This window comes from Choloepus didactylus, chromosome 6 (assembly GCF_015220235.1).
Source record: "Choloepus didactylus isolate mChoDid1 chromosome 6, mChoDid1.pri, whole genome shotgun sequence".
NCBI lineage: Eukaryota > Metazoa > Chordata > Mammalia > Pilosa > Megalonychidae > Choloepus > Choloepus didactylus.
The window spans coordinates 118,179,109-118,323,287 of NC_051312.1; the positions used below are offsets into that span (position 1 = coordinate 118,179,109).

General features: G+C 37.6%; 2 protein-coding genes across 3 annotated transcripts; one reads left to right on the forward strand and one right to left on the reverse strand.

The window, feature by feature from the left end:
• The first annotated feature begins 24,906 nt into the window (after nucleotides 1-24,906).
• BIRC2 (baculoviral IAP repeat containing 2) lies at nucleotides 24,907-40,840 on the forward strand. 2 transcript variants are annotated; one of them, XM_037841231.1, is made up of 10 exons: nucleotides 24,909-25,325; nucleotides 26,528-27,857; nucleotides 27,994-28,701; nucleotides 28,791-28,890; nucleotides 33,196-33,274; nucleotides 33,915-33,963; nucleotides 36,797-37,039; nucleotides 39,492-39,746; nucleotides 40,011-40,052; nucleotides 40,166-40,840. In XM_037841231.1, the coding sequence occupies exons 3-10, from the start codon at nucleotides 28,068-28,070 to the stop codon at nucleotides 40,357-40,359; spliced, it is 1,596 nt and encodes a 531-aa protein (XP_037697159.1). In that variant the 5' UTR covers nucleotides 24,909-25,325; nucleotides 26,528-27,857; nucleotides 27,994-28,067; the 3' UTR covers nucleotides 40,360-40,840. The 2 variants fall into 2 exon arrangements, with proteins under 2 accessions (XP_037697158.1, XP_037697159.1); XM_037841230.1 differs by having other exon boundaries at nucleotides 24,907-25,325; nucleotides 26,528-28,701.
• An 8,491-nt stretch (nucleotides 40,841-49,331) lies between these two features.
• TMEM123 (transmembrane protein 123) lies at nucleotides 49,332-106,161 on the reverse strand. The gene is made up of 5 exons (XM_037841232.1): nucleotides 105,804-106,161; nucleotides 102,908-102,964; nucleotides 57,587-57,844; nucleotides 56,246-56,399; nucleotides 49,332-51,829 (listed from the first exon to the last, which is right to left on the reverse strand). Exons 1-5 carry the CDS (start codon nucleotides 106,144-106,146, stop codon nucleotides 51,805-51,807), a joined length of 837 nt encoding a protein of 278 aa, XP_037697160.1. The 5' UTR covers nucleotides 106,147-106,161; the 3' UTR covers nucleotides 49,332-51,804.
• Between the last annotated feature and the right edge of the window lie 38,018 nt (nucleotides 106,162-144,179).

A 144,179-nucleotide genomic window follows, 5' to 3' on the forward strand; every position in this document is an offset into this window, starting at 1 on the left:
AGATATCTGCTGGAGTTCTAAAGAGAAAGATTAGGGACTAATTGAGAGGGGAGTGAACCATCTCTTCATTCTGGGATGCATTCCCTGAGAAGCAACTGATCTTGGCTCTATGCTAAAAGGCTCAGCTAGCCACATGCCAGCCACTGTGTCCTTCTGGGGTGCTAGGCTGAGTTAAATTGTTAAGTAACTGCCTAAGTGATTTGTAACTCAGCTATAGGATAAATACTGAGATAGTAGATACACTTTTTGCAACATCTATTTTTTATCTGGTTCTAATTGCATACTGCACTTAATATTTGAACTTACTTTGCCATCTCCACTGTGAAACTCTTGTTAATTTCTCATTTTGGTAAACAATAGCTAATATTAGCCAATAAGTACACAGTATTTATTCAAATGTTTTCTTATTTCCTTAAGTGTTAGCTGAATTGTATTTTTGTTTTGGAAAAAATACGGTCAAGGTAGATAATAAAGGTAGCTCCATTTGCTGACAGTCACCATTTTGGGTTCTTGATGTGCATTAACTCATTTGGTTGCCTCCCACTCCATCCCTCAACCAACCTGCTTTTCAGTCCCAGGATTGAACAGATGATTTTAACCTCAACATACAATATAAAACAACATTATCAGAATTCAGAGTTTGCAGCTGGCTTAATTTCACACTTATGTTCGATATAGCTTCCATCTACCCTTTTTATTCACTTCCTTATATTACTTGATACTATGATACCTCCAATTGGGCATTAAGTTCCTTTGCAGTCACAGGCAGTGTCATTCAACCATCTTCACCTCCTTTTGGTTTCTTATACATGGTAAACAGTGTGGATATTTTACTAAGTAAATTACAAGCAAACTATTACATGCCATTTCTAAGGGATACACTGTTTTAGAAGTAACACTAATAATACCCTTGATAGAAAGTGCATCATTGGGTCAGAATTCCTCAGCCTTTTAAAAACTATGCCCATCCTCATGCCCCTAGTCAAGAAAATTTAGGAAAGGTCTACTTTCCAGAGTTTGTACTGTGAAAATAATATTTCCCCCCTTTTTCTTCAAATTGCACAATATATCTAGTCCTCATCAGATTCTGACATGGCTTTGTATAGTCTGGCCCTGCATATCTGTTCAACTTTATTTTCTGCATCTCTCCCAATTGCCCACTATATTGCAGCCATCCTGTCCTGAGTTTCTTCAGTTTTTAAACATGCCAAGCTCTTTTCACTTCAGGGTCTTTGAAAGGAACATGCCTTCATTCATTCTTTCCCTGGCAATTCCTAATCGTTCTTCAGGTGTCAGCTTAGATGTTGCTTTCTTAAAGAGGCTTTCTCTAAGTTCCCCATCTAAATTATATCCCCTTGACTGGTTCTCCAATGGAAGCTTTGTTCTTTTCTTCTACAACATTTATCATAATTTGTATTTAAGCATTTATTTGTTTAATGCCATATTCTGTTGTAAAAAATTACATTAGAACAAGAACCATGTGTTTGGTACACCATTACATATCTAACACCTAGCACAGAATAGGCATTTATTGAATAAATGAATGAATGAATGACTTCGTGTGACTGGGGGTGGGATGTGAGAGGAGGGATTTCTTCCTCCTTCTAATCACCACTGAAGATAAAGTACTAAGGCATACTCATTGAAAAAGAGAGACTCATAGGTCAAATCCCATATTCCTTTAGATATGAAAAAGAGTTTTAGAGAGGATAGATCAATGCAGTTTAAAAAGAATTCATGTACGATGTTCATGTAGGATGAGACTGAATGACGGCATGACAATTCAGCTTAGAAAACAGCAAAAGTAAAGAAACAAATACAGGAATTAGAATCTTAATAATAAAAATAATAAACTAACATTTATTGAACTTGCATGACTAGGTGTCTGTAATACATTATCTTATTTAAGATTTACAACAATTTAAGAGAGGCAGTATAGCACAGCAGATACAAGTGCAGGCTTCGGGTTCAAATCACAACTCAGTAGCCTTGTACAGATTATTTAACATCACCTCTGTGCTTCAATTTTGCATCTTGGAATGAGGATAATATAGTACCACCTCAAAGGGTAGTGGAGAGGATTTAAACAGTTAATACTTACAAGATGCTTAGAATGTTCAAGTGTTGCAATCATTAAGTAGATATTGTTCTCATTTTTTTCTTTAAAGGTGAAAAACTGAAGCTCAGAAATGTTAAGTATATTGCCTAAGGCCTCATAGCTAGTAAGTGATAGAACTGGGAGGAGAACCATCAATAACTACTACCACAAATTGGAAGAGAACTTAGAAGTCCTTTAATTTAGCCACAACCTCTGCCCTCAGGATGTTTGAATCCCTGCCTCTGCTTGAGCAGAGACAGAGAACTCATTTTCCCTCAAAGTAACTTATTACATTTCTGAACAATTCTATTTGCCAAGATGTTCTTTCTTTTGAGCAAAAATCCGCCTTCTAATTTAGCAAATTCTCATATACTTTCTAAGTGTTCTCTTTAATTGGCTTCAACATGCCTGTACCTCATGTGATATGATTTGTAACACAAAAAAAGATATGCTATGGCTCCCAATGACTAAACACTTCCAAAAATACCACATAGATTTTGTAGGTAGTTCTGTATTTAGTTCATGTCACTGTTTCTGGGATAGTCACAAAACATTCCTAACATATGAGATGAAATAACTAATCTAGAAAATACATACAGGAAGTATTGGTCATTCTGAATTCAAGTTTATTTCCCTTATAGCTCTTGCTTGACCAAGAAAGGAAAATTGTGAAATACTTCAGTGTAGGAGAAAATATGCATACCAAAAACAATCAGAAACCTTGCTTCTTTTCCTTTTTCTAAAAAAGGATATAACTCAAGTAATACAAATAATATTTTATTTATTGTTATACATTCTTGTAGTCTAGTGTTATATTTCTTTCCCTCATTTATACAGTTGATTTTTAAAATCTTATTTCCAGTGTACACTTGCCGGCAATTTTAAAGTAACCTGTGAGGACCTTCCAAAATGGAGGAATAGGAAGGGAGTGACAGAACCTACTTCTCTCCCCAAAGCAGCAAGTAGCCAGGCAGAAACTATCCAAATCAACTGGTTTAGGGACCAGGAGACCAGGGGACCTCTGTGCAACATCCAGGAAGTGTGGGACAAAGAGAGTGAGAGACTGTGGTGAGAGACTTTGTCATTATTTTATTACTCATCTGCCCATATACTGGGTGAAGGGAGTGTCAGTCACAAGGTTTTCCCAATCACAAGGTTGAATGATAAAAGCTATATAATTATACAATTATCATCAAGAATCAAGTCTATTGGATTACAGTTAACAGATTCAGGTATTTCCTTCTAGCTATACTAATACACTAGAAACAAAAAAAGGAATATCTATATAATGCATCAGAATAATCTCCAGAATGAACTCTTGACTCTATTTGAAATCTCTTAGCCACTGAAACTCTATGTTGTTTCATTTCTTTTCCCCCTTTTGGTCAAAAAGGCATTCTCAATCCCACACTGCTGGGTCCAGGCTTATCCCTGGGAGTCACGTCCCAAGGTGCCAGGGAGACTTACACCCCTGGAAGTAATTTCCCATGTAGTGGGGAGGGTAGTTAGTCTATTTGCTGGCAACTCAAAAATTCTTTATCCAGCAAAGATGTCCTTCAAAAGTGAGGGAGACTTTACAACAACAGAAAGATAACCCGATTAAAAAATGGGCAAGAGACATGGACACTTTTCTGAAGAAGAAGTACAAATGGCTCAAAAACATATGAAAAGATGTTCAACTTCACTGGCTATTAGGAAATGCAAATCAACACCACAATGAGATATAATCTCACACCTACCAGAATGGCCAATATGCAGGAAAAAAACAAACAAACAAACAGAAAATTACAAGTGCTGGAGAGAATGTGGAGAAAGAGGTACACTTATTCACTGTTGGTGGGACTGTAGATTGGTACAGCCACTCTGGAAGGCAGTGTGGTGGTTCCTCAGGAAGCTAAATATAGATTTGCCATACGATCCAGCAATTCTATTACTAGGTATATACTCAGAGGAACTGAAAGCTAAGACACGAATGGACATTTGTAAACTGGTGTTTGAAATGGTAAGAGCCCAAGTGTCCATCAATGGACGAGTAGATAAACAAACTGCAGTATATACACATGATGGAATATTACGCAGCTGTTAAGACAGAACAAAATCACAGAACATATAATAACATGGATGAACCTTGAGGATGTTATGTTGAGCAAAGTTAGCTAGAAAAAAAGGACAAATACTGTATGCTCTCACTAATATGAACTAACATTAATGAGCAAACTTTGAGAGTTAAAAGCTGATAACACAGGCTATCAGGAGATAGAAAGAGGGTAGAGGTCAGGTATTTGATGCTGAAGGACTACAGAATGTTCAGCAGGATTAACTGTATAGATCCAGAAATAGATAGCATAATACTGTGAGACTGTACCACATTACTGGAAGTATACTGAACAAAGATGTCTGTGAGTAAAGCTGAAAGAGGAGGGGTAGGGGCATGTATGACACAAGAAGGAAAGACAGACAAAGACTGGGACTGTATAACTTAGTGAGACTTAGAGTGGTCAATGATGGTGACTAAATGTACAAATATAAAAATGTATCTCCATGTGGGAAAACAGACGAATGCTAACCTTGCAAGGTGCTGAAAAAGGATGGTACTGGGAAAAAAACAGAGTCAAAGCAAAGTGGAGTCTATGGCTAACTGTAACATTGTAATATGCTTCCATTAAATGTAACAAAGGCAATAAACCAAAGCTAAATATCTATGAGAGGAGGACATAGGGAGGGGGTATGGGATTCTTGGTAGTGGTGGTGTTGTCTGACATTATTATGATAAAGTATTGTATGTTATTTTATTATTTTGTTATTTTTTTATTATTCTTTAAAATTTTTTTTGTAGTACTGAATATGTTCAAGTGTTGATTGTGATGAATGTACAACTATATGATGATATTGTGAACAACTGTTGTACACTGCAGATGATTGTACGGTATGTGATTATATCTCTACAAAATTGCAGGGAAAATTGCAGCACAGCGATACAAGTGCTGGAGAAAACATGGAGAGAGGGATGTAACTCTTTACTGTTGGTGGGGAAGTAGAATGGAGGACAGTGTGATGGTTCCACAAGAAAACTAAGTATGTGGGTGCCACAAGGTCCTGCAACCTCATTATAAGCTATATACTTGGAAGATCTGAGAGCAGGGACATGAATGGACATTGGCACACTGGTGTTTATGGAGGTAGTATTCACAATTTGCAATGACGGATGTGGCCTAAGGGTACATCAACTGATGAACAGAATGGTGAACTATGGTGTATCCATACAATAGAATATTGAGCAACTGCGAGAGGAGTGAAGCTGTAAGACATGCAACGAGGTGAATGGACCTTGTGGACAGCATTTTGAGTGAAGTACACCAGAAACGAAAAGTCAAGCATTATAATACCTTACAAATATGGATTAACTACAATGTGTAAACTCTGAGAATTGAATCTTAGAGCACAGTTTATTAGGAGAACGCTTATTATAATGATCCCTAGATTGTAAGCTCTTACAGCAGTCACGTCTATTCCTGAGTTGTACTGGCTATCTCCAAATTCTGAGATGCTGAGCTCTTTGTGTATAACCTGGTTGGTCTCTGGAACTCCGGGTATCTGTGTGACACCTGAAACTCAGAGCTAGAGCTCAGCAGCTATGAACGTCAGTATTAATGCATACAGCAATTATTTAAAAAAGCTGAAAGAGTTCAGACTTCAATTAGAGATATGAATGAAGCAGATCTTGTTAGGACTAAGGCAAATCAGGCCAAAGGGTAAAGGGCGATATTGACTGTGTTTTAAAACGTCAACCTCTAGGTGAGATCAAGGGAAGAGATGTTTCTTGGTACAGGATATATATATTTTCTGCAGCACACTAAAAATTTAACTTATACAGTCAGTTTATTCAAACACCATAATTACATGGAACTTTGAATAGGGAGTGAGATCTTGTAGGTTTGTACAGGTTTACTGTGAAATAGTGATACATCCGAAAGTAATTAGGGAAGAGAATAAATACGTATTTGCAGGGCCCCCCATGCAGAACTGGGGAAAAATGCAGAAATTTGGACATCCCCACCTGTGTTATTACTGATATGCTCACAAACATTAAGGGCTAACAACTTAGTAGTCCAAACCCTCAATCTTGGGGCTTGAACTTATGAAGCTTGTTACTGTAAAGAAGAGGCTAAGCCTACTTATAATTGTGCGTAAGAATCTCCCCCAGAGAACCTCTTTGTTGCTCAGATGTGGTCCTCTCTCTAAGCCCACTGGGCAGATGAACTCACTGCCCTCTCCACTACATGGGACATGACTCCCAAGGGTGTAAATCTCCCTGGCAACATGGGACATGACTCCTGGGGATGAGCCTGGACCTGGCATTGGAAGACTGAGAAAATCTTTTTTACCAAAAGGAGGAAGCAAAATGAAAGAAAATAATGTTTCAGTGGCTGAGAGCTTTCAAATGGAGTTGAGAGGTCACTCTGGAGGGCAATGTTAGGCGCAATATAGATAGTCCTTATTAGGTTTCAGTGTATTGGAATAGCTAGAAGGAAATACCTGAAACTGTCAAACTACAACCCAGTAGCCTTGATTCCTGAAGATGATTGTACAACTATGTAGCTCACATGGTGTGATGGTGTGATTGTGAAAACCTTGTGGCTCACACTCCCTTTATCCAGTGTATGGATGGATGAGTAGAAAAAGGGACAAAAACCAAATGAAAAATAGGGTGGGATGGGGTGGTGATGGAATGATTTGGTGTTCTTTTTTACTTTTATTCTTATTTTTATTCTTTTTGGTATAAGGAAAATGCTCAAAAATTGATTGGTGTCATGAATATGCAACTATATTATGGTACTGTGAACAGCTGATTGCACACCATGGATTACTGTAGAGTATGTGAATATATCTCAATAAAACTAAATTTTTTAAAAAAGTGAGGGAGAGTTTAAAATTTTCACAGGCAAACAAATGCTGAGACAATCTGCTAACAAGAGACCTGCTCTGCAAGAGATATTAAATGAACTTTTGTCAATTGAAAAAAAAATGAAAGGAGAAAAGATCTAGAGAAAGGCACTGAACTGAAGAGTATTGGTTAAGGGTAACTGAAAGGAAAAAAAATCAGAGAGAGGGAAAAAATAGATCTGACAAATAAAAATCAAAGGATAAGACCATTGGTTCAAGAACTGCCTTTACAGTAGTAACTCTGAATGTGAGTGGATTAAACTCCCCAACTAAAAGATATAGACTGGCAGAATGGATTAAAAAGTATGATCTATCGATATGCTGTTTACAAGAGACTCATCTTAGACCCAGCGACACAATGAGATTGAAAGTGAAAGGATGAAAAAAAAAATATTCCATGCAAGCTGTAACTAAAAGAAAGCAAGGGTAGCTATACTAATATAAGACAAAGTAGAATTTAAATGCAAACATGTCGGAGGCGGGGCAAGATGGCAGACTGGTGAGTTGTATGTTTTAGTTACTCCTCCAGGAAAGTAGGTAGAAAGCCAGGAACTGCGTGGACTGGACACCACAGAGCAATCTGACTCTGGGCATACTTCATACAACACTCATGAACACGTGGAACTGCTGAGATCAGTGAAATCTGTAAGTTTTTGTGGCCAGGGGACCCGCACCCCTCCCTGCCAGCCTCAGTCCAGTGGGAGGAGGGGCTGTCAGCTTCGGGAAGGAGAAGGGAGAACTGCAGTGCCAGCCCTTATCGGAAACTCATTCTACTGATCCAGACTCCAACCATAGATAGACTGACACCAGACACCAGAGAATCTGACAGCAGCCAGCCCAGCAGAGAGGAGACAGGCATGGGAAAAAACAGCACGAAAAACTCCAAAATAAAAGTGGAGGATTTTTGGAGTTCTGGTGAACATAGAAAGGGGAAGGGCAGAGCTCAGGCCCTGAGGCTCATATGCAAATCCCAAAGAAAAGCTGATCTCTCTGCCCTGTGGACCTTTCCTTAATGGCCCTAATTGCTTTGTCTCTTAGCATTTCAATAACCCATTAGATCTCTGAGGAGGGCCCTTTTTTTTAAATCCTTTTTTCTTTTTCTAAAACAATTACTCTAAGAAGCCCAATACAGAAAGCCTCAAAGACTTGCAATTTGGGCAGGTCAAGACAAGAGCAGAACTAAGAGAACTCTGAGACAAAAGGCAATAATCCAGTGGCTGAGAAAATTCACTAAACACCACAACTTCCCAAGAAAACGGGGGTGTCCGCTCACAGCCATCATCCTGGTGGACAGGAAACACTCCTGCCCATTGCCAGCCCCATAGCCCAGAGCTGCCCCAGACAACCCAGTGTGACGGAAGGGCTTCAAATAACAGGCACACACCACAAAACTGGGCGTGGACATTAGTCTTCCCTGCAACCTCAGCTGATTGTCCCAGAGTTGGGAAGGTGGAGCAGTGTGAATTAACAAAGCCCCATTCAGCCATCATTTCAGCCAACTGGGAGCCTCCCTACACAGCCCAGCAGCCCAGAACCGCCCTGGGGGGACGGCACTCACCTGTGACATAGCACAGTCATCCCTCAACAGAGGACCAGGGGGTGTACAGCCTGGAAGAGGGACCCACTTGCAAGTCTCAGGAGCCATATGCCAATACCAAGGACTTGTGGGTCAGTGGCAGAGACAAACTGTGGCAGGACTGAACTGAAGGATTAGACTATTGCAGCAGCTTTAAAACTCCAGGATCACCAGGGAGATTTGCTTGTTAGAGCCACCCCCACTCCCTGACCGCCCGGAAACACTCCCTATATACAGGGCGGGCAACACCAACTACACACACAAGCTTGGTACACCAATTGGACCCCACAAGACTCACTCCCCCACTCACCACAAAGGCAAAGCAGGGGAGAACTGGCTTGTGGAGAACAGGTGGCTCGTGGAAGCTACCTGCTGGTTAGTTAGAGAAAGTGTACTCCACGAAGCTGTAGATCTGATAAATTAGAGATAAGGACTTCAATTGGTCTACAAATCCTAAAAGAACCCTATCAAGTTCAGCAAATGCCAAGAGGCCAAAAACAACAGAAAATTATAAAGCATATGAAAAAACCAGACGATATGGATACCCCAAGCCCAAGCACCCAAATCAAAAGATCAGAAGAGACACAGCACCTACAGCAGCTACTCAAAGAACTAAAGATGAACAATGAGACCATAGTACGGGATACAAAGGATATCAAGAAGACCCTAGAAGAGCATAAAGAAGACATTGCAAGACTAAATAAAAAAAATAGATGATCTTATGGAAATTAAAGAAACTGTTGACCAAATTAAAAAGATTCTGGACACTCATAGTACAAGACTAGAGGAAGTTGAACAACGAATCAGTGACCTGGAAGATGACAGAATGGAAAATGAAAGCATAAAAGAAAGAATGGGGAAAAAATTGAAAAAATCAAAACGGACCTCAGGGATAAGATAGATAATATAAAACATCCGAATATAAGACCCATTGGTGTTCCAGAAGGGGAAGAAAAGGGTAAAGGTCTAGGAAGAGTATTCAAAGAAATTGTTGGGGAAAACTTCCCAAATCTTCTAAACAACATAAATACACAAATCATAAATGCCCAGCGAACTCCAAATAGAATAAATCCAAATAAACCCACTCCAAGACATATTCTGATCACACTGTCAAACACGGAAGAGAAGGAACAAGTTCTGAAAGCAGCAAGAGAAAAGCAATTCACCACATACAAAGGAAAAAACCTAAGACTAAGTAGTGACTACTCAGCAGCCACCATGGAGGCAAAAAGGCAGTGGCATTACATACTTAAAATTCTGAGAGAGAAAAATTTCCAACCAAGAATTCTTTATCCAGCAAAGCTCTCCTTCAAATTTGAGGGACAGCTTAAATTTTTCACAGACAAATAAATGCTGAGATTTTGCTAATAAAAGACCTGCCCTACTTGAGATACTAAAGGGAGCCCTACTGACAGAGAAACAAAGAAAGGAGAAAGAGAGATGGAGAAAGCTTCCATACTGTTAGATGAAGATGAATTTTTTAAGCCATATAGTGGCCACTGAATATAAGTTTGGCTTTATTATCATCATAGTCATCATAAGACACAACCCTATTTTAAATTATTTTTAATTCCACATTTCAGAGAGGAATAAACAGACATTGTGGAATGGTGACATTATGAAGGAGAAAACATATTTGGTATCACATCCTATTCCATGCTACCATTTCTTTCACTCTATTTCAAATGGATAACTCAGGTTTATGGTATGGCATTCTTTCTGAAACACTAGAAGTCAGAAGATGAAGATACTTGCCTCACTTTTCTGACTTGCTGATTGTAAATGTGGTCATCTCACTTAACCTGTAAGATTACTCTTAGTCTCCTAATTGATAAAACAGGAATTAGACTACGAATAATTAAAAACTATTAAATTTAAGTCTGAAAATGTAGACTTCTTTTGAAAATCCAAAGGAATACTCTTATACTTTTTGAGAGCACTGAAAAATGTGTATTCTCAATTACGTTTTATTGGTTGGTGTAGATTAAACGCCATTGTCTGGAGATAGGCATGGGATACATAGAACAAAGGCATATAGGGAGCAGTGTTGGTGAAAATCTCTATTTATATATGGAGAGACATCTGTTATTGTAGTCATTGAACCACTAAATTTAAGTGGCAACTATTAACTTCTATTTCATACACTGAAACAAAAGAACATTAATTGTGGATCCAAGATTTGCTATTTATTGCATAGTTAATGGAAAATACTGAACCATTTTAGCTTCTGGGTTCAGATAGAGGGTTTCGCAAAAAAAAAAAAAAATCTATTTACTCTCTGATCCCTAAGCTTATATAGTTTACAGTGAGAAGTCGTATAAACAAAACAAAATTATCTCAATGTATTTAGCTCCTTGGTTCAGAAAAAAATAATTTGAATAGCAAGGGTTATGTGTAGGCATGTTTGTAAATATACAAAGGAGGAAGAAGGGAAAGTATTGATCTGCATTCAGATTTATTCTGCAACCTATGTATGGTGAGAATAGTGCAACAATATCCTCATCTGTAAAATTTATAACACAGCCACTATTTTGTGATATCAAATAAGACGATTATAAATATCTGAAAATTAAATACTACTCTGAAACTTAAAAAAAAATAATAGAGGGGCATATAGGGAAAAAATATACCTATTGCAAACTAATTACAGTTAGTAGTATTTTAACACTCTTTCATCAACAGCAACAAATGTACTATACCAATACTATGAGTCAACAATGGAGGGGGGGTAGTTAGGGGTATGAGAGGATTTGAGTGTCCTTTTTATTTTTTTGTCTGTATTTCTTTTCTGGAGTAATGAAAATGTTCTAAAAATTGAAAAAAAAAATTAATTGTGATGATGGATGCACAGCTGTATGATGGTACCAGGGGCAAGTGATTGTACACTTTGGATCTTTGGATAATTGTATAGTATGTGAACAATCTCAATAAATAAAAAATTAAAAAAAATCATAAACGGACATTATGAACAACTGTACGCCAAACTAGACAACTCTGAGGAAATGGACAATTCCTCAGAAACACATGAACAACCTACACTGTCCAGAGAACAGAAGACCTCAACAAACCAATCACAAGTAAAGAGATCCAATCAGTCATCAAGAATCTTCCTACAAAGAAAAACCCAGGGCCAGATGGCTTCACAAGGGAATTTTACCAAATATTCAAAAAAGAACTAACACCATTCCTGCTAAAACTCTTCAAAAAAACTGAAGAAAAAGGAACTCTGCATAACTCATTTTATGAAGCTAACATCACTCTAATACTAAAAGCAGATAAAGATACTACAAGAAAGGATCACTATAGGCCAATCTCCCGAATAAATGTATATGCAAAAATTCTCAATAAAATACTTGCAAAATGAATCCAAAGGCAGATTAAAAGAATTATACACCGTTACCAAGAGGGGTTCATTCCAGGCATGCAAGGGTGGTTCAACATAAGAAAATCAATGTAATATAACATATTAACAAATCGAAAGGGAAAAAATCATATGATCACCTCAATAGGTGCTGAAAAAACATATGACAAAATTCAGCATCTTTTTATTTAATTTAGTTAATTAATTAATTTATTCATAGACATGTATCTTTACCAACATTACACTGCTGTTTCACTTTCAAACTAGTCTGAATAAAGATACCATATAAATTTATAGCACTTGAAAATGTGATTCAGTTACTCTTCTACCAGCATTATTTTCTGAGATCAGCAAAGTTTTTTGATAAAAACACTTCAAAAGATAGGAATTGAAGGAAACTTCCTTAATATGACAAGGGCATATATGAAAAACCCACAGCCAGTATGGTACTTATTGGTGAGAGACTGAAAGCCTTCCCCTCAAGATCAGGAAGAAAACAGGGATGCCCACTGTCACATTATTCAACATTGTACTAGAAGTTCCAGCCAGAGCAATCAGGGAAGAAAATGAAATAAAAGCATACAAATGGGAAAGGAAGAAGTAAAATTTTTATTATTTGCAGAAGATATGATCCTATATTTGCAAAATACTGAGAAATCGATGACAAAGCTTCTTGAGCTAATAAACAAATTCAGCAAAGTGGTGGGATACATGATTAATGTGGAAAAAACAGTAATGTTTCTATGCACTAGTAATGACATGAAAGGCAATCAAGAAAAAAATTCCATTCATTAAATACCACTAAAAGAATCAAGTATCTAGTAATAAACCTAACTAAGGATGTAAAAAACCTCTACCCAGAAAATTACAAAATTTTACTAAAAGAAATCGAAGAGGACCTAAATAGGTGGAAAGATATTGCGTGTTCATGGATAAGAAGTCTAAATGTCATTAAGATGTCTATTCCACCCAAACTGATCTACAGATTCAATGCAATTCCAATTAAAATTCCAAAAAGTCTTTTTGCATACTTGGACAAGCTTTTATCAAATTTATTTGGAAGGGAAAAGGGCTTCAAATTGCCAAAAACATCCTAAAAAAGAAGAATGAAGTAGGAGGATTTACACTTCCTGACTTCAAAGTCCACTATAAAGCCACAGTGGTCAAAGCAGCATCGTACTGGCATAAAGATAGACAAACTGATCCATGGAATCCAATTAAGAGTTTGGAAATAGACCCCTAGGTATACGGTGAATTGATTTTTGACAAGGTTCCCAAATCCATTGTACTAGGACAGTACAGTTTCTTTACCAAATGGGATTGGGAGAACTGGATATCCATATCCAAAAGAATAAAAGAGGACCCCTATGTCACACTGTATACAAAAATTGAAGTGGATCAAATATAAGAGTCAGTACCATAAAACTCTTAGAAGATAATAAAGGGAAACATCTTCATGATCTAGTAATAGGAGGTAGCTTCTTAGACCTAACACCCAAAGCACAAGCAATGAAAGAAAATACATATAAATGGGAACTCCTCAAACTTAAATTCTTCTGTGCCTCAAAGGACTTTGTCAAAAAGGTGAAGAGGCAGCCAACTCAATGGGAGAGAATATTTGGAAACCATATATGTGATAAAGGTTTGAGATCCAGTATATATAGAGAAATTCTACAATTCAACAATAAAAGGACCAACAACCCAATTATAAAATGGGCAAAAGAGATGAATAAACATTTCTCCAAAGAGGAAATACAAATGGCTAAAAAACACATGAAAAGATATTAATCTTCATTAGCTATTAGGGAAATGCAAATCAAAACCACAATGAGATATCATCTCACACCTATAAGAATGGCTGCCATTAGACAAACAAGAAACTACAAATGCTGGAGAGGATGTGGAGAAATTGGAACACTTTTCCACTCCTGGTGAGAATGTATAATGATACAGCTGCTGTGGAAGACAGTTTGGTGGTTCCTCAGAAAACTAAATATCAAGATACCCCATGACATGGCAATTCCACTACTTGGTATATACCCAGAAGATCTGAAAGCAGTGGTATGAACAGACATTTGCACACCAATGTTTATAGTGGCATTATTCACAACTGACAAAAGATGGAAACCATCCAAGTGTCCTTCAACAGACAAGTGAATAAACAAAATGTAGCATATACATATGATAGAATACTATGCAGCAAGAAAAAGGAATGAGGTCCTGAAATATGACAACATGGATAAACCTTGAGGACATGTTGCTAAGTGAAATAACTGAGACACAAAAGGAGAGATATTGTACAATATCACTAATATGAACTCCCTGGATAATGTAAAATCCAAGTTTAAAATGTAGAATATAGGGGCCTACAGATAGACAGAAGCTAGAGAAGGGGGAGTGATTACCTATTATGTACAGACTTGTTAATGATGTTGAACTTAAAGGCATGGGAATGGGCAGAGGTGATGATAGTTCATTAATGGGATTATAATTATCAGTGCCATATTAAAGGCAAACTTGATTGAAAGGGGTTGTTTAAAGTCATGTATCTCAGAGACCAGAACTATGAATATAAGTAAGTTCTTGCATAATCTACTTCTAAGGTATGACACTTGTACAAAGAGTCAATAACAGAGTGGTATATGGGAAAAACTACCTATTGCATACTATGGACTATATTTAATAGGAATACCTTATTAGTACCACACCAACACTAGGAGTAAATAATTGGGGGAGGGGGACAAAAGTTCTATGGTGTTTTGGGTTAAGATAATTGATTAAAATTGAGAGTGATGATGATTGTACAACTAACTGAGGATAATGTGAGACAATGATTGCTTATTTTGGATAGAATATATGCTATGTGAAATTAGTGAACCCCTACTTTATAAGTCAAGCCTCGATCTATAGGTAGGCTAAGCCTACCTTAATTATGCCTAAGAGTCACTTCCAGAGAACTCTTTTGTTGCTCAGATGTGTCCGCTCTCTAAGCCCAACTCTACAAATGCACTGGTTTGGATGTATTATGTCCCCCAAACTGCCATGTTCTTTGATGCAATCTTGTGGGGGCAGGCATATTAATGTTGATTAGACTGGAATCCTTTGATTGAGTGTTTCCATGGAGATGTGACTCAATCAACTGTGAGTGAAACCTTTGATTGGAAGTGTTACCCCACCCATTTAGGATGGGTGTTAATTGGATCATTGGAATCGTATAAGGGAGTTCACAGACAAAAGGACCTCAGTGTAGCTAAGAGTGACATTTTGGAGAACAACTGAGAGTGACATTTTGAAGAGGAGCTGCAACTAAGAGAGGACAAAACGCCCTAAGAGCAACACTTCGGAGAACACCATTTTGAAATGTAAACTGGGAGCAAGTGGATGCCAGCCACATGCCTTCCCAGCTAACAGAGGTTTTCCGGATGCCAATGGCTTTTCTCCAGTGAAGTACCCTTTGTTGATACCTTACCTTGGACACTTTATGGCCTTCAGACTGTAACTTCGTAACCAACTAAGTCCCCTTTATAAAAGCCAATCTATTTCTGGTGTTTCGCGAGACTGCAGCATTAGCAAACTGGAACAGCAAATAAATTCACTACCCTCCTCTCTATATGGGACATGACTCCCAGGGGTGTGAGTCTGCCTGGTGACGTGGGACATGACTCCCAGGAATGAGCCTGGCCCTGGCATCATGAGATTGAAAATGACTTTTTGACCAAAAGGGGGAAAGGAAATGTAACAAAATAAGGTTTCAGTGGCTAAGAGATTTCAAATAGAGTTGAGAGGCTATCCTGGAGGTTACCCTTAAGCAAGCTTCAGCTAGATATTGCAAACTGCCAGTTTGCCTAGTCCAAACCAAAAGTATTCTTGAAAATCCTAAAGAATACTCAGGTCTCTACCCGAGACTCTATGAAAGTTTCACTCACTAAGTTTATTTTTCAGAAACTTAAAAACCTCCAGATTATTCCCATGCCAAATAAGTCCCCAAACCCAGAGGCACCAGTCTCTTCAAGAACATCTACAAGCTGCATCCCCCTTCCCCATAATGTTGACACCTCTTTTCAATATGAAAACATTAGAGTGGTCATTGCTTAGATATCCCTGAAGACTGAGACAGTGATCAAATGAGAGGGAGGAGTAGCAACAGACAAGATAGGATTTAACAAAGAATTATGACTACTGAATCATTATATAGATTTTTTTTTTTTTTTTTTTTTTTACTCTTTAGTGTATCAGAATAGTTCGAAGGAAATAATTGCAATTGTGGAACTGTAACCCATAGCATATTCTGGAATTTTCTCTATGACTACTTGTTAAACTGAACTTTTAAAGTTATCACTTTTCTGCATATATACCATATTTCACAGTAAAAGATAATTTTTTAAAAAACTGGGGTAGCTTTACTAATTTCAGACAAAATGGACTTTAAATGCAAAAATGTTGTAAGAGACAAAGAAAGACAGTATACATTAACAAAAGGGGCCATTCATGAAGAAGAAATATCAATCATAAATATATAGGCTTCTAAACAAGGTGCCCCAAAGTACATGAGGCAAACACTGGCAAAACTGAAAGGAGTAATAGACAACTCTACTAATAATAGGAGACTTCAACACACCTCTCTCTCCAATTGGTAGAACATCTAAACAGAAGATCAATAAGGGAACAGAGAACCTAAATAACATGATAAATGAACTAGATATAATGGACATATATAGAACCTTGCACCTTAACACAGCAGGATATACATTCTTCTCAATTGCACCTGGAACATTCTCCAGGATAGTCCAAATGTTGGGGCACAAAACAGGTTTCAATAAATTTGAAAACACTGAAATTATACAAAGCACTTTCTCTAATTATAATGGAATGAAGCTGGAAATCAATAACAGATGGAGAACCAGAAAATACACAAGTATATGGAGTTTAAACAACACACTCTTAAACAATCAGTGGGTCAAAGAAGAAATTGCAGGAGAAATCAGTAAATATCTCAAGACGAATGAAAACAAGAATACAATGTATCAAAACTTATGAGATGCAGTGAAGGCAGTGCTCAGAGCAAAGTTTATAGCCCTAAATGCCTACATTAAAAACGAAGGAAGAGCTAAAATCAACGACCTAACTGAACAACCGGAGAAACTGGAGAAAGAACAGCAAACTAATCCTAAAGCAAGCATAAGGAAAGACATAACAAAGATTATAGCATAAATTAATGAAATGGATAATAAAGAAATGAGAGAATCAGTAAAACCATAAACTGGTTCTTTGAGAGGATCAATAGATTGACAAACCCTTAGCTAGACTGACAAAGACAAAAAAGAGAGAATATGCAAATAAATAAAATCAGAAACGAAAAGGGGGAATTACAGACCCTGAAGAAACAAAAAAAGATCCATAAGTGATTAGTATGAACCACTGTAGGCCAACAAACCAGACAACTCAGATGAAATGGATATCTTCCTTGAAACACAAAAACAACCTACACTGACTTGAGAAGAAATAGAAGACAAACCAATCACAAGTAAAGAGATCAAATCAGTCATCAAAACCCACCAACAAAGAAAAGCCCAGGATCAGATGGCTTCACAAGCAAGTTTTATCAAGCATTTGAAGAATTAATGTAATGCCTGCTCAAACTCTTCCAAAAAATTGACGAAGAGGGAACACTACCTAATTCATTCTGTACAGCCAACATCACCCTTATACCAAAGCTGGATAAAGATACTACAAGAAAAGAAAATGTCAGACCCATCATTCTAATGAATATATGCAAAAATCCTCAACAAAACACTTACAAATAGAATCCAACAGCATATCAAAAGAATTATAACTGTGACCAAGAGGGTTTTATTCCAGGTATGCAAGGGTGATTCAATACAAGAAAATAAATTAATGTAATATACCACATTAACAAATTAAAAGGGAAAAACCACATGATCACCTCTATTGATGCAGAAAAGGCATCTGACAAAATTCAGCATCCTTTCATGATAAAAACACTTCAAAAGGTAGGAGTTGAAGGAAACTTCCTCAACATGATAAAGGGCATATATGAAAAACCCACAGCTAACATCATAGTCAGTGGTAAGAGATTGAAAGCTTTCCCTCTAAGATTGGGAACAAGACAAGGATGCCCACTGTCACCACTGCTATTCAACACTGTGCTAGAAGTTCTAGCTAGAGCAATGAGGCGAGAAAAAGAAATAAACAGCAAACAAATTGGAAAGGAAGAAGTAAAACTGTCACTATTTGCAAATGACATGAACCTATATTTAGCAGATCCAGAAAAAAATGACAGCAAAACTACTTGACCTAATAAGTGAGTAGAGCAAAGTGGCAGGATACAAGATCAACATGCAAAAATCAATGGTATTTCTATACACTAGAATGAGCTATCCAAGGAGGTAATCAAGAAAAAAATTCCCATTACAACAGCACCTAAAAGAATCAAATATCTAGGAATAAACCTAACCAAGGATGTAAAGGACTTGTACATACAGAACTACAAAACACTGATAAAAGAAATCAAAGAAAGCCTGAATAAATGGAAAGACATTCTGTGTTCATGGAACAGAAGGCTAAATGTCATTAAGAGATCAACTCTACTCAAATTGATCTATAGATTCAATGCAATACCAATCAAAATTCCAACAGACTACTTTGCAGAAATGGAAAAATTAATTATCAAATTTATTTGGAAGGGTAAGGGGCTTCGAATAGCCAAAAACATCTTGAAAAAGAAGAATGAAGTGGGAGGTATCATGCATGGTACTAGCATAAAGCTAGACATATTGACTGTTACGGTTTGCTAATGCTGCCATTTTGCAAAAACACCTGAAATGGATTGGCTTTTATAAAGGGGGTTTATTTGGTTACAAAGTTACAGTCTTAAGGCCAGAAAGTGTCCAAGGTAAAGCATCAACAATAGGGTACTTTCACTGGAGAAAAGCCACTGGCATCCAGAAAACCTCTGTTAGCTGGGAAGGCACATGGCTAGCATCTCCTTGCTCCCTGGTTGTGTTTCAAAACAGTGTTCTCCAAAATGTCAATGTCAGCTTTCAACGGCCATCTTCAAAATGTCTCTCTTGGCTGTAGTGCACCAAACTCCTTCTGTCTGAGCCTTTATAGGGCTTGGTAAACTAATCAACACCCATGCTGAATGGGCGGGGCCACACCTCCATGGAAATAATCTAACTCAAAGGTATTACCCACTGTTGGGGGGGTCACATCTCCATGGAAACATCCTAATCCAAAGACCAACCTAATTAACACTAATATGTCTGCCCCCACAAGATTGCATTAAAGAACATGGCATTTTGGGGGACATAATACATCCAAACTGGCACACTAACCAATGGAATCAAATTCGGAGTTCAGAAACAGACCATCAGATCTATGGTCAACTGATTTTTGATAAGGCTCCCAAGTTCACTCAACTGGAATAGAACAGTCTTTCAATTAATGGTGTTGGGAGAACTGGATAACCAAAACCAAAAGAATGAAAGAGGAACTTTATCTCACACCTTATTTGTTTTGGTTTGTTAAAGCTGCTGGGATATAATATACCAGAAATGGGTTGGCTTTTACGATAGGGATTTATTAGCTTACAAATTCCTAGTTCTAAGGCATCAACAGGATGATACCTCCTCTGAAGAAAGGCTGCGGCATCTAGGACACCTCTGTCATGTGGGAAGGCATATAGCTGGCATCTGCTGTAACTTCTCTCCCAGGTTTCATTTCTTTCAGCTTCTGGCTTCAGTGCCTTCCTCTCTCAGTTCCTCTGAGGGCTTTTTCTCTATATGTTTCTCTTGAAGGACTTTCATTTCTCTTGAAGGACTTCAGTAAAAGGATTAAGACCACCTTGAATGGGTTGGGTCACATCTCAACTGAAATAACCTAACCAAAAGGTCCTACCCACAATAGCTCTGTGTGGCCTTTTCTGGGGTATATAACAGCTTCAAACCACCACCCTATTAAAATATTAACTCAAAATGGATCAAAGACCTAAATATAAGAACGAGTACCACTGTGGATGATTGTATGGTATGTGACTATATCTCAATAAAACTGAATTTTAAAAAACAGAAAAATTTCCAGGAGAATTTACATAGTATATACAATGATAGAAATATATATAATATACTGCATATAATGTTTATATATTTTAAAAATTCTCATTTTAAAAGAAAGGATATTCTCTACCATTGCCATCAGAATAGATGATTTTTCTATTTTCTGTTAACATTATGAAAGTAATAAAATTTATCTTGAATGACTTGATTAAGTAATGGAAAAATAAATAAATAAAACCCAGTACCACGAAACTCCTTGAAGAAAATGTAGGGAAACATCTTCAAGATCTAGTGATAGGCAGTTGTTTCTTAGACTTTATGCCCAAAGCACAAGTAATGAAAGAAAAAATAGATAAATGGGGACTCCTCAAAATCGAATATTCTAGTGCTTCAAAGGACTTTGACCAAAAGGGTGAAAAGGCAAACTCAATGGGAAAAACATTTGGAAATCACATACCTGATAAAGGTTCGATATCCAGTATATATAAAGAAATCCTACAACTCAACAATAAAAAGACAAACAACCCAATTAAAAAATGGGCAAAAGACATGAATAGACATTTCTCCAAAGAGGAAATACAGACGACTAAAAAGCACATGAAGAGATGCTCAGCTTCACTAGCTATTAGGGAAATGCAAATCAAAACCATGAGATATCATCTTACAACTACTAAAATGGCCACTATTAAACAAACAGGAAACTACAAGTGTTGGAGAGGATGTGGAGAAATTGGAACACTTATTCACTGCTGGTGGGAGTGTAAAATGGTACAGCTGCTGTAGAGGACGGTCTGGCAGTTCCTCAGGAAGCGAAGTATAGAGTTGCCTTATGACCCAGCAATCCCACTACTCAGGACATACTCAGAAGATCTGAAAGCAGGGACATGAAGAGACATTTGCACACCAATGTTCATAGCAGCATTATACACAATTGCCAAAAGATGGAAACAACCCAGTGTCCATCAATAGATGAATGGATAAACAAAATGTGGTATATACATACGAAGGAATATTATTCAGTAGTAACAGGGAATGAAGTCCTGAAGCAAGTGACAACATGGATGAATCCTGAGGACATTATGCTAAGTGAAATGTCAGACACAAAAGGAAAAATATCATATGATCTCACTGATACGAACTAGTTATATAATATGGAAACTCATAGACATAACACATACAATATAGGTTACCCGGATCTAGAATGAAGCTGAAGAATGGGGAGCAGTCACTTATTATGTGCAGAATGTTTAACAACGTTGAATTTAAATGTTCGGAAATGGACAGAAGTGACAGTTGCACATTATTGTTAGAATAACTAACAGTGCTGAGTGGTGTGTGAGTGTGGTGAAAGGGGGAAGTTTAGAGCATGTATGTCACCGGAAGGAAAGTTGGAGGTCAAAACATGGGAATGTGTAACACTGTGAATTTTGTGGTGGACAATGTCTATGATTAACTGTACAAATACAAAAAAGTTCTTTCATGAACTCGAGCAAATGTATGACACTATTACAAGGAGTTAATAATAGAAGGTTATAAGGGAAAAATGTACCTATTGCAAACTATGGACTACAGTTAACAGTAATATTTTAATACTCTTTCATCAATAGTAACATATGTACCACATCAATACTATGGGTCAATAATGGGGGTGGGGGGGATTTGGGTTTACTTTTTTATTTTTATTTCTTTAAAAAAAATTTTTTTTTATTTTCAAAGTTCGACTTAACAAATAGTTAGAGAGCAAATTTCAAAGAATATTATGGCTTACAATTCTACCATTTCAGTTATTTCCTTTGTGAAACAACATATATACAGAAAGGTAACAACTTTCAAAGTACAATTTAACAAGTTTGTTATATAGTAAACTTCAAAGAATGTTATGGATTACAGTTCCACAGTTTCAATTATTTCCTTATTGTGAAATATTACAAATACACAAAAAGGTGATAACTTTGAAAGTACAATTTAACGAGTAGCTATACAGCGAATTTCAAAGAATATAACGGGTTACATTTCAAACATTTCAGTTATTTCCTTCTAGCTATTCTAATACCCTAGCACCTAAAAAATATATATATATTTATATAAAGATTCAATATTCGTAATCCTTTGTTAAATCTATCTTGTCTGTTATTACCCCTTCCTCTCGTTTAATCACTTTCTTGTTCTTCAGAGATGTCTAGACAGTAACCACCATAACCTGTTCATACTGAAAAGGGGTGTCAACATTATGGGGGAAGGGTGCTGCATCTGCTTGATTTCTTTCTTTCCTTTTTTTAAAAATTTCTTTTCTGGAGTAATGAAAATGCCTTGCCTCATGCATTTAATTCCTTCTTTTTATTATTACTTGTTACAGGGTCAAAATGATCTTTGTGCCTCTCTTTTTTCTCCATTCCAAACCACTTTACAAATAGCCTCCAGATTAGTTTTGTAAAGCACAGCTCTGCTTAAAACAATCAAGGGCTGTCTATGACCTTCCAAATTAAATTCAAATGTAGCTTATCATTTCAAGGCTTGTCATCATTTTCCCTCAGTCTATTTCTCTAAATGTAACATAAAGGCAAATATTACTATGTGCTGTTTTCTCATGCTTTTTCAGAAAGCCAAACACAGAACTACCATATAACCTGGCAATCCCACTTCTAGGTGTACATTCAAAAGAACTGAAAGCAGGGACTTGGACAGATATTTGTACACCAATGTTCATAGCAGTGTTATTCACAATAGTCAAAAGATGGGAGCAACCCAAATGTCCATCAGCAGAAGCATGGATAAACAAAATGTGAAATTACGGTCCTTAAATACTATTTCCCATTAAAGAAACCAAGGCACCTTGGATATATGGCTTATTATAGGGATGGGATAAGATGCACAAGATAAGCATGGAGAACAATCAAAGACTACTAAGGCTGTATGGAAAGGACACAGGAAGCAATCTGGACAAGCTCCCACTAGTGTAAGTAAGGTAAAAGAATCTGAGTATTAGTAATGATAATAACTGCAATGGATTACAACTCACCAAATGTGTTTACATCTCTGAGTTCATGACAGCTGCTCACTTTAAGGGGTTTTATCCACCAGGAATTTTTTGTTTAAGGTCATGATCTAATTTTATTTTCCATTAGAGTAACCAATCATTCAGCATTATTTACTGACTAGTTAACACTTTTCTCACTAATATGTAATACCATTGTCTTCTATCCAATTCCCAGATATATGTGTACATTCTTCTGGCTCTCTGTCCTGTACCTTTGTCTATTTATCCATTCTCGTGCTAATCCAAGACTGTGTTAATTACTATGCTTTATTATATAACTGGGTATCTGGTAGGGCAAGTCTCCTCAACCTTATTTTTCTTCAAAATTGACTTGGATACTGTACATATTTAAATTTCTGTATGTAAATGTGAAAAACGTTAGGACTGCAACCACAGCAGACATATACAGCCTATTTTAAAAAAATCACTAGCTACTGAACACAGGAAATATGAAAAAAATTGACCAATAAATAGATAAATAATTGTAATACTAGACTACACTGTCAAACAAGATTAAAAGTTCTGTTATACCTGAATAATATTACATTTTTTTTAGGAAAAATACTTAAGGCTTTTGAGTTTTTGAGATTCAAAATTTCCCCTATACTGAAAATATTCAATATCTTACTTTATTTGGTCAGGGCAAGAACTGAAAAAGAGAAACTGACTTGAAAAATTCTTGCTATGTATACTTTCTGGTTACACATTTCCCCACAATTAATAGGAATGTTTCTGAATGGTCACAGAAATAATGACTTAAACGAAATATCCAACTATTAGCAAAAACCCATGTGCATTTTGGAAAGTTTTTAGTCACTGGGAGTCATGGCATTTCTTTTCTCTGTATCATAAATTGTTACAAATACTTTCTTTTTACTATTAACATTGGGACAGAAGACCTATTCTATGACTGACTGGCAGGCAGAAATGACATGGACAGGAAATGGGAAATGGTTCAGGGTCTTGGAATTCCCCTGGCTACCTAATTAAGTGGCTTATTTGTAAGTTTTTGAAATACTTGTCCCTGGAGTTCCCCTGAGAGAAGAAAGCATCTGAATTGACAAGAATGTCTTAAGAGAACATACATTTTTAAAAAAATTGGTTCATTGCAATACCGCTAATATTTACTGTACCCCATTGTGTTCATGGCATTACTAGGGAGAAGGCAAAAAAGGTCCATGCCTAGTAAGTCCAAGATTTAAAAATTTTTCTATTTAAACATTACAGTTTCTTAACTATTTAAACATTTTATAAAGGGGTTCCTCTGCGGTTTGTGTACATCACATACACACACACACATGCATACACACACATATATATGTATGTACACATATACATATATATGTATGTATATATTCCATTTTATTAAAACATTCAGAAAAACTTGAGAGTTAAAACTGGTCTAAAATAATGTTCACGTTGCTAGCGATGAGCATTTGAAGTAAGGACACTTTTCCGTTAATATCTCCAGAATAGAAAGCCAAAACTTTAAAAACGAAAGTTACACCCGTCGATTATAAATACATCAAGTCTTCAAAATAAATCTTTTGATGCATTTCTACTTTCCAACACTTGGCCTTTTTCAATTTACACGGCTAGCTGTTACACGGCTAACAGACGCAAAAATGACACTAGACTGAGTCCATCTCCGATGGGTGGAGGTGTCAGACTAAGGCCATTTCGCCAACGGCTGGATTGTATGAGGAGATACGGAGGAGAGGAGCAAAATCACCGGCGCAAGCGCGTTTGCGCAGGGTTTCCCAAGAGTCAAAGGCAACGGCTCACGGTTTGCCACGTTCCCCTCAGTAGACTGTTAGGGACTGAGGATGCGTTAAAAGTGCCCAAACCACGAGATGAAAAAGCGAAACACCGAATTAATGTGGACAGTCCCGCCTCACCCCGTGGGCTGAGTGCGCAGCTCCAGGTGGGCTACCACGCCGGGCCTCTCTGCGTCTCTCCCGAGGCTGGTCTGCTCACAACAGAATCCAAGCACCGCCTGACTCTCTGCCGCAGATCCCCTCCGCGATCGGGAGGCGGTTGACGCGAGCTGGGCGCGCTGACGTCATCGTGCGTTTGCGTGGGCCCTCCCGGGGCGGGGGGCTTCGGGAGCGCAGGACTCGATCCCAGCCTGGGTTGGCTGCTGTCTGCTCCGCAGCTCTCGGAGCCTGAGGAGGCCTCTAAGCAGCCTCGCCGCCGCCGGCGCCCCGCTTCCGTGTAGCTGCGCCCGCACTGCGGTGAGTGCAGCTCCTTCCCGGCCGGGGCCGCGCGGGTTCGCGGGAGGCGGGTTGGGGCAATGCGGCTCCCAGGAAGCCACTTCCCTGAAATGCTGCTGGGCGAGGAAGCCCAGGGCTTGGGGGTCCTTGACCGAGGATTATGGGTCGCAGTGAACTCTGCTCTCTGTCGCTGACAGGGCTTTTATTTAATTCCGAAGCCCTAATTTCAAGGCTTGCAGTCGAAAGTGATTTTTAAAAATTGCTTTGTTTTCATGCATACTCTGGCCATCGCCCATTTTTCCAGCTTTTGAACTTTGGCCAAGATGTTTTCTCTTAGATTTTTGCAAGATTTTACCCTTAGCTGTCAGTATTCCTTAAATTGAAAATATTTAAACGAAGATGGCCCTGTGGCAGCGAGATCTCAAATTTCAGAGAGTTCCAATTGCTCTCTGCCCCTTCTGTGGACTATTGTATATTGTAAAAAGTAACTCCGGAAAATTAATGAGTAAATTCCATAGTCTCTCTACTTTTCCCTTCTCGTCTACCCCATCCCCCCCTCCCCGTACTTTTCATAAAAAGAGTAAAATCAGCAGTACGGTGCTTGTCGATAAAAATCTATAATTTAATATGATATCAGACCTGGTGTAATAAAAGCGTTCGTTAGTGGTCACAATTCCCAAGGCCAGTGTCTCACAGGCCATTGTGTTGTTTTGTTCTCGAGATGTTTTCGGTGGTTGTTGCTTTGTAATTGTAAGGGAATTGTAGAGTTTAAGGTTTATATTAATGAGCTCCTGATGCATTTTACTCTTACTAGACGAGGCAATTTGCCTAGTCCTGGAGAGACTTGACATTAAAAAATAACGTTACTATCTAATTACTGCTGTGCTCTTGCTGATAGGTGTAGTAGTCTTTTTTCAATATTGTCCCTTTTGTCTCCAACAAACTGCCAGAGAGATTATCCTTACCGAAAAGGTGAAGACAAAGGACAAAATGCTTCCCTCTGTGGAAATGTCCGTCTGTGTCAAAGTTGTACGTTTTTCTAACATGTATAGTTAGTGCTAATGGGAGGATAATGCATTTATTTAAATTCAAAGCTTTTCCATTTAGAACGTTTTGTTGACAAATTGCTGGAATTAAGATGTATTGTCTAAAGTGTAAATTCTGTGATTCTCTTTGCCATGAAAATAAAGTTTTCTAAAATAGCTTTTGTGTTTTCTTTTCAGATTTTACAGCCCTGAAGACTCCTTTTTTTCTCCTGCAATAATAAATCCCATTATGGAAACCCAGACACTTTATAAAGGGATATAGATGGAGTTTTATGGAGTGTAATTTTGTGTATGAATTATGTTTAAAAATAGGAAGAGTTTTCAGAAAGGCTAATAGGGTTAATTATTGGTATATTAGGCATAAGCAGTAATTCTGTTGGTAATACAGTATTTTTGTTAGCATTTGTGATGATACTAGAAAAGACAAGCTGTACCTTTTGATGAATTGATTCACTGTTAACTACAAAATGAATGATATAAATGCATCGTTCTTAGAGGAAAGATAGGTAATTTAATTTTTACAAAGGCAATGTAAAAAGTTTCTGCTGTGGAATTTTTATGGTTAATTTGTTTTGAAGCTATACGTTCATTTGGTCAAGTATAATAAAGTGGTGTGTAAAGTTAATCAGAAATAATGATGCTATAGGAAGAGGAATCAAGTATAGAAAGATGGAAGAATTAACCATTTGTGAGCTTTAAGCAAAATTTATTTCATTTGATACCATATACACCGAAACAAGCTTAGGTTCAACAAAGCTTGTGAGTGTTGGTTTCCCCAAAAGTTATTAACTGAAGGTAACATAACCCACTTAAGTACTATGGCTTATGCTATGACTATAAGCTTTGTGAAATTAGCCTTTAGATCATGTGACCATATGAAGACTTCAATTCTTTTTGTTTACTAGAATAAAACATGATATATTTAATGCCTTAGTAAAGTGCTTGTAGGACAAGAAGCCTGATGCGTATCATTCCCTCCCTCCCCCCCCCCCATAGCATAATCAGTAATTGGCCTGATATCCAGGTATTGTAGCTTGTAACCAAAAGTAAATTAAAGGCACAATTTAAGGCTTCTATGGTTGCTTAGAATTTTGGTAACATAAGCCTCCTTTAAAAATCTGGGGTTTTAACATATTTTCAGAAGTACGTCAATTCGTTTGGGCCATTAATTTAGTATTACACTAAATTATAAGTAAATAGCACTTGGGTGACCTAAAAAAGTTAACATAATCCCAAAGGGTCCTAAGTTGCATCTTGTTACAACCCAGGAGTGATAGTGATCCTATCTGAGTGTGGAATCAGGTGTAAATACAGTAAAAAAGTTTTAGTGAATTCCAGATAAGTAGGAAGCTATCATTTGTTTCCTTTTTGTGATAAAAATCTAATTTAGTTTGAAGAGATAAGAAATTTCATGTGAAGGCTTTGAGCCATCAAAAAGTAAAATCACCTACTCATGCACAGAACTACCTCCCAAAGACTTGTCCCAGGTTCCTCTCATCAAAAATTTGTGAGTAAAATGGAAGATAGCACAATCTTGTCAAATTGGACAAATGACAACAAACAAAAAATGAAATATGACTTTTCATGTGAACTCTACAGAATGTCTACATATTCAACTTTCCCCACCGGTGTTCCTATTTCAGAAAGGAGCCTTGCTCGTGCTGGTTTTTATTACACTGGTGTGAATGACAAAGTCAAATGCTTCTGTTGTGGCCTGATGCTGGATAACTGGAAACAAGGAGACAATGCTATTGAAAAGCATAAACAGCTGTATCCTAGCTGTAGCTTTATTCAGAATCTGGTTTCAGTTACTAGTCTGGGATCCACTTCTAAGAATTCTTCTCCAATGAGAAACAGTTTTGCACATTCATTATCTCCCACTTTGGAACATAGTAGTTCATTCAGTGGTTCTTATTCCAACCATTCACCAAACCCTGTTAATTCCAGAGCTGTCGAAGACTTCTCTTCCTTGAGGACTAACCCCTACAGTTATGCAATGAGTACTGAAGAAGCCAGGTTTCTTACTTACCATACGTGGCCGTTAACTTTTTTGTCACCATCAGAATTGGCAAGAGCTGGTTTTTATTATATAGGACCCGGAGATAGGGTAGCCTGCTTTGCCTGTGGTGGCAAACTGAGTAACTGGGAACCAAAGGATGATGCCATGTCAGAACATCGAAGACATTTTCCCAATTGTCCATTTTTGGAAAGTTCTCTAGAAACACTGAGGTTTAGCATTTCAAATTTGAGCATGCAGACATATGCAGCAAGACTGAGAACATTTATGTACTGGCCATTGAGTGTTCCAGTTCAGCCTGAGCAGCTTGCAAGTGCTGGTTTTTATTATGTAGGTAAGAAGCAAACTAATATATAGAACAAAATTTAGTTCATTTGATCTACATATTAAAGTTTGTATCTAATTTTGGTCTTTTTTCTTTAGGTCGCAATGATGATGTCAAATGCTTTTGTTGCGATGGTGGCTTAAGATGTTGGGAATCTGGAGATGATCCATGGGTGGAACATGCCAAGTGGTTTCCAAGGTAATTGTTTTACAAAATACTGTTACGCAAAATTGTGCTTAAAAAATGTAGGCATACTTGCATGATTAGTTTACATTTAAATTACAACAGGCCTCTTTTATATCATTGAGAAATTAACCTTTTAAAAGTCTAAATTTTAATTACTTATTGAAACATGTTATAGAATATTCTCTGTGCTTTTCTTCTTTTGTAAGCATGTACTCAGAATATAATTTGACATATTCCTGATGACTCATTTATAATTATGGCCATAAATTTCATTTATTTATTTCCAATCTTGCTGTAAGGAGGACTTAAGGATTACAACGATATGTAAAATAGAACAAAAAGAACATAAATTAGAAGAAGGTAAGGGAGAAGGAAAACAAGAGAAGGGGCATAAAATAAATCTAGGAATGAGGCAAAAATGAAAATGCATATGATAAAAATCTTATCTGATTGCTAAGTGTGATTATAATTGTAAATTGTATGTTCAATTTTATCTTCTCTTGATATGTCCCTTATAACCTTTTAGCCACTCTGCCTATAGCAGTGCCTCCTATTTTCTAAAATAGCCTAAATAGGGATAATTTAGAAGCAATGTTGTTAGTAGAAATAAAATTAGGAATTAATTCTTTGTTATTCATTAGCTATGTGAACTTGGAAGTTATATGACCCCTTGAGCCTCTTTCCTTATCTGAAAAATGAAGGGATTGGACTAGAGAATGTTTTAACCTGTGAATGCCTTTCATACTAATGAGGAATCTCTTGAACTCTCTCAGGAAATTAAAATATCACTTCCTCATTTTTATATGAGATATGATTACAATGAAATTTGAAGGAACAAATTTTTTATTATGGATCAAAAAGTTGCATTTTTTAAAATTACATTTTTAATATTCACAATATATAAGATAATTTTTACTTTTTCTCACTCTGAAAAATGGCATGTTTTATTTACTTTAATTATGTAAGAAAAAGCAGGATTTATTATCAAAACTTTAAATGACTTAATTATGCTTGGCTTTTGGGATTGAGTACATATAGTCTGTAATTTAACCAATATTGTTAAATATAAAGATATTGTTAAATATGAAGATAAAAACAGCTTCTAATTCCAGCATTTGAATGACTCCATTTTGTACTCTACAAAACAAAACAAAATCTTGGTTTATTTCTATAATTTGTGTTTCATTTCTAAATGGCCAAATAAGGGAGAAGATTAAAGGGTGCTTTTTGCAAACAGTTCTCTGAAAAAAACACATTTCAGTTCTGGATAATCTTTCATTTCAGTAAATGAAAATCCAAAATGGATAATCATTAAAAGTGTATTTGAACACTGTTTATTTATTCATTTAACAAATATTTGCATGCCTACTGGGTACTGTTTTAGGTGCTGGAGATACGACAGTCAACAAGGCAGAAAAAATCTCTGTCCATATGGAGTTCATTGGAGGGGGTGGTGGATATGAGGCAGTCAGGGTTTATTATACTTCCTGTCTTAACCATTATGAATATAAATTAATTAGTTGAAGAATAAAAATAACTTAAGAAATCATCTAAAGGTCAAGAAAGCAATGACAACTAGCTTTGTTATCTGACTGATAAACTTAAGGCCTGAACTTGCTTATGTGATTTCTACTAACTTCTGTGCATGTTTATTATATTCACTTTCAGCCTCTGAAAGTATTCTGTTTTAAAGGGAAAGAAATAATTTTGATTGATTTTTTTTTCCCCCACAAATAAGACTTTTTATTTGTCACTTTTAAAAGTCTGAATTTTAAACAGATTCTTGGATTGGTGGCTCATACCTATCAGCTCATTCAACTTTGGTTGCTTTCCCAGAATTACTGCTTTTTCACCATGAAGCTCCATGAGTTTTCCCACTCAAACTTGGGCTTCTTCCGCATTTTTACTTTTCTAATGAACACATAATGTAGAGGATAGATAGTTTGGCAAGCCTTTTCTATGTCTTTACCAATGCTTCTGGCATCAGTTTATTGAACACTACTTTCAGGTCATTTATCAGCATCTCTCAGGTCATGATTTCCATCTTCTTATGGATTTGGCGAACCTTTTGGTGCTGAGCTTGAGAAGTCTTCCAAATCTGATATTTGCATTTTTTAGTAAAACCATTACGGACGAAGCAAATAACCACTGGTAGTTTTGACATCAACATGAGCTTCAATCATGGTCTGGCATTTTTTGACTATGGAATACATTTTGTCATGGGTAAGCTCCATGCCATGGAAGTTGGTTAGGCAGTTTTTACCCTGAACATCCTCAGTAATCAACGTGAATTTTCTAAATACAGCTTTATCATTCTACAGGTCAGCAAGGCTCACTTCAAAAAACATGTTCCTTAAGGCCATCAGATGTACTATTGGTTCCTTGAATTCTTGTAACTGGTGTTTTCCCAATAATTCTTATATTAAACATTGCTGGTGCTTTCACATCATACCATTCTTTAGAAAATGGATCAACCACTTTCTTCTTGGCTTCCTTTTTGCCACCTTTTGTAAGGTGCTTATTCTTGTCAAACACCTTGGTACTGTTCAGAGATCCAAAAGGTGATGGTTGATTTTTGAATGTTATGTTTATTATGGTATAATTTACATGGAATAAAACTCACCCATTTTAGTGTACAGTTCTATGAGTTTTGACAAATGCATACAGTTGTAACACTACTACAATTGAGATACAGAAAGTTCTCTTCTGCCCCTTTGTAGTCACTCTCTCCTCTCACACCTCAGATCCTGGCAACTACTGATCTGTGCTTTGTTTCTATAGTTTTGCCTTTTCCAGGATGCCATTATAAATGGAATCTTACAATATATAGCCTGAGTCTGGCTTTTTTCACTTAGCATAACACACCTGAGATTCATCTATGTTGCTGTGTATATTAGTAGTTTGATCCTTTTTATTGCTGAGTACTAGTTCCATTAGATGGTTATACCACATTTGTTAATCCATTCATCAGTTGAAGGATATTTGGGTTGTTTACAGTTTGGGATAATAATGAATAAAGCCACTGTAAACATTTATGTACAGATTTTTGTGCAAATGTTTTCATTTCTCTTGGATAAATACTTAAGAGTGGAATTACTGGATTGTATGGTGTGTGTTTTCTTAAAATCTGCTAAATTGTTTCCTGAGATGTGTGTGCCATTTTTAATTCCCACTAGTGCTGTATGAGTTTCAGGTGTTCCACATCCTCACCAGCACTTGAATTTGTCAGTCTCAATGTTAGTGATTCTAATAGCTGTGCAGTATTTCATTGTGGTATTAATTAGCATTTCCGTAATGACTAATGATGTTGAACATCTTATTGTGTGCTGATTTGCCATCCATACATCTTCTTTGGTGAAGTGTTCATATCTTTTGCCTATTACAATTTTTTTTTAAGTTTTGAGAGTTCTTAACATATTCTGGATACAAGTCATTTGTCAGATGTATTTCGCAAATTTTCTCCCAGTCTGTGTTTTTTTTCTTTAATTTTCTTAACAGCCTTTGAAGAACAGAAGTTTTAAATTTTGATGACAATTTATCAATTTTATATTTTATGGGTTGTGCATCTGGTATTTTATCTAAGAAATAGTTCCCTAATCCAAGGACAGAAAGACTTTTCTCCTGTGTTTTCTTTTATAAGTTTTATAGTTTTAGGCTTTATGCTTCAGTATATGATCCATTTTAAGTTTGTTTTTGTATATAGGATGGGCATAGGTCGAGGTTTCCGGTTGTCTAGTACCTTTTGTTGAAAAACAAAAGGAATGGAATGTAAATAAATGTTATATGGACTCCTTGGAACATCTTTGAGATGACCTAGTAGTTTGAAAACAGCTATTTGGAAAATACTGTCATATTATGTAGAGCTGAAAATATTTGATTTTATAGTTTTCTGAGGAAGAGTGGTAAATTGTGCTTCAAATGTAATGGAAGCGTGAACACTGGAGAAAAGTTGGCACTTGTATTGTGAACGATCACATTTTAGGAATCAGTTATAGTTTCTGAAATTGTGTTAGGTCCCAAAAGTAAATTGTCTAGAAGTTTTTTTCAAGTCTCAATTTGTGACACTTTGTGGGTTCAGACTTTTTGTGGTGGTGGTTTGTCTGGAATTGAATGTAAAAAATCATAATACATCATACGTAGGAAGAACTTGCACTGTTTTCTGAGAATTTTGTTAGGTATATGAAATGGATTTTGATGTAAAATGTTTTTTTACTGTGGTGTACAATAAAAAATGTTTGAAAGTCACTTTCCTAGAATAATCAGATTATATTTTTGGTGTAAAACAATTATAAAAATAATTTTCCTTTTATATTTTAGGTGTGAGTTCTTGATACGTATGAAAGGGCAGGAGTTTGTTGATGAGATTCAAGCTAGATATCCCCATCTTCTTGAACAGGTAAATAAATTATAATTGGCAATATGGATTCTCCTAAATATAATTACAGAAAAAAATCAGAAGTGATATTTACATCTGTTCTTATTAAAGATATATATTTTGCATCCATATTTATGACACCTTTTTATTTTTTTAACTTTTTAATTTTTTTAATTCAGTTAGGTTTTATTTTTGTAACCTACTGGTTTGTTCTGCACTTTAGAAAAACATTGTTCTTTGGTTTTAGTGTTTTGAAAGAAAAATCACTGAGCCTGCCACTTTACAAATTTGTGAGGGATTGAAGAGGAATCTTTAGTATCTCCTCCATCTCTTCCAAAAAAAAAAAAAAAAAAAAACTTGTAAGGAATTTGGAACCTCTGAGAGTAAACTAGTTGAAATCTGACTTTCTAAATGGAATGTAGAAACGATAAGTTACCCTGCTTTCTGAAACTAGAGAAACACTTGAATTCTAATTTGGAAGAAGGAAAAGGATGAAATTTAGGGAAATTTATAGGATATTTATGATAAAGTAAAGTATGTAAATCACCCTGTTTACAAAAAAGTATTTACATTTATTAGAGGTAAACTTACCATAGTGTTGCCCTGTACAGGTTTTTTGAGATTTCTGTTTTTACCTATTAACTTATCTCCTGTTTTGTAGCTGTTGTCAACTTCAGACACTCCTGGAGATGAAAATGTTGATCCGCCAAGTATGTATGAACACATTTCAGATGTAGAATAAGAATGTTTATAAGAATGTTAAGAATGAAATATGTATAGGTTTCTGAGGTCATAGGAAAAAATGTTGGGACGTTACTAATAAACATTATGTATTCACTATGACATTTTAGAGGATTCTAGGAACTGGAAAAAGACCAGTTCACATATGAATTAAGAATTGGGCTAGATGTAAGGTAAAAACTTAAGTTAGGTGTATAGTATTTTAGAGCGAGGATAGGAAATAGTATATTTTCTGGTTGGAACTCAATTTTAGTCACATTTGTTATTTAGTTAATATGTATAATATACATATCTTACGGTGTCCAAAATAGTGAAGATAATAGTCCACCGTTTTCTATATTAATCACGTCTTGAAAGGTGTGTTCCATTCTTGACATACCATTTTAAGAGGAATATTGGGAAATTTGTAGCAGGACCATAAAAGGGTGACCTCAATTTATGCGTCCTAGAAATCATGGCTCAGACTGGTTGAAGGATTTCGTAGTATTTGACTTGGAAAAGGGTTACCTGAATACATGATAACTGTCTTCTGTGTAATAGAGCTGGAAAAGATAGGGAACTGTGCTGACTGTTCTTAAGATTTATACCTACAGTTTTTAAGTGGGCTCTTTGTACTACCATCCTTCAGTCCTATTGTGAGTTCGTAATCAAATTGCTTTGCCAGTCTTCAAAATGACAGTTTCTTCACATTTTCTTTCTCCTTAAGCTTCTAATACTTCCTTCTCCTCCTCACTCTCAGCTTATAACCTTGCTTTGCTGAAAAAAATAGAAACTATCAAAAGAGAACTATTTCATCTTCCTACCAGCAGAACCACCAGTCTACATAATGTATCCATATACTCTTCTTTCTGTTCTTTTAGAAAGGATGAACTGTACTTAACCCCTATCTAAGGTCAACCCTTCTCCTTTTCCTCTGGATACCATCTCTTACTGTCAGCTTAATAACTTTGCTTTAGCAGTGATCTACCATTTCTCTCTTGCATCATCACTTTTTCCATGTATCCTGAATCATTCATTTCAGCATACAGACATAATGTAAGATTGCCAATCATAAGGAATTCTTTCCTTGACTCTATGTCCCATCTAGCTATTGTCCCATTTTGCTGCTTCCCTTTACAACAGAATCCCTAGAATAATGTATCTGTACTTACTCTCTTGGCTGGCTGTTCCTTTTTTAAACCCTAAATGATGAGTCCCCTCAAGGCTCAGTCCAAATTTATTTCTCCATTCCTACACTCCAGCCTTGAATGTTCAACTACCTGTTTAAAATTCTATTTGACTATAATAGGCATCTCAGATTTAACAAGACAGAAACAAAATTCTTCTCTCCATCCTTCATCCCTCAATTTACTCCTCTGATCTTCCCCATCTCAGATCAAAAAGTTGGTTCAAATTAGTCATCATCCCTAATTTGTCTCCTTTCTTTACTTTGTATTTCTAAACTATTGGAAGCTGTTTACTCTCTACCTTCATCATATATCCCAAATCTATTTCTCACCATCTCTACCACAATCAACCTAATTCAAACTACCATCATCTTCTGTCATAACCTCCTAACAGGTCTCCCTGATTCCATTTTACCCAGTTATAGTCCATCTCCACAAAGCTTCTAGAGTCCTTTTAAAAACACAGATCAAGTTTTGTTAGTCCTTTCCTTAAAACCCTACTAGAATGTTCTAGCAAATTTAGAATAAAATATAAACTCCTTACAAGACTCAACGTGATCTGGGCATTGCCCATCTCTCTTACATCTATGACCCTTCTCAGTTATCCTCACTGTCTGTGCTCTGTCCAACTAGCCTATTTCTTCAAGATGCCCATCTTTTTCCTTGATTTGAGGCCTTTACACTTGTTCTCTTTGCCTGGAGGACTTCTTTCAGATATTCCCATAGCTCACTCATAGTTTAAATCTTTATTCTGGTGTTATATCTGCAGACAGAGATTGTACATACTATTGAACAAGGGAGTGCTATACACATTGTAGACAGTCTTTTTATGTGTATTGTAACAGTCTTCCAGCAGATGGCAGTAAAGTGTGTGGAAGAATGTTTTTTGTAACTTTAACAGAAGCACCATCATACAGGCTAGCATTGACCTGGTTTATCAGAAACTGCTTCCGTCACCCTGTCGAAAATGTCCTTCTACTTCCTACTTTCTTTTAATCTCTATGCTACTTTATTCTCTTCAGGACATCTTTCACTATCTAAAATCATATTACTTTGTTTACTGTTTAACCAGTCTCCCACTACATTTTAAGACATATTTTGTGTGAACTAGTCTTCCATTTTTACTCTATTTCTCATCTTTGTTCATGGTATTCTCTCTGCCTTAGCTACCTATCTGTCTAGATCTTGTCCATTCAGGTACACACTCTTAATGCCACCTTTTCCATAAAGTCTTTCTTGATTTTTCACCCCTATTTGTGGCTGGAGAAGATAATTTCTCACTTCTGAATTTGGGTAGCTATCAGTTTCCAGTAATGACTATACGTCAGTCATTTGGGGAGTTTTAAGAAGATACAGTATTCTAAGCCCCATCCCTAGAGAACATCTCATTAAGCAAGTCTAGGGTGCAGCCTGAGAAAGTTATTTTTTAAAAGTACAGCATATTAGTTATACTCTCATTTGACCTTTATCTAAAGTTCACACTTTTATTGGAGTTATAGGTAATTGGTGCATATAGCTCGTCTCCCTTACCAAATGTAAGAGGCATGAGAGTGAAGATTGTGTCTTAGTCATTCTTTTTCTTCATAGTTTTACATTTGTGGAAGTTAATATTACCATATGCCTTCTTTTCAAATAGTTGTTCATTTTGGACTTATCGAAAGTTCTTCAGAAGATGCAGTCATGATGAATACACCTGTGGTTAAAGCTGCCTTGGAAATGGGCTTCAGTAGAAGCCTGGTAAAACAGACAGTTCAGAGTAAAATCCTAACAGCCGGAGAGAATTATAAAACTGTCAGTGATCTTGTATTTGATTTACTTAATGCAGAAGATGAAAAAAGAGAAGAGGAAAAGGAAAGACAAACAGAAGAAAGGGCATCAGGTATTTGAGCACATCAATCACCTGTATTATTTCTCTGCAGGGCTCATAGGACTGCCTCACATGCTACAGGACAGTTAACATCCTTGTCATGCACTCACTAACTGCTTGTAGCAGCCTCCTAGTCATTTCCAAGCTGCACCTCCCCTTCTCTCTACTGTAGGATGGGCTACTAGCCCTAGTTGAAAACTACTGACCAGTTTTTCTATTTGTTTATTTTATAAGAGTCTGTTTTATGCTAATATGGTTTTCTTAAGCTGTATTGGATTTCTTGATGTAGAGCAAAGTTAAATTGCTTTAAAAAAGCAAGATTTTAAAACTGAATGCACCCGTTATTTCTACTGGTTTTTTTCCCTTCAAAACATATTTTTAGAAGTATATTTTACTGCCTAATCCTTGCTAGGTGATCCTTATACAGAATGTAAAACTGACGATGAAATGCTAGGGCTTGATGAGAATTCCCTGCCCAACCCAGGGGTAGTAAGGAACTGACCTTGGTATTTATCCAGATCATGTTAAATCTGAAATCATTTATTCCTTCAACAAATATTTATTAGCCATGAGCAACTGTGACAAATGCTGTGGTAATCATGGTGATTGCTTTAAGGAACTTATAGATAAGCTGTGGAGACTACTATGTAAAGACAGGGTAAAAGAGCCAGCAGAGAGTTAAAGGTTGCATATATAGTATAAGTTGGGGTATCTGGGCTGGAAAACACTTTTTCTATTTAAGCTTGTAGGTAAAGATAGGAATAGGTTAACAGAATCTTATTCTCTGGCCGTGTAGCAAAATGTTTAAGTGTGACTTCTTGATTGAAGCAGATTTGTGTGTAAATCCTAGCTCTGTCTCTTAATAGTTTGGCAACTTATTCAATGAAGCCTCAGCTTTTCCATCTGTAAATTAAGGATAGCAATAGTACTAATTCTATAGGGTTGCTGTAAGAGTTACATGAGACGTTACAAGTAAAACACTTAGGCATGGTTCCTAACATATCAGAAAAGTTTTTGTTTTACTATTAAGTAGATTGATTTGGGGAGTAGAAGGGGCTTGCTGAAAGATCAAGGAAAATGAGAAGATTTAGGGATTCTTAAGCAGCTAAGGTTCAATGTCATCACATAATAATCTTGGTCACCTTAGTTTTGTGCTTTTCTCCTACTTTGTGAAGTCAAAGAATTGTGGAGTTGACAATAATAGGGAGGAAGAACTTAAGTGCTAATAAGAAAACCTTTAGACTAGAATGGGAGTAAGCAAAGCCAGGGAACAACTCTTGTGCTAGTAGAATTGGGGAACCCCATTGAGATTTTGAAAAAGGTGAAGAACATGTTAGCAGTGAGGCGAATTGTTAAGGTAGAAGAGTAAGTTTTGGTCAGAAAAGGAGAGAATTTTATAATTTTAGGATGAATAGAGTAATTCACTTCTAGAAAGATATAGAAGAGGAAGATAGACTCTTTTTATAATTTATTTCTCTTTAAACAAACTAAGCTTCTAACTTTTTTTTTTTTTTGAGGGGCTGAAAACATGCAATTAAATATTATGGTGATTGGGAAGCTGAAAGGGAGAACTTTATGAAAAATACTTCAGGAATTCTTGGCCATATGCCATAAATGTAGGACATTAACTGGAATTTTATGTAATTTAAGAAAGAAGGAAAAAATATTTGCTTTTTAAAAGATCAGGTTTGATTCATCTGCAGTTTTTTTTTAATTGGTATAATCTTATACGTTTACATAATAATGGTAGCTAACTATGTGCCAGATATTGTGCTAAATGCATGCTTTATATGTGTTCTCTCATTTGATCCTCACAACAATTCTTTGAAGAAGGTACTGGTATTTTACAGAGGAGGAGACTGAGGCTTGTGGAAGGCTAGGGCATATAGCTAGTAAGTGGCTAGGCCAGCAGAGGAACCTTCATCTGTTCCAGCTTGAGCTCTTCTGGTCAAGCAGACCTGGCTCTGTAACTTATTCTCTTGGTGACCTTGGACTCATTCTTTTCTGAGTGTTTTTCTCTGCAGTTGAAAATGAGAGGCAATCATACCTGCCTTGTTTAATGAACAGGATCATTGATGCAAATGAGATAATTTATTTGAAATTACTTATAAACTGAAGTGATATAATGAAAACAAAGTATTTTTTTCATGGAGAAAAATATAGAGATGGGAAATTTTTACTATCCTCTTAAAATTTTTGCTTTCAACAGAACAAAAGAAGGGTTCTAAGAAGTATAAATTTGTAGACTTTAAAATTACACAGACCCTATATGTACTGTATAATATACCATAACTATTAAGTTTTCCAAATAATGGACGATAAAGGCAAACAAGTCATTTTGCTTCCTTCAAGCTCCTATTTAATGCCTAAACTGTTTGTAGGGTTGTTTGTGAATACATGAATGTAGTTGGAGTATTATAAAATCTAATGAACTTTTTTCTTTTTCTTTTTTTTTTAAATGAAGATGACTTATCATTAATTCGGAAGAACAGAATGGCTCTCTTTCAGCAGTTGACATGTGTGCTTCCTATCTTGGATAATCTTTTAACAGCCAATGTAATTAATAAACAGGAACATGATATTATTAAACAAAAAACACAGATACCTTTACAAGCAAGAGAATTGATTGATACTGTTTTAGTTAAAGGAAATGCTGCAGCCAACATCTTCAAAAACTGCCTAAGAGAAAGTGACTCTACATTATATAAGAACTTATTTGGTGAGTTTATTCGGAAAATTATTTTAAAAATCCTTAGGATTGTGTTTGACAAAATAAATCCAGCTAGCAATCTATAGTCTATACTTCTATTTGTTCCAAGAGTGAAGTCTTTATTGCCCAAATATCATGACTAAATGTAACAATCCCTGATAATATTTAGCCAAAATCTACATTGTTCCATAGGTGTAGTAGATGAAAAAAAAATTGTAAAGCAGTTTTGTATTTGGTAATGTGATGCTTTTTGTATGTTTTTTTTTTCCTCAGTTGAAAAAAATATGAAGTATATTCCAACAGAAGATGTTTCAGGTAAAACAAAAATTAATACTTAACACCAGCATGAAATCTTACTCTCATTTTTTTAATGGGAGGTAAAGTAGAAAGAAACTCCATTTCACTGAAATTCTTCTTTTTGTTATTAGGCTTGTCACTGGAAGAACAATTGAGGAGGTTGCAAGAAGAACGAACTTGTAAAGTGTGTATGGACAAAGAAGTTTCTATTGTATTCATTCCTTGTGGTCATCTGGTAGTATGCCAGGAGTGTGCCCCTTCTCTAAGAAAATGCCCTATTTGCAGAGGTATAATCAAGGGTACTGTTCGTACATTTCTTTCATAAAAGAAAAGTCCCTAAAATATTGAACATTTGGAGCTATCTGAAGTAAAGAAGGATTTGTTCTTTAATTAGTAACATTCATGTGTTCTACCTTGCTTTGGTACTAGTAATCTTTACAAAAAAATTTGATAGTATCATCTTAATCTTAATCTCTGCTTATTTGCAACGGAAGGTTTATGTTTGATGAGCTATATTTGTATATATGTGTGAACATCTGAGGAATTAAAAGAGTAGTTAACAGTGCTGTGATGTTATCATTTCAGGAGTTACTGTGTTTGGTATTCTTTCTGAAAGCTTTGAGTACTCTGTAGGAGTACAGTTTAAAAGAACTGGAAACCAGGAACTCTGGAGTTTTCCAGAGTTACGGTGCCAAATCCTCTTTGGTGCTTTTCATTTGTGTTATAAATGGGAATTTTCCTCTTACTAATAAATGAGCTTTTCCCTAATTTGTGAGAAACATCTTAATAAAGTGCTTTAAAAAAGACATCAAAATGTTTCTCCTGTGATTTAAAAAGTAATTTTCATATGTCTTCATAAGAATATAAGAATGGCGATAATGTAGACAAGCATATGTGTCATAAACACTACTTATGCAATAAAAAAAATTGAATTCATGAAGCAAATAAAATATTAAGTGTTTTTAAAATAGTAATGTGATTTGTGAGAATTCCTTTAAACAGCTGCTAATCTAGTTGCTTTGTATATTATAATGATGAACTGAAAATTAATCAGTATCAAAAAACTCAAAATTAGGAAATCTGTATTAGGATTTTCAAAAAAATAGTACAATCACTTCATTACATAGGTATTGAGGGAAGAAGCAGGAAGGATACAGGAAATGGGAGGCACTACCCTTTTTGAACCCAATCATATTAATGCTTTTCTAGGTCTTCTGTTCCAATGGCAGAAGGGTGAAAATTTCTCTGCCCTCCAATCTCTTTTGCTTTTATTTCCATAGTGATGTCCTAATAATGCATTTAAGTTCAAATAGTGAGAGAGGGATCCCAGTCCCTTTCTGCCATCATAGTGGGAATGTGAGAAAGGCCCCCCCCCAAACTTTAATAGGCAGATGACTAACTGTTCTGTGTTTTCCAACCTGGAAGTGTTAAAATTCCTGAAGGAATTATTAGCTCCCATAAAGAATCAACTTAAAAAGTTCTTCAGTCAAAACAATCCAGTATGTTTAAATCTTAAAACTAATCAATTTTGTTATCATGGAATGCTATAAAACTTTTTAGAAACAATTTTTTTTGTGTTGTTTAGTAGCTACTATATACTGAGTACATACTGTATGCCAGGCATTAGCTCTAATCCTTTCAACAACTCTGCAAGGTAAAATTTGAACATAAGGCTACCCGTCTCTATAGCGTGTGCTTTTAGGAAAACTGTCCTAATAAGCTGTATTAATATTTTTAAAACACTTGCATGGGCTGCCATCTAGTATAACTATAATAAACGACTTGAGTTTTGTTTGAGAGTTTATCCTATTTGGCTTTATTCAACTAGCCAGTTTTAATAACATAAAAGGAATTCTGTAAAAAATATTGAATAAAATGTAAGAAAGTTAAAATGTAATTTATGCATTACCAACTTGCTGAATTCTCATGTTTTTAGATCAGAGTAGGATTTTAGACTTTTATTTCTTATCACTTTTGCCCTCCTATTGATGATAATCAGACTGGCATAATTAAGGTGCTCATTAAGTTAACAAATGGACGAATGTCATTAGTTTTATTTATTGCCCTATTTAATCCTTAAAACCTTAGGAGATATGTTATCCTTGTTTTATAAATGTGGAAACCCGAGGCTCAGCGAAATGATATAGATTGCTGCAGATAATAAGTGGTAGACTGAATTGTACACCGTCTGAGTAGACGTGACTTGAGAAATTTACATTTTTTTTGTTTAATCATCTCTTGCTAAACCATATTTCAGTTTTCCATTTTCTTGTGTTTGGAAATAGTATCTCTGTATTTCTTCACTCTCTTTTGCTTCTGTCTTGGTATTTTTCCATGTTCTCTCTGAAAAGAGGACAAGACAAGTACTGGAGCTGAATAAAGTTCTCTCTTCTGTTCCACTCTTAACATCCTAAGAGACCCTTTATTTGTTAGCTGCCATTTATTCCATAAGTCAAAGGACAACTGGCTGTCAGTTTTGGAGACAGACGTACACTTTTTTTTCTGGAAGTGTAACATTTCAATCAGTATCCTCTACTATATGTGAGAAAAATCTGTTAGTGTATAGTAGCAGTTCTTAAACTGTTTGATTTCAGAACCCCTTTTACAGTCCTGAAAACTGAGGACAATAAAGAACTGTGTATATGTGGGTTATATCTATCAATATTTACCATGTTAGAAATTAAAACAGATTTTTAAAATATTTATAAATTCATTCAAGATCCTGTAAACAGAAGGTGGGGCAAGATGGTGGCAGAGAGGTGTGGAATTTAGATAGTCCTCTAGAGCAACTAGTAAACAGCCAGAAACAACTAGTAAATAGTCTAGAACAACTGTTGGTGTATGTCCGTGACTGGACACACATCGTATACCAACCTGGAATGGGTAGAATGGCTGAGATCAGCATAGAACTGTAAGTAAAGCTCCCCAAGCTGCAGAGCTGGCACCCCTCCCCCACAGGCACAGGAATGAGTTGAAACATTCCCTGTGGAAAAAAGAAGCAGGCTATCTGAAGAGAGGGAAAGTAACTTAATGAAGCTCCAATTGCAGTTTTAATCAACAAATTTAGACTACTGAATATAAACTACAAGCACAGATAAACGCAGAAGCAGCAGGAAAGGAACCCTGAGGTCGCTCCCGTTGGAGAGGAGGCAGGGCTGATGGAAATGAAAATAATAAATAAAAAGAGGCTTTTGGAGATGGCTGAGCTCAGAATACTAGAAAACTCCACCCTTGCCTGGGTCAAGGCTGGCAACTGAAAATCCCTGAGGCTTTCACTAATGAGCTACATGGAATGGGAGAAAAACAAAAGAGAAGGAGAGAAAGCCCCTTTTCAGAGCCAGGAAGGCAAGACAGAAGATAAAGATGGGGACTGTATAACTTAATGAAACCCAGAGTGGTCAATGATTGTGATTAAATGTACAAATGTAAGAATGTTTTCACATGGGAAAGAAGAAAGGAATGTCAACTTTGCAAGGTGTTAAAAACGGGGTGGTATTGGGGAGAGAATACAATCAATGCAAACTAGGGTCTATCATTAATAGTAACATTATAATATGCTTCCATTAATTGTAACAAAGGCAATATACCCAAACTAAATGTCTGTAAGAGGGGGATACAAGGGAGGGGTATGGGATTCTTGGTGTTGGTACCATTGACTTTTTTTATCTTTTTTTTTCTTTTGTTGCTGTTTAGCTTTTTTTTTTTTTTTTTCTTCTTTGTGGAAGAAATGGAAAGGTCCTTATATTGATAGTGGTGGTGAATGCATAACTGTGATTATATAGGGAACCACTGATTGTTTACTTAGGATGGAATGTATGGTGTGTGAATAAACCATCTAAAACAGAGGTACATGTGCTAGAGAAAATGTGGAGAAAGGAATGTACTTAATCACCATTGGTGGGGAAGTAGAATGGTGCAGCCCTTCTGGAGGGCAGTGTGGTGGTTCTACAGGAAGCTAAGCATGGGACTGCCATATGGCCTTGCAACTCAGTTACTGGGTATATACTTGGGAGAACTGAAAAGAGGGACACGAATGGACATTTGCACAGGGGTTTATGGTGTCAGTATTCACGATTTGCAGTGGATGGAGGTGGCCTGTACATCAACTGATGAACAAAATGGTGAACATCAACTGATGAACAGAATGGTGAACTGTGGTGTATACATACAATGGAATATTGAGCTGCTACAAAAAGAAGTGAAGTTGTGAGGTGAATGGACATTGAGGACAGCATGTTGAGTGAAATAAACCAGAAATGAAAAGAAAAATATTATAGTGCCCACTAAAATGGACTAAATATAATGTGCAAACTCTGAGAATTGAGTCTGAGACCATAGGTTATCAGGGGAAGGCTTATTGTAAAGGTTCCTAGAATAAAACTCTTATAGCAGTTACATCTATTCCTGAGTTGTGATGGCTATTTCTAAATTCTGAGATGCTGAGCTCTTTGAGTATAACCTACTTGGTCCCTGGAACTTTGGGTATCTGTGTGACACCTGAGACTCAAAGCCCGAGTCCAGCAGCTATAAATGTCAGCATTACCCCATATAGCAAATGTTAAGAGTCCGAAAAAGGAGATCAGACTTCAGTTAGAGATATGAACGAAATAGACTTGGTTAGGATTAAGGTAAATCAGACTAAAGGGTAAAGGACGATATTGACGGTGTTTTTAAAACTTCAACTTCTGAGTGAGACCAAAGGAAGAGATGTTTATTAGGTGCATATCTGTAACACACTATATAATTTAACTTGAATGGTCAGTTTATTCAAACATAATCACATGAACCGTTGAATAGGGAGTGAAATCTGGTTGGTTTGTACATGCTAGTGTGCAGCGCTAATACATCCCAGAGTAATTTGGGCAGAAAATAAAAAATGTATTTGCAAAGCCCTCTTGAGGGACTGGGGAAAAATATGGAAATACTAAGTTTCCCCACCTGGGGAATTAATGATATTCTCACAAGCATTGGGGTCTACCAATTTAGAAGGTCAAGCCCCCAATCTTGGGGCTTACCCTTATGAAGTTGGTTACTGCAAAGGAGAGGCTAAGCCTAAGAGTCACCCCCAGAGAACCTCTTTTGTTGTTCAGATGTGACCTCTCTCTGTAAGCCAACTCTGCAGGTAAACTCACTGCCCTTCACCCTATGTGGGGTGTGACTCCCAGGGGTGTAAATCTCCCTGGCAACGTGGGACATGACTCATGGGGATGAGCTTGGCCCTGGCATCATGGCATTGAGAAGCCTTCTTGGACCAAAAGGGGAAAGAGAAATGAAGTAAAGTTTCAGTGGCTGACAGATCTCAAATAGAGTCAAGAGGTCATTCTGGAGATTATTCTTATGCATTAGAGAGATACCCTTTTTAGTTTTTAGTGTATTGGAATAGCTAGAAAGAAATGCCTTAAACAGTTGAACTGCAACCCAGGAGCCTTGATTGTTGAAGACAATTGTGTAACTACATAGCTTACACTGTGTGACAATGTGATTTGGAAAACTTTCTGGCTTCCACTCCCTTTATCCAGCGTATGGACAGATAAATAGAAAAATGAGGACAAAAAGTAAATGAATAGTGGGAAGGGACTGGGTGTATGGGACGTTTTGAGTGTTCTTTTTTACTTTAACTTTTATTCTTATTCTTTTTGTGTATGGTAATGAAAATGTTCAAAAATTGATTGTGGTGATGAATACACAACTATATAATGGTACTGTGAACAAGTGATTGTACACCGTGGATGACTGTATGGTATATGAATATATCTCAATAAAACTGAATTTAATAAAAAGGTTAATAGGTAATTATGTTGTAAACCACATGACTGTATAGCTCAGTGTAGTAACGAAAAGAGCCCTGAATTTCAATTCTAAAGGCTTTACTTCTAAGCCCTAGTTACCATTTAATAAGGCTTTGGGAAAACCCTTTATTACTCTCCCTGATTCTTAGTTTTTCCCATGAGGGTCAATAATTTCTGACTTGATTATTCTTCACAGGTTTTTAATAAAAATTTTAGTGGGGTCTAATGTGAGACTGCCCATGAGAACATCCATGTTCACTATTTGCAGGTTGTTTGCACCCCCACTAGCTTTTAATAAAAATTTAAAAAATAATGATAAGCATTTTATTAATAAAAATGGGCAAATCTTTGTAGACACTTTTGGACAGAAAGACCATCTCTTCCACTGAGACGGAAGGAAGGAAAAGCATTTTTCTCTTAAGATTTTAGTGAGGTTATAAGCTATTTATATCCAAATTTATCTATTAAGTTGTGCTCTGTACTTTTCCCACTAAGGAATCTGTAAGATCATGCAAAGGCAGAAGAGATGACATAAAATACATGTTGGGAAGGTGCTGTTAGCTGCTCTATTCCCAAAAACAAAATTTGCAAGGATTAAGGATAACAAACATTTCATTTGGAGCATTTTCAAAGGACATAATGAAAGACTTTTGTGCTGGATACATATTCAATGAAAACGTAGTTTGTATATACCATGTTTTTTCAAGTACAGAAAGAATTTCAGAGAACCAAAATTTAGTTTTTCTGTAGATTAAAAGTGATTATGCTTCAGAAGTTATGAAATGACAGAAGACAGTGAAAACAGGGAACAGCCCATGAATATATTTAAAAATGAAAGACTATTATCAAGAAACCATGAAGTGAGATTTTTACCCTGCATGCAAACTGTAAGTTAGCCTGCCATAGTTTCAGAGATGTGTGTAGAAGACTTGAGACTACTGAGTCAGAAAAAGACCAGTTGATTACTCTCAACAATATTAGTCAGAGCATCAATAATTTTTACACGATATCTCCAAACCCCAATTCCCACAATGTAATGAATAGTGGATCCAATGCCATCTGCAAAACAGTGGGTTGCATTACAGGAGAGGACTCTGATCTTATGAAACTTAAGCTTTATAATGCATAGTGACCACGCCTATCCTTTGCCCTAAAAGAAAGACCCTGTCTCTGTCTTCCACAGCTGAAGTCAACCTTCCCTTTGCTCAATTAATTCTTGAAAATTAATCCCAGGCAAAGAGTAGTCAGTGCCTCATTCACACATGTAGAAATGTGAGACTTACAGAGAATGGTCTCCCAACAAATTGTTTTTAGAGTACTGTAAACAGTTCAAATGGATGGAATAAAGGATGATTATGGATGGGAGCATGCTGAAAGATGAGACAGGGTAGTGATAAAGAACCGATAGAGAAATATATTTGTAATAAATATGTTTAAGGCAGGAAAGTGAATGAATGATGACATTTAATAGTGGAGGCAGATATATCACTCTGGAGATTTATATTGTTACTATTCCTAAGAAAAAAACAAGTGTACAGATGATAATTATGGAAAAGTGCAGAGGAGAAGACATATTAAAGGGAAAAAGTAATTAAGCTATAAAGTGGGAGAGATATATTTACAAACTATATAACTAACAATGGCTTAGATCCAGGATACATAGGGAAGAACAAACGAGCAAGACAGAAAACCCATTAGAAAAACAGGCAAGAGAGGTGAACAAGCACTTTACAAGAATATAGCCACCAAATGGCCAATGAATGTATGAAAAGGTGTTTAATCTCATTAGTTATGAGGGAAATACAAAGAAAAGCCACAATGGCATACCAATAAGCAGCTACAAGAACGACAAATTCAAGAGTGACAAATCAAGTGCTGGCAAGGATATAGAACAGGAACCCTCAGACTACCAGTGGGGGTGCAAACTGATTGAATCACTTGCAAACACTGTTTAACATTATCTGCTAAAGCGCCACACACACATAAACGCTATGGCCCAGGAATTCCAGTCCTAAATATATACCCAAAAGAAATGCTTGTAAATTTGCACCTAAAGGCATGTACAAGATAGTTCACACTGGCATTATTTGTAATAAGAGAATACTAGAAACACAAATGTGCATGGATAAACTGATGTGTTCATAACATACTACTACACAGCAATAAAAAATAAACCAATGACTACCAGAGCACTAAGAGAAGCTAAGAGATGAAATTAAGAGAAGCTAACAAAGAAAAGCATCAGAGAAGCTTAGAGAGGGAGCCACTGAGGCCAGAAACTGAAAACCACACAACCTGGGAAAGAAGAACCAGCAGACATTGTCATGTGCCTTGTCATATGTCACAGGTGCCCCAAATGCTGGCAGCCTGTCTTCAGAGTCCAGGTATTATCCTATTGATGCCTTGAGCTGGATATTTTCACAGCCTTAGAACTGTAAATTGTAAGTTAATAAATTCCCATTGTAAAAGCCAACCCATTTCTGCTATATTGCATTTCAGCAACTTAAGCAAAAAAAAAAAAAAAAAAAAAAAAGCAATTATGTTAGAAATCAAGTTGTTACCTTTGGGGAGAAAGATGACTAAGAAGGGCTTCCTGAGGGCTGGTGATATTCTAGTTTTTGATCTGGATAGGGATAAGAGAGGTTTGTTCCTTTTGTGATAATTCATTGTATTGTATACTTCTAATTTATGCAGTTTTTTGGTATATTTAACATACTTTAATTTTTTTTTAAAAGTGATTAGTTGAAACTTAATAGGTGCTTTTAATTATATAAGGGTTTCCTGGAGTGTATCCTTTAATCTAGGTTACCTTATAAGAACAACACTTAAGTCATTCTCAGATACAATTAAATTATGTCCAGCTGTGAACACAAAAGACTGTTGAAAATACTATATTATATGTTAATTCATTTGCAGCTGATTTCTCTAGGGAATGGTAGCTTTTTATTTTCACAGTGAATATACCTATTTTTAAAATTTTGCCCACCAGAAGAAAGAAGTGGTTTCAAATGAAAATCCTTTAGAACTGTGGCTCTCAAACTTTGGTGTACATCAGACATGGATAGCCCTGGAGGACTTGTTACACTGATTGCTGAGGTCAACCCCCCCGAGTTTCTGATTAGGTAGGTCTGGGGTGCAGGCCAAGAATATGCATGTCTAATAAAGTTCCCACGTGATGCTGATGCTGCTAGTCTGGGGATCACACTTGGAATATCACTGCTTTATCAGTTTAGCTAGTACCTGCAGTCTGCCTTTATCTGGGGCTTCTTCTATTCTGTTGATTGCTCTTCAAGTTTAATGAAAAGAGGTAAAACCGCACATTTGAAACTCTTGAGCTGGAGGAACAAAATTTTATTCTAAAAATAGATCTCAGTAACAATAAAATATCAAAAGCTGATCACTATTTAAAAAGAAAAAGAAAAAGAAAAAAAAAGTAACAGGAAATTGCCTAAAATTTGTTTTCTAAAAATACAAAAAATGTCACTGAAATTACTGCCAACTCTCATTATCTGTGTTTGAATTATTCATTTTATAGATTATCCAAGGAAACTTTAAAATCCTACATTGGCTTTTGCCTAATATTTAGACATACATCTGGGTTGCTTTTATAGTCAAACAGATACATTCTCAAGGAATGTAAATACATTTGAACATCTATTTAAGTAAACATAATTAGGAAGATAAATCTGCACTTAGATAACATGTCCTAGAGCAAAACATTGCTTTGCATCATTATTTCCTTTAAAACAAACAAACAAAGAAAACAGAAAAACAACTGACCGCACTGATAAAGTACCGGTATTTAAAACTAACAAATTCTACTACTTAGATACAGAAAAAAGATGTAACTAAAATAATTTCAAACTCATAGCAAAGTTAACTATTTTCAAGGAAAACAATGACATTTAGTACTTAAAAAGTGGTTTTGCATCTTCAAAGTGCTAAAAAAGAAACAAATATTCAAGAAAAACTTCAGATCTACCCACAAAGTTCTGACCGACTTGAAGTCTGAAATATCAAGAATGCAAAAGACAGAACCAGTTAAATTTAAAAGGCCCCCACTACTATAAAGGATATCTTAATTGTATTTTGCAAAGAAACGGAAGCAGTGATTGAATAACCAATTTAGGACAAAGTTAGTAATATACAACTCACCTATCAATCCACATCTCTTCAAATTATTCTAAACACACGTATTTCATAAAATTTCCTCCAACTGCATGTGTTATATACATCCTATCACAAACATATTTTAGATACTTGTTATCATCAATATTTATCACCATGGTCATAATGCACAACAAGTAGAAATGATCCTTTATACCAAGATTCTTGGTATCTGGCAGTCTCGGCAAACCAAAAGCTGATCACAAGTCATATTTTATTTCTATTAAATTTAGACACATGTTCATTAGGACCTCTTAACTCATTTTTGGACTATGTCAGATAATGGTGTGCTTTACTTTGGCCATCTGAGATAGGAATACTATCTTAGTATTTACAGTATGCCTAAATACCTTCTTTGTCAAACCTTGACCCTGAGTTTTGAGTACTGGTAGATAAACTAAAAAACTGAAAATATTCCAAAATACATTAGCTAGTTCTGGTGTTCCTTACAATACTGTGCTTTTCCCACATTAACATAATGCATCTAAAAGTACCCCCTTTTCAGAATTGAGAAACGGGAGTGGTCTGGGGAAATACCCAAATAAGGAAAGAGGAAATTTCCTGTCTTAAAAATTTGTTTTAAAACTTCAAAATAATTCATTCCAAAATATACTTGTGTTTGTTCTAGTATAAAAAATGCTCTTTCCCCAAATCTTTCCAACAAAACTGGTAAGGTATAAAAATGCAGCATTTTCATCCTGCAGCTTTTAGTATCCTTGGGGGAACCCCCTAATTCCTGGCTTGTTAAACAGCATTAATCTATAGTTTTGACTATATGGAATTCTAAACACTGTTTTGGAAACCATATCAAGGACTTTTTTTTTTAAGTTATGTTTGTTTACACTCCATCAGACATTTCCAAATATTGAAAGCAGCTCTACATCTCTTAAAAATATTTCCTAAATATAAAATTAAAATTAAGTGAATATGACATAAAAAGCAATTTCCAGTGATGACAATATTCTTACAGTAGCAAATAATCTACTTCTAGGAGTTCTCTCCTATAATGCAAGGATTACTTAATACCAACAACTAAGTCTTTAAAACACTATCATGTTAAACATTGCAACTTACTGAAATAATAAAGAGAAAAGTCAAAAAGAATTTTATATCAACTACCACTGAAAGCTCAAAAGAAGTTATTACTAAAAATACATCCTCTCCAGTGCTCCACTGTATTTCTATGAAGGTTAAGCTCAGATAATGTTTCTGGTTTTATTTGAAGATGTGTGTGTGTGTGTGTGTGTATTATGTTTCTAAACCAACTACTATACTTGAAACATATCAAAAGTGTTGCTGCTTTTTGAAGAGACAAACTAAAATTATACTTACATTGCTGAACTGTATAATTTCTGCTGTACAGCATTAGTAATTAAGATAAATTCAGCTCTAAAAGGCACTGGAATCCTTTGTGTGAGCAACAAAGACACTCAAAATCCAAGTGCTGTGATGAGCTCCTTATTTACATACCCAGATGGCACCCTGCCCTGCAGTGATGATGTCTTCCAATTACTGGCCCTATGTGACCAATGCCACAAAAAAAATGGGAGAGGACTTGCTTGTCTTACTCCATATTTGCCAGAAGTGAATATAACTACTACACTGTTTATAAGCTCCAAATGTTCATTAAAAAAAACACAAACCCAAACTTTTTTACCTTTAGTAATTATGAGGAACATCTGCATAATACATTTTACTATATGCATGGTCTGTTTATACTATTTTCAAGAAAATATTTTTTAAACTAATAGTAAACCAAAATTAATTGATAGGGCTGCATCAATCTTTCTTCTTTCCTTGGTCCTTGGATTTTCTTAAATGATGGCATCATGTTCATCGCTGTAATATATCAAAGGTTACAATTATTTTACATTTTATATTAATATCAAGACTACTTACATGTTCATATTTGTAAGTAAAGTGACTATAGAACAATTTCAATATTCACAATCAAAATTATTGTCATTGCTGTGGGTAGTTTCTTAAGTAAAAGATCTGGTACACTACAGTGGTTAAGGGATTCAAACAGGCTTGCATTCAAATCCCAGCTCTGCCTCTTAGTGGCTGTGTGACTTTTCACCAGGTACCTATTATAATCATAATCTTTTAAAAAAACAAAATAACCTCCAATAAACCATTTCTTGACCATTTACTATATGCCGAGTATTATGCTAAAAGATTTTATATCCATATCTCATTTACTCGTCACAGTAACCTATGCAGAAGGCACTTTTATTATCCCATTTTGTAAAGTCAGAGGCTGAGCACACATGTGAACACTCTCTTGTCTCCAGAGCCCTAACTCTTGACCACAACAGACTAGGCTGCCTCCTTTATACAGCCATGAGGCGGCACTCTATTAGTCAAAAGCAGAACTAGGGCTCAAAACTAAGTCTACCTGCCCCAAGCTCCATCTCTTAACCATTTCACTCCACTATCTCTCCACACACAATTCTGAAAAACAAGGAGTTAAAGTTTTAATTGACATGTTAATCAGTGTTATTATCCCATAAATGAAAACTAGGAATGTTCATTATTACTACACAGAGAAAATTTAAGTTCCTTTAATGGAACAAACAGTAAGTCCTTACTTATGGGATGCTATTTTTTTATAGCTTCAAAGGAACTATTGGCTTTAAAATGCACTATTTTTTTTATGAAGCACTTAAAAAACACACACAGCCAATTAAACTAAAATATAATGCTTTCTCATACCAGACTGTAAGATACATCCCAATTTCAGAGATGTAAAAATATGAAAGAAAAAAAAAACCAAAAAGGGGGTGCTTAGAGTCGATTAAATATGGTACTTTTACCACATACTGACTCCTACATGAACATAAGACTCCTAATAGAGTCAAACTCTGCTTCGGTAGGCACAGTTCCTTTACAGTAATGGGGATTCTGGACTCTGACTTCTTTCGGGCAGCATTATCTGGTCATGTATATGAGAAAAAACTAGCCCATAAAGCTAGAATTAGATATTTTGTAGTTAAGGCAGTTTAATTGCTTCACTATTCAGTAGCCTCAACCATATGGACAAATATTGGCATTATGAGAAATGAGCAGCATTTAATATACAATTATCAAAATGTACCTTTTGTTTAGTTGGTAAAATTTACTGTGCCAATTTGAATGTACTGTGTCCCTCAAACGCCATTATCTCTGATGTAATCTTGTGTGGGCAGACGTTATCAGTGTTGATTAGATTGTAATTCTTTTGAGTGTTTCTGTGGAGATGCGCCCCACCTAGGTGTGGGTGATGACTCTGATCGGATAATGTCCATGAAAGTGTCGCTCCGCCCATTCAGGGTGGGCCTTATCAGTGGAGCCATATAAACGGGCTGACAAACAGAAGGAACTAAGTGCAGCTGACTGATGTTTTGAAGAGGAGCTACAGCCAAGAAGGACACTAAAGAACACCCAGAAGCTGAGAGAGGAACTGCAGTTTGAAGACGGCCGTTGAAAGCAGACTTGTGCTCCAGAAAAGCTAAGAGAGGACAAACACCCCAAGTGCAACTAAGAGTGATATTTTGAGGAACTGCAGCCTAGAGAGGAACATCCTGGGAGAAAGCCATTTTGAAACCAGACCTTTGGAGCAGATGCCAGCCATATGTCTTCCCAGCTAACGGAGGTTTTCCAGACACCATTGGCCATCCTCCAGTGAAGGTACCTGATTGCTTAAGGCCACTTTATGGTGTAACCAAAATAACTTTTATGTGTAACCAAATAAACCCCCTTTTATAAAAGTCAATCCATCTCTGGTGTTTTGCATTCTGGTAGCATTAGCAAACTAGAACATTTACCAAGAAAATAGATGACAAATATTTCTAGATATATGCAATAATTTTAAATACTTCAAATTTTAAAGCAATTCTAAATTAATTCTATTTAGTCACAATTTCCTTTATGTATTTGATCTCATTTGTTGATTAATATAAGAAAGAAAGTCTCTGAATATGGCTTTTAATCTGGCAAAACATCACCTGAATATTCTTTTAAAGGGAGTTCGATATGATAAATATATATAAGATAACTTTAAATACAATTTTTTTAAATTAGTAATTTTTTTAAATTATCACTTTTGTTTAAGTATTAATAATACGACTTTGCTAGATCCTATTTTCATTGATAAGACTACTTCATTCAGAAGCTTATGCCAATGAACTGAGAATAGACTTTTGCATGTTTTTATTTAGTACTTATAAAACTAGCAACTGTTTATTATAACAAGTCAGATTTGCTCTTTTATATGTATTGAATGACATCTAGTGTAAAAAGGGAAGATGCCTAGAACAGTGTCTGACATGAAGTAAGCTCTGTGTGTTTGTCAACTAATAAAAATAAATATTTGTGGCTGGGGGTGGGGGAGACACCCTCAAACAAATACTCTATACCAATATTTTCCAAAATGCTTTTCACACAATACCAGTTCCAAGAGATGTACCCTGAATAAAAGAAAAAGGGGGAGTATTCATTCAACAAATATTTGAATTAAAAATTTGAGAAACGTTTCATTTTTTTATTCTGCTCCTGTAAATTCATAATGCACATCAGCATATCAAAGTTTAGAGAAGTACTATAGGTAAAGTAAAATGTTTTATTTTACTTTGCTCAATCTAGCAGTTCCCAAACAGTTTTGATGCAGAACTCTGTGTATGGGACACATGCGTATAACAACGGTTAACCCGGAGAACAAATTTTGGAAAGTTTGTTGTGTATTAATGAGGCATAACTTAGATGAACAAAAACAAACTGTGATAAATCAATACTTAAAACTGTGTATAGTTCCTAAAACAGACATTAGCAAGTTTTCTTAGTTCCTAAGAAGGGTATCTAAATAATCAAAAGAATGAATTGGCTCTTGTACATATTAGACTCAAATTTTTGACAAAAACCTAAAGGACTTTGTTGGACCAACAAAAGTTGGGAGGTGATGCACATTCAAAAACTCTAAGACCTTCAGAGCTACGTGCAGGGTGAACATGGTTTGTTGACTGTTGATGAAGCTGAATTAGTAAATACTGAACCCAGTGCCCTTATAGGAAATATAGGGTTAGGTGCCTGAGAGCCTCTAGTAACAACATTTCATCAATCAATACAAAAGCTTGTTTTATGTGTGTGTGTTTTTTTTTTAAAGACACCTATATCTTTTACTTCCCTAGGAAGCTCCCAGCTTTTGAGAGACTGCTCCCATTTAACCTCATGCAGAAACTAGCATTGCCTTAGAACATTTTAGAACAAATTTAAACAAGCCTTGAAACATAAATTTAGACAAGTTTAATCATACAACACAGTGGGGGGCAGGTAAATGAAGCTCAATGGATGAAGTGTCGATTCATTAATAGTGAACTCATGGCCAACAGCACCACAATTCATACCCGAACAAGGCTTATCCAACACATTTCCCGCAAGGCACATCACAGCCATGTGCTTAAAAACACTAGACAGAACTCAAGTACTATGCCTGGAAGCCACTTTAAACAGAGAAATCACCCGACAGAAAGCATAAAAATGCCCCCCTCCCCCCAAAAAACAGCACTAAACATACCGTGAAAAGAACGCTTGTTTACAGTATAAGAGCTGAAACAAGAAGGCAGAGTACTGCCTTCTTCAAACTCAGCTGGAAACATGTCAGGTGACTCAAAATTTTTGCCGCCCTGTGCACATCCGTGAACAACTGCAAACATTGATTTTGGAGTTACAAATAAGTTTTAGTGAGTAGACACATTTGCAAATGATGAGGCTTGAATGTATATTTTTTATATAAACAACTCATTTAATATAGTAAGATATAAGAGAAAAATGAGGCTATATGAAATACTTTAGTTTCTGAAGTCCGTGTCATGGAAAGCAAAAACCAAGCAAAAACCAAGGATATATTTTTAGTGCCACCAACAGACACAGGACCCACTAGGTCAACAGACTGACTCTATTTCTTATGGTCAGAAATGTAAGCAAATGAAAAGAACTGGCTAAACTTGTGTCTCTCATGTAAAATGCATCACACTAACAAAATACAAAGCTTTTTATAGGTGCATATATGCATTTTCATTTGCAAATAATTATAATCACAGGCTTGTACATAAACAATCTACTTTGGGAATAGAGGAGTAATGGGATATAACTCATAAATTTATGAATTATTCATCCCTGAGAGGAACACTGGCCAGACTCTGACATTTCGTCATGATATTTAAATTAAAGAAGTGCAGAAATAAACAACAAAAAAAGCCCTGGCCAATCAAAACTTACATGGTTCTATACCGAATGCCTCTTCTTGAGTAATAGGTTTTGCATCCAATGTAAAGAATAGATAAAACTCCCAGTGTTAACACAATACCACCAACAAAGCTGCCAATATCAAATTTTGATCCTTTATTTTCCTTAGAATTAACAGTTGCTGTGACTAAAAGAAAACAAAAAGAAAATTGGCTTTAGTGTTTGCTTTTTTAATATTGTAAAAAAACTAAAACTGAATTTCTGTATAAGAACACTGAGGGGTGAAGGGAATCTTGGCACAGAAAGTTGCTCACTAGCCTAACCTTGTGTCTAGGGATGGCTTGGCTCTATTTCTTTCAGTCTATCCACACACATACCTTAACTGAAACTCCCAGTGCCTGCAACTCCAATATCTTAAATTCATTCAGCTGTTGATGATGCTGAACTTGGATGGGCTACTAAATCCCCAGAAGCAGCAAGATTTGGAATATATATTTTTTCTTATGTACCCTCTGTAGAGTTCATGTCTTAACAAAAGAGATCTGGGTAACAAAGCTGTACTGTAATCTTGAAACAGGATACAATTTGAGTAAATAAGTTTCCACCTGAAACTTCTCTTTTTGTAATAAATTGGGAATTTTAATTATTTTGGTTTTATCACTTCAAGAGCCCCTGGGACATTAACACTGATTTCAATACATAAATTGTAATAATAAGGAAAATAAACTGTAAGGAGTAGAAACATGTAAAAACACAAAAGAAACCATAAAGTCTGCTACTTGTTCTAATAAATATAAATATAATTGCTAGCTTTAAACAGAACTTCAACTTTGGATAACTCTGAAGAGATTCATCTTTAAAAGGTTTTAAATTCATGGTTTTACATGCATTATATTTTAAATGCAAATATTAAGAATATTGACTCTAATACTATGAACTATATACTAATACTATACATGAGTCTATCTAATACCATTCAAAAATATATTTATGGCCCAGATGAATTATAACCAAAGTTTTGGATTGAGTCTGCTCAGTTCCTTTCTAGAGTGAGGTAGAAAGAGTTACAGGTATGACACATTTTCAAACCAGATAAAATAAAATTCCATCACAATAAATTACTTATTCATAGATGGGCCTTATACATGTTTGTATAAGATAGATCTTGGCATGTTTAAGTGGGAAACTCGTTTCAAAGGAACAAGAATACGAGGTCAATTAACTCTTTTCCTGATTTCCACAGCTAATTTATTTAACAGGAAATCACTCTCTAAATTTCTACACCTATTTTTGCAGAATGGAATAATGACCTAAATGTAGAATTTAACAACTATTTTCAGTGCAGGAAAAAAACAGGTCAATTTTCATACATACCTGTTACTGATGAAGAAACAGATGTCACTGAACTATTATGGGTTGTGGTCATCTGGGATGTGTTTCGCGAAACACCTGTTGTACTGGGTGTAGACTTTAAGGTGGTGGAGGTATCTGTAGAGACCCCTGATGTCACATTAAATGCTGCTATGGGTGCTGTCACATTGCTTGAGGTGGAGGAAACTGGAGTTGTTAACTGTTTCAAGGTGCTGTTGGACATTTCATTTGCATGGCTGGGTGGCAACTGTATGACACTCCCTGCAAGAATGTTAAGAAACATTAAATTTGGGACTATGACTTAGGGGATAAAGATTCCACTTTATCGAGACGTTCATGACTACACATTAAGAGGTCTAACAAATACAGCAGCATCAAGGATAATTACACAGAGCTCAGAGTTTTTCCTTTTTTAATTTTGATTTTGAAATAATTTCAGACTTATACGACAGGTGCAAAAATAATACAAACCCCATACAGAGAAAATTCAACATACCCCCACACCTCCAAATACCCAGATCCACCAATTTCAACATTTTTCCACCTTTGCCATATCTATTTTCTGAACATTTGAGGGCAAGTTGCACACATCATAATACTTCCATGTACACTTCCTACGAACAAGAATATTCGCTATGTAACCACCTTAAGCGCAGTCAGCAAGTTCGAGGAATTTACACTGATAAAGCCTACAGTCTATATTCCAATTTTTTCTTATGCCCCAATAATGTCATTTTTTTTTCATGGTTTCTAAGTTTTTTTTTTTTTGAAATAAATTCAAAGTTATAGGAACAGTTGCAAAAACAATACTAACCCCATACACAGAATTCCATCATACCCTGACCCCCCTCCCCCGACAGCTCAATCCACCAACTTTAACCTGCTGTCACATCGCTATTTCTTTCCCTCCCTCTCTTCATCCCTCCCTCCCTATCATCCATCATCTATTGCTCTGTCTTCTGAGCACGAGAGCTAGCTGCACACATTCTTGAACATACACTATAATTCATGTATACACTTCCCATGAACAAGAACATTCTTTTATGCAATCCCATTAAGTGCAGCTAAGAAGTACAAGAGATTCAACAATGATACAAAGCTCACATTCTATATTTCCTTTTCCTTATGTCTCAACTGTGTGTGTTTGAGCCACCTGTCCTCTATACTCTAATCCCATCCAAGTTCATCCTTGGCATTCAATTGTCATCTATTTAGACTGTATTTTTTTTTTTTCAATTGTGGAGACATATATACAGCCTAAATCTTCCCATTCCACCCCTCCCTAGCACTCCATTACTGGGATTAATCACATTTAGAATGTTGTAATGCTCTTTCCCACCATTCATTACTAGAAATTTTCCTTCACCTCAAACAGCAACCCTACACTCATCTCTTAACTCCCCATTGCCCCTTCCCCCATTTCTCTTAACCCAAACTCTACTTTTCATCTCTATGGTCATATCCTCTGATAATTTCTTTGTGTTTACTGTGGGGCTTAAAATTAACCTCTTAAATCCACATCAATCTTGTTTTTCTTTGATACCCACCTTCACTTCAATAGGACACATAAAAACTATGTTCCTATACTCCTCCATTCCCCCACCTTTATATAGTTGTCTAAAATTACATATTTTACATTGAGTTCAAAACCACTGATTCGTCATTAGAGTTTGTGTATTTTACATCATGTAGGAAGTAAACAGTGGAGTTACAGTTCAAAAATTACTGACTTCTATTTGTATTCCATTGTGGTTGGAGAATGTGCTTTGACTATATTCATTTTTTTTTTTTTTTTTAATTTATTGAGGCTTGTTTTATGTCCCAGCTTATGGTCCCTTCTGGAGGAAAATCTGTGATCACTAGAGAAAAATGACTGTGCTGGTGATTTGGGATGTAAGGTACTATATATGTCTGTTAAAATTCTCTGTATCTCTTTCTCCTTTCTTTGTTTCTTTGTTGCTAGGGCTCCCTTTAGAATCTGAAGTAGGGCAAGTCTTTTATTGGCAAAGTCTCTCACCATTTGTTTGTCTGTGAAAAATTTAAGCTCTCCCTCAAATTTGAAGGAGAGTTTTGCTGGATAAAGTATTCTTGGTTGGAAATTTTTTTCTCTCAGAATTTTAAATATGTCATGCCACTGCCTTCTCGCCTCCATGGTGGCCGCTGAGTAGTCACAACTTAGTCTTATGTTGTTTCCTTTGTATGTGGTGAATTGCTTTTCTCTTGCTGCTTTCAGAACTTGCTCCTTCTCTTCAGTATTTGAAAGTCTGATCAGAATATGTCTCAGAGTGGGTTTATTTGGATTTATTCTATTTGGAGTTTGCTGGGAATTTATGCTTTGTGTATTTATATTGTGTATAAGGTTTGGGAAGTTTTCCCCAACAATTTCTTTGAATACTCTTTCTAGACCTTTACCCTTCTTTTCCCCTTCTGGAATACCAATGAGTCTTAAGTTTGGATGTTTTATTTTATCTATCATATCCCTGAGATCCATTTCGATTTTTTTTCTCCATTCTTTCTTTTGTTCTTTCATTTTCTATTCTGTGGACTTCTAGGACACTGAGACGTTGTTCAGCTTCCTCTAGTCTTGTATTGTGAATATCCAGAGTCTTTTTAATTTGGTCAACAGTTTCTTTTATTTCCATAAGATCTTCTATTTTTTTACTTACTCTTGCAATGTCTTCTTTATGCTCTTCTGGGGTCTTCTTTATGTCGCTTATATCCTGGGCCATGGTCTTCTTCATGTCCTTTAAATCCTTTGCCATGTTTTCGTTCCTCGATTGTAATTCTTTGATCAATTGTGCGAGGTACTTTGTCTCTTCCAATTTCTTGATTTGTGTGTTTGGATTTGGGTTCTCCATATCATCTGGTTTTATCATATGCATTAAGATTTTCTGTTGTTTTTGGCCTCTTGGCATTTGCTTTGCTTGATAGGGTTCTTTCAAGTTGTAAAAAAAAAAAAAAAATACCTAATTTTTCAGAAACACAGTTTGGTGGCGTACACTTTCTCTAACTACCCAGCAGATGGCATCTGTGAGTCACCTATACCCCTCAAGTCAGTTCTCCACCTTGTCCTCACGGTGTGTGGGGAAATGATTCTTGTGGGGTTCAGTTGGAGAACATCTGGAGCCATCCGCCCTGAATGTGGGGCGTGTGTACGGGTGGCCAGGGAGGAAGGAGTTTTAATATTCAAATCCCCCAGGTTCCGGGGGATTCAAGGCCGCCGCAAGAGTCTAAACCTTCATTTCATTTCAGCCCCAGACCCTCTCTCTCACTGTCCCACAAACCACCGGACTTGGTGTAGTGTCCCTGGGTTCTCCGAGCGGGTCCCCCCGCCCAGCCGCGATTCTCCAGGACCCCTGCTGAGGGAATGCCATGCTACTTCACCAGTGCATGCCGTCCCTCAAGGGAAGCCCTGGGCCACCGTGCCGTGCCAGGGTGCTTTCAACCCGATGCAAAGATGGCTGAATGGGGCGTCTCCACACCACCCTCCTCACACATTCCTCCTTCCCAGCTCCAGGGCAACTGGCAGGGCTCTGGGCTGTGGGCATGGCCCCAGGCAGGAGTTTATCCAGCACTCTGGGGAGCCAGCTGCAAGCCGTGGGGTTTCTTTCTGCTTCCAGCTCTCTCCTCTGTTCCCCTGGCCCCAAGGGTATCTGCAGCAGGCTATCTTCCAGGGCAGACACCGAGAGGCTGGCCCAGTCCCCTCTTGCTGTATTTTACTGCATGGTTCCCACTATCGCAGCTGCAGCCGCTCCTGGGTTTTCCCTTTTCTTTTTAAAAGAGCCCGTCGGTCTCCAAATGCCAAACCCTGGCTTTTCCAGACCGCCACGTGGCTGCGGGTCTTCCAGCCAGCCTACTCACTCGTTTCAGAATGCAGACTCCCAGTTTCACCAAGTATATGGCCTCTGTGGAACTAGAAGACCTCATCCAGTGGCGCATCACTGTAACCGGTATTCTGGGTCACTTTTTGGTTTTTATCTAGTGTTTTTCACGGAGGTGTATTTTTGCCCTGTCTCACCTAGTTGCTATCTTAGTTTCTCCCTCTAGGTGTTTTTTTACTCAATAATGTCATTTTGAACCTTTTGTCTTCCATTCTTAAGAGCCCATACCATATTATGTGTTGCATTTAATGGACATTATCTCTCTGGTTTATCTTTTCTAAAAATTGTGGAAACATATACGACATAAATCTTCCTATTTCAACCTCTCTCAAGCATACCATTCAGTGGGATGAATCACAATCACAGTGCTGCAGTACCCTCACCACCATCCATTACTAAAACACTCCCTTCATTCCCAACAGAAATCCTACATTAATTTTGCAGCAACTCCCAATGCCCTTTCCCTACACCACTGGTAACCTACTTTTAACCTTTAACTCTACTTTCTATCTCTATGAGTTTGCATATTCTGGTATTTTCTTTGTGATTTCCATGAGGCTTAAATCTAACATCCTAAATCTATAAACAATCTCATTTTCTTTGATACAATATACCTTTAATAGCATACATAAATTATGTTTCTAGACTCCTCCATCCCCTCACCTTTATGTAGTTCTTGTCACAAATTACATATTTACAAACTATGAGTCAAAAACCATTGGTTTTTATTATATTTTTAAAAAGTTTTGAGATATATTGACACACCATACAATCCATCCAAACTGTACAATCCATGACTTGCAGTATATTCACAGAGTTGTGTATTCATTGCTACAATCAATTTTGGAATGTTTTCATCACTCTAAAAACACCATGCCCTTTATACCCCCTTATTATTGACACTTAGGACTGGTGTGGTATCCCTGTTAAAAGAGATGAAAGAAAATTAAATATCACCTTTAACTATAGATCATATTGCAGTAAGTGTATTTTTCCCATATACTACCTTACTGTTAATACCTTGTAATAATGATGTACAGTTGTTCATGTTCATAAAATAACTTCCTTAAAACTGTACTAACTCCAGTCATCATCTACAACAAGGTTTACTACGTTAAACAGTACCATATTTTGTCCTGCAGCTTTTCTTCTAGTGACATACATGACCTTAAACTTCCCCCTTTAACCACAATCACGTAGAATTTGGTGCTGTTAACTACGCTCACAATAATGTGCTAGCATCACCTCCATCCATATCCAACACTGACAATTAACCTAATAAATTCTGCGTGAATTAAGCATCATATCCCCATTCTCTACCCTCATTCTATCTCCTGGTAACCTATATTCTAGATTTTAACTCTTATTAGATTGCTTATTATAATTACATCATATTAAAGAGATAATATAATATTCATCCTTTGGTATCTGTTTTATTTCATTCAACATAATGTCTTCAAGGTTCATCCATGTTGTCACATACATCAGGACTTCATCCCTTCTTACACCTGAATAATATTCCATCATTTATATATACACACCACATTTTCTTTATCCATTCATCAGATAATGGACACTTGGGTTGCTTCCATATTTTGGCAATTGTGAATAATCCCACTATGAATATCAGTGTGAAAATGTTCTCATCCCTGCTTTCAGTACTTCTGGGTATATAATTAGTAGCAGGATTGCCAAATAATATGGCAATTATATACTTCTGAGGAACCGCCACAGTAGCTGCACCATTTTACATTGCCACCAGCAGTAACGAGTGTTCCTATTTCTTCACATCCTCTCCAACACTTGCAGTTTTCTGTTTTCTTAATAGTGGTCATTCTAGTATGTGTGAAATGCTATCTCATTGTGGTTTTGATTTGCATTTCCCTGATAGCTAGTGATCTTGAGCATCTTTTCATGTGCTTTGTAGCCATTTGTATTTCCTCTTTGGAAAAATGCCTATTCAAGTCTTTTGCCCATTTTTAAATTGGGTTGTCTTTTAAATGTTGAGTTGAAGGATTTTCTTTTTATATTCCAGATATTAAACCCTATTGGATATGTGGTTTCCAACTATCTTCTCCCATTGAGTAGCCTGCCTTTTCAACTTGAGAAAGTCCTTTGAAGCACAAAAATATTTAATTTTGAGGAAGTGCCATTTAAAAATTTTTTCTTTCATTGTTTGTGCTTTGGGTGTAAAGTCTAAGAAACTACTGCCAACCACAAGATCTTGAAGATGCTTCCCTACATTTTCTTCTAGGAGTTTTATGGTACCGGCTCTTATATTTAGGTCTTTGATCCATTTTTGAGTTAATTTTTGTACGGGGAGTGCGATAGGGGTCCTCTTTCATTCTTTCGGCTATTGATACCTCCAGTTCTCCCAGCACCATTTGCTGAAGAGACTGTTCTGACCCAGTTGAGTGGACTTGGCATCCTTGTCAAAATTCAACTGACCACAGACGCAAGGGTTTATTTCAGAATTCTCAATTCAGTTCTTTTGGTCAATATATCTATCTTTATGCCAGAACCATGCTGTTTTGATCACCATGGCTCTGTAATATGCTTTAAAGTCAGGAAGTGTGAGTTCTCCAAATTCTTTCTTCTTTTTCAAGATGTTTTTGACTACTCAGGGCCCCTTACCCTCCAAATAAATTTGATGATTGGCTTTTCCATTTCTGCAGAGTAGGCTGCTGGAATTTTGATTAAGATTGTGTTGAATTTGTAACCTTTTTTGGCTACTGTTTGTGTGGAATGTCTTTTTCCAACCTTTCACTTTCAACCTATTTTGTGTCTTTGAGTCTTTAAATCCATTCTGCCAATCTGTGTCTTTGGATTGGGAGTTTAATCCATAACATTCAATGATATTACTGGACAGGCAGTACTTACTTCAACCATTTTATCCTTTGGTTTTTATATGTCATATTATTTTTGTCTCTGTTTTTACCCTTTTAGTTACCCTTACTAATAATCTTCAATTCTACACTTTCCTCCAAACCTCTGTCATTTCCTTTCAGTCTGTAGAATTGCGTTTAGTATTTCTTGTAGGTCAGGTCTCTCATTGACAAACTCAGTTTCCATTTATCTGTGAATACTTTCAACTCTTCCTCATTTTTGAAGGACAGATTTGCCAGATGAAGAATTTTTGGCCACCAGCTGTTCATTTTCTGAATCCTCAATATTATCATACCCTGCCTTCTCACCTCCATGGTTTCTGATGAGAAATTGGCAGTTAACCTATTGCATTTCCCTTGAATGTCACAAGTCACTTTTCTCTTGCTTTCAATATTCTCTCCTTATCTTTGGTGCTTGACATTCTGATTAGTATTTGTCTTGGAGTATGTCTATCGGGATTATTCTGTTTGTAGTATGTTGCACTTCTTGAACATGAATATTTATGCCCTTTATAAGAGTTAGGAAATTTTGGGCCATTATTTCCTCAAATATTCTTTCTGCCCCTTTTCCCTTCTTCTGGGACACCCATGACATGTATTTTTGCACACTTTATGCTGTCATTCAAATCCTTTAGACACTGCTCAATCTTTTACATTCTTTTCTCTATCTGTTCTTCTGTCTGTAAGATTTTAACTTCCTGTCTTCTAGCTCACTGATTCTTTCTTCTGCCTGTTCAAATCTGCTATTGTATACCTTTAGTGTATTTTTCATCTTTTCTTTTGTGTCTTTCATTCTCCTTCCTGTTAGACTTCATGTTCTCAAATTCTTCTTTGTGCTCCCCCACTGTCTTCTTAATATCCTTTATCTCATTAGCCATGTTTTCCTTCACTGCCTTGAAATGATTTAGGAGATTTGTTTGAACATCTCTGATTAGTCGTTCCAAATCCGTGTCTTTTCTTTAATTTTAATACGTGCCTTTGCCTGGACCATATCTGTCTGTTTCTTATTATGGCTTGTAATGTTTTGCTGGTATCTAGGCAGGAGATTATCTTGATAAGTGTAGTCTGGAGATCAGTTTCTCTCTCTTGCCTAGGGTTTTCTTGTTGATTAGCTTTGTGCTAAGGCACTTCTCTGACACTGGCTCAACTTATTATAGAACCTTTAGAATAGCTCATGTTTAACTGATTAGATTTTTCAGCTCTTATTCATCTGCTTCTTGCCCTGGACATATGGTACAATTTTTGAGATTGCACTATTGTACAATTGTTTCACCCCAAGGAGAAAGCTTCCTTTCCCCCATTCCTTCCCTGGGAATGATCTATTTGTTCTTCATTTGCTTCTGTAGTTTTTGGAAGCTCCTTTTGTTGTTTCTAGCTGCTTTTGCCTGGAGGGCATTGTGGGAGGAGGGTCACCCCAGAGAGGACTTTCCCAAGTCGGTATTTCCCAGGGAAAAGATGGCTAGGGACCCACAAAGGGGGTGTAGATCAGTTCCAAATGCTCTGGGGAGGAGACCCAGAAGGACACCAAACTTCTCTGATGGCTCCCTGAAGCTGTGCTTTACTGGCCTGCCCACCAGGTGGTGCTCTTCTGTAAACTGTTCCCCAGAGACCTAAGTTGGTACTGTGCCTCTAAGTCTCAGTCAACTCCATCCCTGCCTGGGGGAGGGCAGAAACAGATTTCCAACCACTTTTATCCAGGGTGGGGTGAAACACTAGCAGAGAGCCAGGACCCAGCAATCTGGATTTGCTTATCAAAAATTGCAAACAGTGCTGGGCTGTGCCCACCCCACCCCCACCCTTTTTTGGGAAAGTGTCACCCTTCAGCAACTGTCTCCCACAGCCCTAGCAAGGCACTGTGACTTTAAATAACTCCCACTTTCACCCCTGTTGGGAGACTGGCTGAAACAGAAGCTGCTGGCTTTTTTTCCTGAGCTGGTTGAAACTGCAGCTGTCCTTAGAGCTGGGATCCAGCATTCTAAGTTCGTTAATCAAAAGCCTCAATTGGTGCTTTGCCATGCCTTCCTCTCTGTTCCTGCAGAACGGGACTTGTATTTCCAATCAAGGACTGGAACTGGGACAGCTTGCCATAAGAGTGGAGATGGGCACCAGACTCTGCAGTATGGCGAGTTTTACTCGTAGCTCTTCACTGCAGGTTATCAGTGTCTTCCTTCTGCTCTTCCCTGGATGGTGTACAGTGTTCTTCTGGTCTCCAGAACCCTGAAAAGTTGTTTCAGACAGTTCCTGACTTTAGTAGCTGCCCTGGAGGAGAGACTGAGTCTTAAAGTTCCCTACTCCACCAACTTACCTAGAAACCTAGCTTTACATTTTATGCATTTGCCTTTTACCTCCTGTAGAAAGTGAAAAGTGGAGTTACAAATCAAAAACACAATAGTATGGTATTTATATTTACCCATATCATTATCTTTGTACAAGAGATCTTTATTTCTTTGTGTGGTTTCAATCAATTGTCCAGTGTCCTTTCCTGTCAACCTGCAGACCTCTTTTTAATATTTCTTGGACTGCCAGTCTAGTGGTGACAGAATCCCTCAGCTTTTGTTTATCTGGGAATGTCTTAATCCCACTCTCATTTTTTTATACAAATTTATTGAGATATATTCACATACCAGACAATTATTCAAAGTGTACAGCTGTTCACAGTACCATCATATCATAGTTGTGCATTCATCACCCCAATCTATTTTTTGAACATTTTCCTTGTACCAGAAAAAGTGAAAGTAAGAATAAAAAATAAAAGAACACCCAATCACCCCCCATCACACCCTATTTTTCATTTAGTTTTTTGTCCCCATTTTTCTACTCATCCATCCATACACTGGATAAAGGGAGTGTGATCCATAAGGCTTTCACAATCACAGTCACCTCTTGTAAGCTACATTGCTATACAATCATCTTCAAAAGTCAAGGCTACTGGGTTGCAGTTTGATAGTTTCAGGTATTTACTTCCAGCTATTCCAATGCATTAAAACCTAAAAAGGGTTATCTATATAGTGCATAAGAATGCCCACCAGAATGACCTCTAGGCTCCTTTTGGAATCTCTCAGCCACTGAAACTTTATTTCGTTTTATTTTGCATCCCCCTTTTGGTCAAGAAGATGTTCTCAATCCCATGATGTCAGGTCCAGATTCATCCCGGATTGCCAGGGAGATTTACACCCTTAGGAGTCAGATCCCATGTAAGGGGGAGGGCAGTGAGTTCACCTGCCAAGTTGGCTTCACTAGAGAGAGAGGGCCACATCTGAGCAACAAAGAAGCACTCAGGGGGAGACTCTTACGCACAATTATAAGCAGGTTTAGCCTCTCCTTTGCAGTGATGAGCTTCCTAAGGGCAAGTCCCATGAAAGACTTGGCACATCAAACCACCCATCCTCAATGTTTGTGAGAACATCAGCAACAATCCAGGTGAGAAAGCCCAACACCTCTGCATTTTCCCCCAGCTCCTCACCTCCCTCATTTTTTAAAGTCAGTTTTTCCGGATACAGAAATCTTGGTTGGTAATTTTTCGCTTTTGAACTTCACATGTCTTACCAATGCATTCTTGCCTCCATGGTTTCTGATGAGAAATCAGCACTTTATCTTCTTGAGGCTCCCTTATATGTGACACATTGGTGCTCTCTAGTGGCTTTCAGAATTTTCTTTTTCTTTGACATTTGACACTTTGATTGTAACAATTATTTGGGTTTATTCTTCTGGAGTTCCTTGAGTGTCGTGGTCTTTCATTAGATTTTGGAAGTTTTCAGCCATTATTTCTTTGAATATTCTCTCTACCCCTTTTTCTTTCTTATCCTTCTTGGACTCCCACAATGCATATACTGATATGTTTAATGAACACCCAGTTCCTGACGCTCTGTTCACTTTTCTTTCTTCTTTCTTCTTTCTGTTCCTCAGATTGGATGATTTCAATTGTCTTATCTTCAAGTTCTCTGACTCTTCTGTCAGCTCCAATCTGTTGTTGAACCCCTCTAGGGAATTTTTAATCTGTTACTGTGGTTCAGCTCTGTTGGTTCCTTTTCATAAATTCCATCTCTCTATTGATATTTTCTTTATGTTCATCTATAATTTTCCAGGTTTCTTCTAGTTCTTTGTCCATGTTTTCCTTTAGCTCTTTAAGTATATTTAGGATCATTATTAAGGTCTTTGTCTGGAATTTCCCAGGTCTGATCCCCCTCATTCATGGTTTCTAATACTTTAATCTACTCTTTTGCCGGGGCCATTGCTGGCAACTATTTCTTTTGTTTCCCATTTGGAGAAAGAGCAATCTTTTGCTCTTTTGACTATGAACAACAGCAAACCTTTCTGTGTTGGTAATATTATTTCATACCATACCATCTTTGTAACTCCACAACTGATGTTTACAACTAAAGGCACTTAAGTTATTATAATTTACTACATGCAGTCAATGAAAAAAATTTTAATACCTCTTTGCCCTTTTAATAATGATGTAATTTAATTTCTGTATTTGTTTCCTACCTCTCAAAGTTTATTTGAAGGTTTATTTGTTCCTTATGTTGCCTATGTGCTACCATTCTACCCTCTATTTCCACCTACTAAAGACTGAGAATTAACCGCCGGGTCTGACTCCTCTTTTCCCCCAATGAGAGCTGCTCCAATCCCTTCACTGCTTCCTGCACCACCCGTGCTGTCATGCACCAAAAGTGATTAATTCATATATTATCATCCTGTCTCCCACAAATACTTTGGGCTTATTCTTGCAGGACTTCAATATTTATTTTTGATTTAACTGTATAGGCTGGTTTTAATAGTGCTTTTTTGAATATTAGCTTTTACTATTCAAATACCTGTTCCATTCTTTCCAACTTCTGTTGTCTCTTTCCTCTGAATACTATCTGTTAAAAAGGACAAAGGTGTACACGTCATAGGTGTCCCAGAAGGAGAAGAGAAGGGAAAAAGAGCAGAAACAATAATGGAGGAAATAATCACTTAAAGTTTCCCATCTCTTATGAAAGACATAAAATTACAGATCCAAGAAGCGTAGCATACCCCAAACAGAATAGATCCAAATATAACTATGCCAAGACACTTAAATCAGATTATCAAATGTCAAAGACAGAGAGAATTCTGAAAGTAGCAAGAGAAAAGCGATCCATCACATACAAAGGAAGCTTGATAAGACTGTGTGTGGATTTCTCAGTAGAAACCATGGAGGCAACAAGGCAGTGGTGTGATATATTTAAGATACTGAAGGAGAAAAACTGCCAACCAAGAATTCTATATCTGGCAAAACTGTCCTTCAAAAATGAGGGAGAGATTAAAATATTCTCAAACGGACACTGAGAGAGTTTGTGAACAAGATAACTGCTCCACAGGAAATACTAAATAGGGAGCACTACAGGCAGATAGGAAAAGACAGGAGAGAGGGGTTTGGAGCACAATACTGGGTGATGGCAGCACAATAATATAAGTACACTGAACAAAGATGACTGTGAGTAAGGTTGAAAGAGGAAGGCCAGAGGCACGTAGGACACCAGAAGGAAAGACAGAAGATGAAGACTGGAACTGTATAACTTAGCAAAATCGAGAGCAGTCAATGATTGTGATTAAATGTACAAATATGTTTTTACATGAATGTCAACTATACAAGGTGTTAAAAATGGGGTGGTATTGGAAAAAAAATATATAATGCAAACTAGAGTTTACAGTTAACAATAACATTGTAATATGCTTCCACTAATTGTGAAAAAAAGGTAATATACCAAAGCTAAATGTCCATTATGATGAGTGTATAAGGGAGGGGTATGGGATTCTTGGTGGTGGTGTCTGACTTTTTTACTGTATTTTCATTTTATTTTTTCTGATGTTGGTTTTTAGTTATCACTTTTTATTCTTTCTTTTCTTTTTTCTTTTTACTTTTTTCACCTCTTCCTCTTTCCCTGTGGAAGAAATGGAAATGTCCTTATATAGATAATGGTGGTAAATGCAGGGAACCACTGATTGTTTACTTAGGATTGAATGTATGGTGTGTGAATAAAACCATCTAGAAAATAAACAGAGGGATGTAAGTGCCAGAGAAAATGTGGATAAGGAGATGTACCTAATCACTCTTGGTGGGGAAGTAGAATGGTGCCGCCCACCTGGAGGGCAGTGTGGTGGTTCCACAGGAAGCTAAGCATGGGGTTGCCATACGGTCCTGCAACCCCGTAACCAGGTATATACTTGGAAAAACTGAGAGCAGGGACATGAGTGGACATTTGCACAGTGAGGTTTATGGTGTCAGTTTTCACAATTTGCAGTGGATGTAAGTGACCTAAGGGTACGTTGACCGATGAATGGAATAGCGAACTGTGAATGGAATACTGAGCTGCTACAAGGAGTGAAGTTGTGAGGCGAATGGACATTGAGGACAGTATGTTAGATGAAATAAACTAGAAATGAGAAGAAAAATATTATAATGTCTCACTATTATGGACTACATATAATGTGTAAACTCTGAGAATTGAGTCTGAGAGCATAGGCTATCAGGGATGGCTTATTGTAAAGGTTCCTAGATTGTAAACTGTTGCAGCAGTTACATCTATTTCTGAGTTGTAATGGTTATTTCTAAATTCTGGGATGCTGAACTCTTTGTTTATAACCTGGTCAGTCCCTCGAACTTTGGGTATCTGTGTGACACCTGGGACTCAGATCCAGAGTCTGGCATATATATATGTCAGCATTACCCCATACAGCAAATGTTAAACAGTCTGAAAAAAGAGATCAGACTTCAATTAGAGATATGAACAAAATGGACTTGGTTAGGACTAAGGTAAATCAGACTAAAGGGTGAAGGATGATACTGATGGCATTTTTGAAACTTCAGCTTCTGTGTGGGATCAAAGAGATGTTTATTTGGTGCAAAATCTATATTTTTTGTAACACAGTATATAATTTGACTTCTATGGTCAGTGTATTCAAACAACATAATTACACAAAGCACTGATTGGGGAGTGAGGTCTGGTTGGTTTGTGCAAGTTAAATACATCCTAGAATAATTCTGGCAGAGAATAAAAATGTTATTTGCAAAGCCCCCTTGAGGGTCTGGGGGCAAATGTGGAAACATTAAATTTCCCCAACTGGGGAATTAATGATATTCTCACAAGCACCGGGTGCTACCAAACTAGAAGGCTGAGCCCTTGATCTTGGAGCTTGACCTCATGAAGTTTGTTACTGCAAGGGAGAGGCTAAGCCTACTTAAAGTTGTGCCCAAGAGTCACTCCAGAGAAACTCCTTTGTTGCTCAGATGTGTCCTCTCTCTCTAAGCCATCTCTGCAGGTAAACTCACTGCCCTCCCCCCTATGTGGGCCATGACTCCCAGGGGTGTGCATCTCCCTGGCAATGTGGGGCATGAACGGTGGGGATGAGCTTGGCCTTGGTATTGTGGGATTGAGAAAGCCTTCTTAGATAAAAAGGGGGAAGGAAAATGAAACAAAATAAAGTTTCAGTGGCTGAGAGATCTCAGATAGAGTCAAGAGGTAATTCTCGAGGTTATTCTTATGCATTATAGAGATATCCCTTTTTAGTTTTTAGTGTATTGGAACAGCTAGAAGGAAATACCTGAAATTGTTGAACTGCAACCGAGAAGCCTTTATTCTTGAAGACAATTGTATAACTATATAGCTTACACTGTGTGACCATGTGATTGTGAAAAGTTTGTGGCTCCCACTCACTTTATACAGAGTCTGGACAGATGAACAGAAAAATGAGAACAAAAAGTAAATGAATAATAGGGAGAGATGGGGAGATAGGATGTTTTGGGTGTTCTTTTTTACTTTAACTTTTATTCTTATTCTTTTTTGTCTATGGTAATGAAAATGTTCAAAAATTGAATGTGTTGATGCATACACAACTATATAATGATGCTATGAAAAACTGATTGTACACCAATGATGACTGCATGGTATGTGAATATATTGCAATAAAATTGAATTCAAAAAAATCAACTGGGGGAAAAAAGGACAAAGGGATTAATACTTTTATATTACATAGACCAACAAATTATAATTATACAAGTAGAGGGCACAAATGCTATGAATTTAAACATTTTATTATTCAATTCTGAATTTTCTATATGGAGAAATAAGTAATGCACATTAGCACTGAAATAATTGTCTTTTTAAAAAAACTCATGAAAGAATTCTATTGTAATGAAATTAAATATTGCAAAGAAGTGGCATTTATATCATATCTTTAGAACAGAATGATCTTTGCAGAGTAAAACAATGAACAAAGTGCTGCTCAGGATTCAACACACAGCACATTCACCCCCTCCCTGCCATAATGAAAAGTTGTTCAGAGATACCGTACAAGGTCACATGGGCAAACACAGGAGCCGTAATGGGTTAGTTTTCCACCAAGAAAATCCAAATGTACTAAAGAACCAACTAAGTAGCTGAAAATTTCTACAAATTGACACAACAATCATAAGAGATTTTGTATTAAATTTTGTTTCATTATATTCATTATATTTAATTGCTGAAACTGCAATGCCAGGAAAACTCTCTTCAAGGTTAGAATTCACATCTGATGACCTGACCCATCATTTGGTAAAATTAGTCAACAGTCATTTCTTCTCCTCTGCAAATGATGCAGTACTACTACTGAAACCTGGTCTTTTTCTCCTCCCTTAACTTCAGAGGATGACTGGTACCTCTAGGAGGTGGCAGAGTCAGCACCTGCATAAGACACTTTTGCAGAGATGTCAGAACAGACCCTCCATGTAGGACTATTTGACTTTGCCCATCTTAACCATTTAGTCTCCTTCAGTCTCTGATAAGCTGAGGTTGAAAAGGCCTGAAAAGGTATGTTGCTGAAAGTCTTACTGTGCTGTGTGTCCACTCCCACCTCTGACCATGGGGGAAAAGAGAATACTACTCCCTAATGCCAAATTAAGCTGGAAAGGCTTCAAGGTAAGCACCTGAAGAGCTGGACGAATATCTCCTAGACAAAGAGGGACACAGAGACCGGGATTGACTCAAGTCTGAAAAGTAAGTTAATGACTGCCTCACCTGGCAGGAGAATTTAAAATGCTGCACAGGGAGCAAATTGCACCCCTACTGGTGGCAAAGGTGCTTGTTTCTCATGAACAAATCAGGCCCCGTGGAAGAGAAGCAGCCTGGGGTTGCCTTAAGATAGCCTCTCGCTAGGAGCTAAGATGGCGGCATAGAGAGGAGTGGAAGACTGTTAGTCCCCTCCCGGAACAATTCATAAACGACTAAAAAACTAGTAAATAACCTGGAATAACTGCAGGGAGACAAACACGACTGTCCACTCATCATCCGCCAACCTGAATTGGGAGGAATGTCCAAGATCACAGCATAAAATCTGTAAGTAAGACTGCGGACCTGCGCTGAGAGCCGAGAGCTGAGAGCCCCTCCCTCATGGAAGCCTCGTGGTGCTAGAGAGCAGCGCTCTCCAAACAATCGAGTGTACCTCAGCCAGCTCCAACTGGGGTTTTAATGTTAACTGCTCAATACAGACAGTGAATCCTCAACAAGCAGACAGAGGCTTTTGGTGATGACTGACCTTGGGAGAGTCAGGGAACACATCTGTCTCAGGGTGGGGAGCCCAGAGGATCGGGTGCTATATCTGGCCAATGGGTGAATCTGGGAGCTTTTCTGTCCCTTTCTCTCTCTCTCAACCTGGCAGCTCAGAGGAGAAAGCCTCAGCCATTTTCAGTTCGCAGTTCTTCGCAGTATAGAAAGCCTCAGCCATTTTAAAATCTCAGCACTCTGAGTCAGAGAAACAAAGAATCTATTTATATGCAGACGACCTCTCTGGAGGGGGCATAGCTTCCCAAGAGGAAAGGGAGGGGCCCAGCTCTACTACCTGCCTTATCAGAACCAGACCCTAAAGCCTGGGGGAGGAGAGCCACGGGCCACACCCCCTTACACCAGTCCTGACAGTCTGACAGGCGCACCTGCTGGGCAGAAAAGCACAGGGTTTATCAATCCTCTAAAAAAACCATCAAGGAAACTGGACACTGAATATTTCCTCCTTCTGTGACCTGAGCCTGTTCTCGTCTGGGAAAACCTGATTGGGGTGGCCTAGGAGGTCAGATGCCTAGACAACAAAAAACTACAACCTACACTAGGAAAAACGAAGTTATGGCCAAGTCAAAGGAACAAACTTACACTTCAACTGAGATACAGGAATTTAAACAACTAATGCTAAATCAATTCAAAAAGTTTAGAGAATACTTCGCAAAAGAGATAGGGGCTGTAAAGAAAACACTGGGCATACATTAAGGCAGAAATCCAAAGTTCAAAAAAACAACTAGTACAATCTATGGAAATGAAAGGCACAACTCAAGAGATGAAAGACACAATGGAAACATACAACAGCAGATCTCAAGAGGCAGAAGAAAACACTCAAAAACTGGAGAACAAAACACCTGAAAGCCTACATGCAAAGGAGCAGATGGAGAAAAGAATGAAAAAATATGAGCAACGTCTCTGGGAACTTAAGGATGAAACAAAGTTCAATAATGTACGTATCGTTGGTGTCTCAGAAGGAAAAGAGAAGGGAAAAGGGGCAGAGGCAATAATAGAGGAAATAATCAATGAAAATTTCCCATCTCTTATGTAAGACATAAAATTACGGATCCAAGAAGTGCAGCGCACTCCAAACAGAACAGATCTGAATGGGCCTATGCCAAGATACTTAATAACCAGATTATCAAATGTCAAAGACAAAGAGAGAATCCTGAAAGCAGCAAGAGAAAAGCAATCCATCATTTACAAAGGAAGCTTACTAAGACTATGTACGGATCTCTCAGCAGAAACCATGGAGGCAAGAAGGAAGTGGTGTGATATATTTAAGATACTGAAAGAGAAAAACCACCAACCAAGAATCCTATATCCAGCAAAGCTGTCCTTCAAATACAAGGGAGAGCTCAAAATATTTTCTGACAGAGAGACAATGAGAGACTTTGTGAACAAGACACCTGCCCTACAGGAAATACTAAAGGGAGCACTACAGAGTGATAGAAGAAGACAGGAGTGTGTGGTTTGGAACACAATTTTGGGAGATGGTAGCACAGCAATGTAAGTACACTGAACAAAGACAATTATGAATACGGTTGAGAGAGGAAGGTTGGGAGCATGTGAGACACCAGAAAAAAGAAGGAATGATAAAGAATGGGACTGTGTAACTTGGTGAAATCTAGAGTGTTCAACAATTGTGATAAAACGTAAAAATATGTTCTTTTACGAGGGAGAACAAGCAAATGTCAAACTTGCAAGGTTAAAAATGGGGAGCATTGGGGGAGGGATGCAATCAACGTAAACTAGAGACTGTAACTAACAGAATCATTGTATTATGCTTCCTTTAATATAACAAAGGTGATATACCAAGGTAAATGCAGACAAGAGGGGAGGATAGAGGAGGCATGTTAGACACTTGACATTGGTGGTGGTGTCTCTTTACTTTGATTAAAGGTTTACTTTTCCTTTTGCTACTTCCTAGCTGTCATTTTTTTTTCCTCTTTCTTTTGCCTCTCTACCTTCTTTACTCTGCCTCCTGCCTTGTGGAAGAAATGTAGATGCCCTTATATAGATAGTGGTGAAGGTGGTGAACACATAAATATGTGACCATACAGAGAACCATCGATTGTTTACTTAGGATGGAATGTATGGTGGTAAACAAAACCATCTTAAAAAAAAAATGGGTTGATGACAAAACCTCAAGGGCAATATACTGAGTGAAATAAGCCAGACACATAAGGACAAATATTGCGGGGTCTCACTGATAAGAAATAATTATAATATGTAAACTCATAGACATGAAATATAAGGTACCAAAATATAGGACGAGGCTTAAGAATGGGGAGCGGTTGCTTAGTATGAGCAGAATGTTCAACTAGGATGAACGTAATGTTTGGAAATGAACAGAGGTGTCAGTAGCAAGATGTGAGAATAACTAACAGTGCCGAATGGTGCGTGAATGAGGTGGAAAGGGGAAGCTCAGAGTCATATATGTCACCAGAAAGAAACTTGGAGGTCAAAAATGGGAATGTATAAAACTGAATCCTATCGTGGGCAATGTCCATGATTAACTGTACAAATATTAGAAAACTCTTCCATGAACCAGAACAAATGTATGACAATACAACTAGAAGTTAATAATAGAGGGGCATACAGGGAAGAAATATATACTTATTGCAAACTATATACTATAGTTAGTAGTATTTCAACATTCTTTCATAAATAGTAACAAATGTACTATACCAAAACTATGAGTCAACAATTGAGGGGGGTTGGTTAGCGATATGGGAGGATTCGAGTTTCCTTTTTTTTTTTCTTTTTTCATCTTTCACTTTATTTCTTGTCTGGAGTAATGAAAAGGTTCTAAAAATTGAACAAAAATTAAGTGCAGTGATGGATGCACAGCTGTATGAGGGTACCAGGGTCAACTGATTGTACACTCTGGATCTTTGGATAATTGTATGATATCTGAACAATACCAATAAAAATTTAAAAAAAAAAAAAGATAGCCTCTCAAGAGACTACTGCCAAGAAAGGTGAAGATAACCAACAGGGGCTTGGAGTACCAAAAGCTAGGGACAGAGGGAGTGTAGGGAGGGCCAGATGGAGTAATGACTTGCTGGATCAAGGAAGCTGCAGGGGGAGGACCAGGCACTAGGATCTCCAGATATCTACCAAAGAGTAGCATACAGCTGCCATCTAGAGGACACTCCTGCAAGATGAAAACATCTCAACCAGTGTTTACTTGACTTTCTTCTTTAAACCCCTCTAGGCCTAGGAGGAAGGAAAGGGGGAGCAAGGAAGGAAGCCAACATAGCTTCCAAGCCTGAAGCAGATCCAAGCTGGGGAAGGGGAGGAGTTCCAACTTTGAATCTCTACAGAGTTCGATTACTTTGCTATTATTATGGACAGGAGCTGCACCTTACTAAATACAACTCATTAATTAAACTAGATCTCAGCTAGTACAAGGGTGGGTAGAGCTGCCAAGGAAGGAGTGTATGTGACACACAGTTGACAATATCCAGGTTTAAACATTTTTTTTTTTCCATTGAAAACAAAATGTCTGTACAACTAACAATAGTGGTTGTGCTGAGCTGGCTCCTTTTGAAAGAAATCACTGTAAGATGAAGTCAGTCAATACACTCTCAAAAATTGTTTAAATAAAACTTGAGATCATCTATAATTTCAATCAGAGATACAAATATTTCTCAACCTTATCTCCTGGTTTCAACCAATCTAACTACAGGAAAAGTGAAGTGAAAGATTGTCCTAACAGCATCCATGCACCTTTTCCCAGCAGGTACAGTGTTCAGCCCACAATGAAAGAGGAAAAAGATAAAAAAAGACAGACACAGGTGAGTGATGTTTTAGCACTGCCATAAAAATACTCTAAAATAGTCCCATCAGCTTTCCATTCCTGTTCTGTGCTAAGAGAACTATTCCTCAAGTCAAATTCAGAGCTTCCATTTGTTGAGTTCTTCTTACCAAGTGCTGGTGATGTTTCCCCTACAGGAGGTAGCACACACAGTAGAACAAGAGCTTAAGCTCTGGACAGCTCAGCCAATACCTTGCTGGGGGATCTTAGACAAGTTACTTAACATTTCTGATATTCACTATCCTTCCTTATCTATAAAATGGAAATATTAACAGTACTTTCCTCACAGGGATCTGAGAGGATTAACTGAGTACTTAGTACAGTGCATCCTGGGGAGGAAGTACACAAATGAACGTTCTTTTTTATACATAGTTTCATTAAATGTAGTGACTTGCCCACTCCCTAACCCCAGCTGCCCTGTAATGTTCCTATGGGAGGCTGAGGAGTAGGCACTGTCAGATTCCCTATTTCCATGATTATCATCATTATAATCTGAATAACATCATATTGAAGAGGATGCTACCGGAGATATTTTCAGTCCATCAATGGAAATATCTAAAAAGAAAAAAAGTGATGCCCCAGGGCTTTCTCTATTAACACCAGCAGCCACCTTCTTACTGCATCAAGGCCAAGGACACTATAAAGCAACCTACTTTTTTCGAGTACCAAATAAAAGTACTCACCCACTTCTAAGTCTGGATGTATTCCAACTATCTTTGTGTAACTCTGCTGTGTTGAAATAAATTTCCCTACTTATATAACCTTGAGTCCAAAAATATCTAAGTGCCATTTTTTTTCCTTTAACCTAAATACTTCAAAGTTAAGGGTGAGAATTTTTTTTAATCAGGGAATCATACACACATTTAAATCAGAGATGAAAATATACAATCTTTTTAAATCTCAGTTATTTTTTACATGAAGCAGTAGCAACTTTTCATTTCCTATTACAGTTATCAAAAATATTGAGCTGCTTAAGATATGAACCATAAATTTCTGGTGCCAGAGTTATTCTGAGGGGTCTGTGATTCCAAGCATGGTCTGCAAATTGAGCAAATCAAAGAGTAATTACTCTTGTATGATGTTCTAGGAATTTATTTAAACATTTTTAGAATGAATTCTAAAAATTCTTCTGATTTTGAATGCATGGAACAGACTCATTCTAAAAATTCTTCTGAATTCAAATTATCTGAGGACCAAAACCCCACAGAATTGGAAAATCCAGATTAAAAAAATTATCTACAAATCTAAGAGAACACTGGGTTATTAAAAAAAATCATAGGCTTATATAAAGGTTCCTAGATCATAAGCTTTTAAACAGCAATCACATTTATTCATGAGTTGTAACAGTTATTTCTAAATTTTGAGATTCTGAGCTGTTTGTGTGTGACATGGTCGGTCCCTGGAGCTTCAGGTGTCTATGTGGTACCTGGGACTCACAGCCAGAGTTCAGCATTTATGAGGTCGGCATTGCCCCATGAAACAACTGCTAAAGAGGCTGAAAAGGAGATGGGACTTCAATTGGAGATGTGAACGAAATGGACTTGGCTGACATTGGGGTAAATCCAACTAAAGGGTACAGGATGATACTAACCATATGTTTTAAAACTTTGACTTCTGTGTGGGACCAAAGGAAGAGATGGCTATAAGGTGCAAAATCTATCATTTTATGTAGCACACTATATAATTTAACTCATATGGTCAGTTTATTCAAATGCCATAATTACATGGAACCTTGACTAGGGAGTGAGACTTCGTTGTTCGTACAGGTTAGCATGAAGCCCCGATACAACCCAGAGTAATTTGGACAAAGAATAAAAAGTATTTACAAAGCCCCCTTGAGGGGCTGTGGAAAAATGTAGAAATATTAAATTTCCCCAGCTGGGGAGTTCCTGATATTCTTGCAAGCACTGGGAACCACCAGCTTAGCAGGCCGAGACCTCGATCTTGGGGCTTGCCCTTACAAAGCTTGATACAAAGGAGAGGCTAATCCTACTCATAATTGTGACTAGGAATCATCCCCAGAGGGCCTCTTTTGTTGCTCAGTTGTAGCCTCTAAGTCAACTCAGCAGGTAAACTCATCGCCCTCTCCGCTACGTGGGACATGATTCCTAGGGATATAATCTCCCTGGCAACGTGGGACATGACTACCGGGGATGAGCCTGGACTCTGCATCGTGTGACTGAGAAAGCCTTTCGAACCAAAAGGGAGAGGAGAACTGAAACAAAATAAAGTTTCAACGGCTGACAGATTCCAAATGGAGTTGAGAGGTCATTCTGGAGGTAACTCTTACACGTTATATAGATATCCCTTCTGAGTTTTTAGTTTATTAGAATAGTTAGAAGGAAGAACACCTATGGCTCACACTCCCTTTACCCAGTGTATGGACAAATGAGTAGAAAAAATGGGGACAAAAAGTAAATGAATAATATGGAGGGGGATATGGGACGTTTGAGTGTTCTTTTTACTTTTATTTTTATTCTTATTTTTGTTTTTTGGATTAATGAAAATGTTCAAAAATTGACTGGTGATGGAAGCACAGCTACGTGATGATACTGTGAACAATTGTTTTACACTTTTGATGATTGTATGGTATGTGAATATATTTCAATTAAAAAAAGTAAATGATGGGGGAAGAGGGGTATGAGGTGCTTTAAATATTCTCTTATACTTTTATTTTTATTATTCTTTCATTTTTATTTTTTGGAAGGACGAAAATTCAAAAATTGATTGTGGTGTTGAATACACAACTATATGATGAAACTGTGAACAACTGTTGTACACATTTGTTGTACACATTTGATGACTGTATGGTATGTGAATATATTTCAATAAAATTACATTTCAAAAAAAGTATCATCATTTGCACACTGAATTTCATAGTAGCATTATTCACAATTGCCAAGAAATGGAAACAATTCAAATGTCCTTCAACAGATAAGTGGATAAACAAAATGTGGCACATACACATGATGGAATACTACACGGCAGTAAGAAGGAACGAGGTCGTGAAACATGACAACATGGATGAACCTTGAAGACATAATGCTGAGCGAAATAAGTCAGACACAAAAAGAGAAATACTGTATGTTACCCCTAATGTGAACTCTGTGAAAAATGTAAAAGGTTTTATATTGTAAAATGTAGGGGAACTAGAGATGGACAGCAGCAAGTGAAGAGGGAACAATAATCTAATAAGAACAGATAAGTTATTAAGGGTAATCTTAATGATATGGGAATGCTCAGGAATGACTGGTTTGCCGATTGTCTTGGGGTATGGTAGAAACATGTTGGAAGCAATATAGTTGTTTTAGGTTATCTGTTTTTCTTATTCCTTTGTTTTGTTTGAAAAACTTCTTTTAATTTTTTGATAAAGTTTAAAAAAACAAACAAAAAAAGGAATGAACTAATACACTCAATCACTTCAATGAATCTCAAGCACATTATGCTAAGTGAAAGAAGCACAGACTCAAATGGCTACAGTGCTTGTCAGGAAGGAGTTAAGGGTTGGGGAGGGGGTTCAACTACACACGGGAAATTCTGAAGGGTTAGGTATTGTCAGTCTGTCACTAGTACTCCGAGCGTTTCTGCCTTAGAAAGGATATCCAGTTTCTGAGAGGCTGACATTGCAGCCTCACTCTCTACTGTACTCTTTCCTGTATTCCTCCCAGCATGGACTGTCCTCTCCATGAAAACTCTCCATACATGACTTTTCCCTCCTGGTTCCCACTCATCAAAAAGCCTTACTTTGATTTGCATTTGCCTGATAAACCTTTGCACAAGGAATAAAGAGCTTTGTGTTCAGGAAAAAAAAAAAGTATCATCATGAAATACTATCCATTTTCTGAAATTCATAAAGATTTTATGAAATTCTTCAGTTTCTAAATTTATAAAATTAAATTTTCAGAAGGGAAAAACTATGAACAAAGAAAAATAACAATTGGGGTAAATGAAGCAAGTTCAATAAATTTTATTTTGACATTTAAGTAGATGATGGTACATCATCTACTTCTCTACTTAAATCCTTTATTAACAATAAACAGGATGTTTGTTTACTCTGGCAAGAACTAAAAAAGGTGTTTTCAGTCAAAGCAATTACCTGCCTTAGGACAATGAGAACTAAAAACTTCAAGGTGGACTTTAAGTCTCTTTAAGGAAAATCATTCTGAAGGTTGGTTCCATTCATTCCCAGAAGTATATATGGAAAGAAGCTGGGCAGAGGGGTCAGAAAAGCACCATGGCTTTTCAGTGCAGGCAGACTGCCAAGAGTTAAGATGCTGACACAATGTGGCCACAGCTGCGCATACAATGTCCAGGCTTTGTTTTGCTTTTGCCATTGGTTTTGTCCATCTATTTCATTACCACAGAATCCACCCACAATTAGTAACTGGCTAATTACAAAAACAAAGGCATGAATCACAGTCCTAGAAAGGCAATAGGTAAAATATAATATTTTCCCTCTGTTCCTGCTCAAAAACCTCAAGCCTCTCCTCCTGCCAGTCCTAACTCTCTATGGAACAGAATTCACCTTATCTGGTTCTCCTCCCCAACATACCCCAGCCTGCCACCTGTTGTTGTATATAAAGTTTTACTGGAATGCAGCCATGCTCATTCATTAAGCAGTTTGTCTGTGGCTGCTTTTGTGCAACCATATTTGAGTAGCTATAACAGAGACCGTATGGCCTGCAAAGATGAAAATATTTACTATCTTGCCCTTCATGTTGTAAGTTTGCTGAGACCTCATCCCAAAGTAATTTGGACAGAGAATAAAAATATATATGCAGGGCCGCCCTGATGAGCTGGGGGAAAATGCAGAGGTTTTGGGCCTCCTCACCTGGATTGTTGCTGATGTTCTCACAAACACTGAGGACTGGCGGTTTGCCCTTATGAAGCTCGTCACTGCAAAGGAGAGGCTAAACCTGCTTATAATTGTGCCTTAAGAGTCTTCCCCTGAGTACCTCTTTGTTGCTCAGATGCCGCCCTCTCTCTCTCTAGTTAATGCAACTCGGCGGGTGAACTCACTGCCTTCCCCTCTACGTGGGATCTGACTCCCAGGGGTGTAAACCTCCCTAGCAACGTGGGATATGACTCCCGGGGATGAATCTGGACCTGGCATTGTGGGATTGAGAACATCTTCTTGACCAAAAGGGGGATGCGAAATGAAATGAAATAAAGTTTCAGTAGTTGAGAAGACTCCAAAAGGAGTTGAGAGGTCACTCTGGTGGGCATTCATATGCACTAGATAGATAACCCGTTTTAGGTTTTAATGCATTGGAATAGCTAGAAGTAAATACTTGAAACTATCAAACTGCAACCCAGTAGCCCTGACTCTTGAAGACATTGTATAGCAATGTAGCTTACAAGAGGTGACAGTGTGATTGTGAAAACCTTGTGGATGGCACTCCCTTTATCCAGTGTATGGATGGATGAGTAGAAAAATGTGGACAAAAAACTAAATGAAAAATAGGGTGTGACTGGGGGGGGGTGTTTTGGGTGTTCTTCTTTACTTTTATTTTTTATTCTTATTTTCACTTTTTCTGGTACAAGGAAAATGTTCAAAAAATACATTGGGGTGATGAATGCACAACTATATGATGGTACAGTGAACAACTGATTGTACACTTTGGATGACTGTAAGGTATGTGAATATATCTTAATAAAATTGAATTAAAAAAAAAGTCTGCTGAGTCCTGATACAGGTTTTTGGTCTGTTTAATAAGTATTAATAGTTTACAAAAAGTCCCTGTGAAAATCAAACATATAAGAACAACACACTACGAGGATCCTCTCAGAAGAATTTGATTCCATACCATAAAACATTACTGCAATAACTCTGCTCTGGAAAACACTCACCCTGGCCATGAACATTTTTTTCAGTAAAGCACCACAGCACATGTAGCTTAGAGCACTGTAACTCCCTAGAATTCTGTCCAAGATAAACTAGTTGCAAAATGTACTTCTAGGTCACTGGATGAGGAGACTTACTGTATGGCCATAGTTTTCGACCTTTATAGTCACCTGGAGAACTTCTGAAATATACTGGCTAAGCCCCACCCTCTGACAATATTATTTAACTGGTCTGAGGTGGAGCCTAGGTGAATCTAATGTGCAGCCAGGGTTGAGAACTTGCTTTATGGGATTATTAATTATAATAAGCCAATTTATAAATTTGGAGGCATCTAAAAGAAGTGATTACTGCATTTTGGTTTTGAAATCATTTATCTGTAGCTCTTGATTCTGGCAGAACCAGCTATATATTATGACCACTCCCAGGTACTGATGACAAAATCATGCCATCTATCTATAAAGAGAGTGCTTAACTCTATTTATTTTAACAGGAAGGCATACATCTAATTCCTCTTGTGCTAGTACTAAGAAAGAGGTTGTTACTATTATTTGTTTTTATGAGCATCTCAGGCCATCTAGCCAATACCTAATTCCTAAGCAGAGTCAAAGGCCAAAGAAGTTCATACAATCTGCAGACATTCTGAATTGTTCCTAACAGTTTTCTCCCTAAGTGGTAAAGGGGAAGACAGTGGTCAAGAATGGAATAATAGTGCTTACTATCTACTCTTGGATCAGGCCACATCATTCTTTAATGCTTCACATCCCTTGCTATCCTTATTAGCATGTATAACTAATTTGACTGAAAGGACAGTAAATGTCTTTTACTATCTGGAGATAGATCTGACCTGGAATGAATTCACAAAAGTGAGCCTAGTCCTCTGTGCTCATAGCTGTCTGCCTGCCCCATAAGTATTTATTTAATGAATATACATATAGTACTCATTCTCAGTCAAGCACTATTCTCAGTATTTTATAAATATTAGCAATTTTCATAATTACCCCATGAGGCAGGTATTATTATTATCTCTATTTTAAAGATAAAACTGAGGCACAGAAAAGTTAAGTAACTTGCCCCGGATCACAGACTGGTAAAAGGAGGAGTCAGGATTTGAACTGAGGTAGTTTGGCTCAAGAGTCTCTGCTTGTAATCACTATGTTAGACTGACAGTCAGGAAAAGCAGTGCCACAGTCAGAGAGCATGTTGGTCTTTAACGTGTTGCTGAATAAGAATAATTATGATTAACTATGAATAAGGTAGGATCTTAGGGAGAAAAAATAACAACATAAAACATTCTCAGAATTACTCCAAGTATTTAATAGCCCCCAACTGGGCCTGTACTAAAAACTCTTGATGTTCCATGTCCTACAACCCTGCACAAAGGACCTACTACCAGTCTGTCTCCATCATAAAAAAACAATAAAACAACAACCATAACAGCAATTTCTCATATCCTTAAATATCATTTCATTGTCACAGTGGGGCTAAAGCATATAAGAAAACAAATCTGAAATATTTTGAAATAACATTAGTAGAGCTATATTTGCAACTTCAAATGGCTGTGCAGGTGGTGCTGCCACTCAATTACAGAAGATTTATGGTCTAAACATGGAGAATAAGCATGTATAATGTGCAGCTGCCACATAAGAATCTGGTCATTAACAAGCTCAAAGCGCAACAACAAAGAGATATTCAGTCAGCAAAAAAGCCGTCTGCTCAAATGTCAGCAAAAAGAAATCCCTAGAGATGACAACTGTACAGTTTAGTATCCACTACTAAATAATTTCAACTCACTATGAAGACACTGGAAATTCTGATATTTAGTATTGAACGTTTTTTTCTCACAGGACAAAAGAAAACTGCAAACTTTGCATTAGTAAAAATATGTACTTTCTTAATGCTAGAAATGGTAGATTTAACATGAAAGTAACTTGTGGAAATAGGAGGAAAACATCGAGCATTTGATGTATGCCAGTCACTGTTCTATGTGCTTTTCACATTTTTCATTTTTTTAAAAAGAATCATGTGATCTGTAGGAAACTAACTCAAAAGGTTAAATAAATGTCCCAAATCATGGTCGGATGTGGTAATGGGCAGATCTTAACACAGATTTCAGTCTCCTAAGTCTGCTGCTCTTTTTACTGGTTGCTCATTGTTTCCAGATGAAAATCTACCTGAATTCACAGACCCTACCATAATAGACACTGATTTTTAAGAATAAATTTCATATTTATTAGGTATAAATTTTACCACTATCTTCATTGCACTAAATTCACCATCAATAAACAAATGTATACATATTCAATACCAAATGCTGAAGTGAAAATAAGAGCATCTTTGATTTTTTTTTAAATATTTAAATTTAAAAATCAGAAGCCTCTCAGAGTTTTCATTGAGCAATACTGAAGACATACAAAAAAGTATAAAGGATAATATAAACATCTATGTTCTTATAATCCCAATTAAGAAATAAAACTTTACGAATTAAGAAATTCCCAAAGGTGTGCCCTCCTCAATTGCCTTCCTCTCAGAGTAACCATTCTCCTATGTATCTTTATATTTCACTTCACACTATTTCTAAGCAACTGCTTTTCATGTTTAGATTTTATATAACTACTATTATTCTATTTTTCTGTTATTTGCTTTTTGTACTCATGTTTATAAATTTCACCCACATTGACATACATATACCTCTAGCATTCATTTCTCATAGTATTTTAAAAGTTTTTATTCTAAGAGCTATATTTTTAGATGTTTTATGTTTTTATAAGTCTGTTGACATGCAATGACTACCTCTGACTACCTTGTATACTCACAGCAATACACTCTGAACACAGCTCAATGGCAAAACTTTTAACTGTAATAATCAGGATCTTTAATTGTAAGACATATCCTTGGTCCTCAGAATCCAACAACTACTATCCCAGCCATCAATTACAAGTCTAGGAATCTAGCCAAATCTTAGCTCAAGGTGGTAAAGGTGTGTATGTGTGTTCATTGCAGTATTGCTTACAAAAATAAAAATATCCCCTAATGGGGGTACAGTTAAGGATATTATGGAACATAACGCAAACATGAAAAGGCATGATAGAGCTACACATACTGTGGTGGTTTTAAAATGTCCATAATTTTTTTTTATATACCCCTCTTGAAAATATGAAGCCTAATTACACTTCTCTCATATGTTGACTGCTTTCGTTTCCTAGGTTGCTTAAAGGAGATACCATGAAATGGGTTAGCTTAAACAATGTGAATTTATTAGCTTTCAGTTTGAGGCCAGGAAAATGTCCAAATAAAGTCTTCATCAAGACGATGCTTTCTTCCCAAAGACAGCTGCCAATGATGGTTGGCTCCACTGTCACGTGGCAAGGTACACGGCGGCATCTGCTGGTCTCTCCATTTTTTTTCCAGGTTTTGTGTTTTCAGTTTCTCACTTCCATGGCTTTCTTTCACTTTGTCTAAACTTCATTCTCTTATATAGGGCTCTAGTAATAGGAGTAAGACCCATCCTGAATGAGGTGGGCCACACCTTAACTGAAGTAACCTTATCAAAAGGTCCTACCTCATCAAAAGTAACTTACATCAAAAGGTCCCATTCCTGTGGGTTCATACCCAAAGGAATGGATTAGATTTAAGAACATGTTTTACTGGGGTACATACAGTTTCAAACCACTACTTGGACAGAGAATGTGACAGAAGCAATGCTGTGTGACTTCACAGTCCAGAGAGTCGAGGCCATAAAAAGAATAGCTTTCACCTGGCTCTCTTGGCTCATTCACTCCTGGGAAGCCTGCCACCATGTCCTGTGAAGATACTACGGGAAAGCTCTTGTGGAGAAGAAATGAGGCTCCCTGCCAAAGCCAGCCCATGTGAGTTATTCACCTTGGAAGTGAACCCTTCAGCCCCACTCAAGCCTTCCTGGCTGCAACCACAAATTTGACCTTCAGGTAAGTGCCCCATTAAGCTATTCCCAAACTCTTGAACCACAGAAGCCATGAGATAATAAATACAGTTTTAAGCCAGTAAGTTCTACAGTGATTTATTATGCATCAATAGGTATGCACTAACAAAGATTATTAACTCACAGCTAAGTAAAAAAAGACAAGTTGCACAACATTATATATGAATATTTTGTACATTCACACCAGTTAATAGTGATTATTTCTAGGGAGTCGTTTTGAAGGGAAAGGTAAAGAGAGATAAGACACTTTTATTTTTTGTTTCATATGCTTTTGAATTGCTTGAAGGATTAAATGCATGTATAGCATTTACTTTTTTTAAAAAACACTTATAAAGATTTTTTTAAAAATCCAAAAATTTGTAAGTCAACTGAGACTTTAAAAAACATTTCCTCTTACCCCTTGCAAAACAGCAAAATTACCTGAATTTTAGACACACTGCTAACACATCCTATTATTTGGTTTCCTGCTTGACTGCTGCTGATTAAAAACAGCAAATTGAGGGACGAGTGGGCAATTAGAGGGAGGCATAATGCCAATACAAAGACATGACAGTTGAATCTGACAGAAAAAGAGACAAAAGCCAAAATAAGCCATCTGAAGCCACTCAAGTATAGGAACAAAGACCCCTACATACCCAGAAGCCTCTGAGAATATAATTGTCTCACAAGACTATGATTATAATAACAATATTTATAAAGCAGTGAATGAATAGTCTATAAAGTATTCCACATAAAGAATTTTATTTTATCCCACAATAAACTTTGAGGTACATCAAAGAAGTATTATTACTGCCATTTTACAGATTGAGAAACACACTGAGGGGGTGAGCGCAGTCAGGGAACAAGAGTTCTTGAATTCCATTCTAACAGTTCAAAATTGATTACAAAGCAAACACATTTATCTGAGACTGCAAAGGGTCAAAGCTTGTAGATGAGAGTCCTCAATCCACTACGGTCTGGAGCTTCCCCTCCAGACCACCCAACTCTGCACTGATTCCATGCTCTCCTGGCAACCTTTTCAGAAATATAGTCTTAGTAAAAGACAAAAATACGTTTTTATCAGGGGTTTCTGGGCAATGCTGCTGGAGGGCAGGAAATCTGTTTGTTGAGAATGTAAAAGTGGGAATGAAGAAAATCCTACTTTAAATCAATCTGTTAATTCTCAAGAGGGTGGTATATATGTGTCTGTCAATCAATCACTTGAGAGTCTCAAGAAACAGAAACATTTATTAGAAAGAAACATAGGCTTTTGAGAAAATCAACCCTGTGCTTAAACTGTGGCACAGTTATTTTCTAACCTTGTAACTCTTTCCTCATTTCTAAAATAGAGAAAACAACACTTAACTCACATGGTTATTGTGTGGAGTGTAAAAATCGGAATGAAATATCTCGTACAATGCTTGTCAATAGCATGTGCTCAACAGATGGTTACCATAATCATCATTTTACAATAGGCTATGTGTAAATAAAAACGGCTTGGACCTTCTTTCAGGCATTTCTCTCCCCCACACCTTTCCTCATGCTGCGTTCTCTGAAAATATGTTTGATTTTCTTCACTCCATCTCTGATTGTCACATTCACTCAGATGTAGCTCAAGTAACACTTCCTCCAAGATTTTCCTTACTGAAAGTAATCTGAATGCCAACTTTTACTATCTTATTTGCACCTTTATTATCACACTTAGCATATGGGTCTTTTGCCCTTATTATCTTTCCAATTCAATTGTGAGCATCTTAAGGGCAGTATCTATGTCCAGTTAGTCTCTGTAGCTCCCATAGCATCTGGCACATTGCCCAACCCAGAGGTATGAAATGAACATTTGTCAGTGGCTATAACAAAGTAATAACAGAGGCTTATGTAGCAGAATTATAACTAAACTTCAATAGGAAAGTCAGCTGGATTTTTGCGGCTTTAATTTCAAGACTAAGTAACTAGAGACTCCTCAAAACTTTGACTTCACTTCTGATCACTATATTTGGATCATTGTTAACAATAATAATAGTTAACATATACATAGCAGTTATCATGAACCAGGCACTGTTCCAAGCACTTTAAATTAATTATTTAATCCTCACCAAAACCACTATGAAGTGATAATAGAAGGAAACTGAGGTACAGTGACTTTAAAGTTATATCATAGTTCCTTTCCCTCTAACTATATAAAAAGGAAGGATAATGAAAACTCAGATTAGCCAAAATAGACAACAATTTTAAAAAGTAATAATGGCAAAAGAGATTATTAAAAACAACTGCAACAACTCTTTTCATTTTACAAAGCATATTCAGATACTTTACTTCAATCAAACTTCACAAAACCCCTGTGGGTTGGAATCAGCTGTAGGTTTTATTTTCCATTCTCACTCAATTTTCATATTTTAAGTCAAGCAAAATTGTTGATCTGTAGCCACTGGTCTTCCACGGGAACTTACTTTGCCAGAGGTTAACTGCTTTGCAGCCCATTAGTAGATTTACATAAAATGTATAAGATATTTTCAAAACAAAACAAAACAAAACCTTTAACTAAATCCCCTGCTTTAGTTAATTATCTAGGATCCATTTCTTTAAAATAATTTATCCCACTTAAGAAGTTGCTATATAAGATATAGTGATCTCAGTGAAGTTATAAAAATTGCTTTTGACTTCAACATTATGGAAAAGTTCAGAAAGTTTAACTGCTTAACAGTTAAAGCACATTTACTTACTGGAATATAAAGATAAAAACTGAATGAGCACATGACAATTTTTAAGAAGGTTATTTTTTTTTTCCCTCACTTACTCATCAAAACCCACAATTGTTTATTTGGTCAACTAAAGTCTTGTGCCTGTGTATATACATCGTTATTTTACATTCTGTAGTAGCTGGGATGTCACCACACCAAATGGGTTTTCTAATTGTGAATGTATTACTGTCTGGGAGAAAGCTCTGGATTAAAACGCAGTTTCTTTTTTTCCTTCAGATTCTCCTTTCACAACCTGTCTGTGGTTGGGACACACTATGTCTTATCTTCATGCTCCATATCTAGTTACCTCACTGACACTGTTGTTCACAACTGCCTTTTGTTTAATTTCCTAAACAATATATGCTTTTTAATGTCAAATCTCACTTTGTTTAAATTAATTCAATCACTGTCTTCAGATTTGAATCCTTCCTTGGGCTCTCTGTTGACCATGTTGAGTTTCAAAAGAGGCCCTCAGTCCCTGCTAAAATGGAACATAGCCAATATCTATGAAGAACAAGAAGAGAAGGTAGAGGTAGTAAAGAAAGAACAGTATAAATTCTAAAAAACTAGAACCTAATTGTAAATATTCTGCCAATTCATTTAGGAAGACAAAGGATATTTTCTCCATGCAGAGAGGCAGAAAAGAAGGACACTCACCTTATAAAAACTCATGATCATTTTATGACAAGACACACTTACTGTGAAAAAAGGAGATTCACAAAGGAAAACTTATTCACCTAGGCCATACATATTGTCTAGAGAAGCCTGACTTTTCACCTCCACATCCTTTCTGAGAGCGTGATTCTTAACATTTAACGTTATTAACTTAGCATTAGCCATGAAGAAAAAAGTAGTTTACTTTTCAAGGTTTTAATTAGTTCAGAACATCTTGGACCTGACAAACCATGTTTCTATCCTGAAAATATTACTGTACAATAGAATCCTAATATGTACTCTACCCTTCACAACTAAAAAAAGTCATTTTAAAGACGTGTCTTTTTTCCACTGATTTTTGCCAAGGGTTCCAAGCCCACTCAATGGGGAAAGAAGAGTCTTCAACAAATGGTGCTGGGAAAACTGGATAGCCACATGCAAAGAATGAAGGTGGACTCCTTCCTCATATCAAATACAAAAATTAACTCAAAATGGACCTAAGTCCTAAATACAAGAACAAAACTATAAAATTTCTAGAAGAAAACATAGGAGGGCATCTTTAGGACTTTGTGTTAAGCAATGGTTTCTTAGACTTTATACCCAAAGCACAAGCACAAAGAAAAAATAGATAAATGGGATTTGGTCAAAATTAAAAACTTCTGTGCAAAGTGAAAAGACAACCTGTCAATGGGAGAAAATATTTGGAAACCATATATACAATAAGGGTTTAACATGCAGAATATATAAAGAAACTCTACAACTCAACAACAAAAAGACAAATAACCCAATTAAAAAATGGGCAAAAGACTTAAATCGACATTTCTCCGAAAACATATACAAATGATCAAAATGCATATGGAAAGATGCTCAATATCATCAGCCATTAGGGAAATGCAAATCAAAACCACAACAAGATACCATTTCACACCAACTAGAATGGCATATATTAAAAAAATGGAAAATTACAAGTGTTAGAGAGGATGTAGAGAAATAGGAACACTCATTCATTGTTGATGGGAATGTAAAATGGTACAGCTGCTGTGGAAGACAGTTCATACTCAGAGAGCTAAGTACAGAACTACCATCTGACTTGGCAATCCCACTTCTAGGTATATAACCAAATAATTGAAAGCAGGGCCTCGAACAGATGTTCATAGAGGCATTATTCACAATTGCCAAAAAATGGAAGCAACCCAAGTGTCCACCAACTGATGAATGGATAAACAAAATGTGTATATACAATGTAATACTATTTAGCCACAAAAATGAATGAAGTTCTGATTCCTGCAACAACATGGATGAACCCTGAAAACATCATGCTGAGTGAAATAAGCCAGACACAAAAGGAAAAATATAGTATGATATTGTATGATCTCACTAATAATGAAATAATTAGAATAAGCAAATTCATAGAGTCAGAAACTAGAATACAGGTTAGCAGAGGCCAGGGTTGGGGTGGGGAATGGGGAGATAATGCTTAATCAGTACAGTTTCTGTTTGGTGTGATGGAAAAGTTTTAGTAGTGGATGATGGTGATGGTAGCATGACATTATGAATGTAATTAACATCACTGAATTGTATATTTAAAAGTAGTTAAAATGGGAAAATTTAGGCTGCATGTATGTTACCAGAGTAAAAATTTTTTAAAAACATAGAATTGCACAGCACAGTGAGCCCTAATGCAAACTATAGACTACACTTACTAGTATAATGATAATAATATTGTTTCATCAATTAACAAAAGAACCATACCAGTACAACGTGTTAATAATAGGGAAAACTGCATGTGAGGGGGTGTATATGGGAACTCTGTACAGAAAACTCATGTTTTTTTCCTATAAACCTACAACTTCTCCTTAAAAAACAGTAAATTTTTTTTCCTATATCAGAAATTAAATGGTCACCTGGGCAATTACTTTACAAAGCTAACTGAAACAAATATGCTGAGATCCTTGGGAAATGATCTGTGGTGGTTTGAAGCCACCATGTACTCCAGAAAAGGCCACGTTCTTTTAATCCATTCCTGTGAGTGCAGACCTATTGTATGTGGGATCTCTTGATTAGGTTATTTCAATTGAGAGGTGATCCACCTCATTAAAGGTGGGTCTTAATCCCCTTACTGGAGTCCTTTATAAGAGAATAAAGGACACATAGAACAAGCCCAGAGAGCTCAGAGAAGTCCCAGAGAAGCAGGGATAGGAGGCCACTGAAGCCAGAAGCCGAAAGCAATGAAACCAGGAGAGAAGGACCAGCAGATGCCAGCCATTTGCCTTTCCATGTGACAGAGGTAACCAAGATGCTGGTAGCCTTTCTTCAGAGAAGTTATCGTTCTTTTAATGCCTTAATTTGGACATTTTCACCGCCTTAGAACTGTAAATTTGTAAGCAAATAAATCATTATAGAAGCCAAGCCATTTCTGTATTGCTTTCCAGCAGCTTTAGCAAACCAAAACATGATCCATCTCCAATTCCACACTGGCATAACATTTTTTGCCAGAGTTCATTACAAATACGATTCAAAGCTGACAAGAGCAAATGTTTCTGAAGTGGATGGAAGCTAATAACTATTGGCCACTTACTATGAGTCAGGAAAAATCACTGTTACTACTGATTGTGGCTATGTGGCTAGTATAGTGATCATCTTCTGTTTTCCCCTGCCCAAGTCTTAGCACTTGTTTTTTGGAGAACCAACCCTCCCTTGTTCCACATGGTTTGGAGGGGCTGCCAGAGGGTAGGTATGTAATTCAAACTAGGTCAATCAGACTCTTCCAGGAATGCCCAACTTGAATAGAGTATACCAGAAAGGAAAATGGCTGACAGTGTCCTTTTGATGGCAACACCCTAAAGGGACTTCCTGTTATTTCCTGTCCCTGAAATCCCTCACTGCATTTGGTCTAGTTATTTAGTTTTCTTTCTCTTAGATTTTGTGAGCGACCCAGTAAATATCCAGTAATTCCCTATTGGCCTTAAATTAGCTCGGGGTGGTTTCTGTTATATGCAATCAAAGAATTCTAACAGTATCATACTTACATTTGGGGTGATATTTACTTTCTCCTTCATGTTGTTTTCTATTCTTCATAATCATCCTTGTGGTTTCTCTTCAGTTTCATTTTTTCCAACAGAATGTACTTTTCAACTTGTGCCATCAGAAGATTACATTAAACTATATTTACTGAAAAGCAAGTTTTAGTGCACCATCTGGAAGTTTCTAAAATTAGACTTTCCTCTTTGAAAAGGTCTTTGTCACTTCTCTATGAACCTTTGACTCCTGCCTTGAGAAAACATTTCCTTAAAATGAACAAACATGAAAGTATGAATGCCTGTGTCTATGTGCTGCAATCTTGTTCAACTTATGCCAAGCCAACTGTACTATTTTCAGTTCAAAAGTAAACTTAAAATCCTAGCATTCTTCCAAGCAAAAATTTTGCATCTTATAGATAGCACCTTTTACTGGTAAACTATTACAGACTTCTTATGCAGCTAGACTCACTGAATTTACAGGAACCTACCATCTAAAACAGTTACACTAAAACATTATTTTGAGTCACAGTGATCTGGAACCTAGAATTATGAACAGAATTATTCTCTATAAAACCTAGTATGTAGGGAGGTTAACTTCTCCCTTACAGAAATAGCAGTATGTAACCTGTACACATGATGCAAGTTACATTAGCTGCTATTAGCAAGCAACTAAATTGCTGTCTTTTGTATATCAGAGTTACCATGCAGATTGCTGAATCTCAGGGCTACTTTCTGAAATGAAAGTTCTGTGAATAAGAAGAATGAAGTCATAGCAGAACCTGGATTAAACAACTCTTGCAAGAAAATTTTATACCCCAAAAAACTTGAAACTGAACACTTTCTCTTCTCTGATGAGTTCGAGTTTGAAGGCTCACTGAAGGATGTATATGGTACTTTTGCATTTACAACATAATTTTCATATGCAGTTAAGCATTATTATAGTCCCTATTTTAGAAAAGAGGAAGCTCAATAGGTTAAATAAGAAAAAATTCATACAGTAAGAAAAAGATGCCTTAGGTCTCCTACTGACATCTTTTTCTAAATCTTATGATCTCTCCTTAGTGACACCCTGGGAGTCCCTTGGATTTATGCCATCTGATGGGTTTCAGTTTTTAGATTAAATCTATACAATCTATTTAGAGGTAGTAAGGATAGGAGAGCTGATTTTCCTGGAAAAATTTTTTTTAAAAGATTCCACTGTGATTTTCATTTTTTCCCTCTGCATTTGTATCTTCCATTGCCTTTATTTATTTGGAGTATTCTATTCTTCTGGTCAACCCTTATGCATCCTTCAGAATCCAACTTGAAAGTCATTTCTTTGAAGCTTCACCTCATACTGAGTTGGGTCTGGCAAAGTCAGTTTTTACACTGGGTTTTGGAGTATATGTCACACCTAATGGCTGCTCTTGTTTACGTGTCTCATGCCCACAAGTATAGGATCTACAGAATTGTAGGGATGATCCCATCTTTTTTCACTGTTCTGCCACCACATATTCATTGTCTGCCTAATGTAAAATGACAGATCTTCATCTACAAAAGGAGGTAGGTCAGTAAGATCCATAGATTTAAAGCTTTTAAATTCACCCCTTCCTTTACTTAAAAGTATTTGTATTATTCTTTTTCTTAAAATTTCTGAAGTACTAAAGGTATTGATGAAAGATAATTCACACAGCAATGGCGAGATACTTGATCATATTAAGAAATGATAATTTTTAGAGCATGAAAATGGTATGATGTTTAAAACAGTCCTGTATATACGTGAAATACACAATCTCAATATAGACAAATGTTTACAACAAAGCTACAGAGTATTCCTTAAAACTAAGTTTTAACCCAAATTACTCTGGAGAAGAGCAGAAATGATTCACATTCCATTCTTTGTAAAACTGCCTGCTGTCTGCCTTCTGTTTGCTTTTTTTTTTTTTTTATTTTTTGGGTCACACTGCAAAGTGTGAAAGAGTTAACAGAGGAATGATTTAGAATGAGAGTTAGCTTTGTTTAATGTCACAGGAAATTTCCACAAATAATCCAAGAACAATTGTTAAGAATCTGTGTATAAAGTTAATGTAAGTAGAATAAAAGTTTTATAAATAGACTTTCCAACTATTTTTTCTGTAGTTTTCCATGTAAATTAGTTTTTTGGTTCTGAAATTTCTCTAAAGAAAATTGTACATTTTTGGGGATTTAGTCCTTATTCTCTCTTGATAGCAAATGGGCTTTTTAACAAATTTAAACAAAGTTTATTACAATAACAAAAATATCACTAATATAACTACTACAATTCTGTTGCCGCATCTGTCCCATCTCTTCCAACTACTTCCCACCCCAAACAGTTTCTAGTTTACCACCATGTTTTGTTTGGGGGAGATATTCCCAAATGAGAATCTCTGTATTTTCTGCATATCTCCACAATTATATTTTATAAATTCCTTAGTTTCTGAAGTTTACATTACAAAAAGTCTTTTTTTCCCCCTTTTTTCCCTGTTTAGCAGCCAATGTTCTCCATCTCCCCTATATACCCAAAGGTGGGAGTGGGCCCCTCCAGCTACTCTAAGTCAGTGATTCCCAACTTCAACTACACATGAGAATCAACTGAATGTGTTTTTATGCTCCTCTCCCATCCCAGAATCAGATTTAATTGGTTTGAAGTGGGCATCAGACAGTATTTCTGAAGTGTCAAGTGATTCTAATATGCTGCCAAGTTTGAGAAATTCTGCTCTAAGGTTTCTTCCAGTTGTAAAATTTTATATTTTTTATTATTAAAATGTGATAAAACTAAATGATAATTTTCAAAATTCAAGGAATCATTTCTCCTGCAAGAAACATCTTCAATAACTGGGTCATGCAGGGAAGTTATAACTGCCTAATTTAGTGTTGTTACTCCCCCACTCCCCTATCTTTCTAAAAATAAACAAACATAATGAAAGTGGAATTGTCTTCACTCTTTGATCCCCCATTTTTTTTTCCCCTTACTCTTTTCCTCTTGTCTTTTGTCACTAGGCTCTCCCACTTCGGACACAGTTCTGCCCACCACCACCCCTTCAAGACTGCTGTGATCTCTCAGCTGTTCCCTTTCTTAATTTCTCACACCTGCAATAATCTCCCAGATACAGGTTGGCCAGGTGCCTGGTTTTCACTTGGACAATAAAACATATGAGCTCAAGCCCAAATCCCCAGCTAGCCATCCTCTCCTCCCACCTGCCCCATCCAATCCACCAGCAAAATATCTCTTTTCATCTCCACTACTACCATCCCAGACCATCATCCACTTGGACTAATTTAACAGGTTTCTAATTCCAATCTTTGCTCTTTGCAGCCCCGGGAAGAATCTTTTTGAAATATAAATCACAACTCCCCTCCTTAAAATCTTAACGACTTCTCACTGCATCACAGTGAGACCCAAATTCCCTGAGGGACTTCAGCAACTGCCAGCCCCACATAAGTAAATCCTCAAAACACCCATTTCACCTTTTCACCTTTATTATCCTCTTTTATGTCAGTGCAGAGCAGTCTCATGGCTTTCTGTTCACAGCCTGAGCATCTCCAGGCAGGTGCCCATGAGGTAAGGTCCTCTCATCTTCTGAATCACCCTGTCCACCCACTTTCTCCACACCTCTCCTCTGCCATCAGGGCCTGAGGGGCGGGGCCAGGGCAGGAAGAGGGAGCTTTACAGAAACAAAAAAAAGACAAAACACAGAGTTGCCTAGAGACACAGAAATACAATTAAGGCAACTCTCCTGTTAAGATTTAGGCCCTTTTTCTCCCTACTGTAAAATGAAAGGCACTAGTTCCAATTACAGGCGCAGATGCAGGTGGTAATTTATTTTGAGGAAGGGGCTCCCCTTGGCTAATCTCATGAAGGCTGGGTTAGCAAGTAAAATAATTGGTTTCCACTTCACAGAACATTCATTTATCCTTTATTTTTTAACAAAAATGTGTACCAGGCCTGTGCTATATGGTGGGGATATGATGGAGAGTGAAATCAGCATTGCTACTATCCCGGAAAGAGTTGATTTTTTGTTCTGCTTGGGAGAAAGACTTGAATCAAGCATCACACAAACAAAATGTAAACCTGTAAACCAACTGGATCTCAGAAAGCGTAGTACTGGGCTCTGCCTAGGCTTAGAGGTCAAGGACTACTCCCTGAGGAACAGAAACCCAACCAGAGATGTGCAGGCTGAGCAGGTATTACTAGGCAAAGGAAAAGATGGACAGGTAAAGCTTAGGGTGGTAGGGGCAGTATATGCACAAGCCCTGTGGTAGAAGAGTAAGAAGAGACCATGGCTGGAGAGCAAGGAGAACAGCTTGAGATAAAGCTGAAAAGGTCCTTATGAGAGGGCTAACAATGATCAGTTCCTAGTTTGTGCCAGGTGCTGTTTTAAGTGCTTTACATGTTATCTTGTTTATGCCCATTACGCTCCATGAGACAGACATATATTATCAGTTCTATTTTACAGAATGAACTGAGGCACAGAAAGGTTAAGTAACTTGTCCAATTTCAATTAATAGCAAGTTAATTACTTTTCTTTTTGTACCTTTCCTTCTAAATAAAATAGAGCATACATACTGGGGGAAAAACATTAAAATTAGTGAATCAAATTCAGTGAGGGGGTAGGGATTGGGGGGTGGAGGGAAGGAGAGTTATTACTGAAGAGTTGGGTAATTGACTAAAACTGACACTTTTCAACTAGCTGCAATTTTGGTGTCATGAAGATATAACCACAATGAAACGTTTTATAAGACAGTTCCCATTTTAAGAAACTGTGCCTTTGTAGTTAAGCTTGAATTAAAAAAAAAAACATTAAAAATACTTGGTAGAGTACTAGAATAATGACTTTTTAAAATATTTTGCTACATTTTCCAAAATATCCGTAAGAATCATACACTAGTTTTATAATGTATAAAATATTATAATCCTATATTCAGAAAAAATTTAAGATACAGGAAAGTAAAAAGATGAAGCACTAGTTAATATCTGATCCTAATTACTGCTTAACTAATCAAAAAACTAGACAAGGTCAATTCCTAAGAACTTTATACATCTGGGGAAAATTATTCTTGGGAAATCTCTATGTATTACTCAACAAGATTGAGTAAATTATCAATTTTAGACTGAAAGGAATAAGTCATGAGTCCAGAGCAAGCCTGCCAGCTCTGTGAAAAAGGAAATTTAACAAAAAAGATAAAAAGGAATACTAAGGATTCAGCCCAGTTGAGTCTATTCTATTCAAACTAGAATTCAGATTCAACAAGTACCTACTGACTGCCCACTGTGTGCCAGATCCTTGGAAACCAGAAGTTTGACAGTGGGCTTTTTCTGTCCTAGGTCTACTTTTATTTGCCTACGTTTGATCTTCTTACACAATCTTTTGTTTTGTTTGTTCTGCTTTTGAAAAAAATAAAGTATATAAAATCCCCTGAACTTTTATTACGTTTCCCTTATTTCTGCTATAGTTTTGTACTTCTCAGCTTCTGAGATTTTTGTGTCCTTTTTCTGTTCACATATCTTTCCCCTTCCTATTCCCCATTCAACATGTCCACCTGGCCCCACCTATCCATGCCCACATTCACAGTTGTCCTGGGTGTTTTCTTCAGAACTCACACAACAGGTTGGTTACTCAGCCCCATCTCTCCAACCCTCAAAATGACTTGCGAGGCAGTACACTGTTAAATGTTCCCTTTTATAGTTCACATCACAATTAAGGTATAACTGCAGTTCTTGATCTGAAATGGAAGCAGTTTGTCTGGCTTCCATTTCAGCAGCTTCAGGAAAGAAAACACCAGGGCAGTTTCAATTTATTACTGTATCTGCTGTCCTGGAGTGTAGAGAGTATGGGGCTGCACAGTGGATTAGAATCACTACAGAATTTTAAAACCTGAAGAATTAATCCCCACATAAAGTAAAAAAGACCCAGAGAAGTTGCCAGAATCCACATTTGCTGTCTTAGAATACAACTCATATCTTAAATATTGTATTTCCATTTTCACCTAATAGTCCTTTCAGAAACAAAATATTTTACACAAAATCAACAGAAGTTAGTGTGAAATATGGGATTATGTATCTAGTGAATTCTTTCTACTTCAGAAAGACTTTTAGTGTTTCACTTGAGAGTAACAAGTTGAGCACAGAGTTCTTTGATTAAGATGTTCCCTAGTTTCCACTACCGTGTTCTGAAGAAAGCCAACTTGCTGTGGTCCCTGCCATGTCTGTGAATAGAGCCCAAGTGATTGCACCAAGAATGGATCATCAAGCCAAAGGCAATCATGTACTGACAGAACACAAAAGAGATCAGTCACCTTCTGGAACTGACTTCCTGCAAATTATACCTAAAAGAAGAGCTTCAAACTGGATAGTGGTAAACCTGATCCCCTTGTATTCCTCTTTTTTGAGAAGCATCAAAGCTAAGTGCTCAAGGAGAAGGTTGTATCCTGGTTGACATTAAGCTGTTATTCTGGTTACTGACAAAGGCAGGTGCCCATTCTGGCCCATGTCACATCCCCTTGTATATTTGAGTCAAACCCCATTATGAAAAACATGGTCTTCCTTGTACCATGAAGAGTAAATTCATCCACAGACCCTAAAATATAAACCTTCTGCCCATATATGAAAGGGGAAGGAAACAATTTTCTCCATAAGCTAAAAATGCATAAACCAGCCCCTGCATAAAAGAATATTAGAAGTATGGCTGCCCTCAAATACTGATTAGGTCATACAAATAAGAAAAGCATTACATATAAACCAACGGCGCACACAAACTGGAAAAAAAATAACAGGAAAATAACATCAATTCCTGTTCCTTTACCCTCAATTATCTAGATTACTCTACAAACAAAGAAAATAACCTATTCCAATGGATAAAACTGGGGCATGGACCAGTACATGTCTGCAAAATACAGAGAGTGAGCTTTGATAAGGCAGGTTAGTAACTATAACAAACAGATATTTGATTCCAGAATTCAGCTCAACCAACATATATTGCATGCCTACTATGTCCAGGCATAGTATTTTGTCCCAGGGATAAATATAATATAAATCCCATTTTTAGTAACATAAGTATAGCCATATAGACCAAAAAAATAATAATATAAACAAATGCAGAAAAAGATTAGTTGAATCCAATATGGTGAGTCCTATAAAAGTGATGGGCACACAACATTGTAAGTAGTATTATATACAGGCAGTCCAACATTACAATCCTGAAATACACATCATAAAGGAATTTGACAAAGGAAGATGCTATTTTCCTACTAGGGTTTGCACTAAAAGTCATCAAATGAACTGATAAATATGTTCAAAACACGTATGCAACAATTAGAAGTTATGGGAAGCATTATACATTCTAACAAAAAAATTTTTTTTTAGCTTTATCATCTGGACTCTAATTTTGAGGCAATGTTTTCTTTTTTTTCTCAATAAACTTCCCTGTGCTAGAAGGGTCATCTGAAATCATCCCTGTGACTCTGGTGCTGCTATAAAATCCTGCAGATGATTTCTAATAATCGATCACAGTTGCTAACAGCTGTGGTATTTCTTTGCTAAAAAGTATTTTTAAAAGCCATACCACCGTTTCAGGAAGTGTGATGAAGAAGGACAGGCTTTAAATCCAAAAGACTTCATTTCAAATCCTGGATGTGTTACTTGCGGATGTGTGATCCTGGGCAAATTTCTTAACCGCTATGAGTTTCAGTTTCCCCGTACGTAAAACAGAGAAAATACTTAACTAATCATGCTGCTAGATTATGAAATGTATGGGAAGTGTCTTAAGCACTGTAAGTATTCAGTAAATGGTGGCTATTATTAATATTTTCTGTTCTATCTCCTACCTCCTTTGTAGTCAAAGTTAAAGTTCAACAGTGCAGAATCAGTCAATAAAGGCCAATAAGAAAAGAGACCCAATAATCTAATAAAGTATTTAAAAAAAAAAAACCCACAAAACTCCCACAACTGCTCAATGACAATCACTGTAACATTTTGGGATACTCTGGTTTTTTTTTTTTTCCCCAGTGGAAATATTTCTGTAGAATTACTAAAACTAGCATAAAAAGTAAATGCTGACTACATGTAGCCAGAAACCAGTAGGAAAGGCAGAAATAATGAACAGAAAGTACAAAGGTAAGCAGAGAACATGAACTAAGTGGAGCACTGAGATGCCTATGAGAATAAATACTCTATGAAGTCAGGGAACTGGTCCATTTTGTATCCTTAGCATCTAGACTGTGTCAATGCATTAGAGACATTCAATAAATATTTGTTGAATAAAAATAGTGAAAATGGGTTGTCATTCACACTATGCACCTTTTTTAGTTTCTACCTCAGTCAACTCTGAAGAATAAGGACTGTGGGACAATAACCTAAATACTGCTTACAAGAAATATACCTTGATGATTTACCACAGACCATCAGCTAGGTTCCCATATTGTTGCTTATCACATCAGCTTGGTTCCCCATATCTTTCCATGTTAGTGAACTAAGAGTCCCGAGGAAAGAATCAATTTGTCCCAAACTATAAGCACCACCCTGATTGTTTCAATAGGGAACTCAGATGGTGGGGGGAGGGGAGGTGTCTGACTGTTGGTTGAAATGTAAATAGGCTCTTCTTAGACTCAGTCAAGGCATATTAGGGCTGCCATAGCTGATCAGCTTAGAGTGACTCGTTTCACCAGCAGGATGAGCAGACTCACAAACTCATATTTTGTACCTACAGGCAGAAGACAAAAACCTAAGGGCACATGAACCTCAGCTAAAAATGTGCTTCAAAACTGACAGTATGAAATTCCAATATACTTATTCACAACTTTGCAGAACTGAGAAAAAATATTCAGTGAGCTATCATTTATAATAGGCAACTATGGATGGGGCTTAAGGGCAAGCTTTAAGGATTCATGGATGAATAACTCACGATTAGTGAAACAACTTATAGGTACTTCCCTGGCTGTTATTACTTTATGTACCTCTGATAGATTGAAAATCTGAGCCTTTTTAAACTCACCTGTTGTGTTGGCAATGTTCTTTTGTGGAAGCGTAGAATTCTTTAAGTTTGTATATCCTATAAAAATAAAGAAATATCCTGTTATGAAAGCACATTTAATATTAAACACTGGCAATATGTTCCTTTCTGCCCCCAGGGTGGTGGTGTTGTGGGGGAGGGTAGACTATTCCACAGGAAGTTCTACTTTTACCACCGTTGCTATGAAACATACTGTGAGTCTGGGACTGTATTATTGGATTCTCCCCGACAGAAAATATCTTGCTTAGGTATCAAACACACAGTATTTACCATGTGCTATCCACTCACTGAGTGTAACAGCTTTGCCAAAGTTCACTTCACCCAAGAGAACACAATGTCTGGTGACAGATTAACCAATTTCTGCTAACAACTGTTCTAAGTGGAGTGGGCTGGGCCATCCCTGGAGGGGTACTTTGGGTGCCTCTAGGTCTTATACCACAAACAATTCTAACATGAAGTAGATAGGAATTTCAATTCAAATTGAAGTCTTCTCAGTATGATTCTTTTAATTTTTAATCAACTCCTTAAAATACGAGAAAAATTTACAATAATTCTATGCCCAAGTTAAACAACATTTCAGAATGGTTTATTCACCTTGAGTCTTTGTATAATGGAAGATTAAATACATACTCCACGAGGGAAGAGGGCAAGTATATTATCGTGTACTTTTCACAAATGAACAAAGCCACCCCCCCAAAAAACACCTTGAAAGTCAAAGAAAAGTAAGCAATAACAACTTGGAAGGATCCATCTTTAATGCTCATGCAAATAGTTTCCTCTCGATAGATCCATAATCCATTTATCACAAAAGAATATTGTGTGAACGCTAAAGCTGGAAAAGATAAAGGTGTATTTAGCACGTATCAATAATTAACATTATGAAGTGCTTACTCCATGCCAGGCCTGGTGAGGCGCATGTTACCTACATTAGCTCATCTAACCCTCCCAACAATCCTGCTGAGACAGGGGTCCTGCTTTGCAGTGACAGGAACTGAGGCCCAGAAAAGGTCACCCAGCTAGTAAGTGGCAGAGTCTGGATATGGACCAGGCTGTTTGAGTCCAAAGTCTGCATGTTAGTGCCAAAACAGAAATGTTGATTTTCTACCACAAACCTACTCCTCCCCAGTTTTCCCAGTTGTTGCATTACCGGTTGCTCAACTCCCAAACCAAGAGGTCATCCTTTTCCTCCCTCTTTGACTCACTCTACTATCCCCACCATCCAATTCATTAGCAAGAGATTTTAGTTCCACCCCTGCAAATAGACCTAGAATCCATCACTTTTCTCCATCACCACTGGCCATCATCTTTTGCCTGGACTACAGCAAGAGCCTCCTATTTTGGTCTCCCTGCTGTTGTCACTCTTGGGGGAGATGATTTATTTCTTAGCAACCTATTTGAACCCTTAAATACCACATTTCTGAAGTCACCTCAATCCTTGGACTTTTCAGCAAGGACTACAACAGATATTTGCACACTAGTGTTCACTGCAGCATTATTCACAGTAGCCAGAAGTTGGAAGCAACCCAGTGTCCTTCAACCACTGAATGGATAAATAAAATGTGGTGGGTACACACAACAGAACATTATTCAGCCATAAAAAGGAATAAAGTTGATACATGCAACAACATGGATGAACTGTGAAGCCATCAGGCTGACTGAAATAAGCCAGACAGACAAGGACAAAATTGTATGATCTCACTGATATGAAATAATTAGAACAAGCAAACTCATAAAGTCAGAATCTAGAACAAAGGTTACCAGGGGAAGGAATGGGGTCAAGGAATAGAGAGTTAATATTTAAATTGTATATTTTTTCTATTTGGGATTATGGAAAAGTTTTGGTAATGGATGGGCGGTATGGTAACAACACTGTGAATGTAATTAACAGCACTGAATTATGTATTTGAATGTGGTTAAAAGAGAAAACGTTAGGTTGTACAGATGTTACTAAAATAAAATTTTCAAAAAAAATTCAAGGGACTACACAATACAATGAACCCTAAATTAAACCAGACTACAGTTAGCAGTACAATTAAAATGTACTTTTAACAAATGTACCACACCAATGCAAGGTGTTGATAATAGGGTGTATTTTATGCATGACTTTCCTGTAAACCCACAATAAAAACAAAACAAAACAAAAAAATCTGTTATGAACTTATTCAACGATGTCCAGGCTTCTGACCATCTGCAGCCGTGACCTAAAGGTTGCACAGCTGATGCGCGCCACGACCGAGTGTTTATCGCACAAAACGCAGGATGTGCCCCTCAACAGGAGTATAAGCTTCATCTGCACCCCGAAGAGTAGGGCGCACTCCCCAAAGTCTCCCAACAAGCTACAATAACCTCGAAGCCTAACTTTAAGTCTCTGGGGACCGTAAGACTGTAAATCATTTGACTGACACTACACAACTAAGCGATAAAAAGCCGGGGAGAAGAGACGCCTAAAACGTTCTCCAACTAACTGGTAGACATGTTTCTGCAAGCCTCGGTAGACATATTTTTCAACCCATCTAACGCTGTTTACAAACGGAAGCTTGAGAAAAACTAGCCTCTCAGAAAACATTAACTTCAGGGAAATGCTAATTAGAGCTCTCCGCTGAAGCCTATCCCTCGGGTAACTCAACAGGTTATGCGTACCCCTCTAGGGCTGCGACCGCCGCTTCCAGGAAAACTCAGGGAAAGGGCCGGACGAATTCTTCAGCACACCGACTCAGGTGGGAGACCGGCCCGAAACTCAGTTTCCCTTAGCCTTGTCTAGTCACCTCCAGGTCTGACCCGTGCGCTCAGCGTAGAACTTCCCGTACGAGATTCCAACTTGAAATCCCAAGCCCAGGCAGCGCGCTTCCTACCGGGGCGGGGGCTCGCAGCCACTCACCCTGCGAATCTGCTGCGCTGTCCACGGTGGTCCCCCACAGGGCCAACACCTGCAGGGCCCCCAGGAGCAGCGCTGCCCAGGCTCCTCGTGCGCCGAGCCCCATTGTTCTGAGAGAAGGACGCGACGCCGCGTGGGACCCGAACTGAGGTCTTTGGCGGCGAGAACGGTTCCCTCGCGGACCCGGCACCAGCTTCGTGTCCCCTTCCGCCGCGCGCGCCTCCCCTCGGGTTGCCTGCCCCCCGGATAACCAAATAGGGCGCGGGAGCAGAGCCTGGAGAGGGCGTCGCGCCCCGAGCTCTGGCGGCGGAACGGGGCGGAGCCGGAGCCGCCGGGGGCGGGACATCGTGCCAGGCGGGGGCGGGGCGGTGCTCGAGGACCGAGTTTGCGATCCCAGGCGTTTAGCGTTCTTTCGCGAACTTCCCCGGCTGACGTGCGCCCTAGAGGCCCAGAGCCAGCAAGGCGTTTCCTTTCTTTTCGGAAGTGGTAGTTTTGTTTTCTCCTATAGAAGCGAGCGCCTCTGCCTCTCCGGATGCTGAGCGCCCCCGATTTCGCTCTGCCCGGAAGGAAGTCTTTGAAAAGCAGTTTTCAGATGGGAGCCAGGAGTGCGTGTAACTCACGTTGAGAGCGGGAGTTTGTAGACCAGGCAGCAGAAGAAGGTCAGGGAACTAACTCGAGTGGATGGGATTCCTTTGGAGAGGCCCGGGGCCGTCTGAGCGTTCCTCTCGGGTGACCAGACCTAAGAGGAAGGGGGAAATACTGCTTGACAAATTCATTGCTTAAATTTATGTGTAAAACATTCAAATCTCCATACACAAAATTGTACTTCATCTTCTCACGCAGGCTCCCTGTATTTCTCAATAAAGACGCATTACCTGCGGTGCATTAAGAGACCAGGGCAGTGTAGGAGAGGGATGAAGGGGAAGTTGATAACTGTTCCCACAGAGGTCAGGGGGAGGTCAGGTCTAACCCAGCCCCTTCCCTCTTGGTGTCTGCTGTTCCAGTTCTGATGGAGTAACTTGTGTTAGAACAGTATTTTTTACTAAGCCCTTATTACCGTCAGAAAACATGGTCCTAGTCAGGGCCACCTGATCCCGTATCAAACAGAGAACAAGTCTCTTTGCTTTGGTGAGAAGGTGAGTTTATTGAAGATGCATCAATAAGGAACTGGAGGGAAAAAAAACCTTGCAAGACCAGTTCAGAGTGAGAGGAGTTGTTTGGGCTTTTATAACCCCAAATAGACAAAGAAATGGCCAGAATCCAGAAGAAAGCCGAAGGGGGGAAAATAGAAGAGAGGAAGTTGTTTGGTCAGAATCTCATATTATCTTGAAGTCCTCACCTCATTCAGGCTTGTTTTTTTTAAAAAAAAAGGCAGTGGCCATCACACTATCTGGTGATATACCGTGCATTTTCCTGCAGACAATGCTGGGAAATTTCCTGAGAACAAAGAGTAAATTCTTTGTTGTTGAGATTAGAGCAACAGCAAGTTATTTTAACAAGGGCTTTTTATGCTTCGAATAACTCAAGTCTGCTTGAGTGAAGTGATCTTAATAGATTTTTTTTCTCCTCTATTGGCTATTGAAGACTATACTAAGCATTTTCCAGCTAAAGTATTATATTGAGTATTTTCTGCTTATCTAGCTATCACGCTTGAAGTCAATGCTACCCATCCATCTTCACTTTGAAGTGTTTCTAAAGCCTGCATTTTGTTTCCACTCAGAACATTAAAGTGACATATAGGGACTTGTGGATGATGCAGGGAACAACAAAGATTGAGCCCTGGTTTGGGTGAGAACTGCTAACGTGGAAGAGAGAACATCTAATGCATTTACAGTTACCATGAATTCCCCATCTACAATGGTCTAAAAAGTTTGAGCTTTGCCTTGAGATACAGATTTCATGACATAAAAGCCAAAATATGGCTGTTAAGTTCCCCAACATTTATGAGATAGTACTTCCTTTTTTTAAATCAGTTTTATTGAAATATATTTACATTCCATCCAAAGTATGAGATAGTACTTTCTGATTTCACATGTCTATCAAATATGGACATGACTGATCATGAAGAGTGACAGGTGCAATCTGTTCTAAATCTACAAAGATCTCCATACTGGATTCAATCAACCAACCTGCATATCCCTGTCAGCTACCATGAGCAAAAAGCAAGCACTGCACACCTGGGTTTTGGTTATTCTATTTCTTTTGGAAATCTGGTTTAGGGATTAATCATTCTGGTGTTTACTTAGTCCATTAGCCAAGCATTTCACCATCCAGGCTCAACCTGTCTTTCCAGCCTTGGGTCTGCTGTGTTTTCCCATTGAGGACATTGATTCAGGCACACAAGCCATCTCACTGCCCATAGACAAGGGTGGGTTCTGGACTTCTGGCATTTGCATACTGCATTCTCTTTCGAAACGCCCTCTTCCAATCTCTTCACCAACCCACATATAACACTTTCTTTAAGCCTCACTGTATGTCTACCCCAGGAATTTGGGTAGAGTAAGGGGTGGCTTTAGAAGTGAAACAGAAGAGTGTGGAAGACAAAAAGTTTATTTAACAGCTTCTCCTGACACTGACCTTGATGGAGATGCCCTCAGATTCCAGTCTTCCCTGGATCTGATTCCTGGACCACAGGTATGACTGGGTGCACTCAGCTTTCTTTATTAGTAATATGGCACAATTCTGCGGGTTGGCCAATTTTTTCTAATTTGAGGAGAGAGGAAAAGGGGAGGGGGATTGTGTTCCTTCTGTCCTTTTAGAATTCCCCATGGAGGTTAGGACTCCCTGGGAGAAGATCTAGAGCTAGTTCTAATTCGGGCTCTGAATCATTTTACTTTGGTGACATGAAAGGTTAAAAGAACATCATGGAAAATGTTAAAATTTGGTGGATCTTGGTATCTGGGTGGGAGGTATGTTGGAGTCCTCCGTATGGGTTTTGTATTGTTTTTGCATGGTCCTATAAGTTGAAATTATTTTAAAATAAAATATTAAAGAAAGAAGAAAAGAAGAACACAGCAGCCCTTGTTGGTCTAGCTCTCCCCTGCCTTTCCAGTCTCATGTCAAATCCCTCTCTGTAACCTCAACAAACCACTCGGTGTTCTCCTCCCATGCCCCTGTGGCTTTGCTCCTGCTCTTCCTTTTGCCCAAGATGCCGTCTGACCTCTTCTCCTGCACAACTGTCACTCATCTGTCAAGATTACCTTCATATCTCATCTTCTCCCCAACCCTCTGGGCAGATTTTAGTGTTTTGACCCCTCTGCTCATACATTGATCAGCTTGGTCTCCCCACTTCTACCATTGCCCCTATTATCTGTTTTCCACACAGTGATCTTTTTCTTCTAACATAAATCAGATCTTGTCACTCCTTTGATCTCAACTTTCCAGAGGCTCCCTCAAGTCCAAATTATGGCCTACAAGGCCGTGTATGACATGGTACTCAGCCGCTCTTCCAATCTCATTTTTATCTTCTCTCCCCCCTTCGCTTAGCTCCAGCCTCCTTGCAGTCTTCAGAAATGCCAAGTCTTTTCCCATTCCAGAGCCTTCACACTTGCTGCTCCCTCACATCATGCAGATCTCTGCTCATCTTCTCAGAAAAGCCTTTATTAAGTCCCCAGTCTCATAGCTTTGTCTTCATAGCAGCTAGCACTATCCCACATTATGCTCATTTATATATTGTTTGTCTCTCCTACAAGGAGGTAAGTTCCACGAAGACAAAGGACTATATCTGAATGTTTATTTCTGGTTCAGTTCCTGTCACATATTGCTACAGTAGAGTGGACACTTGTCCTATTTGTGGCTTCCCATCAGTTTTGGAATAGGTTTTTGTTTCAGAACTCACATTCCCAGCCTCCCTTGTGATTGGGCTGGAGAATGTACCTGGTTCTACTGATCAGGCTTATCCATATGAAACTTAAATTCAGATATAAGCAGCCAGAGGAAATGGGGGTTTTGCTAGTGTGAACAGCAATAGAGGTAGTTGTCTTTGTTGGCAGGACTAGCAGCAAGAGCAGATTCTTAGTGATTGCACGTTGAGTTTCTGGTACAGAGTGGCATTGGTGTGGAGTTGCAATAGAGACGGTTTACAAATTGGACTAGTTCTGCAGTGGTTTTGCTTGTTTTTCTCGGAGGCTTAGCCTTGGTCCTGATTCTCCACACTTTCCAACCTGCAACACCAGCCAGTCAGCTTCTCTTTCTCACAACTAAACTAAGGACCCTAACTTTATACAGTTGGCTTTGTGTCTGCTTGCTCCAGTAGGGTACAATCTCCATTAAATGATTTACCAACTATTTATTGAGTGCTTACTACGTGGTGGACTCTGTCATCACAGAGCTTACAGTCTAGTGGAAGACAGATACATAACCAGTTAAAATAGAGTTCAGTAAGTATTATGTTATGATAATTTGAAAGCACACACTGGGGCCAAGCTTTGTACCTTCATTTTTGTATCCAAGGGTTTAATGCAGTTCCCTGTATAACAAGGTATTCATCCTCTATTTGTAGAATGAAATTTGGGTGGGAAGAAGCAGAGCCCCAAAACTCTGATACCTTCTCCCTCACTGATGTTCTCTTCTCATCTATCCTGTGTTTCCGGTATGTCTAACTATGCCTTTGATTTAGGGTCACCTGAGGGTGGATCAAAAATTGGAACCATCATTCATTCATTCAATCAATCAATATTAAAAAATTTACTGAACATATACCCTATGTCAGGCACTGTGCCATGCCCTGGGAAGCAACAGTGAATAACACAAATCCGCTTGCCTCATGAAGAGACAGAACCCAGAGAGTGACTGAAAGTGAGTTGGCTTCTAGATAAGAATGTCAGAAGCCACTTCTATAATGATTGTAAAAAACATAGACTTCATTTTTCCCCCTGAATCTTACGTATAACCCACAGTAAATTTTTATTTAAAGAAAGGGGTGATAGAGGATGGCTCATCTGGTTTGATACCCACAGATAATTACCTTCTAGCTGTGTATAAATTAGTCTGCTAATAAATCAGTATTTGCATGAGGGAATAATCAGAATCTGCCTGGTTTTGAGATTGTGAGGTAGCCACAAATAAGGCAAGGCATTGGAAAAATTTAACAAAAATGTATATATTAGCCTGTTTCTGCCAATTTCCTGTCTTGACTTCTATTTTTGAAGACTGACAACATATTGTAAATTATAATTACATCTTCACAATGAAAACTGATTTATTAGGTTTCTTCCTCTTTCTTGTACCTCTGTTTTCTTTCCCCTGGATTCTAGAGCCCCTGTTTTTCTTGCACCTTCTTCCCTCTCCTTTTAGTTTTTCCTTTTTTATTCCATCAGAGTCCAAATGGAGGCCAGAGTATGAAACCTTTCAAATAATCAACAAAATATTTTGAATATCTGTTTTGTTCAACATTGTTTGGGATTCTCAGATTGAGACAAGAGCAAAAGTAAAAAAAAAACAAAAAACAAAAATCAAAACAAGTAGAGGTAAAAATAAAATGATAATAACAATAAAAGCAGAGAACAATGAAATCCTACACAGTTGGATTTGCCTTTTCAAACAGGGAGGTCAGAGAGGAAAGAGTTCTGAGTGAACTGAAGATTTTAAGGGTTGACTTCTGAGAAAAGGGGTGAAGGGTTGTGTCTGTATCCAAAGAATTTGGCTGGGAGAGAGGTGATGATGGTGAGTTTTCAGTGTCAGTTCTAGGCATGAATATGTTGTGCTATGAGGTTAGTAGGAAGAGAAAGACGAGCTCTGAGGCTTCATGTGGTGGGCATATGGAAACACCATGGTCCTTTCCTCTGTTAAGTTCCTGGTTATTTATCAGCTCCTACTTTGACTTTTTTTCCCCATCTTTATAGAGGCTTCAAGGATTTCAGCTGGCTTTCCTTTCCTGTTTAAAGCCACTGCCTCTTGTTCCATCCTTTGGTGATCTTATTTCAAGCCTTTATATGGAGTTTGTTGCAACCCCATCCCACCCCCACCCCCCACCCAGGTTGTTTGTTGCTGTCCCTGAACGTGAGTGCACAAGCGTTTTCCATATCAAGGATTTCATTGCTAATCACAACCAAAGATGTTGACAAAAAGATAATACAGCTATTGTGGGGAAGGTATAAAAATTTCTGAATCTAATAAAGTTCTTAGAGTTTTGATTTCCATTCAATATTTCCTATCTCGCATCTAGGAATTGGAAGGGCTATGAGTTGGTAGGCGAGAAAGCTAGTTGTATGTCAGGTGCTTTCCTAGAAGTTAGTATCTTTTTTTCTCATTCTATTTTTTTGAACTTGCCAACCAAGATGGTAATAATTTTCTTCAGCTTTAAGATTCTATAATTCTAACCATATAACCAAATAAAGACACCATTACTAGGGGAAAAAAGACTGGGGAAAAAACATACTCATAGGATAATAGTCATTTTTCTGGTTGATAGTTCACTGGATGATTTTAATTCTTTTGTTTTCCTTTCCATTTTTCTAAATTTTCCAATGTTGATAAAATGAGTGTGTATTGCATTCTAGATAATTTGCAAAAAGCCTTTATTTTAGAACTGTGAACCTAATAATGATAAAAAAAAATTTCTATGACTATTCTACAATTAAGTAGGCTAAAGACATGTATGATTTCCCCTTCTCTTAGAGTCTAGACCAATGCCTGAGTCTAGACCAAGTAAAGAATAAAAGAAAACAAACTTCTCTCCTGGTGGAGAGCAAAGCCCAGACCTCATTTAAATTCTTTCCCCATATGTATCAGATGGTCAATTTCCAATGGCCCAGTCTTTGTGTTGACACTGCTATCATTTGCCTGATGGTCTGAATTAAATTTCTGTGCAGTTAACCTTGGAAAGAGGATTATATTGGGAACCAAGAGACCTGATTTCTAATGTCAGCTCTGCAATTGACTTGCTGTGTGTGTGACCAAGCCAAGCAGCCAATTTTGCCCTTGGTTTCTTCATCTTAAAAATGAGAGATCTGACTAGATATTCCTAAAATATCTCTGAACTCATTCTATAGTACCATGGCCAAAGAAGAGGGAAAGAGGGAACTGATCTGAGTCTTAAAGCGTGTGCTAGAACTCTGTGAAGGTGGTAAAACCCAAAGATGGCAAATGGGAGCTGCAAGCTGAATCCTGCAGGGAGATATGTTTTGTCTCTCGTGGTGTTTACTTACTAACACAGCATTGGAGATCTTTTTAAATTAGTTGCTAAAATTTAAAACGTAGTAGGATTGACTCTGATTTCTGGCTTTTCTTGAAGCATTGAAAGATCTGGTACCCAGATCCATCTTGCTGGAGTTGTGAAACAGCTGCTTCCTTCGGGCCATACATGCACTCTTCCATCAGTCCCAGCTGTTCCTTCCGCCTGGTCCTTACTGTCTTATTCCCAGCTGATCTCATTAATTTCAGTTACTTGCCTGTTCCTGTGATATTTCAGTTTGTGACCCCTGCCATAGCACAATGATCAGGTGAATTGTTTCTGAGAGCCCTATTCATGGATTGTCAATTTATTTGAAGTAAAGTATTAAAGAAATTACTTTTTTCTTTTAGTTCCTTTCTTACATCATCTACAACATGGAAATGGCTGTTCTATGCTACTATACCAGGTTTTGAGCTTCTGAAACTGATGCAAATATATGTAAATGATTTTGTGAATGTGGCTTTCTGAAGAATACTTAAAATAGATTATTAGTGCATGCAGTTCCTAAAATTCCATCACTATTTCCTACAATAGTTAAACATTGTATAAGTATCTTAAGATCTCTAATTTGTATTGTTTTTATTTTTATTTTTTAAAAAGTCAGAAGTCTTAAATTAAAGTTGAAAAAGTCTAACCAATACACAGAAGTTTATAAAGTAAAATGGAAAAGTTCCTCCTGTTTTATTGCCTCAGGATAAACGGTTACCAGTTGGGTGTTTCTCTTTCCAGACCTTTTAGTTTTGTTTGTTTTTGCACATACAGTTATGGGGAAATTTGTGTGTACGTTTGTATAAGCATAGACACGTAGAACATGTGTCTTTTATTTTTCCACAAAAAAGTAATTATCCCACACTTACTACTTTGCAACTTGTTTTTTTCACTTGACAATATATTAGAACCATTTTTCCATATCCATACATATAGATATGCTTCATTCCTTGTGATGGCTAAACAGCTTTCCATAGTATGGATGTAATTTATTTAGACATCTCACTTTTGACAAATATTTGGATTATCTCTGATTTTAATAAAGTAAATTTAATGACACTATGAATGGCCTTGAGCTGATGTACTGGAAAAAGTGGTTCTGAAAAGTAGATTCTTTGAAGTGGAAATATTTAGTCAAGAACCTTGTGTTTTTAAAATTTTGGTCAGTACTGTAAAGTGCCCTTTAAAATTTACACTCCCACACCCACCCAGTCCACTGATTGAACATTATCTGTCTCTTTAGTTCTTGCCAGTGTGTAGGCAAGTGATGGTGTCTCATTTTGTTCAGTTTGCAAATCTCTGATTAAGTGAGATGGTACAGGCTTGCCTATGTTTATTAGCCATTTGCATTTCCTCTTCTGGGTATTATCTGTTTAAATCCTTAGTTGCTTAACTCTTATTTGATCTGAGTACATAAAATATGTAATCAGCAAATATATCTGTATACTAATGGATGTTTCAAAACCTAGCTCTTGGCTTGGAGTGTATGCTTTTGTTCCTTGCTAGTGTGTCAGCTTCCTCTTGTTGAGGCTTGTAAATATCTGAGTCAACCATCAAACCAGCAACATTTGTTCTTTGCCCCAAACAACCTGCTAGATGCAGTGTTTAATTAAAATATTTTAAATGTCAGGGGTCACTTAGTGCCTTTTAGGAGAGCATATGCTTAATGATGCAGAAAGGAGTAATAGATAAAAAACATATGTAGGAACAAATACAACAAAAATATAATGGAAATCCCTTGCCTTTGAGTAATGCTTTGCAGTTTATATTCTATTGAGAGAGAAGAAATGTACATAAATAACTAAGATATTAGGTAAAAAAGTAAGTAACATTGTCATAGGAGTTTGGGGAGGGAAACAGAAATAAGTTGGCAGTGTGGGGACTGTCCAAGTAGGACAATGGAGAGATGAAAGATGGTCTGGAAAGAATTTTTATGATGGAAGAAAGCAGTGTGAAGAGATAAGACAAAAGGGTGAGAGCCTATCGTTGGAAGAAGGATCATTTCTCTTTGGATTAAGCACAGCACTTAGAATGCTTCAGAAATGACCATAGGAGTGAAGAATGCCCTATTAACCTCCTTTCTTCTTAGTACCATACTCCTGTTAACACAGTCTTAAGGTTGTATTATTTTTTATCAGCCTCATCTCTCTAATGGTTTATATTGAGTATGAGGTGAACTAAAAATCTTCTGATGATTCCATATAGTTTTTGTCTGTGACCTACAGAAGGAAGCTGCCACATCTGAACCATCCTGTCCCTAACCTTTGGTCACATTTATTCATCTAACCATTGGGACATGTCAAAGACAGGTATTGCCCACTCACTATGCACCAGTGCTAGGTGCTGGGACTACAAAGACGAATGAGTCAAGTAACCTTTTCTTATAGAATACTGGGATAATAGAAATACTTAGATGGCTAGAACACATGGGTATCCTAGTCTCAGAGGTGGTATGTTTGGATCTGAATCCATGTCAGTGCCTCCTGATCTTCACTCTTGTTAATGAGGGTAATCCTTGTGGGAGAGCATGCCAGGTAGACTGCTGGCATCTGAGACCCAAGGGATTGGTTGAGAGGAACTGAGCATGGGAGATGATAATTCATATCCTCATGCAGGACAACCTTGGTTTTTATTTACATTTTGTTGTACCTGTGCACAGAAGATGAGTATGCTTAAGGAGAAGGAGAAAGTTTTACTGGGGCTTAAAACATTTTTTTCTTACTCAACCAGTTAGCTCAACATAACCCTCTTGCAAATTAGAAAGGTGATGTGACTCCATTTATGGTAGCACTATAATCTAACCTAGTAAAACACCTATTACTTCTTTGAAGGTACATTTGTTCAAAGTGCTTTGTTTTATTTGCTGTAAATTATAAATGTAGCAGTAAGAATCTGATCTAGGTGAGAACATTTTTCAACTTGCTGAATTTCTGTATAAATAAAGCCATTTGTATTTCCCCCATACCAATTAAATCACATGGCTTATTTCTAAGACCCCAATTAAAAAGTCCAACTTCATGAATAAGGAAGCGTTGTGGTATGGTGGATGAACAGTGTCAATACTTATTAGAAGGTCAGGCTCTGGTCTCATTTCTACCACTTCTTTTTTTTTTTGGATATTTCATTGTAATATTATGTAATATTATTTATCTTGATGATTGAGTTTTTTTCTTTTTTTTAAATTCAGTTTTATTGAAATATATTCACAAACCATACAGTCATCCATGGTATACAATCAACTGTTCACAGTATGATCATATAGTTATGCGTTCATCACCACAATCTATTTCTGAACATTTTCCTTACATCAGAAAGAATCAGAATAAGAATAAAAAATAAAAGTGAAAAGAGAATACCCAAACCATCCCCCCATCCCACCCTATTTGTCATTTAGTTTTTACTCCCATTTTTCTACTGATTTTTTTTTCAATTTTTTAACTTTGTTTATCAAAAAATTAAAAACAAACAGGCAAACAACAACCAAAAAAACCCCACAACATTTCAAACAAAGCAATGGATTAAGGAAAACAAATAACCTAAAATAACTACTTTGCTTCCAATATGTTCCTACCATACCCCAAGAAAATTAATAAACAATGTCCAAACAGAGGAGTAAGAAAAACAAATAATCTAAAATAACTACATTGCTTCCAACATGTTCCTACCATACCCCAAGAAAATTAACAACCCCTAAGAAAACAAAGGAATAAAAGAAAAAAAAACCTAAAATAACTCTATTGCTTCCAACATGATCTTACTGTATCCAAGAAAGTTTACAAACCATAATCATTCCTGAGCATTCCCATAACCTTGAGATTACCCTCCATAGTTTATCTGTTCTTATTAGATTATCATTCCCCCTCCACTAATTGGTATCTCTAGGTCCCCTACATTCTACAGTATAAAACATTGTACATTTTTCACAGAATTCACATTAGTTCTACCAATTCTTATATGAATCTCAAGTCACAAATTTATGAGCTCCAGTTTCTTCTTAGATAAAATGGGGAGTGTTCATTTGGCAAAGGTGTCTCTAATGACCCATCCAGCTGTCCAAAACAGAACAGCAACACAGAACCAAATGCATGAATCCAAGGAACCCAAGTGTGTGCTGCCCCCAGTAAGGAGCCTCTGCACACACCCCTCCTGGTTAGACATACTCACTGTATCACTCGACAGCTCTGTCCTTTTAGTTGTGTATAAGCCTAAGTCCCTTAGCTTCTTTGAACTTCCATTTCTTCAACTGTAATATGAGGATAATAGTAGCACCTATCTCATAGGGATTTCTGAAGGAAGAAATGAGATAATTCATAGAAAATCCACTCAACTGTGCCTAGAGTAGTAAGTGTTCAGTAAAGGTTAGTTCTCCCTTTTATATACAAATTTTAGGTTTAGTTTTCCTCAGGTTCATATGGTTTCCAAATGGGTACTGCAGCCATTAAAGTGCAAGCATCTGGGATCATGTGAAACACCTTGCTAATTTATAAATGTCACTAACAGGCAACAGGTAATAATAAAAATACTATATAGCACTCATTCTGCGGTACACTATGTTTTAAGAACATTACATGTATTAACTAATTCAGTCCCTACACAGAGAGTACTATTATTACTACCCCTATTTTACAGATGAGGAAGCTTAAGGCACAGGTCAGATGGCTAAAAAGTGGCAGAGCCAGTGTTTGAACCCAAGCACTTTGAGCCCAGAATTCATGCTCTTACCTACTCTGCTCTACTAATGGTTTATAAAACTTGCATTTCCTCCTGATTGTTTATTTACCTAATCAAAGGTTTGAAAGTTTTATGAACTCGGTGAAACTTTAGAAAAATAGATCATGAAATATTAGAAGAAAAGTACACGGAAACATTAAAACATTCTACAATGATAAAAATAGAGAGAAAGCACTAAAAATAGAGAAACTTTTGGAATGGAAAGAATGAAACTTCTTAAGAGTAGTACATAGAATGACCAGTCACAGACCTGTGTTTCTGGCAATATGGCAGAAATTGAAATACATAACACTGAAACAATGTGAAAGTGCTGGGTCAAGTGTAAGAGGACATTTAGAAAAAAAAATTCAATACATTGATGAGTAAATAAGTATTTTTCAGAGGCTAAAAAGTAAGTGAAAGCATGCCCTCCCCCCTACGTGGGATCAGACACCCAGGGAAGTGAATCTCCCTGGCAACGTGGAGTATGACTCCCGGGGAGGAATGTAGACCCGGCATCGTGGGATGGAGAACATCTTCTTGACCAAAAGGGGGATGTGAAAGGAAATGAAATAAGCTTCAGTGGCAGAGAGATTCCAAAACGAGCCGAGAGATCACTCTGGTGGGCACTCTTACGCACACTTTAGACAACCTTTTTTAGGTTCTAAAGAATTGGGGTAGCTGGTGGTGGATGCCTGAAACTATTAAACTACAACCCAGAACCCATGAATCTCGAAGACAGTTGTATAAAAATGTAGCTTATGAGGGGTGACAGTGGGATTGGGAATGCCATAAGGACCAAACTCCACTTTGTCTAGTTTATGGATGGATGTGTAGAAAAGTAGGGGAAGCAAACAAACAGACAAAGGTACCCAGTGTTCTTTTTTACTTCAATTGCTCTTTTTCACTCTAATTATTATTCTTGTTATTTTTGTGTGTGTGCTAATGAAGGTGTCAGGGATTGATTTAGGTGATGAATGTACAACTATGTAATGGTACTGTAAACAATCGAAAGTACAATTTGTTTTGTAAAAAAAAAAAAAAAAAAAAAGTGATCTGATCTTGCAGTTCTGAATTAGAATGCACATGCATTTTTATGTAATAATAATAACAGCTAATATTGAAAAAAAAAAAAAAAAAAAAAAAGTAAGTGAAAGCAGAAACACATGAAAGGTCAAAAAAGCTGGCTTTTACTGTGGGGACATTTGTCAAACCAAGCTCTGGTTATCATCCTTAAGGCACTAGGGCCCACATGCCAGGCCCACCTGAGATGGAAGGTCTAATAGGAGACCCCGTCAAATCTGGGAGACCAACGGTCTGAAAATCTTGGTGTTCCTTGGGTTTCTTCCTCTCCTTTTCCTTCCAGAGCCAGTCATTCACCGAGTTCTATCCATTCTATAATCCCTAACCCCACAGATCTTGCTTTGTCATCAATAATGAATAATCACCTGAGTCTTTTAACAGTCTCTGGTCTCCCTTCCTCCAGTCTATGGTACTCAGTTCTTCTTTATCTGGCAAGGGACAATCCAAGCACAGCTTGTTGCCTTTTCCTGTGGCCCACAAATAAACCCCATGCTTGGGACTAGATGCGTTAGCCTGGCACCTGAGATGGATGGTGAATGTGAGCTAACTCCCTTCTTGGAACACCTGGAGATGAAACACATCCCAGCACATTCTTTCCCCTTTTGCCCCAAACAATGGCTTACTCCTGTTGGCCTCACCTGCGTCACATACCCCCTCCTGTAGCCAATGATGACAAGGCCTACTACAAAAAGAAAGGGAACATGAATGGTGCCAACACAAAGTAAGTGCCTAATCAATACTAGTTGCAAGAACAAATTGCAATGTATCTGTTATAGTACTTTTACATCAATATTTATTAATAGGATTACACTGTAATTTTCATATATTACATTGACCAGGTTTTGTTCTGCTCTGCTAGCTTCTAAAAAAACTAGGAAGTATGTCCTCTTTTATTCTTCTCCAAATAATATTTAATATATATTATTCTTTGATGATTAAAAAAATTCATCCAGAAAGAAACTAAGATGGTGGCATAGAGAGGAGTGGAAGACTGTTAGTCCCCCTGGGACAATTCCTAAATGACCAAAAAACTAGTAAATAACCTGGAATAACTGCGGGGAGACAGATGTGACTGTCCACTCATCATACACCAACCTGAATTGGGAGGAATGCCCGAGATCGCAGCATAAAATCTGTAAGTAAAACTGCAGATCCGTGCTGAGAGCCAAGAGCTGAGAGCCCCTCCCTCACGGAAGCCTCGTGGTGCTAGAGAGCAGCGCTCTCCAAACGAGTGAGTGTACCTCAGCCAGCTCCAACTGGGGTTTTAATGTTAACTACTCAATACAGACAGTGAATCCCCAACAAGCAGCCAGAGGCTTTTGGTGATGACTGACCTTGGGAGATTCAGGGGACACATCTGTCTCAGGGTGGGGAGCCCAGAGGATCGGGTGCTAACTCTGGCCGATGGGTGAATCTGGGAGCTTTTCTGTCCCTTTCTCTCTCTCTCAATCTGGGCAGCTCAGAGGAGAAAGCCTCAGCCATTTTCAGTTTGCAGTTCTTTGCAGTGGAGAAAGCCTCAGCCATTTTAAAATCTCAGCACTCTGAGTCAGAGAAACAAAGAATCTATTTATATGCAGACGACCTCTCTGGAGGGGGCATAGCTTCCCAAGAGGAAAGGGAGGGGCCCAGCTCTACTACCTGCCTTATCAGAACCAGACCCCAGAGCCTGGGGGAGGAGAGCCACGGGCCACACCCCCTTCCACCAGTCCTGACAGTCTGACAGGTGCACCTGCTGGGCAGAAAAGCACAGGGTGTATCAGTCCTCTAAAAAAACCATCAAGGAAACTGGACACTGAATATTTCCTCCTTCTGTGACCTGAGCCTGTTCTTGTCTGGAAAAACCTGATTGGGGTGGCCTAGGAGGTCAGATGCCTAGACAACAAAAAACTACAACCTACGCTAGGAAGAATGAAGTTATGGCCAAGTCAAAGGAACAAACTTACACTTCAACTGAGATACAGGAATTTAAACAACTAATGCTAAATAAATTCAAAAAGTTTAGAGAAGATATGGCAAAAGAGATAAAGGTTATAAGGAAAACACTGGGCATACATAAGGCAGAAATTGAAAGCTCAAAAAAACAACTGGCAGAATCTATGGAAATGAAAGGCACAACATAAGAGATGAAAGACATAGTGGAAACATACAACAGCATACCTCAAGAGGCAGAGAAGACACTCAGTAACTGGAGAACAAAACACCTGAAAGCCTACATGCAAAGGAGCAGGTGGAGGAAAGAAGGAAAAAATACGAGCAACATCTCTGGGAACTTAAGGATGAAATGAAATACAAGAATGTACGTATCATTGGTGTCTCAGAAGGAGAAGAGAAGGGAAAAGGGGCAGAAGCAATAATAGAGGAAATAATCAATGAAAATTTCCTGTCTCTTAGGAAAGACATAAAATTACGGATCCAAGAAGCACAGCATACTCCAAACAGAATAGATCTGAATAGGCCTATGCCAAGACACTTAATAATCAGATTATCAAACATCAAAGACAAAGAGAATCCTGAAAGCAGCATGAGAAAAGCGATCCATCACATACAAAGGAAGTTTAATAAGACTATGTGCGGATCTCTTAGCAGAAACCATGGAGGCAAGAAGGAAGTGGTGTGCTATATTTAACATACTGAAAGAGAAAAACCGCCAACCAAGAATCCTATATCCAGTAAAGCTGTCCTTCAAATATGAGGGAGAGCTCAAAATATTTTCTGACAGAGAGACAATGAGAGACTTTGTGAACAAGACACCTGCCCTACAGGAAATACTAAAGGGAGCATTACAGAGTGATAGAAGACAGGAGTGAGAGGTTTGGAACACAGTTTTTGGGGGAGATGGTAGCACAGCAAGGTATGAACACTGACCAAAGATAACTATGGATATGGTTGAGAGAGGAGGGTTGGGAGCATGTGGGACACCAGAAGAAAGAAGGAAAGATAAAGACTGGGACTGTGTAACTTGGTGAAATCTAGAGTGTTCAACAATTGTGATAAAATGTACAAATATGTTCTTTCACAAGGGAGAACAAGCGAATGTCAACCTTGCAAGAGGTTAAAAATGAGGAGTCATTGGGGGAGGGATGCAATCAACATAAATTAGAGACTGTAAGTAACAGAATCATTGTATTATGTTCCCTTTAATGTAACAAAGGCAATATACCAAGGTAGATGCAGATAAGAGCAGGGGATGGGGAAGGGTGTGACACTTGATACTGGTGGTGTTGTCTGACTCTTTATTCTACTTTGATTTAAGGTTATCTTTCCTTTTGCTGCTTCCTAGCTATTATTTTTTTTCTTCCTCTTTCTTTTTTCTTTTTCTTTTGCCTCTCTACCTTCTTTGAATCTCCCTCATGCCTTGTGGAAGAAATGTAGATGCCCTTATATAGATAGTGGTGAGGGTGGTGAACACATAAATATGTGACTATACAGGGAACCGTCAATTGTTTACTTAGGTTGGAATGTATGGCATGTGAACAAAACCATCTTAAAATGAAAATGGGTTGATGACGAAAACTTGAGGGCAATTTACTGAGTGAAGTAAGCCAGACACCTAAGGACAAATATTGCAGGTTCTCACTGATAGGAACTAATTATAATATGTAAACTTATAGACATGAAATATAAGGTACCAAGATATAGAATGAGGCTAAACGGTTGCTTAGTATGAGCAGAATGTTCAACGAGGATGAACTTAAATGTTTGGAAATGAACAGAGGTGTTGGTAGCAAGATGTGAGAATAACTAACAGTGCTGAAAGGTGTGTGAAGGTGGTGGAAAGGGTAAGCTCAGAATCATGTATGTCACCAGACGGAAAGTTGGAGGTCAAAAGACAGGAATGTATAAAACTGAATCCTGTGGTGGGCAATGTCCGTGATTAACTGTACAAATATTAGAAATCTCTTTCATGAACCAGAACAAATGTATGACACTATAACTAGAAGTTAATAATAGAGAGGCATATAGGAAAAAAAATATACCTATTGCAAACTATATACTACAGTTAGTCATATTTCAATGTTCATTCATAAACAGTAACAAATGTACTATACCAATACTATGAGTCAACAATTGAGGGGGGTTGGTTAGGGATATGGGAGGATTTGCGTTTCCTTTTCTTCTTCTCTTTTTTTTTTCTTCTTTCACTCTATTTCTTGTGTGGAGTAATGAAAAGTTTCTAAAATTCAAACAAAAATTAAGTGTAGTGATGGATGCACAGCTCTATGAGGGTACCAGGGGCAACTGATTGTCCACTTTGAATCTTTGGATAGTTGTACGGTATGTGAAGAATCTCAATAAAAATTAAAAACTAAAAAAAAAAAAGAAATTCATCCATAAAGGTATCAGAACCTTTTTGTAGGGTAGTTTTTGGGGTAAGATGCTCTCTAATATTTATTTCAAATTCTTTCATGGTTGTTGGAATGTTTAGATTTGCACAATTGATAGCATATGGCAGGTGCTCAAAATATATTAGTTTCTTTTCTCTTCAATAGGAAAACAGAGGTGAATGCATCTTTGAAGATACTTGAGCAAGAGTGTAAAATCTTGAAAGCAGAATTTTAAGAAGATTAATGTGATAACAGTGTTGCAAAAAAAAACGTTTTAGAGAAGATCTTAGAACAGTTCTTCTCAAACTATTTGTAGTGAAGTACCAGTTCTTTCTTCCTCCTTCTCCTCCTCCTCCATTTCCTCCTCTTCTTATTTCTCTTCTTCCTCTTCTTATTCTTTTTTTTTAAATCTTCATTTTATTGAGATATATTCACATACCACGCAGTCATACAAAACAAATCGTACATTCGATTGTTCACAGTATCATTACATAGTTGTACATTCATCACCTAAATCAATCTCTGACACCTTCATTAGCACACACACACAAATAACAAGAATAATAATTAAAGTGAAAAAGAGCAATTAAAGTAAAAAAGAACACTGGGTACCTTTGTCTGTTTGTTTGTTTGTTTCCTTCCCCCACCCCACTACTCATCCATCCATAAACTAGACAAAGGGGAGTGTGGTCCTTATGGCTTTCCCAATCCCATTGTCACCCCTTGTAAGCTACATTTTTATGCAATTGTCTTCGAGATTCATGGGTTCTGGGTTGTAGTTTGATAGTTTCAGGTATCCACCACCAGCTACCCCAATTCTTTAGGACCTAAAAAGAGTTGTCTAAATTGTGCATAAGAGTGCCCACCAGAGTGACCTCTCGGCTCCTTTTGGAATCTCTCTGCCACTGAAGCTTATTTCATTTCCTTTCACATCCCCCTTTTGGTCAAGAAGATGTTCTCCATCCCACGATGCCGGGTCTACATTCCTCCCCGGGAGTCATATTCCACGTTGCCAGGGAGATTCACTCCCTTGGGTGACTGATCCCACGTAGCGGGGAGGGCAGTGATTTCACCTTTCAAGTTGGCTTAGCTAGAGAAAGAGGGCCACATCTGAGCAACAAAGAGGCATTTAGGAGGAGGCTCTTAGGCACAATTATAGGGAGGCCTAGCCTCTCCTTTGCAGCAACAGTCTTCCCAAGGGTAAATCCTGTGGTAGAGGGCTCAACCCATCAAACCACCAGTCCCCTATGTCTGTGGTCATGTTAGCAACCATCAAGGTGGGGTAGGCCAATACCCCTGCATTCTCCACAGGCTCCTCAAGGGGGCTCTACATATTTTTTTCCGTGTTTTTTTTTTTTAACTTTTTTTTTTTTAAATCAACTGTATGAAAAATAAAAATTTAAAAAAAATACAGTAAAAGAACATTTCAAAGATTCTTATTCTTTTTAAAATCTGTTACAGGTCATTTGTAAGATACAATAAAATGAAATTTTAAAAACCGCCATATAAAATACAAACTCAATTTTTGTGTGTGTGCTAATGAAGGTGTCAGGGATTGATTTAGGTGATGAATGTACAACTATGCAATGGTACTGTGAACAATTGAATGTACGATTTGTTTTGTATGACTGTGTGGTATGTGAATATATCTCAATAAAATGAAGATTTAAAAAAAAATACAAGCTCAAGGTTTTATTTTTAGATTCATCAAGATATAAAATGACTCTGCCAAATTGATGTAAGCGTTTCTAAGTGAAAACTCCCAATTTCTGTACTTTGTTGGAAGGGGAGCACTGATTAAGAGATTGTTGCAATAATCCCTCTTTCAAGGCCCTCCAGCTAAAGACTACTAGGAACTCATCTGCTAGTGAATAAATTGGGTTTACTCACTGCAGTCCCCTGGAGGAACTGTGGGGTGTAAGAGTTTGGTGGAAAGGAGTTATTTTAGGATTTGGGCTGTGTTAGGTGACATTGAAAAGTGGGGACTGAATGCTGTCAGTAAGTGGGGCAATTCTATGATTGGGTATTATGCTAGTTTGAATCTGTTATGTACCTCAGAAAAGCCACAGTCCTTTTAATCCAGTCTTGTGGGGCAGACCTATTGTGGGTGGGACCTGTTGATTAGGTTGTTTCCAAGGAGATGTGACCCAGCCCATTTAAGGTGGTCTTAATCCCCTTGCTGGAGTCCTCTATGAGAGGATAAAATACAGATGAAACTGAGAGAGCTGAGAGAAGCTAAGAGAGAAACACCCAGAGGCGTTTGGACAGAGAGCCATTTTGAAACCAGAGCTCAGGAGAGAAGGACCAACAAACATTGCCATGTGCCTTCCCACGTGACAGAGGAACCCTGGATGCCAGTGGCCTTTTGTCTGGGAGGGTATCCTCTTGTTGATGCCTTAATCTGGACATTTTCACGGCCTTAGAATTGTAACTTGTAACTTAATAAATCTCCATTGTTAAAAACCAACCCATTTCTGGTATATTACATTCTGGCAGCCCTAGCAATCTGAAACAGGTATCTTAATGCACCTTTGGTGCAATAAAAGGTTAAGTATAGCTTTCACATAAAGGCCACATGGAATAGGGAAAATGGAGATTGGGCGGAAGAGCTGGCTTAAACTAGCACCATGGTGAGGGGAAGGAAAGAGAGAGAGAGAGCACCGTGACATAAGTCTAGAATCAGCACCAGTTCCTTATATGGGAAAGATAACCAGGGTTACTGGAATGTAAAAGAATGTAGGGGTGTGGTTAAAGGCGGGGACTCGTGGTGAAAAATTTGAACTGGTTAACTCTCTCTGATAGGCTGTACAATTCAAGTTTCCAAAGGTGGGCTAGTTAGCTCCCTCGGATAGACTGTACCCTCTGGAGTATCCAGCCAATGGAGAAACAAGGGAGGGACTTGTGCTTTAGGCCTAGAATGTAAAACTTTGCTATGTTCTGATTTTTGGCACGCCTGCCTGCCATGTTTCTGGCTGTGTGCCCATTCTTGCAAGATCGTAAATAAATTCTTTTCTCCTCCAGAACTGAGTGAGTGTTTATTCCCTTACAGGTACCACTTAATTTCCAACATTTGGTAATAAAGTTTTAATTGGTAAAGAGGAAATTGTCACTCATTACTGGGATGGGGGATGTTTCAGTTATTTTTATGGTTTGGCAAATGTTTGTGTTTTTGCTTGTGTTCAGACATGATTATGGAGTGGTCTTGTTTTTGTCTCCATAGATGACAGTCACAGATTGACCCGTCTGATGTTGGTGTTCTCTGAAATCTTTTTTTGTTCCACACCAAGGCCTAGCCTTGAGGGCCAGGCAAACTCCCAGAGATCAGGAGCTGCTTTTCTCTCTCATTTGTATGTGGTGATTAGGACCTGTGTAAGGGTAATAACTACAAGAATGAAACAAAGACAGACAAATCCAAAAAATCATTTGAAAGATAAAGGAGCAGGATGTAGTGAATTGCTATGGAGGATTAGCAGTGATCCGCAAACTTTAACATGCATCAGAATCTCCTGAGGCCTGAAGCCAGAGAATATGCATTTCCAACCAATCCTGGTGTTGCTGAAGCTTCCAGACTACACTTTGTGAACCACTGAAGTAGATGAAAGTATCAAAGATGGTTCTGAGGATGATTATGGGAAAAGAAAGAAGGCCGAATGTAGTTAGCTGCAATTCCCAAGGTAAAAGTCCAGAGTGTTCTCCTGGGAAAACTCTGATGCAATTCTAACACTGAATTACTGTGCACTTTCCTATTTTAAATTACAATCTTTGAGGGGGAGTTCATGTAGGAAGATTCTCCCACAGTAATTTGTGCAAATAGTTGACTATTAAAGTATGTGACTAACATAAAAATAAAGAATTTCTGTGTTTATTGCCTATTTTCCAGGAAGCTCTAAATGACAAATAGGCAAATCAGCTTTAGGAAAGCGAGTTAGTTATTCTACTTCATCAATATTATGATGGAATTCCTTAAAAAGAATGTAAATGCCCCCACTGTTTAAAAGTCTTCATTAGAAGTTTGACATTTTCTACTTGATTTTGTTTATTTTTTCCTGGGATATTTGCTGAAAAACAGGAAATGACAAATAGGGGTGGGAATGGATGGTTCTTGCTTGTTCTGAAAACTTGGTTTTAAATTTTATTTTCCTCTGCATTTGCCTGGAGTATGGGATAAAAGAAGAGATGTGTGACATGGACCTCTTGTGGTTCAGCTGGAGTCTTATAATTTGCACTGAGATTCATTTAATTCTTGACCTAAAAAACTCTATCACAAGGAGCCTATATAAGAATATATTAATAATAATATTTTCTGTAGCTCTTTTAACAAGTTATAAATCATTTTATTAACACTCTACCAAGAATCTGATAATTCATGAGATATAGATCAAATAACCATCAAAAATTGTTGTATAAGAAGGACACTTGCCCTCTTTCTAACATCATTTCATCATCTCTCTGGAGATAACAGTCTTTGGCAGGAAGCTAGGTGCTTGCAAATCTAATAGGGGTTTTTCAGTTTTGCATTAGAATTAAAAATCAAATAGAATATGGTGATGAACTTTGGGGTTCTAGGCTGGCTCTGCCTCTGATTAGTTACTGAATGATGAGCAGGTCTTGCTCCGAAGAGTAATTTAACAAGTTTCTTCATTTGTGAAGTGAGGGGCTTAGACCTCTAGGGATTCTCTTCACTCTTAAATGTTCAAGCTGTTAGTTTTAATCAAATTGTACTTAACTCTTTCACAGCTGTTCTTCAATATTTTTTAAAAATCAGAAGGTTGTTGAGAACAAGGGATTGTGTGGAGATAGTGAAGGGTCTGAGAACATATTAGGAAGAGTTGAAGGAGCTGAGGATGTTAAGCTTGGAAAAGAGGAAGTTTAGGGTGGGGAGAGATACGAGATCTCTGAAAACTATGTGGAACCTGTTATATGAAGAAGGAGAATGTTTCCCAAGATCAGTGCATGGAAATTACAAGGAGACAGATTCTGGTTCAATGCTAGGAAGAACTTTTCAGCTATTCATTCAAACATTCATCAAATATTTGTTGAACTTCTACTACGTGCCAGCATTGATCTAGTTTCTGGGTATTCACCAGTGAACAATGTTCATCTTCATCAAAAACTCTTACCCCAATAGAGTGTACATACCATTGGGGTAACCTTTTGTGGCAATGAGCTCCTTGTCACTGGAGGTTTCCAAGCAGTGACATTGACCATAGGGAATGCTGTGGTAGAGATTCCTGATTTGGACTGGATAACTTCCATGGTCTCTAAAGTTCACACATTAAATGATTTAGCAAACATTTATTAAACAACAGATCTAAGTATCCAGTCATTAGAAATGCAAAAATATGTCGACAGCTCTCTCCTTCACAGAACTCTCAGTCTTGTTGGGGAAAAAGACAGCAGAAATGTGGAGGTTTGGCAATAGAAATATATTGCCAAATTTCTAGTGGAACAATAATACACCAAGTGTGTTAAAAAGAAAGCTGTACCTGAAAGAGAAGGAATGCTCACCTGCTTGTGTAGAAGAAAAGAATTTATTCACAATCTTGCAAGAATGGGCATGCAACCAAAATGTGGTGGCTGGCGCACTGAACAATGGAAAGCAGCACAATTTATTCCTGAGCCCGGCACGCAGATCCCTCTCCTGTTTCCCATTGGCTGAGTATTCCAGAGATTATAGCCTATCCAAGAGAGCTAAGTAACCCACGTGAGTCCCATTCCCCACATTTTTACCCATATAAGGATTTGGCGCCAATCCTAGGCTTACATCAGAGGCCCTTTTCTTCCCCTTAACCGAGGAGCCAGTTTGAGCTAGTTTTGTTTAGTTTCCATTTCCCCTATTCCACGTCACCTTTATGTGAAAGTTAAACTTAACCCCTTTCTTACAAAGTGGAACAGCAAATTCAGCTTGAGGCATTCTGAGAAGGTGTTCTGAAAGAAGTTTCAATGATGAGGAGGACTTCACCAGGCAAAGGGGACCTTGAGAGCAAAGTCACTGGAGTCATTAACAAACTGGTGCATGTGGAAAACTGCAGATAGTTCTGGAACTCTAGTTTTTAATCTAATTCCCTATGGATAAAAATGGGATGGTGAGTGTAGTCATTGGGTATACATAAGGATTCATACCTTTAGAGGGTGGATCCCAGGTTTTGGTAAGGTAGACTGGCTATATGTATTCATTTAGTGATACATTTCAGTAATTATTGAGGACATATTGTGTGCTAGATATTCCACCACCTTGCCTGACATTAGGCTGGAGAGTAGTAAGTCATCATTGAAGGTTGTTTTAAAAGGAGAGTCACTTTGTATTTTAGAAAGATCAGTATGACTTTGTAGAGAGAATATTGGAGTTAGATAAATTAGGAGGCTGTTGTGATGATCCAGGCAGGAGATGATTTAGGTCTGAACTAAATCAGAAACAATGGAGATAGAGAAGATGGAGAACTGAAAATTTTAAGGAAGGCAGTGGCTTTGAGTTTCTGGTTAAGGTAAATTGGTGATGGTTCTAATCACTGAAAAAGGCATATCAGAGGGCAGGGTGCCATTATCTAGTGGGCCCTACATTTAGCATTTAGAATTTGAAGACACTCAAGGGTATGTCCAGTAGGTAGTTACACATACAAGTCTGCCATTTTTAGTAAGGACAGTGCTGGAGATACATATTGGAGTCACAAAGAAACAGATGGCATTATAGCTGGCGAAGGAGATGTGACCATCTAGAATATTTGAAAAGTGAAGAGAGGAGAAACTCCTTCCATCCCACAACTGTCTATTTTCTGAGATAGATCACATCAAGGTAGAAGAAAGAAAATATTGAGGCCAGCTCTGGGACCCTGGCCCAGCTTCAAAAACTGCCCATCAAAGCTGAAGCTGGTGAGCAGTATGGTGTTAAAGGGTTAATCATGGAGGAGAGGCGGGGCACGATGGCAGATTGACGAGCTGTATGTTTTAGTTACTCCTCCAGGAAAGTAGGTAGAAAGCCAGGAACTGCGTGGAGTGGACACTGCAGAGCAATCTGACTTTGGGCATACTTCATACAACACTCATGAACACGTTGAACTGCTGAGATCAGCAAAATCTGTAAGTTTTTGCGGCCAGGGGACCCACGCCCCTCCCTGCCAGGCTCAGTCCTGTGGGAGGAGGGGCCGTCAGCGCTGGGAAGGAGAAGGGAGAACTGCAGTGGCACCTAATATCGGAAACTCATTCTACTGATCCAAACTCCAACCACAGATAGACTGAGACCAGACACCAGAGAATCTGAGAGCAGCCAGCCCAGCAGAGAGGAGACAGGCATAGCAAAAAACAGCAAGAAAAACTCCAAAATAAAAGCGGAGGATTTTTGGAGTTTTGGTGAACATAGAAAGGGGAAGGGTAGAGCTCAGGCCCTGAGGCTCATATGCAAATCCCGAAGAAAAACTGATCCCCCTGCCCTCTGGATCTTTCCTTAATGGCCCTAATTGCTTTCTCTCTTAGCATTTCAATAACCCGTTAGATCTGCGAGGGGGGCTTTTTATTTTTTTATCTTTTTTTTTTTTCTGTTTCTAAAACGATTACTCTAAGAAGCCCAATACAGAAAGCCTCAAAGACTTGCAATTTGGGCAGGTCAAGACAAGAGCAGAACTAAGAGAATTCTGAGACAAAAGGCAATAATCCAGTGGCTGAGAAAATTCACTAAACACCACAACTTCCCAAGAAAAGGGGGGTGTCCACTCACAGCCATCATCCTGGTAGACAGGAAACACTCCTGCCCATCGCCAGCCCCATAGCCTAGAGCTGCCCCAGACAACCCAGTGTGACGGAAGTGCTTCAAATAACAGGCACACACCACAAAACTGGGTGTGGACATTAACCTTTCCTGCAACCTCAGCTGATTGTCCCAGAGTTGGGAAGGTGGAGCAGTGTGAATTAACAAGGCCCCATTCAGCCATCATTTCAGCAGACTGGGAGCCTCCCTACACAGCCCAGCAGCCCAGAACCGCCCTGGGGGGATGGCACTCACCTGTGACATAGCACAGTCATCCCTCAACAGAGGACCAGGTGCACAGCCTGGAAGAGGGACCCACTCTCAAGTCTCAGGAGCCATATGCCAATACCAAGGACTTGTGGGTCAGTGGCAGAGACAAACTGTGGCAGGATTGAACTGAAGGATTAGACTATTGCAGTAGCTTTAAAACTCCAGGAACACCAGTTTTAGAGCCACCCCTTCTCCCTGACCGCCCAGATACACGCCCCATATACAGGGCAGGCAACACCAACTACACACGCAAGCTTGGTACACCAATTGGACCCCACAAGACTCACTCCCCACTCACTACAAAGGTAAAGCAGGGGAGAACTGGCTTGTGGAGAGCACGTGGCTCGTGGATGCCACTTGCTGGTTAGTCAGAGAAAGTGTACTCCACAAAGCTGTAGATCTGAAAAATTAGAGATAAGGACTTCATTTTGGTCTACAAATCCTAAAAGAACCCTATCAAGTTCAGCAAATGCCAAGAGGCCAAAAACAACAGAAAAGTATAAAGCATATGAATAAACCAGACGATATGGATAACCCAAGCCCAAGCACCCAAACCAAAATATCAGAAGAGACACAGTACCTAGAGCAACTAATCAAAGAACTAAAGATGAACAATGAGACCATAGTACGGGATACAAATGATATCAAGAAGACCCTAGAAGAGCATAAAGAAGACATTGGAAGACTAAATAAAAAAATAGATGGTCTTATGGAAATTAAAGAAACTGCTGACCAAATTAAAAAGATTCTGGATACGCACAGTACAAGTCTAGAGGAAGTTGAACAATGAATCAGTGACCTGGAAGATGACAGAATGGAAAATGAAAGCCCAAAAGAAAGAACGGGGAAAAAAATTGAAAAAATCGAAATGGACCTCAGGGATATGATAGATAATATAAAACGTCCGAATGTAAGACTCATTGGTGTTCCAGAAGGGGAAGAAAAGGGTAAAGGTCTGGAAGAGTATTCAAAGAAATTGTTGGGGAAAACTTCCCAAATCTTCTAAACAACATAAATACACAAATCATAAATGCCCAGCGAACTCCAAATAGAATAAATCCAAATAAACCCTCTCCGAGACATAGTCTGATCACACTGTCAAACACGGAAGAGAAGGAGGAAGTTCTGAAAGCAGCAAGAGAAAAGCAATTCACCACATACAAAGGAAACAGCATAAGACTAAGTAGTGACTACTCAGCAGCCACCATGGAGGCGAGAAGCCAGTGGCACGATATATTTAAAATTCTGGGTGAGAAAAATTTCCAACCAAGAATACTTTATCCAGCAAAGCTCTCCTTCAAATTTGAGGGAGAGCTTAAATTTTTCACAGACAAACAAATGCTGAGAGAATTTGCTAACAAGAGACGTGCCCTACTGGAGATACTAAAGGGAGCCCTACAGACAGAGAAACAAAGAAAGGAGAGAGAGACTTAGAGAAAGGTTTAGTACTAAAGAGATTTGGTATGGGTACATTAAAGGATATTAATAGAGAGAGGGGAAAAATATGTATGACAAACATAAACCAAAGGATAAGATGGCTGATTCAAGAAATGTCTTCACAGTTATAATGTTGAATGTAAATGGATTAAACTCCCCAATTAAAAGACATAGATTCACAGAATGGATTAAAAAAAATGAACCATCAATATGTTGCATACAAGAGACTCATGTTAGACACAGGAACACAAAGAAATTAAAAGTGAAAGGATGGAAAAAAATATTTCATGCAAGCTACAGCCAAAAAAGCATGTGTAGCAATATTAATCTCAGATAAAATAGACTTTAAATGCAGGGATGTTTTGAGAGACAAAGAAGGCCACTACATACTAATAAAAGGGGCAATTCCAGAAGAAGAAATAACAATCGTAAATGTTCATGCACCCAGTCAAGGTGCCACAAAATACATGAGAGAAACACTAGCAAAAGTATTGGAAGCAATTGATGTTTCCACAATAATTGTGGGAGACTTCAACACATTACTCTCTCCTATAGATAGATCAACCAGACAGAAGACCAATAAGGAAATCGAAAACCTAAACAATCTGATAAATGAACTGGATTTAACAAACATACATAGAACATCACATCCCAAATCACCAGGATACACATACTTCTCTAGTGCTCACAGAACTTTCTCCAGAATAGAGCATATGCTGGGACATAAAACAAGGCTCAATAAATTTAAGAAGATTGAAATTATTCAAAGCACATTCTCTGACCACAATGGAATACAATTAGAAGTCAATAACCATCAGACACTTAGAAAATTCATAAATACCTGGAGGTTAAACAACACACTCCTAAACAATCAGTGGGTTAAAGAAGAAATAGCAAGAGAAATTGCTGAATATATAGAGACGGAGGAAAATGAGAACACAACATAACAAAATGTATGGGATGCAGCAAAAGTGGTACTGAGGGGGAAATTTATAGCACTAAACACATACATTAAAAAGGAAGAAAGAGCCAAAATCAAAGAACTAATGGATCAACTGAAGAAGCTAGAAAATGAACAGCAAACCAATCCTAAACCAAGTAGAAGAAAAGAAATAACAAGGATTAAAGCAGAAATAAATGACATAGAGAACAAAAAAACAATAGAGAGGATAAATATCACCAAAAGTTGGTTCTTTGAGAAGATCAACGAGATTGACAAGCCCCTAGCTAGACTGACAAAATCAAAAAGAGAGAAGACCCATATAAACAAAATAATGAATGAAAAAGGTGACATAACTGCAGATCCCAAAGAAATTAAAAAAATTATAAGAGGATACTATGAACAACTGTATGGCAACAAACTGGATAATGTAGAGGAAATGGACAATTTCCTGGAAACATATGAACAACCTAGACTGACCAGAGAAGAAATAGAAGACCTCAACCAACCCATCAGAAGCAAAGAGATCCAATCAGTCATCAAAAATCTCCCCACAAATAAATGCCCAGGGCCAGATGGCTTCACAGGGGAATTCTACCAAACTTTCCAGAAAGAACTGACACCAATCTTACTTAAACTCTTTCAAGACATTGAAAAAAATGGAACACTACCTAACTCATTTTATGAAGCTAACATCAATCTAATACCAAAACCAGGCAAAGATGCTACAAAAAAGGAAAACTACCGGCCAATCTCCCTAATGAATATAGATGCAAAAATCCTCAACAAAATACTTGCAAATCGAATCCAAAGACACATTAAAAAAATCATACACCATGACCAAGTGGGGTTCATTCCAGGCATGCAAGGATGGTTCAACATAAGAAAATCAATCAATGTATTACAACACATTAACAATTCGAAAGGGAAAAATCAAATGATCATCTCAATAGATGCTGAAAAAGTATTTGACAAAATCTGACATCTGTTTTTGATAAAAATACTTCAAAAGGTAGGAATTGAAGGAAACTTCCTCAATATGATAAAGAGCATATATGAAAAACCCACAGCCAGCATAGTCCTCAATGGTGAGAGACTGAAAGCCTTCCCTCTAAGATCAGGAACAAGACAAGGATGCCCGCTATCACCACTATTATTCAACATTCTGCTGGAAGTGCTAGCCAGGGCAATCCGGCAAGACAAAGAAATAAAAGGCATCCAAATTGGAAAAGAAGAAGTAAAACTGTCATTGTTTGCAGATGATATGATCTTGTATCTGGAAAACCCTGAGAAATCGACAATACAGCTACTAGAGCTAATAAACAAATTTAGCAAAGTAGTGGGATACAAGATTAATGCACATAAGTCAGGAATGTTTCTATATGCTAGAAATGAACAAATTGAAGAGACAGTCAAGAAAAAGATACCATTTTCAATAGCAACTAAAAAAATCAAGTACCTAGGAATAAACTTAACCAAAGATGTAAAAGACCTATACAAAGAAAACTACATAACTCTACTAAAAGAAATAGAAGGGGACATTAAAAGATGGAAAAATATTCCATGTTCATGGACAGGAAGGCTAAATGTCATTAAGATGTCAAGTCTACCCAAACTCATCTACAGATTCAATGCAATCTCAATCAAAATTCCAACAACCTACTTTGCAGACTTGGAAAAACTAGTTAACAAATTTATTTGGAAAGGGAAGATGCCTTGACTTGCTAAAGACACTCTAAAAAAGAAAAACGAAGTGGGAGGACTTACACTCCCTGACTTTGAAGCTTATTATAAAGCCACAGTTGTCAAAACAGCATGGTACTGGCACAAATATAGACATATAGATCAATGGAATCGAATTTAGAATTCGGAGATAGACCCCCAGATCTATGGCCGACTGATCTTTGATAAGGCCCCCAGTGTCACTGAACTGAGTCATAATGGTCTTTTCAACAAATGGGTCTGGGAGAGTTGGATATCCATATCCAAAAGAATGAAAGAGGACCCCTACCTCACACCCTACACAAAAATTAACTCAAAATGGACAAAAGATCTCAATATAAAAGAAAGTACCATAAAACTCCTAGAAGATAATGTAGGAAAACATCTTCAAGACCTTGTATTAGGTGGACACTTCCTAGACTTTACACCTAAAGCACAAGCAACAAAAGAAAAAAATAGATAAATGGGAACTCCTCAAGCTTAGAAGTTTCTGTACCTCAAAGGAATTTCTCAAAAAGGTAAAGAGGCAGCTAACTCAATGGGAGAAATTTTTGGAAACCATGTATCTGACAAAAGACTGATATCTTGCATATATAAAGAAATCCTACAACTCAATGACAATAGTACAGACAGCCCAATTATAAAATGGGCAAAAGATATGAAAAGACAGTTCTCTGAAGAGGAAATACAAATGGCCAAGAAACACATGAAAAAATGTTCAGCTTCACTAGGTATTAGAGAGATGCAAATTAAGACCACAATGAGATACCATCTCACACCGATTAGAATGGCTGCCATTAAACAAACAGGAAACTACAAATGCTGGAGGGGATGTGGAGAAATTGGAACTCTTACTCATTGTTGGTGGGACTGTATAATGGTTTAGCCACTCTGGAAGTCAGTCTGGCAGTTCCTTAGAAAACTACACATAGAGTTACCATTCGATCCAGCGATTGCACTTCTCGGTATATACCTGGAAGATCGGAAAGCAGTGACACGAACAGATATCTGCACGCCAATGTTCATAGCAGCATTATTCACAATTGCCAAGAGATGGAAACAACTCAAATGTCCTTCAACAGATGAGTGGATAAATAAAATGTGGTATATACACACGATGGAATACTACGTGGCAGTAAGAAGGAACGATCTCGTGAAACATATGACAACATGGATGAACCCTGAAGACATAATGCTGAGCGAAATAAGCCAGGCACAAAAAGAGAAATATTATATGCTACCACTAATGTGAACTTTGAAAAATGTAAAACATATGTTTTATAATGTAGAATGTAGGGACACTAGCAATAGAGAGCAATTAAGGAAGGGGGAACAATAATCCAAGAAGAACAGATAAGCTATCATGGGTAAATTTAACATTCTGGGAATGCCCAGCAATGACTATAGTCTGTTAATTTCTGATGATTATAGTAGGAACAAGTTCACAGAAATGTTGCTATGTTAGGTAACTTTCTTAGGGTAGAGTAGGAACATATTGGAAGTAAAGTAGTTATCTTAGGTTAGTTGTCTTTATCTTACTCCCTTGTTATGGTCTCTTTGAAATGTTCTTTTATTGTATGTTTTTTTTTAATTATTTAAAAATTTTTTTTTTATTTTTCATACAGTTGATTTAAAAGAAAAAAAAAGTTTAAAAAAAACAAGGAAAAAAATATGTAGACCCCCCTTGAGGAGCCTGTGGAGAATGCAAGGGTATTGGCCTACCCCACCTCGATGGTTGCTAACATGACCACAGACATAGGGGACTGGTGGTTTGATGGGTTGAGCCCTCTACCACGGGATTTACCCTTGGGAAGACTGTTGCTGCAAAGGAGAGGCTAGGCCTCCCTATAACTGTGCCTAAGAGCCTCCTCCTGAATGCCTGTTTGTTGCTCAGATGTGGCCCTCTCTCTCTAGCTAAGCCAACTTGAAAGGTGAAATCACTGCCCTCCCCACTACGTGGGATCAGACACCCAGGGGAGTGAATCTCCCTGGCAACGTGGAATATGACTCCTGGGGAGGAATGTAGACCTGGCATAGTAGGATGGAGAACATCTTTTTGACCAAAAGCGGGATGTGAAAGGAAATGAAATAAGCTTCAGTGGCAGAGAGATTCCAAAAGGAGCCGAGAGGTCACTCTGGTGGGCACTCTTATGCACAATTTAGACAACCCTTTTTAGGTTCTAAAGAATTGGGTTAGCTAGTGGTAGATACCTGAAACTATCAAACTACAACCCAGAACCCATGAATCTCGAAGACAATTGTATAAAAATGTAGCTTATGAGGGGTGGCAATGGAATTGGGAAAGGCATAAGGACCACACTCCCCTTTGTCTAGTTTATGGATGGTTGAGTAGCGGGGTGGGGGAAGGAAACAAACAAACAAACAGACAAAGGTACCCAGTGTTCTTTTTTACTTTAATTGGTCTTTTTCACTTTAATTATTATTCTTGTTATTTTTGTGTGTGTGCTAATGAAGGTGTCAGGGATTGATTTGGGTGATGAATGTACAACTATGTAATGGTACTGTGAACAATCGAATGTACGATTTGTTTTGTATGACTGCATGGTATGTGAATATATCTCAATAAAATGAAGATTTAAAAAAAAACAAGAAAAAAAAAAAAGAAGGGGAGAGGAGACACAGACAGACACAGAGAGAGAAGACGGCCACGTAATGGCAGAGGCAGAGATTGAGTTGTGACACCTGCCAAGGAACACTGAAGATTACTGTCCAGCATCAGAACCCAGGAGAGAGACATGGATAGATTCTTCCCTACACATTTCAGAGTATGGCCCTTTTGACACCTGATTTCAGACTTCTTGTTTCTATACCTGAGAGACGAGATATTCTGTTGGTTTAGGTCACCCAGTTTATGGTTCTTTGTTACGACTGATTCAGGAATTAAGGCACCTATTAAAACTAAATTTTCTTAAACTGAGAATCACATATACTCAAGAAAGAGAGATTTATGTTCCAAATATGTTCTTCCCCCCAAACTTATTTATGATGAATAATTAAAAATAAATAGCCTCAGACCTGGTTAAGACTAGGGCAAACTGGGCCAAAGGGTAAAGGCCAAAACTGACTATATTTTAAAACTTCAAATTCCATGTGAGACCAATGGAAGAGATGTCTATTTGGTATAGGATCTATATTTTCTAAACAGTATAACTCTACAGTCCGTTTGTTCAAACACCACGATTGCATGGAACTTTGAATAGGAAGTGAGATACGGTAGGTTAGTATAGGTTAGAGTGAAATAGTGACACATCCCAAAGTAATTTGGGCAGAGAATAAAAAATATATTTACAGCCACCCCCGCCCTGCCCCGAGGAGCTGGGGGAAGGTGCAGAAGTGTTGGACTTCCTCTCCTGGACTGGTGTTGATGTTGTCACAAACATTGGGACTAGCAGTTTGATGTGCCAAGCCTTCGGTCATGGGACTTGCCCTTATGAAGCTTGTTACTGCAAAGGAGAGGCTAAACTTGCATATAATTGTGCCTAAGAGTCTCCCCCTGAGTACCTCTTTGTTGCTCAGATGTGGCCCCCTCTCTCTCTCTAACTGAGCCACCTCGGCAGGTGAATTCACTGCCCTCCCCCCCCACGTGGGACCCAACTCCCAGGGGTGTAAATCTCCTTGGCAACGTGGGATATGACTCCCAGGGATGAATCTGGACCTGGCATCATGGGATTGAGAATCTCTTCTTGACCAAAAGGGGGATGCAAAATGAGATGAAATAGTTTCAGTGGCTGAGAGATTTCAAATGGAGTAGAAAGGTCACTCTGGTGGACATTCTCATGCACTATATAGATAACACCTCTTAGGTTTTAATGTATTGGAATAGCTAGAAGTAAATACCTGAAACTACGAAACTCCAACCCAGTAGTTTGGACTCCTGAAGATGATTATATAATAATGTAGATTACAAGGGGTGACAGTGTGATTGTGAAAACCTTGTAGATCACACTCCCTTTATCTAGTGTATGGATGGATGAGTAGAAAATTGGGGATAAAAACTAAATGACAAATAGGGTGGAATGGGGGGGATGCTTTGGGTGTTCTTTTTTTATTTATTTTTTTACTCTTATTCTGATTCTTTCTGATGTAAGGAGAATGTTCAGAAATAGATTGTGGTGATGAATCCGTAACTATATGATCATACTGTGAACATTGTATACCATGGATGATTGTATGGTATGTGAATATATTTCAATAAAACTGAATTTAAAAAAAAAAGGGGTTAATCATGGAGCGTGGCAATAATAAATCTGAAGGATGACCAAGGAAGTCTAGGAGGCCAGCAGGGGTCAACAGAGGGACCTTTCTTCAAGGTAATAGTCCCTCAGCTACTGGATTTATACCCAACTCAGGAATCTACTTATTCATAACAGGTTTGATTCTAAAGCAGAATCTCAAGTGTGCTAGAAATATCAAATTTCTTTATGATCCATGAATCAACCTAATTTTGACTCCCAGCTCCTCCCATGGGGCTAGTAGAAAGGAGAACATGTCATGCTAGCAGATTTGCATCCCCACCTCAACCATACTCCCCCACTACAGGACTTACATGGTCTTTAGTCATCACTCCACCTTGTTACTGCTGATTTGCCCCTTGTCTGTGTCTGTACAGTTCTGTCAGGTCTGGCAGCTTCCAGCTGCCTCCCTGAAACACTTTGGACAGTGTACTATTTGGCAAAGCTTTGAAATCCAATGCTGGGGCTCTGCTTCTTTAGATGAACCCTGTACCTCCTATCTGAAATCTTGTTGCTTCCTGTGGTAATGACTAGTTGCAGAGTCTGGGTCCCTCCTCCTTCTAGACCTACAGACTTCTTTCACTGGTCTGGGTGGAAGTTCCTCCCTCTTGTTCTTTCAAACACACTTTAATGGTTCATTAACTACATAACTTGAAAAACATGCTTCTCTTTGCTACAGGGGAGAGAAGACTTACTTCTCAAAAGGTGAGAGAAATACTTGTTATATCACTTTCTAGAGCATCAAAGAAAGGGAGGAAAAACAAAAGGTGTGAGATCATACACCCAAACACAGACTGGTGCTCACACATTTACACCCTACTACATATTGGTGGACAGGAGGCTTGGCTAGAGCAAGGAAGAACCTAGGGCTCTTAAGAACTGGGTGAATGATTCAAGACGGTGGGACTTGAGACAGGGATGAGGATAACCTATTGCCTACTGGATAATTTATTGCCTGTCTTAATTTGCCAGGGCTACTATAACAAAGTACCACAGACCAGTTGGCTTAAACAACAGATATTTATCATCTCACAGTTCTGGAGTTGAACTGTTTAAACAAAGAAGCCACAGGGCCATCCTTCTTCTGAAGTCTGTAGGGTTCTGGTGGTGGCCACTATGATGTTCCTTAGCTTTTTGGCATAACTCAGTCTCTGCCTCCATGGCTATCTCTCTATCCTTTACTCTCTGTGTCCAAATTTCCTCTCATTATAAGGACACTGGTCATATTAGATTAGTGCCCACCCTAGCCCAGTTTGGCCTCATCTTAACAAATAATATCTTCAAAGATCCTATCCTACGAATAAGTTCACATTCATGGGACCAGGGATTAGGATTTGAACATGTCTTTTTGGGGGACACAGTTTAATCTATAACATTGCCTAGCAGTAACATTTCGAGAATTAAAGGGGCTGCTGTTAATAATTTTGCCAGACAGTAAGTATAAACCGGAGTTCTCCTGGCATTCTGGGATCTCTGTGTCAACTTGGTAATTTCCCTGTTGTTATTAACTTTATAAAGAACAAATTGTAAATATGATAACCATTTCTACTTTAAAAAATTTCTATTTTATTGATATGTAACCTTGGTTTTATTATTTCCTTCCTTTCAGAAAGATAAGAAAGGCTTCCATGTGCTTTTCTGAAGCCAATTTAACCCTAATACCAAAACCTGATAAAAGCAGTACACTCAAAGTAGTTTCCAGTTTCACTTATGAACATAGATGTACGAATCATAATATGTTTTAGCTAGCTGGATTCAGTTATGATTAAGAGAAAATAATACACCATGACTAAGTATGGTTAATTCTTAGGACTGCAAGGAGATAAATCTACACTAGAGAAATCTATTAGTGTAATTTCCCATATTAACAGACTAAAGAAAAAAAATTTATAAACATTTCAACATTCAGTACACTTAATTACAGGGTGAATTCTTAGAAAACTAGAAGTAGAGAGGAACTTCCTTAATGTATTTACCCCAAAGGAATAGGATTATATTTAATGGAAAAACTTAAAAAGCATTTGCTTTAAGATTGAGAAGAATACAGGAATACTTGTTATCAAACTATTGTTCTACATCACACTGGAGATTCAGGCTAATGTACTAAGACCAGAAAGAACACAAAGAAATATAAGGATTGGATGGGAAAAGATAAAAATGTAATTTGCAAATGTTATGATCATTTATATGGAAAACTAAAGAAAATCAATAAACACTAAGAAGATAGTTCAGCAAGCTTGCATTATAAGATTCATATACAAAAATTGGTAGCATTCCTCAACAAGCAACAAAAAATTGAGAAGATAATGAGAAAGGAGATACTTCCCCCAAAACCAACATAACTAGAAGGTACCAAGGGCATATGAGATAAAAATTCACAAGATCAATGCAAAAAACATTTTAAAACTATGAAAAGACAAAAAAAGATGAATTAATAGTGAGATAAATCATCTTCACGAATGAGAATGCAACATATAAAGTCAATGATTCTTTCCAAATGTAATGCAATTCTAAGAAAAGTTACAGTAACCTTTGGGAAGATCCTGCCTCCTTCCCCCTCAATTGGTGAATCTTGGGGAGAAGGCAGAGCCCTGTGTCCCTCTGTAGAAGTGGCAAAAGGGCTAGATACTTCCCCTTCCTACTCTCTGGAAGCTAGAGCATGGGTCTGTGATCCTAGTTTAGACATAATATTCATCAATTTGCCTTCCCAAGACTTTGAATCTTTTTTTTTAATTCAGTTTTATTGAGATACATTCACATACCATATAATCATCCAAAGTGTACAATCAGGTGTTCACAGTACCATCATATAGTTGTACATTCATCACCAAAATCAACCTTTGAACATTTTCATTACTCCAAAAAAATTACTTTAAAAAATTTAAAAAAGAATAAAAATAAAAGAAGAACACCCAAAGCATCACCTACCCCACCCCATCCCTATTATTTATTTACTTTTTGTTCCCATTTTTCTATTCATCTGACCATACGTTGGATAAAGGGAGTGTGGGCCACAAGGTTTTCACAATCACAGTTACACTGTGTAAGCTCCATAGTTATACAATCATCTTCAAAAATCAAGGCTACTGGGTTTCAATTCAACAGTTTCAGTTATTTCCTTCTCACTCTTCCAGTACACTAAAAACTAAAAGAATAACCTCCAGAATGACCTCTCCACTCCATTTGAAATCTCTCAGCCACTGAAACTTTATTTTGTTTCATTTCTATTCCCCCTTTTGGTCAAGAAGACTTTCTCAATCCCATGATGCTGGGTCCAGGCTCATCCCAAGACTGTGACTCTTGAGGGAGTAGTACAGTGATGAGGGACAGTTCAGAAGAATTTTCACTGTGGCGGCCTCCATGGCAGTATCCCTGGTGGCATCCTAACCAGAATGTCCCAGAAGTACAGCCGTATCTGCCATTCTGCTGCCAGGCCTCCCTTGGTTCCTGCCCATTTTCTGAACCTGTTTTCTAGCTTTCCCCCACTTTTGTAAGCTCTCTGATATCTTTTCCAATGAATTATCACTTCTGCTTTCAGCTAGATAGAATCAGTTTCTGTTGCTTGTAGTCAAGAACTTGGAATTAGGAACCTTGACAAAATGATTTTGAAATTCATATGGAAGAGTATAAGTCCATGCATAAATAAGACCAGGAGGTTGGAAAATTTATTCTGTAAAAGGTCAGATATTATGTATTTTAGGCATGTGGTCTGGATGTTACCCCTCAACTCTGCCATTGCTGTACTTGAAAGCAGTTATAATCAGTCCTCAACAAATGGGCATGGCTGTGTTCCAATAAAACTTTATTTACAAAAATAAGCAGTGGGCAGGGTTTGACCTGTGGCTGTAGTAACTCCACCCCTGATTAAAACAATTATGAAGAAAGAAAAGCAAAGAGGTGATAGACTCACTCTTCTAGATATTCATATATATTACCCAGCCACAGTAGGTAAAACAATGTGCTACTGGTGCAGGAACATATGAATAAACCATGGGACAGAATAGAACCTAGAAGAGGCATATGAAGTTTGGGTTATTTAAATCTTTTGTAGGAAAAATATTCTTACTATGTAAGAAAAAAGTTAGACTCCTGTCTCAGACAAAATATTAAAAAAGCTCTGAAATATAAAAATAAGGACCTAAATTTGAAAGGTTAAAAGTGTGAAAAGAAAATATGGAATATATTTAGGACTTTGGTGTAGGGAAGAATTATGATTGTTAGCACAACATTAAACTATTTTGAATTCTCTGCGGACTCACCAGCAGAGGAAGTGATTGCATTATAAGGCCAAGATAGTTTGGAACTGAAATCTATGAGAATAGTCTCCTTTAAAAAACTGAGAGCTGGCTATGCACTGATGGGTAAAAGGATTGTCTGAGTTGTGAAAAGAAAGAAGTCCAGGCTAAATAGGGAATGGGTCGTTTTTGTCTTGACAACAAATGATGGGAAAACCTGAAGGGGTGGAGTTTGGAGCCAAAAAGAAATATTAGCCCCTCAGTAGGTGATTCTATAATCAACATGCCTTTCAGGGACAAGAATGAGGCAAGTGACCAAGTCCAAACACACCATTAGGTATCCAGTAAATTGTCTTCATTTATTTTGCACAAATTCCATCTCTTACTAGCTGTGAGAATTTCCTCATTTATGAAATGGGTGAAATAATACCCACCTTGGAGTGTTGCTCTAATTATCAGAGCCTGCATATGTAGAGTGGATTGAAGATGGCTGTAAAGTTT

Bases quoted from the DNA above. Each gene is read 5' to 3' on its own strand.
- BIRC2 (XM_037841230.1), top strand. From the start codon at position 27,804: ATGCACAGAACTACCTCCCAAAGACTTGTCCCAGGTTCCTCTCATCAA. The intron at 28,702-28,790 runs GTAAGAAGCAAA...TTTTTTCTTTAG, and splicing joins TGCTGGTTTTTATTATGTAG to GTCGCAATGATGATGTCAAA. The intron at 33,275-33,914 runs GTAAATAAATTA...CCTGTTTTGTAG, and splicing joins ATCCCCATCTTCTTGAACAG to CTGTTGTCAACTTCAGACAC.
- TMEM123 (XM_037841232.1), bottom strand. From the start codon at position 106,146: ATGTCCCGCCCCCGGCGGCTCCGGCTCCGCCCCGTTCCGCCGCCAGAG. The intron at 102,965-105,803 runs GTGAGTGGCTGC...TTATTTTTATAG, and splicing joins CAGCGCAGCAGATTCGCAGG to GATATACAAACTTAAAGAAT. The intron at 51,830-56,245 runs GTAAGTTTTGAT...GATATATTACAG, and splicing joins GGCATTCGGTATAGAACCAT to CGATGAACATGATGCCATCA.